At 39.9% G+C, this 144,179-nt stretch overlaps 2 protein-coding genes across 12 annotated transcripts in view; one reads left to right on the top strand and one right to left on the bottom strand.

Annotated features, from left to right (window-relative positions):
• The window catches only part of LOC146361608 (adhesion G-protein coupled receptor G7-like), a 14,796-nt gene extending 5,416 nt beyond the window's left edge, over positions 1–9,380 (top strand). The window contains exons 11-14 of the mRNA XM_084920503.1: positions 218–299; positions 5,643–5,801; positions 6,159–6,315; positions 9,171–9,380. Of these exons, the coding sequence (XP_084776629.1) occupies positions 218–299; positions 5,643–5,801; positions 6,159–6,315; positions 9,171–9,380 (608 nt within the window). The remainder of the gene's footprint in view (positions 1–217; positions 300–5,642; positions 5,802–6,158; positions 6,316–9,170) is intronic.
• A 77,802-nt stretch (positions 9,381–87,182) lies between these two features.
• LOC146361607 (target of Nesh-SH3-like) lies at positions 87,183–123,503 on the bottom strand. Of its 11 annotated transcripts, none has more exons than XM_084921310.1 (24): positions 123,129–123,503; positions 113,736–113,915; positions 108,808–108,876; positions 108,596–108,728; positions 106,339–106,520; positions 106,072–106,127; positions 105,409–105,433; positions 104,963–105,043; positions 104,485–104,559; positions 101,768–101,971; positions 100,507–100,584; positions 99,850–100,041; positions 98,875–98,940; positions 96,789–96,875; positions 95,225–95,293; positions 94,990–95,115; positions 94,401–94,490; positions 94,032–94,241; positions 93,769–93,874; positions 92,590–92,669; positions 91,927–91,956; positions 91,681–91,839; positions 91,472–91,594; positions 87,183–90,620 (listed from the first exon to the last, which is right to left on the bottom strand). In XM_084921310.1, the coding sequence occupies exons 1-24, from the start codon at positions 123,217–123,219 to the stop codon at positions 90,505–90,507; spliced, it is 2,628 nt and encodes an 875-aa protein (XP_084777436.1). In that variant the 5' UTR covers positions 123,220–123,503; the 3' UTR covers positions 87,183–90,504. The 11 variants fall into 11 exon arrangements, with proteins under 11 accessions (XP_084777436.1, XP_084777439.1, XP_084777437.1 ...); XM_084921313.1 differs by lacking the exon at positions 123,129–123,503 and adding an exon at positions 121,635–123,107; XM_084921311.1 differs by lacking the exon at positions 100,507–100,584 and having other exon boundaries at positions 123,129–123,502.
• Between the last annotated feature and the right edge of the window lie 20,676 nt (positions 123,504–144,179).

Here is a 144,179-nt window from a genome sequence, read left to right as displayed (position 1 = left end):
AGGAATGCAGATACACAGCACTGTGCTAAAATCTTGAGCTTCTTATCATTTATTTTAGTTTAAAACAAAATTTAAAAAAAACTGAACATTTTCCAGTGATACACAGATACATCCGCAAACCCCCGGCACATCATTTTCAGATCACCGCGGTCTTACGCTACTCAGGTTAAATTTCATTTTACTTCAACTGCTGTTTTGATTTGTTGTGTCCTGTTAGGAATGCCAGTGTGTTTCATGGTCATCACACTGGGGGTGAGCTACAGGGTGGACAATCCGCTGGGATACAGACAAGAGGAATTGTGGGTAATCTGTGAAATTCTCCACCCTACAATGACCTAAATTCCCAGTTTGGATTATAGAATAGTTTATTTATTGTGAAATTTATGGAAGACCACAAAAGCCACGCGCATCAAAATAAAGAATTCTGTGCTTAAATAATAAATTGTAGAATAAATTCTGCATTTGCAAATTTATTTTTGAATTCCACATTAGAAAACTGATTTTTAAAATGTTTTTTTAAAAAAAATTCATTTCAAAAACCTTTTCCGAATTCCAATTTAAAAAACTTATTTTCAAAATGCTTTTTAAATTCCACTTCTCATTTCAAAATCCATTTCCCTTTCCTGTTCGCTCACGGATTAGCTCAGGGATTTACATTTGCATTAGCAACTGGATTAGCAACTTCATTTTAAAAATCTTGCTGCAATACAAATTAGCCACACCGTGAGATGTAAGGAGCTCTCTGATTGGTTGGACAGACACAGGCTGCCAGCCTGGATTTTTCTTGCTCATAGCTTTGCCCTGCTAAGAGGCATGTGTGCTTGTACAAAGGCCGTTCAGCCTCGGGATTTACACTCGGCTCGACACGGATATGTGAAGAATGAAGGGACCCTGCAGCGAAACGGAGAGCTGAACCTCTGACTGTGTGCCTCTTTACTCAGTCTGACCACCTGTTGAAGGTAACGTGCTAACATGGCTAATACTAGCATCACCGCACGTATCCCTGTTATTTTAAGGTCATCTTAGCTTATGAATCTTTTACGTCGCAGCTGTACAAGCTAGCTACGTTTTTTGTACGCTGCTGTGGTCTTCACAAATAAAGCTTGAAGCAGCTCAGACTATTAGCACTGAGCCCTATTACATTTATACAGTGTTAGAGCATTAGAGCTGCGACCTACAGCCTTTAAACTAGCGATTAAAATGCTGACAGTAAACTCATCAGTCCAGATGTTACCAGATTACTTTATGATACTTAGAGTTAAAACAACTAAGACAGGCTGATTAAAATAACAGCTGTCAGTTCTCTCATTCCTTATATCAAAACTGGAGATCACACTACTGATTTCAGTTCATTTAATATGTGAGTGCACAGATTCATTCTCAACTGGACATAAATGATGATCAAAGGTTGTATATATGATGAATTCATCAAATCCCAGCCTCTAACACAGTGTGCTGAATCTTAGCATTGAATGTCCAGTATATTCTAATCAGCACACTTTAAGCATTCACTGCAACTACAGTATCTACACCTCTGTGGCAAATGTGTGGTAAAGACACAGATCACGAAATGTAATTATTAATAAAATATACATAATGAAAAACAAAAGATGAAATTGATTGAGTACAGGGATGGCCATTTATATGGCTACACCGTAATAAAATGGGAATGTTTGGTGATATTAAAGTCCTGTTTGTGGCACATTAGTATATGTGAAGGGGCAAACTAATCAAGATGGGTGGTGACCATGGTGGCCATTTAGAAGTCGGCCATCTTGGATACAACTTTTGTTTTTTCAATAGGAAGAGGGCCATGTGACACATCAGCCTTATTGGTAATGTCACAAGAAAAACAATGGTGTGCTTGGTTTCAATGTAACTTTATTCTTTCATGGGTTATTTACAAGTTTCTCTTTGTTCACAGCCATTGACATGTGGAAGAGGTTAACACGTGAGGAGCGGATCGAAATTGTGTTGATATCTGGTGAACGCAGTAACCGGGTCATTGCAGCAGATTTCAATGCAAGACACCCTACGAGACCACCCATCTCCCATGCTACAGTCAGCAAACTGCTTGCTAAGTTTTGTGAAACTGGTTCAGTGTTGGATTTGCCAAAATGCCAAAAGAAAACTGTCACTAATGAAGAAACATCAGTGGCTGTCCTAGCTTCATTCAGCAAGAGCCCACAGCGTAGCACTTGCCGCATGTCACTGGAGAGTGGCATTAGTCGGATATTAGCTACTCACAAATGGCACCCTTACAAACTCCAGCTACTGCAGCATCTCAACGAGGATGACCCAGATCGGTGCACAGAATTTTCAGAATGGGCAAAACAAAAATTGGAACAGGACCCTCAGTTGACGCAGAAGATTTTGTTCAGTGATGAGGCAAACTTTTATGTAATACTTGCTCTTGACGAAGGCTGTCGCACTTTTCTCCTCTCCTCCTCCTCCTCTCCCTTAGCTTCCCTGCTTAGCCTCTTGTGTCCTTGTCTAGTCTCGTGTTTTTTGTATTACTTTTCCCTGGAACACTCTCTCACAGTCTGTTCTCTAAAACCTAAAAGAGGAATTATGGATTTGATCAACTGGTCCCTGAATGCAATTGACACCCTTTTCTCAATGAGAAGTTTGGGCTCGGGTGAGCCTGAGTGCTGAAGATATCTACCTATTCGGAAGCATGATAACAGGGTTCTTGCTGATTGGAGCTGGCTTGGCCCTGACTTATCGAAGAATCAAGAAAGTGGACCCGGCTGTTCAAACCCCCACAAGGCTGTCCGCTGGGATTGAAACGCTGGAACGAGGTGTGAGTTTCTCAAAATGGGCTCATTGAGTGCAGCACGGATAAGATCTTGGAGAAGCTTACGGCTGCCGTGAATACTCAGAATAAGACCTCTGAACGCAAATTGGATCACATCTTGGAGAAGCTCACTGCGGTCGTGAGTTCTCAGAATCGGCTCTTTGAACACAAGAATGACAACATCACGGAGCCTAAGTTTGATAACATCATGGAGAAGCTCACGGCTCTCCAACGGGAGCTTGAAAGACCAGTGTCGGACTGTCAGAACAGCTTTGAAATTCTCATGAGTTGTTCGCACTAAAGTAAAAACCACCATTACTTCATGTGGGTACCCCTTCGGCGCCAGCTGCCGTCTCAAGGCTGGAGCTGAACAAAAACACCCTGATAACGACTGTGTTTAGACTGTTCTTCCCATTCTATGCAAGGCTACCTGGGTTGGCTGGAAGACTGGCAGGGCGAAGGACACTGTCTCAGCTCTAGACACATACACACACACGCACACAGACATATATACACATGCAGATGTACACTCACCTTCAGGATCAATAAAGTTTTATTGAACTGAATTGATTTGAAAATTGAAGTTAACAAACAAAACCACCGCTATTGGTCTGACATTAACCCACATTGGATGGATCCCTCCAAGACTGTTGGAACAACAAAAGTGATGGTTTGGTGTGGTATATGGGGTACAACGATAGTGGGTCCATTCTTCAACAATGGAAACCTCAAGGCCACTGGATATTTGAAATTGCTGCATGATGATGTGTTTCCCTCTTTATGCACTGAAGCTGGCACGTTCCCTGAGTTTTTCCAGCAAGATGGTGCACCACCGCATTATGGGTGCCAGGTCCGAGCATTCCTGGATGAACAGTTTCCTGGAAAGTGGATTGGTCGTCGTGGGCCAGTTGAATGGCCCCCAAGGTCTCCCGATCTGACCCCTTAGACTTTTATCTTTGGGGTCATCTGAAGGCAATTGTCTATGGTGTGAAGATACGAGATGTGCAGCACCTGAAACTACGGATACTGGATGCCTGTGCTGGCTTTTCTCCTGCGGTGTTGCTATCAGTGTGTGAAGAGTGGGAGAAGAGGGTTGCATTGACATTCAAACACAATGGGCAGCACATTGAACACATTTTATAAGTGGTCAGAAACTTGTAAATAACTCATGAAAGAATAAAGTTACGTTGAAACCAAGCACACCATTGTTTATCTTGTGACATTACCAATAAGTTTGATGTGTCACATGGCCCTCTTCCTATTGAAAAAACAAAAGTTGTATCCAAGATGGCCTACTTCTAAATGGCCACCATGGTCACCACCCATCTTGAGGAGTTTGCCCCCTCACATATAGTAATGTGCCACAAACAGGACTTTAATATCACCAACCATTCCCATTTTATTACGGTGGCCCACCCTGTACTTTTCTCTGTATGCTCTGTGCTTATAAAGGCCTTGAATTCTGTGATATACACTGTAAATGATGTGAAAATTATTTTCACAGAGGTCTTAAAGTAGTTAAATCACTGCTGATAGCCTGGTTGTTTATATTATCAATGTTTTTGTGTCTGTAGGTCTGTTTGATAACAATTTGGACTCCTCTGGGAGATGAGGATACACCCACATCTGTTCCATACCGCAGTCATGGATGGTGTTATGGCTCTGAGTCAGCTTTGGGGCATCAGACACACACACGGGGAAACCAGCACCTGGACTTCATGAAGGAAAAACTGCCTCAGTGATGACTGACTGACTCTTTCTCCTTTAACACACAATTAAAATCACTCCAAAAGAGTGTAAACCTACTGAGGAAGTCTGTAACATTTTATACATTTGTACTTTTACTTGTTTTATGAGTTATATTTAAGAAGAGTAAAGTTATTCACATAAAGTTTTTATTCTTTTGTAATATGTACCACAGTCATACTGAAGTTAGAAAAAAATATGTCTACATATCATATAAATATATATATGTGTGTGTGTGTGTGTGTGTGTGATCTACAGTATCAAAAGCGGAGCTGAGATCCAACAGAACCAGAACTCTGTACTCTCCATCAAGATATCACTAGATACTCTAAGTAAAGCCGTTTCAGTGGAATGTAATTTACGAAAACCAGCATTTTTATCCAGGAAATAGTCAAGTTGTTCTACTACTATTTTTTCTAAAATCTTTGATACAAAGGGCAATTTGGATATTGGCCTATAACTGTTAGGAAGAGATGGATCCAGGTGGGGTTTCTTTAATATTGGTTCAACAACAGCTTGTTTAAAGAATCTGGGAACTGAGCCAGTATAGAGAGAAATATTTATTACTTCCACAATACAGGGGCTAATGGAATTAAACACGCTAATGAAAAGTGAGGCAGGTAGGACATCAAGGGGCTTGAAGTCTGTTTCATATGACAAAATAGGACTCTGATGTCCTGTAATGTAACATGAGTAAAAGAGGACCAAGTATCAGAGCAAATTGTAAGTTTAATACTGAGAAGATGAAGGAGAGCTATTTGACCTGATGGCAGTGACGTTATTTGTGAAATTGATTAATTGTCTTAATTGTATTAAATTGGAATTCGAAAATGGATTTTGAAATGAAGTTTCTAAAAAGCATTTTAAAAATCTGTTTTTTAATGTGGAGTTCAAAAATGAATTTACAAATGCAGAATTTATTCTACAGTTCATTAAGCACAGAATTCTTTATTTTGATGCGGGTGGCTCTTGTGGTCCTCCATAGAAATTACATCCACTGCCTAAAAAAAATGTCATCTTCAGTAAATAAAGTATTTATAAAATTTTGATCAACACGTAGACAAAAGTGTTTTTTTATGTTCTTTTCCTCTCGCTGTAGTTGTTGGCTGGCAGCGTTGGATAAGAACAAACAGTTCAACTTTGGAAAACCGATGTTTTGGGCTTTCCTTCTTCCTATCGGCCTGATCCTGATTTACAACATCGTCCTGTTGGTTATTACCTCCATGACTACATGCAAAGTTGAACCCAGACTGACCAGGTAACATCTAAAGCTGCTGTTGTTTCAAAAAGTATTTCAAAAATAAATTACCCAAATTTAAGTGGATGTTAAAAGGTGCAATTCTCAGATATAAATATATTAAGAAAACCAACATTTAAAAATGAGAAATGAAAAAGAAAAACTTTGAACACAATTTAACTGTGAGCAAAACAAAATGGCTTTATTTATTTTTGTTAATAATAACAGTAATAACTAATAACACAGTAATGCTCCATCTTTGTCTTCAGGAGAGGTGTATCAATGCATACACTCCATTTTCACAGATATGATGTAAAGATTATGCAGAATCATTTCTGACTAGCTTCCATGTGGATTTTAACTCTGTTTTTACTGTAGCAACAAGAAGTCATCTTTAAGCAGGAAGTTCCTCATCAGTTTATCTCTGGCGGTGTTACTCGGTCTGTCCTGGACTCTGGGATATTTCGTGCTGCTCAGTTCAGAAAAAACACACCTGATCTTCAGCATTTTGTTCTACATCTGTACAACCACACAGGTACGACTCCTTCCACTTCATTCTAGAACTGAGATTAAAGGTGTCATGAGCTTCTCAGACTTCAGGTAAACACATAAAATGCAAAAAAACAAAAACAAACGGGAGGTGATTGTTGAAAGTTTTATATTTAATTCATGGTATATCAAAGGGAACAAGGAAAACTGAAACATTTTAACTGAAGCAGTAGTAGTAATGAAAGTACGAAAATGCTGGTAACTCTTGCAAATATTAGGATATTAGTGACAAAGCCAAGAAAAACAAAGGCTCATCTCAGTAACCACAGCATTGAAAGAGGATGCTACACCCGAGTTTCAGTCTACCAGCAAAAGAAAATTGTACTGAGGTCACTTTTGCTGTTGACAACTGACTGCAAGTAGCTCTGGTATCCAATTGCATCACCATTTTCAAAAGATAGCCTGGTGGGAGGCAACCTGTCTTCAAAAAATCATGGCCTGACTTAAACTTCTGTTCTGCAGCAAGTACGTCACTATTTGTGGAGGAATTTCTATCATGGTACTGGGTCTGTGACCCAGTGTTTTGTGTTTGTTTAAGTTATATTCCTTGATTATTTGTTATTCATGACTTTGGTTTTCTTGGTGGTTTGCTGTTCATATTATATTTGTAGTTCTAGGTCCTAGTTTTGGTCACTGTGTCTTCCCTGTGTTCCATGTTGCATATACAGTCAGTCATGTTTCAGTGTCAAGTCCTTGGCTGTATCCCAATTCAGGATCTGCAGTCTTCGTGGGCTGGGTCCTCCAAATACCGAGAAGGCCCGAAGTGCCAGTCTTGTGAAATGGGACCGTCTAGCCTCCGTCACGCTGCTCAGGTTGCCTAGCAACCATGATACTAACCGCTGGAAACGTTTCATACAGCATTGTTTGACAGAAATGAAGGAGACATTTCTTTTGTTCATCTGTTTGTTTTTACATGAGCTTTGTTTGATTTAATAAGTATCTGAGGCTGAGACCACAGGACTGTAAAACATGATTGTTGGGCTTCATTTCTGTACTGAACAGTCATTTAAAGATTAGCTAGTAAATAACAATTAGCTAATGTTGTTCATGAGACTAAAGTCATCTCACTTTGGTAATGTAAATATAATATGGCCAATATTAAATTTACTATTATATTAATTATTATTAGGTATTACAGCAGTGAACCTGAACTCTGTATCAAATACTGGGCTTCAGTAAAGATTCAAGTTGCAGTTATTTATATTTCCTAAAACCTTATATTTTCACTCAAAGACAAGTATCTTTTACAGTGTATATATAGATGTATTATATATAGGACACAAATGTTCTTTTAATATGTTGGCTGATAGGTTTGTAGCATAAACCTATTCGCTGGAACGTTCAAGACAATTCTACTACACAGCAAAGCAAGACACAAGCAGGCAAAGTTCTTTATGTTTCTCATATACGAGAAAGACCAACTGGACAAACACCGTTCCTTCGCCTGACCCCAGTTGCTCTTGTCTGCTCCCTCGTAACACTGCTCTTTTATTGAGGTTACATGAATATACATAGGCTCATTTACATAGGTACACATGTGAACAAAGAGTACTGTCTGTGTGTGTGTGTGTGTGTGTGTGTGTGTGTGTGTGTGTATGTGGGGTCAGAATGTGACCCCATAAACAACTTCCCTAATCCTGCTGGTCTGGAAGTCCAGCAGTTCATCTAAACAAAAGGCACTTATACTAAAACAGATATAGATGTGTTTGCTATACCATATATCAGTAAGAGAAGATACGAGATCTCTCATGACCCTAGGGTGTGAGTGTGTATGCCAGAACACTCTGGAATGCACACAAAGTCTTTGCAGACTAAGGATCACACATCCTATCACTACACAATCGAATATACACCTCTAAGCATATATGGTTAAATATTTCTAAGCATAAATGACAATCAACAATATAAACCTGACATTGGCATTAGTAAATCTGTCTGAATCCTTACATATATGTGTAAAAAGAAAATGTACGCGCTGTGATAACTGTTGCTGATGAAATGAAGAGTAGACTGATATATGAAATATTCCTTTATTGGGTGAGAAAATCATACCATGTCATAACTGCTTTAAGTCATACAGAATAGATATCAGGGCCTTAAACAGGCTGACTTCTGCTAAATGGGTCAAACTGGGCAGAAAGTACACAAACACATAACATCCTTATAGAATATGATGTCACACTATAGATCAACTTACCTCAAAATATATAAAGCATATAAACAATTACAGCAATATGATACAACAAACACAGCAGTACTACTAATCCAAAATACTCAAAGCTTCATAGAACTGAAACAAACATTTATTTTTAGGTCCATTCTGCTGCTGATACATACTTTAGGTTTCTGAATATTAAACTTGTTACTGCCTTTCATAGTGTTTAACTTGAAGACCCTGAGTACTTTCCCCCACACTGAAAACATTTGAATGATAAAATTATTTTATCATTACCTAATAAGACTGATTCAGGACAGACAATTAGTTATTTTAAACTTTTCTAGCAGTCCTTCACAAACAGGGAACAGTCTGTCTATTCTCTCCATCTGTCAGCTGGTGCTGGCTCTTCCTCACACACTGCTGAGTTTGTCCTGGTGGATCATCAGGGGTGCAATGCTGGACACTTGCAGTTTTCACACATGGAATTCAAATGTGTGATAAGCTGCAGGATTCAAACACAACACACAAGAATTTACAAAGTAATAAGAAAAATCTTGCAAAATAATTTCAGGTAGTTTACTAATAACTATAAAGAATAATTTGTTACTTATAATTAGCATCAAACATGACATTACTTAGAAAAATAAAGAGAGTAACCATCATCTTCCCTTTCTGTTTTTTAGGGTTTACAAATTTTCCTCCTCTTCACAGCTCGAACACGGGCCTTCAGAGCCTCCATGTCACGGTCCATGCAGTACATTTCCTCAATCAACATCCCTCTGAACAACACAAAGTACAATCTGTGGAAGAAGTGGAATACCTGGAATATGAGCCAATCGGAGACCTACAGGGATCTGAGTGACATCGAAATGACCACCAGCAAAACCCTGTAGGACCTGAGGAGGACTTACAAAAAAGCCTCTTGCAGTAAAAACTTGTCATGTTGACAAGGATTACATGCATACATCACAATGAAAATTCATATTTTTCAGTGTAAGCTAATAGCTGGGAATATTGATGAAGTCTCCTGGATGAGCTTCTGATTTTTTACGTGTATTTTTGACTGACTGAACTGCATTTCCCAGAATTTCCAACATGCTGTTCAGCCATCAGAGGAAGAAGCGGTTGGATTTCCTCACTGCTTTGACAGTCTCTCGCTCTCTACATGAAAGACGACAGAGATGACATAGATTATAAAGACTGCTCTTCTACACACTTTTTATCCAAAATTATGATCCTAAGTTGGCATTTTTCCTTCACAGCTATCTATAAGTTCACTGCATCTTGTATAAAAGACAATGTTTTGTTCATCACATCAATAGGCAACATAAATAAATATTTGTTGTCAGGTGGTAAAGTTCATATTTTATCCAATTCTTTACTTTCCACCTATAAATTAGAAATACAAAAATTGAAGGCTCTGAAAATGCGCTGAGGTTTGTTCATGCTTTTTGTACAATACTGATGCACTGTTATTTTTAGCGTTTGTTTTTGTGCTGTTATTTATGTCTAGCAGAAACTCTTGTTTCTGGATTCATTATGAATTCAAGGTGCTGTGCTGGTGTCCAAGCAGCTCTTCATACTGATCTGAAGTGATTAATGATAAATGGTAAATGGCCAGCATTTGTATAGCGCTTTTCTAGTCCCTAAGGACCCCAAAGCGCTTCACACTACATTCAGTCATTCACCCATTCACACACACATTCACACACTGGTGATGGCAAGCTACATTGTGATGGTACATAATGATGGTGAATGTGTCTTTTTAAAAACTGGTGACCCAGCTGGACAAAGCAGTGATCATTGCTGCCTCCAGGTGGTGACAGTTAGTTTGTTTTGACTTCAAAGTTCACAGCAGAGCCGAATGATAAACGTTTTATTTTATCAGAGAATAATGTTTATCATCATTTAAATTGTACTGGAAGCTTTTGAAATGTTGGAAATGTCACACTTATTAATTTTAAAATTGCACTTTTTTCTTTAATGAATTACAGTTATTTGTATTTTAAGCTTTGGCTTGTGTCAGAAAACATTTAGCTGTCCACTAATTTCAGATTTGCAGCCTAAAAAAGTATTATCAACACTTTGAAATGAGCCAATCTGCATTTCTACTCGAAGTTTTGAGCCTTTAATTTGTCATTTTAATTTTAAAAGATTTGGCTTCAGTGTTATTTTGTTATGTTGTCTACTAATCCAACAGCTTGTGGTTTAATATGAAATGTGAAGTTTTTGATATGGTTTTTGTATTGAACAACTTTGTGACAGAAAAATGACACTTAATTGGCAAACATAGTGGTCTTTAAAAACTGATTTCCACTTTAAATAAATTTTTGTGTTATTTTGTTTGCTGTCTTTTTTATTTTCTTTCTTATACTCTAATGTGGTCTTCATGATTCTCCTCCTTGAATCGCTACCTTATCGTGGTGGAGGGGTTTGTGTGTCCCAGGGATCCCAGGGGCTATGTTGTCTGGGGGCTTTTGCCCCCTGGTAGGGTCTCCCATGGCAAATTGGTCCTGGGTGAGGGACCAGACAAAGAGCGATTCAGAAGACCCTTATGAAAAGAACATCGAGGGAACAGTTTACCCTGCCCGGGATAGGGTTACCGGGGCCCCGCCCTGGAGCCAGACCCGGGGATGGTGCCCGAGGGCGAGTGTCTGGTGGCCGGGCCTTAGTCCATGGGGCCTGGCCGGGCACAGCCCGAAGAGGAGACATGGGCCCATCCTCCCGCAGACCCACCTCCCGCAGACCCACCACCCGCAGGAGGCGCCATAGGGGTCGGGTGCATTGTGTGCCGGGTGGCGGCCAGGAGCGGAGGCCCTGGTGGACTGACCCCCGGCTGCCAGGACTGGCAATAGGGACATGGAATGTCACCTCTCTGGTGGGGAAGGAACCTGAGTTAGTGCGTGAGGTTGAGAGGTACCGGCTAGATACAGTCGGGCTCACCTCTACGCATGGCTTGGGCTCTGGAACCAGTCTCCTGGAGAGGGGCTGGACTCTGTCTCAGTCTGGAGTTGCCCCTGGTGAGAGGCGGCGGGCTGGGGTGGGTATTCTAATATCCCCTCGGCTTTCTGCCGGTACGTTGGGGTTTTTCCCGGTGGATGAGAGGGTTTGTTCCCTGCGCCTTAGGGTCGGGGAACGGGTCCTGACTGTCATCTGCGCTTATGCGCCGAGTGGCAGTTCGGAGTACCCAGCCTTCTTAGAGTCCCTGGGGGGGGGGGTGCTGGAAGGTGCTCCACCTGGAGACTCTGTTGTCCTGCTGGGAGACTTCAATGCTCACGTGGGTAACGACAGCGAGACCTGGAGGGGCGTGATTGGGAGGAACGGCCTCCCTGATCTGAACCCGAGCGGTGCTTTGTTATTGGACTTCTGTGCTAATCACAGTTTGGCCATAACGAACACCTTGTTCGAACATAAGAGTGTCCATAAGTGCACGTGGCACCAGGACGCTCTAGGCCGTAGGTCGATGATCGATTTTGTAATCGTATCACCAGACCTGCGGCCATATGTTCTGGACACTCGGGTAAAGAGAGGGGCTGAGCTGTCAACTGATCACCACCTGGTGGTGAGTTGGATCAGGTGGCGGGGGAGGACGCTGGACAGACCTGGTGCACCTAAACGCGTAGGGAGGGTGTGCTGGGAATGTCTAGCAGAGGCCCCAGTCCGCGAGATCTTCAACGCACACCTCCGGCAGAGCTTCAACAGCATTCCGAGGGAGACTGGGGACATTGAGTCCGAATGGACCATGTTCAGCGTCTCCATTGCCGAAGCTGCTGCATTGAGCTGCGGCCGCAAGGTGGTTGGTGCCTGCCGTGGTGGTAATCCCCGAACCAAATGGTGGACACCAGAGGTGAAGGGAGCCACCAGGCTGAAGAAAGAGTCCTATCGGGCTTGGATAGCCTGTGGGACTCCGGAGGCAGCCGACAGGTATCGACAGGCCAAGCGGAATGCGGCTCGGGCAGTGGCTGAAGCAAAAACTCGGGTGTGGGAGGAGTTCGGAGAGGCCATGGAAAAAGACTTTCGGATTCGGACTGCCTCGAAGAGATTCTGGCAAACCGTCAGGCGTCTCAGGAGGGGAATGCGGTGCCCTACCTGCACTGTGTATAGTGCTGGCGGAGCGCTGCTGACGTCGACTGAGAAAATTGTCAGGCGGTGGAAGGAATACTTCGAGGACCTCCTTAATCCCACTGACACGTCTTCCGAGGAGGAAGCAGAGTCTGGGGATGAGGGGAATGACCCGCCAATTTCCGGGGGCGAGGTCACTGAGGCAGTTAAACAACTCCTTGGTGGCAGAGCCCCTGGTGTTGATGAGGTCCGCCCCGAGTTCCTGAAGGCTCTGGACGTTGTAGGGCTGTCCTGGTTGACACGCCTCTGCAATGTTGCGTGGAGATCAGGGGCAGTACCCGTGGACTGGCAGACCGGGGTGGTGGTCCCCATCTTTAAGAAGGGGGACCGGAGGGTGTGTTCCAACTACAGGGGGATCACACTCCTCAGCCTCCCTGGGAAAGTCTATGCCAGGGTGCTGGAAAGGAGAGTTCGTCCGCTAGTCGAACCTCGGATACAGGAGGAACAATGCGGTTTTCGTCCTGGTCGCGGAACACTGGACCAGCTCTTTATCCTCTCGAGGATACTTGAGGGTGCATGGGAGTTTGCCCAACCAGTCTACATGTGTTTTGTGGACTTGGAGAAGGCATTCGACCGTGTCCCTCGGGGTGTCCTGTGGGAGGTGTTGCGGGAGTATGGGGTGTCTGGCCCATTGCTACGGGCCATTCGATCCCTATACAACCGTTGCAAGAGCTTGGTTCGCATTGCCGGCAATAAGTCGGACTCGTTCCCGGTGGGTGATGGGCTCCGCCAGGGCTGCCCTTTGTCTCCGGTTCTGTTCATAATTTTCATGGACAGGATTTCTAGGCGCAGCCAAGTGGCGGAGGGCTTTCGCTTTGGTGGCCTCAGAATCTCATCTCTGATTTTTGCGGATGATGTGGTTCTGTTGGCTTCATCGGGTGAGGGCCTCCAGCTCGCACTGGAACGGTTCGCAGCCAAGTGTGAAGCAGCAGGAATGAGGATCAGCACCTCCAAATCTGAGGCCATGGTTCTCAGCCGGAAAAGGGTGGAGTGCCCACTCCGGGTCGGGGATGAGTTCCTGCCCCAAGTGGAGGAGTTCAAGTATCTCGGGGTCTTGTTCGCGAGTGATGGGAGAAGGGAGCCGGAGATCGACAGACGGATTGGGGCTGCAGCTGCAGTAATGCAGACGCTGCACCGGTCCATCGTGGTGAAGAGGGAGCTGAGTGTAAAAGCGAAGCTCTCAATTTACCGGTCGATCTACGGCCCTACCCTCACCTATGGCCACGAGCTGTGGGTAGTGACCGAAAGAACGAGATCGCGGATACAAGCGGCAGAAATGAGCTTCCTCCGAAGGGTGGCTGGCCTCTCCCTTAGAGATAGGGTGAGAAGTTCGGCCATCCGGGAGGGGCTCAGAGTAGAGCCGCTGCTGCTCCACATCGAAAGGAGCCAGCTGAGGTGGTTCGGGCATCTGACAAGGATGCCCCCTGGGCGCCTCCTAGGTGAGGTGTTCCAGGCATGTCCCACCGGGAGGAGGCCCCGGGGCAGACCCAGGACACGCTGGAGAGATTATATCTCTCGGCTGGCCTGGGAACGCCTTGGTGTTCCCCCAGATAAGCTGGAGGAGGTGGCTGGGGAGAGGGAGGTCTGGGCCTCTTTGCTTAGGCTGCTGCCCCCGCGACCCGGCCCCGGATAAGCGGAAGAAAATGGATGGATGGATGGATGATTTAACAGTTCACTGGCATAAACAGGTTTTTTAGTGTTCTGTAATGGAAATGGCAGAAATGTTCTTTTTTGCATTATATATTCTTATTTTAAAAGGTCTGAATTATTTCTAAATCTTCTAAAGTTATTACTAAAAACTTTATTTAAATAATTCCTCCACGGTGCTGTAAGACACATTGCCAGTTATTGCAAATGCTTGATTGCAGTTGTTGCTACTAAAACCAGTTATTAGGTGCAACCAGTTATTAGGTTTAGGGGGCAATCACTTTTTCACACAGGGCCCTTAATAATAAATGCCTTCATTTAAAAACTGGATTTTTGTTTACTTGTGTTATTTTTGTTTAATATTAAATTTTTGATGATCTGAAACATTTAAGTGTGACAATATATATACAGAACCTCGTATGGGTATTTTGCAATCGCTACATTTTTACGTTTACATATTCACTGGTATGTAGTAATATCACAGCAGTACTGCTGTATATCAAATGATCAGCAGATGTCAGTGCATCGTGCATTGTATGATTTACCTTTTGGTGGGAAAAAAAATTCACAGGCATTTATCATACCATCACTAGTTGTGAGAGTCCCAGTCTCCAGGGGCAAGGGTTTCCTCTATCCACAGTTTCCAGCAGATGTCTGTAGACGATGCATGTCAGACATGACCACTTTTGTAACACTTTTATTCTCGGCTCCAGCGTTCCAGCTGCCAGCCACACATACACCAACAACTTCAGTCAGGACCCAGTACAGACTTAAATGCAGGGGAAGTGTGATGAGCTCTGCCTCCCCACAGCTGCGCCACAGACCCCGCCCACCACAATGTCTTAAATAGAGAAGGTGTTGAAGCTTTGCTCTGATTTCAAAGAAAGTGTTATGACCCAGGTCATGATTTTGTGTGTTGCTTTTGCTCGCCACACCTGAGGGTGGCGTTGTTTGTTCTCTGTTTTGTTTGCTAAGAAACATCTCCAAACTGCAAACTTTGCTGTCTAAATCTGAGTTAGAAATGGTTATTCATGCTTTTATTTCATCTCGCTTAGATTATTGTAACAGCCTTTTTCTTTGTTTGAGCAAAAGGAATCTTGACCGTCTCCAGTTAGTCCAGAATGCTGCTGCAAGGCTTTTAACTAAGACACGAAAAAGAGAGCACATTACACCAGTGTTACGTTCATTACACTGGCTTCCAGTACATTTCAGAATTCATTTTAAAATCTTGGTACTGACTTTTAAAGCTTTGAATTGTGATGCCCCTGCTTACATTTCTGATCTTTTAGAACCCCACGCTCCCTCTCGCAGCCTGAGATCATCTAATCAAAGGCTGTTGGTAGTCCCTCGAACATATTTTAAAACCAGAGGTGATAGATCTTTTAGAGCGGTGGCCCCCAGGTTGTGGAATGCTCTCCCTCCATCATTACGTTGCCTTGATTGTATTTATTCTTTTAAAAAGCAGCTTAATACTCATTTATTTAGATTTCGTGGAGAAGATGGACGTGGTAGGGAAAATCTCCCCTGTGCAGGCCAAACGAAAATGGGAGAATCTAAAAAGGAACTACAATGTACAGTGGTATTGACAGATGTATCTCCACACGGAATACTGCGAAGTCATCTATGTAAACCTGTACTGTAGCTGTTTTTGCCAACTGCCACTTTTGATGTACTCTGCCTTTAGGAGTGCAAGTATCCAGCGACAGGCAATAGTGCAAGTGGGAAGCCCACTGCTGCAACATGGCCCTGGTTTGGACCCATGGATGAGGTGTTAGGACAGAGGCCCTCTACCAGGCCTCCAGTCCTAATTTCCTCCATCTAGGAGGACACACCAGGGCCCAGTGCAGTAGTGGGCAACCCACTTCCTCACCAGGAAGAGCAGGAGGATGAGGAGCCGCTGGAGGCACGAGTGGCGAAAAGGAAGAGGGACGGGGAGGATGAACTCATTGCTCTAATAAAAGAGGACATGGCACAGCAATGTCAAATGGAGGAACGGAGAGCCGAGAGGATGGACGGGCTGCTAGGTGTCCTTGAGAAGCATGTCGAGCAGAAAAAGGATTGAGTCGTGTTCACAGACATCTAATGTACATATTTGCACTTTATTTATGTTGGCGTCCCAACCTTTGTTGTGTACAAACAAGATGATTTCAGTTATGTAAATAAAGACATTCGTAACATCCCAACTGTATTTGCATGTTTGTAACGAACTCCATAAAACAATTTCTGAGGGCCTGACCTATTGCATTTGCCAAACTGCGAAAATAACAACAGTACAACGAAAAACACAACAGGATTATTGGTAATGAAATGCCCATTGTGGTCCAGGATTAACCTGAGTGTCCCAGTATGCACAGGCATTGTTAACCAGGCCTGACATTTGGCTGAGCAGGGAGTCTCGGGCAGTGCTGCTGAAGTGCTGTTGCAGCCGAAGATAGCGTAGGCCCCGCTAGCTGTTCCCCGGCAGACCCCAAGCAGCTGGGGAAAGAGGGCGGCTGGGTGACCGTGAGGAGGAAGCATAGTCTTAAACAGAAGCCCCAGGTACACCACCAACCCGTTCATGTGTCTAACCGTTTTCCCCCACTCGGCGACACACCCGCTGGGGGTCAAACTCTGGTAATTGGTTATTTTGTTCTCAGACATGTGAAGCTAGAGACACCGGCAACCATAGTCAATTGTCTTCCAGGGGCCAGAGCAGGCGACATTGAAGGAAATTTAAAACTGCTGGCTAAGGGTAAACGTAAATTCAGTAATGACACCCGGTTATGCGGGAGGAGGTAACTAAAATCAATACTGAATCGGTGTGTAACTTTTCCAAAACAATGTCGGACTCTGTAGTTTTCTCTGGTCCCCTCCCCAATCAGACCAGGAGTGACATGTTTAGCCGCATGTTCTCCTTAAATTGCTGGCTGTCTGAGTGGTGTCCCAGAAACGATGTGGGCTTCATAGATAATTGGCAAACCTTCTGGAGGAAACCTGGTCTTGTTAAGAGAGACGGCATCCATCCCACTTTGGATGGAGCAGCTTTCATTTCTAGAAATATGGACAAATTTATTAAACCCCCCAAAATATGACTATCCAGAGTTGGGACCAGGAAGCAGAGTGACAGTCTTACACGCCTCTCTGCAGCTTCTCTCCTTCTGCTACCCCCCCAGAAAACCCATCTCCATTGAGACTGTGTCAGCTCCCAAAAAGACAAAAAACAAACTAAAAACCAGCAACAAACAACTTAAACATAAAAAATCACAAAGAAGGAACAATACAGTATCCACATCTGAACCAAAGAGTAAAACAGTGAAATGTGGATTATTAAATATTAGGTCTCTCTCCTCCAAGTCTCTGTTAGTACATGACTTAATAATTGATCAACAAATCGATTTACTCTGCCTTACAGAAACCTGGTTGCAGCTGGATGATTATGTTAGTTTAGATGAATCAACACCCCCGAGTCATTCTAACTACCAGAAACCTCGAAGCACAGGCAGAGGGGGCAGTGTGGCAGCAATTTTTCACACCAGCCTATTAATCAATGAAAGACCAAGACAGACTTTTTGTCAGGATCTGACGGCGCCCTGACCGGTCGACCTGCCAGTGTGTATATTTGTGTGCGTGTGTATGTGTCTCTCCTATTGCCCTGTCTTCCCCTCCGGCTCCGCTGTGATGTGTTAGGAGGTAACCTAGCAACAGGCTACCTCCGACCCGGAAGTGCTGTCGCCCGGAGCTGCCGCACCTGCAGTCAATCCACCAGCTGCTGCCAATCAACTACCATCTTCAGCAGGGCTACTTAATGGTGTGGCTGAGCGACAGACAGCGCTGGAGTATTGCACTAAGCCTGGTAGTGTTTTCGAGTCGCTAACGTTATTGAAGTACTGTCTGATCTTCGTACTCATTTTGCTGTCGTGTGTGTGTTCACCCAGGGATTGACGGAGGATTTACGGACACTAAGGAAGCACTTGGAGGAGAGACGGGCACTCACTACCACGCACGGGCTTACACGGAAGGAGGGATGCACTATCACCATTGTTGCACATTTGAACTGTTGTCACCTTGCTGCACTGTCATTATTTCTGAGCTCCGCGCCTGAGTCCACTCTTTAACAACCGTGACACTTTTAATTCATTTGAAAGCCTGATGCTTAGTCTTGTCCACCCCAGCTGTAAAACTCAGAAACCAGTCTTACTTGTTATCATATATCGTCCACCTGGGCCTTACACAGAGTTTCTCTCTGATTTCTCAGACTTTTTTTCTGATTTACTTCTCAGCTCAGATAAAATAATTATTGTGGGTGATTTTAACATCCATGTAGATGCTAAAAATGACAGCCTCAACATGGCATTTAATCTGTTATTAGACTCAATTGGCTTCTCTCAAAATGTAAAAGAACCCACCCACCACTTTAATCACACTCTAGATCTTGTTTTAACATATGGCATAGAAACTGAACATTTAACAGTGTTTCCTGAAAACCCTCTCCTGTCTGATCATTTCCTGATTACATTTACAATAATTGATTACACAGCAGTGGAGAGTAGACTTTATCACAGTAGATGTCTTTCTGAAAGCGCTGTAACTAAGTTTAAGAATATAATCCACCCACTGTTATCATCTTAATAATAATGAATAATAATGGATTTCATTTATATAGCGCTTTTCGGGGCCCTCAAAGCGCTGTACAATTCCACTATTCATTCAATCTCACATTCACATACTGGTGGATAAGCATCTTCAATGCTTATAGAGCAGAGCAGCTATCTGAACACTACCCCATCAGAGGTCGATTATCTTGTTAATAATTTTACCTCCTCACTACGTACGACTCTGGATACTGTAGTTCATGTGAAAACTAAGGCCTCAAATCAGAAGCACCTGACTCTGTGGTATAATTCTCAAACACGTACCCTAAAGCAGATGACTCCTAACCTGGAGAGGAAATGGCGTGTCACAAATTTAGAGGATCATCATTTAGCCTGGAGAAATAGTTTGCTGCTTTATAAGAAAGCCCTCTGCAAAGCCAGAACATCTTACTATTTGTCACTGGTTGAAGAAAATAAGAACAACCCCAGGTTTCTCTTCAGCACTGTAGCCAGGCTGACAAAAAGTCAGAGCTCTATCGAGCCAACCATCCCTTTAACGTTAACTAGTAATGACTTCATGAACTTCTTCACAAATAAAATTTTAATCATTAGAGAAAAAATTACCAATAATCATCCCACAGATGTAATATTATCTACAGCTACTTTTAGTACCATTGATGTTAAGTTAGACTCTTTTTCTCCAATTGATCTTTCTGAGTTAACTTCAATAATTACTTCCTCCAAACCATCAACGTGTCTTTTAGACCCCATTCCTACAAAACTGCTCAAAGAAGTCCTGCCATTAATTAATTCTTCAATCTTAAATATGATCAACCTATCTCTAATAATCGGCTATGTACCACAGGCCTTCAAGGTGGCTGTATTTAAACCTTTACTCAAAAAGCCATCTCTACACCCAGCAGTCTTAGCTAATTATAGGCCAATCTCCAACCTTCCTTTCATATCAAAAATCCTTGAAAGAGTAGTTGTCAAACAGCAAACAGATCATCTGCAGAGGATTGGCTTATTTGAAGAGTTTCAGTCAGGTTTCAGAGCTCATCACAGCACAGAAACAGCTTTAGTGAAGGTTACAAATGATCTTCTTATGGCCTCTGACAGTGGACTCATCTCTGTGCTTGTCCTGCTAGACCTTAGTGCAGCATTCGATCCTGTTGACCATAATATCCTATTAGAGCGATTAGAACATGCTGTAGGTGTTACAGGTACTGCACTGCAGTGGTTTGTATCATATCTATCTAATAGACTCCAATTTGTGCATGTAAATGGAGAGTCCTCTTCACACACTGAGGTTAATTATGGAGTTCCACAGGGTTCGGTGCTAGGACCAATTCTGTTTACATTATACATGCTTCCCCTAGGCAGTATCATTAGAAGACATAGCATACATTTTCACTGCTATGCAGATGACACACAGCTCTATCTATCCATGAAGCCTGATAACACACACCAATTAGTTAAACTGCAGGAATGTCATAAAGACATAAAGACCTGGATGGCCGCTAACTTTCTGCTTCTTAATTCAGATAAAACTGAGGTTATTGTACTCGGCCCTGAAAATCTTAGAAATATGGTGTCTAACCAGATTCTTACTCTGGATGGCATTACCTTGGCCTCCAGTAACACTGTGAGGAACCTTGGAGTCATTTTTGACCAGGACATGTCCTTCAACGCACATATTAAACAAATATGTAAGACTGCTTTCTTCCATTTGCACAACGTCTCTAAAGTTAGAAATATCCTGTCTCAGAGTGACGCTGAAAAACTAGTTCATGCATTTATTACTTCCAGGCTGGACTATTGTAATTCATTATTATCAGGATGTCCAAAAATTGGATTAGCTGAAAAGCTTTCAGCTAATCCAAAATGCTGCAGCAAGAGTACTGACAGGGACTAGAAAGAGAGAGCATATTTCTCCTGTTTTGGCTTCCCTTCATTGGCTTCCTGTTAAATCCAGAATTGAATTCAAAATCCTGCTCCTCACATACAACGTCTTAAATAATCAGGCCCCATCTTATCTTAATGACCTTGTAGTACCATATCACCCTATTAGAGCACTTCGCTCTCGCACTGCAGGCCTACTTGTTGTTCCTAGAGTATTTAAAAGTAGAATGGGAGGGAGAGCCTTCAGTTTTCAGGCCCCTCTTCTGTGGAACCAGCTTCCAGTTTGGATTCGGGAGACAGACACTATCTCTACTTTCAGGATTAGGCTTAAAACTTTCCTTTTTGCTAAAGCATATAGTTAGGGCTGGACCAGGTGACCCTGAATCCTCCCTTAGTTATGCTGCAATAGACATAGGCTGCCGGGGATTCCCATGATGCATTGAGTTTTTCCTTGATGGCCACCCCTCCCTGAGCCTGGTTCTGCCGGAGGTTTCTTCCTGTTAAAAGGGAGTTTTTCCTTCCCACTGTTGCCAAAGTGCTTGCTCATAGGGGTTCATATGATTGTTGGGCTTTTCTCTGTATCTACTGTACAATATAAAGTGCCTTGAGGCGACTTTTGTTGTGATTTGGCACTATATAAATAAAATTGAATTGAATTGAATTGAATTGAATTGAATTGAATTGAATTGAATTGGTCCCGCCAGTGTGCACCACTGACTGCCTCCAAACCAGTCTCCCCCTCATCTTTGGTATCATCCTCGGGCTCCTCATCTGGGGCCACAATGTCACCAGCACCAATGCAGATATTATGCAAACGGCACATGCTGTTATGACCTGCAACAGATGTTTTGTCTTGTAAGCACAGTGTACATGCCAGATTACACACTACAGTTACCATTATGGTTCGACAAACAACAATGATGATTGTATTAGACTGACGTACATGTGGCACAAAGGTGTGGTGCACCTCCAGTGCTTGCAGAAAGATGACACGGAACCTCGTCTTCATCATTCCAAAAGCACGCTCTATGACAGAGCGTGCCCTGGAATGATGTGCGTTGAAGCGCTGGGCTCCCACACCGTGGACTGGCCTCTTGTAGGGGGTGATGAGGGGGAGTGGATGTTGGAAACATGGGTACCCTCCATCTGCAAGGATGAAATGCCCTGGGGGAGGGTTACAGGCCTGTCGGTACAGTGGGCTGCTGCAGAGGACCCTGGAGTCATGCACTGACCCCGGCCAGCCCACATGTGTATTGACAAAGCGGCCCTGATGGTCATATACCGTCTGCAGGATTATAGACGGGAACAACTTCCTGTTCCTGTAGCACTGACCATCAGGGCCACTGGGAGGCTTGATGCAGACTTGGCAGCAGTCAATTGCACCAGCAGCTTTCACAAAGGCTCTGTGTCCTGCCAGCTGTGCAAACCCATTGGACATGGCATCTAGGTCTTCTGGGGTCCGAGGGAGGTGGATGGACTGATGGCGAGTGGCCACACCTCCTCTGTGACCGTGTGCACAATGCGGTGAACAGTGGAACGGGGTATTACAAACACCCTGGACACGACCCTGTAGGATGCTACACTTGCCAGCCAGAAAAGGAACACAAGGGCCTCAATCGGGGCATCCCAACCATGTCTCCAAACCTGGTTAAGTTGATTCATCAGCGCTCTCACAGACTCCCTGCTGAGGCGAAAATCAGGCCTGGTGTCCTCATTATTGAAGAATCTGTCCAGGACTCGGACACTCAGATTAATTCTGCAGTACAGGGGTCTGGTCTGGTGAAGGCAAATACAGGAAATGACAGAAATTGTTTTATTCTTGTCATTATTCTGACTGTTGCTGTTCTTCTTTTAGCAGACAATGGACACTGTACTTGTGGAAACAGTATTTGGGTTTTTTGTTAATTGCACTTTTGTAGAATGTCCTAGGATGTACTGCTTCAGTGTGCAGGCTACGGGTGCAAACACTCCTATCTGGGACTCACATCTTCAGTGGTATATATCAGGGTGTTACGCTAGTAAACAGGTACACACGTCAAATATCTGAGGGGGGAAAAATGTCGACATGTATTTATCACTGTACCTGAACGTGGTTGTCTCGTAGTTGCAACAGAATCAGTCGTCTGTGACGGGTGGGTTGTTGGAGCTCTTCCATTAGCAGAGAAATTACACACGCAAGGACGTGGTCTGTATCCATTTTGCTGATCGGGAGGAGTGATATGGGCAGGTACAGCTGGTGACGCAAATTTGAAGGGTAGACCGTCCTATTTCACAAGCCTCTCACTTCTGCACTTCTTGTACTTCCTAGTACACACCGTACATAGTACGCGAACTAAGAAAATAATTATATTATCAGCTAAAAAGAAAAACATGTTTGATTGATTTTAAGCCTTAATATCAAAGAAAGAAGTTATATATAGAGAAAAATATCTATAATAAGAAATATTTTTCATTACATTTAAAGCAAAAATATGTACCAAATATGATTTTGTTGACTGTACGGGCTTTACAAATGGGCTTACATTTTTCTTTTTCATTTTCGTGTTTTTCTTTTAGAAATACAAAAGTTTAAAAATATTAAAATGTTGTTGTTTTTTTCTCTCTGTAGCTTCTTCAGGAATACTCATGGGCAGCAAAGTAACCTGAATTCAAAGCTGGCTCTGCTGTGCATATACCTAAGCCTGCTGGCCTTCATCATCACCTTCCTCTCTGGAGTCCAAAACTCCAGCAGACAGAACGACACTAAGGTGCAGGGTGATGATTTGACCAACGACCTCCTGAATTCTGATGAACACATAGAACCGGACCGTGGCTCGTGTACGGCTGTAGCAGCTCTGCTGCACTTCCTCCTGATGGCCACCTTCATGTGGAACAGTGTATACAGCACTCAACTGGTGCTGCTGGTCCGGTCAATGCGCCGCAGTCTGCCAACACACTGGACTCCACTGAGTGTGACTCTGGGATGGGGTAGGACATTCAGAAAGAAAACAAAAATGCCAAATTTGAAATATTTTTAAAAATGCATTAAAGCAACAAGGGTATAATTGGCTGTTTTTGACTACTTTAAATTTTACCTCTACATTTCACCTTTAAAAACGATTTACTTTGCCTTGTTTGGTATCATTCTTTTCAGCACAACCTCGCGTGTCTGAATTTACAGTTATGTTTCATTTTGACATACTGTATTAACACAATTGATCTAAAATCAGACAAAAAACTATTGAGGAAAAAACAGTGTCCACTGGCCTGTAGGTGTAAATAGACTGCAGAGTCCTGGCCTGATGAGGTAACTCTTTTGTGTTGTGCCATCCGCTTTGCCAGAGGTTGTTTGGTTTTCCCGATGTATAAATCCTGGCAATCCTACTGGCACTTAACAGCGTACACAGTGTTACTCTTTTTGTATCGGGGGACCTCGGTGTGGATTCTTGGTGTGGACCAATTTTTGGCGCAGCATGTTTTGGTTTAAAAGCAACAGAGACATGGTGTTTGGAAAAAATGCGTCTCAACTGTTCCGATACTCCTGACACATACGGGATCACTACAGGCTTTTTCGCTTAGGCAGCGGTTGTCCTTCTCTCCTGGTTCGGCTGGAGCTTTCTTTAGGCGCCTTCCCAGCTTTGACAAAAGTCCAGCTGGGATAACCACATTTACTCAGGGCCTTCTTGATGTGGCGTTCTTCTGCTTCCCTGGCCGCTGTGTCAGTGGGGATGGTGTTCGCTCTGTGTTGTAGCATCCTGATGACACCCAGTTTATGCTCCAGTGGATGATGAGAGTCAAATCTTAAATACTGATCCGTATACATAGGTTTACGGTACACATCAGCTTTTAGATGCCCCCCATTACTGATGGAAATCTCACAGTCTAAGAAGGCTAGCCTGCCACTTTTCATATCCTCCCTGGTGAATTTGATGTGTCGGTCCACTAAGTTAATGTGATCTGTGAAATGTGGTACGTCCTGAGATTTGTTTTTCACCCAGGTGTCATCCACATATCTGAACCAATGGCTTGGTGGTGTTCCAGCGTAGAATAACAAAGCCCTCTTTTCCACTGGGGAACCCATGGCACACCCATGTTTCTGCCTGTAGAACTGACCCTTGTATGTGAAGTAGGTGGAATGAAGACAGTTTCAAAATCAAACACACTTGGTCGATGCTGAGAGTGGTCCTGTTGCTGAGGTTGGGGTCATCCTGTAATCTCTTACGAACTATCTCCAACGCTTCAGTGACTGGGATGCAAGTGAAGAGAGATGTAACATCGTACGAGACCATCATTTCATCTGCCTCCATAATGACATCTCTCACCTTCTCAACAAAATCCAAGGTGTTCTGGATGTGGTGTTCAGAGCTGCCTACCAGCGGGTTGAGGCTCGAGGCCAAAAACTTAGAGATGTTATAGGTGACCGAGTTGATCATACAATTGGTCTTAAAGGTGCATCCTGTTTATGTATCTTCGGTAAACCATACAGACTTGGTGTAGATTCCCCTGGGTATAGCCTGTGTTATGAGGTCCATTCAATAGCATTGTCTTGTTCTAACTGCTTCAGACAGTCTATCACCATCTTCCTGTACCCGAATCCTTATTTGACTTATCTAAGAGTCTTAAATTTGGCACTGACAAATAACATCTATGTTTAATAATTCAAAATAAAAACTGAAGTGAGATGAAACATTTTCCAGTGATAAATCCTAAACCAAAACATAGTAAACCTACTCTTGAAGCTAACCAAAACAAAACTGATTTTAAAAGCAAACACTCTGCTGCAGGACAGATGGTGGTCTGCCTGTCTTCACCCCAGGGAAAAGGGTAAAATCTTATGGGTCTAGGGGTGGATTGCCCTTTTGATGGCAATGGTACCTGGACCTGGGGTAGAGTGTGTTTGGGGAGTGTGAGTGTGTGTACAAATCAAATCAAATCACTTTTATTGTCACATCACATTTGCAGGTACACTGGTACAACAAATGTGAGTGAAATTCTTGTGTGCAAGCTTCACAAGCAACAGAGGTGTGCAAAATGCAATACAATAACATAAGAACGAGCAGAATATAAGAATGGGTAATCTGAGGATTATAACAATAAATATATGTACAAATTTAAGAGTGTATGCGCATTACTGAATATGTATGCTAAATATGTATATATACCTGTGTGTGTGTGTGTGTGTGTGTGTGCGCGTGTGTGTGTGTGTCTGTGTGTGTATACATATATATAACATTAAATAGAAATAAACATAAACAGAGGTCGGTTGTTGGAAATGTGCAAAATAAGTGGCATTTGTCTACAGTATGATGTGCATAATGTTGGAGTTCCAGTAAGTGAGGGTGAGGTGTCTATGAAGTGTTCAACAGTCTGATGGCCTGATGGAAAAAGCTGTCTGTCAGTCTGCTGGTTCAGGACCGGATAGTGCATTACCTCCTGCCTGATGGAAGTAGTTTGAGCAGCTTATGGCTGGGGTGACTGGAGTCTTTGATGATCCTCCCCACTTTCCTCAGGCACCGCTTCCTGTAGATGTCCTGGAGGGAGGGAAGCTCACCTCCAATTATCCCTTCCGCACACCGCACCACTCTCTGGAGAGCTTTGCGGTTGTAAGCGGTGCTGTTGCCATAACACGTGGTGATGCACTCCCTACAGATTGTTACATGGAGAAACCTTTTGAATACAAGCGTGCTCACGCACACAGGTGTTCACACAGGTGCTCACAGACACAAACTATTTCTTTCTTGGCTGCTACCTCAAAGCACAGCGTGTGCTGTCATGCACTTGGTGCTGCTCAATAACATTCAATATTTAGTATTTACTGTTAGTTACACTTATCTAGGTTATTGCTGTAGTCTCCCTATTGTGTTGCTCTGATTTTGCTTGTTTGTTTATTTTTTTCTTTCAACAGGCGATCCAGCAGATTTTTTTAATGTCTTCTCTCACTGTCCCTCTTCCCCTCTGTTTTTCTTTCCCTCCCTTTCTTTCTTTCTTTCTTTCTTTCTTTCTTTCCTATCCCCCAGTCATGTCTGTCCCATCTGTAATAACTTAAAGTAAAATGAAATAATAATAATAATAAACCAATAACAAAGGTAAATCAAGTGGACCAATACGGCAAAGCTAGAATGATCCACTTGGTACAATAAATCCGTGGGCATCTTTCTTAGCCTTTAGACAATAATTCTGATTGCTAAAATACCAAACAAGACATGCAAAAAATAAATAAATAAATAAAATAAAATAAAATAAAATAAAATAAAATAAAATAAATAAATAAATAAATAAATAAATCAAATCAAATCAAAACACCCCAAATAAAAGTTAAAGTTCTTTTTTCAATATTTACATAAAAATAAAGAAAAAGTAATACATTTATAAAAATAAAAAAAAACATGAGTAAAAATGTTGACTTTAATATCTGGCCCACTTAAAATGTTGAATTTAAATCTATTTCAACTGCTGTTTTGATTTATTGTGTTCTGTTAGGAGTGCCAGCCTGTTTCATGGTCATCACACTGGCGGTGAGCTACAGGGTGGACAATCCTCTGGGATACAGACAAGAGGAATTGTGGGTAATCATTGCTGTGATCAATTCTATTTATTATTTATCTATTTAATATGTGCTTTGATTACCAGTTCAGTCATTGCCTTGTCCAAATGTTTTTGACATTTCTATGAAATTTGCCACCTCACAGTTTAATTTATAGAACTGTTTATTGTTGAGGCGTGATGTGGCATTAGCATACCAGAGTACCAAAATTTTACATCTTCTTATAAAGTTTTGATCAACATAGACAAAAAGTATTTTTCTTAATGCTTCTTTTATCCTCTCATTGCAGTTGTTGGCTGGCAGCGTTGGATAAGAAGCAACAGTTCAACTTTGGGAAGCCAATGTTTTGGGCTTTCCTTCTTCCTATCGGTCTGATCCTGATTTACAACATCGTCCTGTTGGTTCTCACCTCCATGGCCACGTGCAAAGTTGATACCAGACTGACCAGGTAACATCTAACGCTGCTGTCGTCCTCTCACTGCTGACTTCAAGCTAATTAAAAATGATTCCATGAAGAAAGAAAAAGTCAGAATATTACTAGGCTTTGAGTATAAACTCATGAAATACAAAATTTGCAAATAGTTGGTTTTTTAAATTGTTTAAAAAAACATGACACAAAGTTTTTTTACTTTCATATTAAGTTGATATTTTCAATATTTTTTCAAAATAGTAACATTGAAGAAATACATGAATACACAATTTTAAGGAAAAGAAATGTTTTTAAATGTTTGTAAACAATGCCACTATAATGTTCCAGTTTTGTTTTCAGAAAATGTATATTAATGCATTAACTGCATCTTAATAGGCATGATGTAAAAACTTCCACAGATGAATCATTTCTGCCATGCTTCAATTTGGGTTTTAACTCTTTCTGTTTTTACAGCAGCAACAAGAAGTCGTCTTTAAGGAGGAGGTTCCTCATCAGTGTGTCTCTGGCGGTGTTACTCGGTCTGTCCTGGACTCTGGGATATTTCACTCTCCTTAATTCAGGAAAAGCATACCAGATCTTCAGCATTTTGTTCTGCATCTGTACGACCACATAGGTACGACTCCTTCCACCATATTTTAGAACTGAGATTAAAGGTTTCATGAGCTTCTCAGACTTCAGATAAACACATAAATTACAAAAAAACAAAAAACAAAACAAACGAGAGGTAATTGTTGAAAGTTTCTTTAAACCTGTTTCTTTCACAGGAATTTTTTTTTAGAAATATATTATATATAGTGCCAACTTGATCCCCTAAATAGCAATAGGTTGATGAACGGTCCTGACACATCAGAGTTTCTTTGAAGTTAGCAACTGACTGTGAGTTGCTGCAAATCTGGTCCCCATCTTCAAAGCAGCAATTTCAAAGGCAACGCAACTGCACACGGATTTACTGCACATGGAGGCAACCATTTTTGTTGCACTGGGATGTCCAACTGTTCTTCTTCTTTAGTGCTAATGTAACATTAGGCAATCCGAAGTTGATAAAATGTATTATAAGAAAAAGCTGGTTTTATTAAATGTAATATTCTGAAAACATCTTAATGTATTTTGTAAAAAAAAATAACAGTAGTGATTTTTTAAAAGTCAAAATACTCCAAAAAATAAAACAGATATATTTCAAAAATAAACTATGACAGAAGCAAAGTGGTTAAAATAAACTTTTGTTTATTTTTATATTTATTCTTATCAAGTAAAAATGAAAAAGCTAAAAGAATTTAAGAATTTCATCATCCTCATCATCTTCCCATTCTGTCTTTTAGGGTTTACAGATTTTCATTCTCTTCACAGCCCGAAGACGGGCTTTCAGAGCCACAATTTCACGGTCCATGCAGTACATTTCCTCAGTCAACATCCCGCTCAACAGCAGACAGTACAATCTGCAGAGAAAGTGGAAGAACTGCAATATGAACCAATCAAAGACCTACAAGGATCTGAGTGACATCGAAGTGACCACCAGCAAAACCCTGTAGGACCTGAGGAGGATTTTTTTTTCATGCAACAGGACAGAGATCCTAAGTCCAGCAGAAAATCTACAACAGTAAATCAAGCTGTTGCAATGGTCCAAAGTCCAGACTTTAAGTCGACCAAAATTCCTCAACAGTGATGTGAAGGATAGACAGTTGTTACTAAAAAATAGTGATTTAATTTTGTTTTTTTATTGCAATTATCAATGTTTTATGATTTCATGATTTATAAAGTGACGTGGAAGATTCCCATAATCTTTCGTCTTTTAAAACAAAAACAAATAAAATAAAATAACTTTTACTGACTTTTACTTTCACTTGTGGCAACAAAGTGAAACCACTAACCTAATTTTTCAGTGTTCAAAGCTTAATGCAGTAAATGCAATTGGATCATTATTTTTGCTTTATTTTTAAACATTGTTCATCTGTGTACATCTGCATCAGTTTGACAGCTTGATGTTTGCTATCAGTAGCTGATACTGTAACACATTCATTGGATATTTAAACCTGTGTATGTGTCTGCCGTCACTGATCCACTAGAGGGCACCCAACTTCCACACAGTTTGCTCTCAAACAGACAGCAGTAGGGAACCATTTCACATTCCTTATTACTGTTAATTTCCCCCCTTTTTTTTGTATATGCTTGATCTTTGCTTTGGTTGCGTCATCTCTTACTGTTTGTTTCAGTGTGTTCTGCATTATTTTAATTTGTGTGAAGTTTTATGTCTAAATCAGCATCAGCAATTCCAACATTACTATTCAGCTAAATAAAAATGGAAGATTAAGAACTAAAACATATGCAAAGTCCATGTCCAGTCTGTGTTTCTGAAACAAGAGCCTTTCTGTTTGAAAAGGCTGATGAGGGTCTTTAAAGGCTTTAACAACCACATGTCCACGTTTTATTATCAGTCATTAGTGTTCTCCTGCCTACTCTTACAGTGTGGACCCTCAGTCTGAGGAAAGCTGCAACTCAGTGCTGAAAGTTCAGGAGGCTGAATCCTGATGCAAACCTTATGTTAAGATACAGCTTTAATATTTACAACGATTGAAGAAATGTGTGGAGATGAGCACAAAAATGGTGGAATAGTACTTTAAAGATGAATAATACTCCATAAATTCAGATGCAGTTATGAAAACTGTTTCCAGGGCTGAAGATTATAAAACATCCAACATGTGGGGAAACAACAGGTTTCCAGGAAGAAGCAGCAGCTGTTCATCCATCAGAGTGGCTGCAGCTGATCCAGAGTCACCTCTGATAAATCATTTTGGGAGGAATTAAAGAGTCCTTCAAATTAAATTAAAAAGGCTCTGTGGTGTCATAATGAAGGCAAAACGAGTAAGGGTTCCTATTATTTCTTCTTGAAAAGTCACCAATTGATTCCTCATAATTCAACTTCTGGAAAATTCACATTTCCTTAGCTTTCCACAAAACGCATTAAAAACCACTTAACAGTTCCCAGATTCATGAAGAAGTAGAGGAAACTTAAAACAAGCCAAAGAGATTTAACAAAATAAGAAAGGTGTCTTTGCAAAGTTGTCAACAGACATTTGATAAAAGAATTAGTACCATCTGAAGAACCGAAACAAAGTTTTCCAACTAAACAATCATAGTTTCTTTCCTACCATGTGAAAAGACTCATGAGTCTACAAGTCCAGTTGTAATCTGGAGCATTTTAATTTTAATTTCATTCACTGTTTTGGTTGAGTTAAGGAAAATATCTTCACCCATTTAAAAACTGGCCTCTTCACAAGATTAAATATCTCAGACAGCTCAGTTTTTAACTCTTTGCCGTACAAAAATGAAATTTGATGACCTCCCCTTAATGACTCTTCAGTATATATCAGTAAAAATTTAGTTTGATTACCGTTACAATTGGTTCTGGGCTTTTCCAAGGGTAGCCCTAGCAAGCTGCATAAGCAAAGATCATCCTCACCAACTTCTCATTTTGTTCTGGAAGAAGGGCTGAAATAAGGTAGAAATGACTCGGTTAAGAAAAGCTAAACGAGTAGAGAAAGCTTTACAGTTATCAGAGTTATGCATCACAGAGGTCATGACAAAAGGGTACATTTTACATTACCTCCTGAGCTCCAGGCAACCAAAGTAGCTTATCTACTAATTGTAGGCAAGTTGCTCTCTGATGCATCCACTGGAGTGTGAATATTAGATAGAAAGCACTAAGTAGAAAAAGAATAGGTAAAAGTTCTTGTATCAATAAATGAATGTAGCATGTTCCATAAAGCACAGCATATACAATCCCAAGCACTGAGTGTTCAAGCAGAAAAACAATATAGAAAAACAAGTCCATTCACCACACAATTTCTCAGACAACCACTAGGGGTGACACTCAAAATGTGACTATAGATTGCAACATTACGCAAAACACTTGTTTATCTTTGTTTGTTTTTGTTTTTTTAGAGAGGGCATTGTTGAAAAGCAGGGCTACAACAAGAAGGGAGTGTTAGTCAGTTTTAGAAGAATCATATGTCAAGTATCTGGCTGGTCATTCTCATTGTTGATGGGTAACTGGTTGTTTGCAGTGTGGTTGCTTTGACCATGATGGTTTTTCTCATGCATATGTCCAGAAAAAAAAGAGAACATGTTAGGCTGTGGATATGCTGCATTAAAAGCAGCATTTGCTGCTAATATAATCCTGCTTGATACCACAAAAACAAGAATGTAGCCCAGATCTCAATGAGTTGGACAGAAGGACCTACTGCCTGTTAGGTAGATAGGTAGAAATATAGAAACCCATCAATCTGCTGACCTAACCAGCAATAACAAAGTTTTTGGGAGCCAATATCTAAATCAAAATGTCTTATTAAAGTTACTGGTTATTATTTGTCTTTTTTAATGTTGCCAAAATCTAGCAAACATGTTGCTGTTTTTCGTCTCCGCATAATTTTTTTGGTCCCACAATCCTGGACGAACCTGATTGGTTAATGAATTTCTGACCATAACAAAACAGCCTACAGAGTCATATGAAGGTGGCTTTTTACAGAGGACATTGCTGTTCTAGCTTTTGGTTTAACGACCGTATGTATTTCCTTCTATTTACCTGCTTTATAATGACTTCTGTTTGCATTTCTTAATCAGTGCTGAGCTGCAGTACCCAAACAGGTTTGAGAGAACAACAAGAACCCTAACATGCTGCTGCAAGTCAGTCAGCATTACACCATACACATGTGACAATGAAGGGTCTTTGAAGGACATCACTTTTCTATTGAGTGGATATTCATCACAATGTGATGTAAAAAAGATGGACTAATGTTCCATTTGGAACCACATGAGTACAAATGTTTCCTGTTTAACCAGGACAGCAGAAACAATAGTGTTTTATCATCCTTTCTCCCTTATTGTAGAATCTGAGTCATCCTCAGGTCTCTGAAGGGTTGTGCACCAAAAGCTGTCCAACAAGTTAAGAGAAACAACAAGACCTCTTTACCTCATTCTCTTTGCCCAACTTTGAAAAGAATAAAACTTAAACAAATGGATCTGAATCAGATAAATGATCATTGGTCCCGGTGGTGTCATCTGACTAAAAAGTTTCATTACTTAAGCTGTTATTCATCTCTGATTAGGTAAAACTCCTATGTTGCAACCCAAGTAAGATTCACCCACATGCGTCATCCAACAGGATGACCATGGAAACAGCCTGGCAGCATCCATCGACAGCTGATGACAAAGACAAATAAGCTGGAAACACATTTGGGTGTGTCTTGTGTGCTGGTCCTTTGACGATGTTTGGTGAAGGAGATTCCCTAATTCTGGACCAGCTGAGTCCTATCATGACTCATTGGTGTGGGAAAGTCTCAAGACTCAGAGGGGTTCCCACTGACTCACTGTTTGGCTCTCACTTTCTGTTTGTTGTGGATTCTCAGAGTTGGAAACACCAAACCAGATGCAGCCAATCCACCATCAAAATACATAAGAAACCCAATTTCTTATGTTTCTTATGACAGGACAGTTTGTACGAATGGTGCTGTGAATAAATAATCCGTGTAGAATTCTGACTAACACTCGTGCTCTGGAGGAAAATTCAAAGGCGCTTTATGAGAGTTTCGAGAGAGTTTCTCTTTGACAGGGCCTCATTTCACATCAGGTCCTTCAAAATCAAATTATATAACAAGATCATTTCTTACCAACCTAACATAATGCCAAGACACTGTGCAGGTATGTTTACCTGTTATATTTCTTTTAATTTATTATGAGATCACCATTATAGATACATACTTTCCATATTAGCAGCTAATTTTTATGAGCTGTCTTTCATGTTCTGCAGAATTGGATGGTACTGGTCTGAGAGATACAGTTCAACCGCTGCAGTGACACTCAGCAGTAGTTTGAATCAGTACAACAATGGAGGAAGATTCAGTCAACTGAGAAATGGTCCACAATTAGTCTGCTTTCATTTTCACTTCTGTGTAGTCAGCAAATTCGCTGTAAAGAAGTGGCTTACAACACAGAAATACAAATAACCATTCAAACTCACATTCACATCTATGGAAAATTTAGAACCACAAATTAACCGCATGCCTTTGGACTGTAGGAGGAAGCCAGAGTACCCGAAGAAAACCCATGAAGACACAGGTGAGTTTCTGTTTATGTTGTCCAAAAAATTTAAATTTTCTCTTTTCAGAAATGATGCAGCCCTAATAATCTGCCCTCTAGTAGATTAAATCATATTGAGGAAATATATCTTTGCCTTTATATTAGCGGCCAAAGAGTGTTTTGCTCCACGCATATTCACTGCTGATGTTAATTTATAATAAGGCATTAAATTATACAAGCAGTTTATATGTTTTGTAATGAATAAATCTTGGCATGAAATGAAAATACCTTAAGCAGCTGCCGAGTATTTTATGACACACATTTCATTTGCCTCTTCAGTGTGGATCGCCTTTACCTTCTGCCTGTGTCTGATTTGGGTTGAATTTAGCATTGGGATAATGATGAGGTAGCTGTCTGGTTAACACTAAAACATTTTTAAAAATCAGAAATATGTGAATATTATGAAATTAGTGTCAGATATTTATAGTAACGAGGAGAAACAGATTATTTAAAAAGCTTTTTGCTTCCTGTTTGAATCTCTTGGTGACTGATTTCTCCAGAGTTTGCCGTGTTCCGTGAAGGCAGCAGCAGCTCTGACATTACACAGATGTCTCCTTCGAGGTGAGAAATGTTTGAAGTTATTTTGTTTTCTCACCACACATGCCTCCAACCCACTTCCCCACGTGACTGCACACAGAGGCCACGTGCCGACATTTTTACCACCAAACTGTGAAAGCTGAAGGAGGTCTGAGGCTGAAATTTCACAGCAGCCCAAGCCAACATTTCTCACTACGGGCTCATCAGCCAAAAGACAAATCTGTGGCCGATTTCACCCCAAAGTATTTCTAGGTTTAGAGCACATTTCATCTGAGTTTGGTTTTGTCATCAGCAGCTTCAATCTTGAGATGTCTAAAGTACTCAAAAATGATGTTTTTATTTCTTATTATTCAGTGAAAAACAGATACAAAGAATTTAATTTCTCCTCCAATCATCTGCTAGTCTTTAAGCATTATAGAGGTCCATCAACATCTGTTGAGTAGCTCAAAACTATTTAAAAGCATCAAATGTCAAAGGGAAGCTGAGAAGCATCTACTTGGAATGAACGCTAATACTTATAAACAGCTCAAAATGAAAAGAAATGGTTGGAAAGGGTTGGAAATTTCAATCTGCCTTATTAGATGCTTGAAGGTCAAATCTGCTGTTTCCTTACAAACAGGTTGGAATGGCAATCCTTAGTAAGGACACTGGGACCTGAGAGAACTCAGAAAAAAGCGCAGAGATACAAAGTAACTGCAACTAAAAAGAAGAGGCATGCAAAAACCACAAAAAGTCACCAGGCAATCACAAAGGAACATGATGCAATTAAAGAGGTACCGGAAGACCTCAAGTAGGCATGACCTGACCACAAAGAGGCATGAAGCTACCACAAAGAAGGTACACAAAATAACTGCAGACACACCAGAATCACAGTACAAACACAAAAAGGCAAAAAGGGACCAACTACAGATAAGCAAGGCACCAAACATCAAAATCATCCAGCTTGATGTTTTGTGTTTCCTTTAACAGAAATCAAAAGATGGTCTATTCACTAAAAAATAAAGTGTTATTTGCTAAATTTGACTAACAGTGCCAGGGCTCTGTGTGCGGGCAGGCGGAGATGAGGATCCAAATGCAGGACTCGGAGACTAAATGCAACTTAAAAAACCTCAGCTTTATTGCTGGTAGAAAACAAAACATGAACAATGAATACTAAGAACCAAAACACACAGGCACAAATTGAAGATGAGCAGACATTAACGATACAACAGAGAGCAAAAGAAAACACAGGGCTTATATATACTGGGGAGTAATCAGGGAATGGGAAACAGGAGGGAGACACAGCTGGGAGAAATAGACTAACGAGACAGGAGAGAAGTAAAACTGCACATTCTGACATCAGACTGGGACTATCAAAATAAAACAGGAACACGGAACAAATCACAAAGATGCAGACTTGACACTGAGAGGCAGACTGAAAGAATATAACACATGGAACCCAGAGATGACAGAGACTTCAAGAAGAATTAACATCAAACTAAACTCATGACCAGAACCAAACTGAAACCTAGAATAAAAATAAGCAAAACAGCACATCTCAAGAACCAGAACCTAAATCATAATCTAGAAAAACACCAAAATATAAGAAACAGAAAATGCTGGGTCAAAATGACCCAGAACAGTGACAAAAAGTTGTCCTCTTTATATTCAGTTTAGTTCAAATCAACACATCCAACCTCATGTACGTGAAAAGAAAGAAATTCTGGTTATGTTTCTGACCTATAACACTGAGCCCCACAGACTGAGAGTGCACAGAGTGTACATTACAAAGGAAAATACAACAGGTCTTTATGGTGGTTATGTAACTTCATCGGGTCTGTAAAGTGCGTCATTGCTCTTTATACGAGCCATATGAAGCTCCAAATGGTCCAATAAAATCAGCAGAGCTGACGTTGAATGTAAACAACAAACAAAAGGGAACATTTAGTCCCAAATTTCATCCCTAAAATCCCATTCTTTACGTCGTGTACCTGTAGATTCACACCAGCACACCTCTGCAGATCTGTGACATCTCTGCTTCATAATCCATCCTGATGTGACCCCTTTGTTGCAGGGTGGTTTGTTTCCTTTTGTGGGGGTGAGCAGGCAGGGCGGCTGGGGCAATCTGGAGCAGATTAAAACCTCCTCCATAGAAACAGTCTGGGGGATCAGATCGGACCTCCTCTGACTGGAAGCAGATGTGCGGTTGGGTGACTTCATAAGCCCTGTTCGCGGGGTTTTCCTCCAGTGCTGGACGTGAACTTGTTTGTGTGTGGAGTCGGATCACACTGAGTACTGAGGCCATTTTGACAAAGCAGAATTTAACCACACACACACACACACACACACACACACACACACACACACACACACACACACACACACTGAGCATTCAGATCTTAGCTCAGAAACAGATCTTCTCATCTGTCTGGTGGTTTTACTCAAGTTTCCACTAATGTGTGGCTCTGTTAAAGCTCAGAGACGTCTGAGACAAACTGGGATGTAAATCCAGCGTGACAAACGATGCTCTTCAATTTTATATGAGAACATGTTGTTTACTGTCAAACAGCACATTTAGCACCCTGTGTTCTTGTTCTGCATCTCATTAACCTGCTTTTATCTGCAATGGAGTCTAGCCTATCAAGCTTTTGGAGGAACACAGGTCAGCAGTCCAGTAAGGAGTTTAATAATAACTAGGGGCTCATTAGTGCTCTTTTATTTAAAAGTCTCCAGACAATATTCTTGATTTATTGTTTGTAAAATTGCTAACAGTTCAGTTCCAGTCTTCAAGCGAGCGCCATAAATCTTTTTAGGAGGTTCATGGCTGCTTTTGGAAACTGAACATGTAGGATTTACACCAGGGAAAAGCGGGATCAACGGGCCTGACGGCCTGACTTTTTAGGCTTTAATGCGCCCCAGAGAAGGCGTTTGCTAACAGATGGCTAAACTAGAGTACGACAGTGTTCACTCCAAATATATTTAGAGCTTAATGTTAACTTCCTACAGTGCTTCCAAAAAGGTAAGATTGGTATCAATTTGCAACAATTATCTTGCTGTTAGCATCTCCTCTGTACTGTGTCATGGATATACAGCTTAAGTATCCCTAGATCACTGATACTGAAAGAAAAACACAGATTCTTAGGAAAGTTACTCCGTATTCTACAGTAGGTGTATTTCTTAAGGTTTATTTTGGATGTATATGAGAGATGGTAATCTATTCAAAAGTGAAAGTGACACAGAAGCTAAACATGACATGACACAAATTTAGCCAAGAGGTCACCAAAGTAGTGTATTTTAGCTCTATTTGCACTCCTGAGCTGCTGACTGCTCTACACAACGCGTTTCAGCAGATTGATGCTGATGGTTTTTCAAGAGGGTGATGTGCTTCAGCGTTCCCTCCTCCAGCCTGCTGCTGGTCGCTGGTTCCACTGATTAACGATGTGTGCCATGCTTGGTATGTAGGAATCTTCATACACATTCCTGTGTGTTATATACCCCAAACTCCAGACTCTCAGCCAATCAATTCTGTGGCTAATATATGTGAGGGCCAATCGGCGGTGGCATTTTCCAGCCTGATCCCAGCAGTTTGGACCGGGACCGAGCTCGGCGGTGGCCTCCCAGGCTGCACAGAGCTCAGAGCTGTAATCTAATTTTCTCTCTAATGACAGTGATGAGAGCAGCAGATTGGAAACATGTGGAGGGAAGAGTGATGAGAGGGGGAACTGTCCATGAAAATAAAGACTGACAACACAAACACACTGCTCTCTGAGCAAAGAGTCATAGTAAGGTACTTCATTATGCTCAACATCTTTGTTAAGTCACTTTCTTCTTTCACAGTGGCAAATTGTTTTTCTTTTTTTTTATCTCATCAGTGTCAAATGTTTCTATCTGAGAACAATGAGGAGTCTGAAAACAAAACAGATCCCAACCATCTACAACTGTAGCACCATGACTGAGTGAAGTCTTATACATTTTCAAAGTTTTATCATTTGTTCTATTCTTAGAATGTTTTCTAAGCAAAGTTCTTACATCATGGTGGGTACTTCATATGGACATAACTAAACAGCTGGACAGGACTAATTGCTGATTGGCTGAAACTGAAGCAAACATTTGCATTGCTGCAGCTTTGTCAGTCATCATATTCCATTTGCACATCTGTTTTGTTTGCACAAGCACTCACTCTGTAATTTCACCAACTCTAGAGCAGCGTTATAGGTTCAGATTCTGCTACAAAACTTTACTGCAAGGTTTACTGCACTCACACAAAAAGTTTAGCAAGACATGCACGCATTGCACAGCTGTAAACAAAGTCTATGAAATGTTGTGATTTTAAACAAATATTCTTTGGTGAAAAATTAATTTCACAATATGTTGTAAAAACCCAACAAACAAAAATGGAGGAGGAACTTTATTGAGGCTGTTTGAAGTCAGCTGTAGTTTAATGGTTCAACACCAACCCCAGTGTCGCAGACACCATCAGTATTAAATGAATGACACTCACATGTCACCGTGTAACAGGGTTAGAGTGTAACAGTAATCATCAATAATGTCCAAAAGCTTCTAATATCACCAGGCCTTACAAATCATCAATCTGTCTGTAAAGTGTAATCTGACTGCACTGTTAGCCTTTGCAGTAATTTCCATAGCTTAGTACTGCAAAATCAACAGTAAAAAACTCTAAAGGATGTTTGCAGTTTAGTACTGTAATTTGCATGTAATTGTGGGAAAATTCCATGAGATTACATTATTTTTACGGTAACTCACCGTACTCATGGAAACAGCTATAAAATACAGCAAATGTAACAATTGGTGATGTTACTGAGATTATACTATTACACCATCCGGATTTCTGTTGTTTTCTACTGTAGATCTAAGAGTAATTACTTAAATCCTCATTCAGAGTGTATTACTATAAAATGCGATTCACTGTGAAAGTAGTATAACATATAAACTACAATATACAGCACAATTTTTAACTTAAGGAGTAAGTTGCAGCCACACTAAAATTTAATTCCTTGAACTGAATGGAACCTCATATATTAATAAATGTATTTGTTTATTCAAACAATATGAAACATTATTAATACTATTAATTAATAGTATACTTGTAAGGTTAGTATTGTGATAGAGTCGAGTATATTTTAATTATACTCTTGTAGACATTATGACATTATGCTAGTACAATTATGGTGAACAAAAAGTACATCTAAAAGTTAATTTCAAGAATACTGTTATGTACTAAAACGGGGGCCAATATAGTCCCAAGAAGCATTATTAGTATACGTACTAGGTAAGGTATACTTGGGAAATATAATTGAAGTATACTTATTTTTTGTATGCCAGCAACAAAAACTAATGGCTACATTTAGAGTAATGTTTAAAAATGACTTCATTTAGCAGGCTGTTCCTTTTTTCTCTTCTTATTCTTTCTTATACTGGACCTTCATTTGTTTTGTATAAGGTGGTACTTTTTAAGACACCTCTGCCTAACTACAGTGAACTAACCTAATAAGATGCTCTGGTCGTCATTTTACACAAGTTAAGGTGTCACATCCATGAAACCTACACCACTAACCAGCATCAGTCCTACAACTTCACTCTCAAAATTAATAAATTCTGGGACAAGCAGAAACTGTATTTTTAGCGGTGCATTTTGTTGCAGGCCAGACTGCTATTATATGCACTCCCCTAAAGAAATAATTCCTTTGTAGCACCACTTCGTCTTGGTTCAGAAGAGATGTCCTGGATATACGTGATAATGTAACACATTATCACAGTTTAGCGCGTTGGGTTGTGTTTTTAAAGCGATTGTTATGTTTTTAAAGCTTTTTAATGCGACAGGTGCGATAGCCGACACCACACCTTCACCTGACGTACAACGTGACGTATGACGCACACGTCGGGTATTCACTTTCTAAACAACAATGGGGATAGAAAATATTGCTCGAGGTGGTTAATGCTCCTTTCGCTGGTTGCCAACCACCATTAGATAACAACAAGAAGAAAATATTGATCTGCTTCTCTTAGTTTTGCACATTTAAGCCGCAATCCAGACTCAAACAAAGCTGCAAAGCAGGAGAACAACATGACCATCAACTTGTCAACTTGTGCCACAGATCCAGTTCGCTGCAGCACAGAGTGATGATGAGACCGTTAACATGTGCATGTCAGAGGTAACTGGATGTTCAATCGGGTTAAATGCAAGGTTGATTGGATTATATCTGAAGATCGTATGCTATTCGTGATAACTCTGCTAGACTCCAAATTGCTGCTCGTCCATGCGGGAGTATCTCAAAATTAAATGAAACCACTTAACACTTTTTCCTTAAAACGGACTGACATGGGACACATTAAAGTTGGATTGACACCAGCTAATCAGTCTGAAGGTAAGTGTTTTTTTTCACTTATTCGAGAGAAGTCCGAAATGCGTTCTTATTACTGTTTGTTTTGACTTTTAAGCTACCCTACCAGGATATTTTCATTCAAAGACAAAATGTCAATATCTATGAAAATGGAGACTCAAAAGACTAGTTAGGTAATAGTTGCCGATGGATTTATGAGACTTGATAGAAACTTGGACGTTTGCAACAGGTGAATTGGTGAACTACCGAGGTTGCGCCCAAATGCTTAAAGCTGTTAGCTGGTCAGTGTTTTCAGGTGTGCTTGTACTACCTGTACGGTGCGGAGTGCTGACTAAGTCTTGTTAAACCCATTAAAGCGTCGAGCTCAAATATCTTTTCATTTTTGTGCACTGTTCTCTTGTCGGCACATATTTTCTGTTTATTGAAGCCTTTTGTGAATAATTTTGATCATGTAAAAACTGGGAATTGGTCCCTATTGACAATACTCTTATTTTTTGCATTGCATATGTCATGTACGAAAGGTAATTGGTCACTGAACTTTTTTGCAACTATGTGTATTTCTAAATTTTGTGGCTTCAGTGCACGCAAATTTATATTGTTCAGTTTGCATGTTAAAAGCCTGCCAAGCACCCCAAGGCTGATTATGCTTGGTAAGAAGTCATTTATGAAATAGAGCTGATTAGACCATATTAAAATTTCTGTTTGGCACAGGAGCTTTTCGTGGACACAGGTATCCAGTCTCTGTTTTGTTAGCTCAAATTTCTGTAATTTCCTTTATAAACCAAGGTTGTTGGACATGTGTCTCAGTGAATCCAGCAAAGTAACAATATCAAATTTCACATTACATATTACTGATCAACATAGTAGTCTAGCTACACCAACAGCAGAAATACTGAAGTCAATACTGTAAAGTTTAACAGCAGCACAAACTATAAACTCCAAAATAACCATACAGTTGATTCACCTCCGGTAATTTAACTGGGCTGACTCTTTGTTAGGTGTGTTTAATGTGCAGAATAATTCCCAATTATGTACAATTATAATATGTTAAAATGGACTTATGTACATAAGGCCATTAATAATTAACTGTACATAGCTATTTGCTTTATGACTATCTAGACAGTGTGAAGAAGTGAAGTATTGAAATTATTTTATGTTGCATAATGACAACATGTTGCCCCTATTCATTTAAGGACAAAGTTCAATGACCGCCACCTGCTGGATGGTGAGTGCAGAGGGGTGAGTAATTGTTGAGCTGGACAAAGAGAACATCTTTGCTGATGGAATGTCAGTCTTCTTTGGTTCATTCTATGTATTGAACCTGGAATACCAGGAGTCAGCGTGTGCAAGGTTTTTTGTAAGGATAAACCCTGAAGAGGGAACAAAATGTACCTCCAAGGTTGGGACAAGCAGAAGGACTGGGACCACTGTGAAGCGAAAGGTTGTTCACATTAACCCTCATGTCATAACTTTCCTCCAGCGGCTTACTGAATTTGAGTGGAGAACTTCAAATTAGGTAACTGTTTTTGCCATTTTTAGTGAATTTCTTGTATAATTTAAGTGACCAATGTGTTGTTACCCATGTCTCCACAGATGATCCATGGTCCATGCTTTCTGGACATTTACACAAGACGAACATGTAACCCGGTAGAGAAAACTGCCTTTGTTATTTTTTTCTTGATTTCGCTTTATTTGTATAAATGTATTTTCATTATTTTATTTTGAAAAGAAACATTTATTTTGAAAAAAGGAAGTGTGATCCTCCAGCAAACTTTATTTTTCTGTTGCCAGATCACAAGGGGTAAATGCCTTCTTCATTGGTTGAAGGTGGTTTTAGCTCAGTCTTCCGAAACACCAGACCACCATTTCACATGAGCTAGATCTTTTCGCACGTGGAAGTAGATGAGACAGGCCACGGATCGCTCGTGCGGAATTTTCTAACATTTTGGTGAGTTGAGCCCATGTGTTTGAAAAAAATAATAATGTGTTAGTCTGTTGCTAAAAGTTGTTTCTTCTGTTCATACCGATTCGCGAGTGGTAATTTTCTGTTTAAAAACGATTGAAATGCTGTTTGTGGTAGAATTTGTTTAGCATACTTGAAGGATGATTGGAAAAATCTATTATCTTGCTGGTTATACCTATTAATCACAATTTCATGGTTAAAAAGAGAACGAGAAATTCATTTGTTGTTTTACATGTGGTTAAAATAATTTCATGTACAACGAGAGATATATTCAAAGCATGCATGTAATGTATTACTGTGGTAATGTGATAGAGATGTGAAAAGAGATAAAGAACTAAAGCTATAGCTGTGATACAAGAGAAGAAACTGAGCTGGCTGTGTGCAATAATGTTAATATTGTTGTGCAGGCTAGGTTTTTTTTTCCTTGTTCGTGTGGAAGGAACTAAGATTTTGGATTCCGATGGATTCTCTCCGGATGGAGATGGCGAGCCTGAGCCCGGACTGAACTTTGCAGAGGAACTTACTCTTCTTCCTCGACGGAGACTCCCAAGTGGTAACACACAAACCACAAATGAAAGAGAAAAAGAACTAGACTAAGAATTTTTGACTTGACAAATGACCAAAGACAAAAAGACAATTGAATATTGAGCTCAAAACGACTATTTTTGGGGTTATTTTTGTTTTGCCGGCTTATTCTTATTATTGTTATTGTTATTATTATCATTACTACTGTCAATGTGGAATTTGTGTCTTGTTTATTTCATTTTTGTGCAAAATAATAACCGTTGCTGCTCAAATTCCTGTCTCCAGCCATTTCATTCCGTTTTCGCCTCGCTTTCTATTGTAGCCCTGCCGAACCTAGCAACTGGTCCGTAGTTTGGCTGTCTTATACTATTTAAAATGAGTCAGTGGTTACAAACAACAATGAAGACAAGCTCTCTTGCCATCTTGCAAGACGCTGTCCTTGTCCAATAGGTTTTTTGAGTGCAACAGTTTTGATTTTTTTTCCTTCTTTTACCTGTTTGTTAAAAATTATTTCAGCTACTTACACTTTAATTGTCACATGTATTGGCTCACCCTACAAATCAATGAACTCAGTCCACAAAGCAAGATCAGGGTTCAGTGCAGGTCAGTCAAGTTCCTTCACACCACACACGCTCATCCATGTCGTTGTGGACCCTGCTTTGTGCATTGATTTGGTCGTGTGAGCCAGTATTTTGGACAAAGTGTATTTAAAGGCAGACGTGTGGGGCTTGATATTATATTCATTACAATTCAGTTTATTTGTATGGTGCCAACAAAATGAATGCCACGGCACTTCACATTGTAGGTTTAAGACCCTACAAAATATAACTAAGAAAACCCAACACTTGAGCATGTGTTGTCTGCTATGATATGGATATGACATAATATCGTTATTGTTTGTACAACCATCTGAGAAAATAATGGATTACATGGTTTAGTAAAAACAAGTGCTTCCTCAATGAAAATATGTTTTCAGTTCTTTTCAGTTTTTGATTTTGGAAATGTGTATTTCAGCAGGGAAAAATCAGAATTGAAATAAAGTGGTGTAAAGCACATGAATTATATTTTGTGTGTGTATCTATCTATCTATCCATCCATCCATCCATCCAATTTTTTTGGAACCCTCCAGTCTCTTACAGTATGTTACTGTTAACTGAAATTGCGGTAAATTACGAACTGTTAAACAGTAAATGGCCGCCTGTTGAGACACGGTGTCCTCTAGCAGAGAGGAATATTTTTGGTACTGATGATGCGTGATAACGGTAAGTTACTGGTTAATATATTGCAGTTTATTACCTTGCAGCGGGCTTACAGTGACATACCGTGAATAAACGGTAGTATACCAATTTCTTAATCACAGTATGATGTTACTTTGTTAACGTAATTTACGACATAACGACATAACGGTATCTCACTGGCGTCACTGTCGCCAGTGAGATACCGTAAAAAAGGCTACGGTGCGTTACCATAATTTGTCCAAGAGTATTATACCACACCAGCAAAAAACGGTATCATCCTGCAGAATGGTCAGCTACCGTAACACGGCGTCACGGTATGACGCTGGCAACAGTGACGCCAGTATGTTACCGTACAGTGGCGATGAAAAGTCTAACAGTGTGGGTCATCCATCCAGGCAGATTGTACACTTACAGGAGTCTGTGATGGGATGAGAATGATCCAGCTTCCCAGACTGAAGCTGTGGGTCCCCACAAAAATTGATAACAGTAATATTAAAAATAATAATAATAATGAACAATGTCTGTGAAGGTTCTCAGTCATCCAGGTCATCGTAGTCAAAGGAGCTTGCAAAGAAAAGCGTCTGGACTTCTTTAAGTTACTTGAAGACGTTTCACCTCTCATCTGAGAAGCTTCTTCAGTTCTAAGGTCAAATGGTGGAGAGTCCCAGATATAAACCTAGTGGGAGTATCCCCCCACAGAGGGACAAGCGCATGGCACAACACAGAAGAGCCACCTCCACAGGACAAGACTCAGCAGTCAAAAACCTAGCCAAAATGAGTGGCCGAGGGTTTGCAGATGTTCTGAAGGACATGATGTCACAGATAGCTGAATCAATCAAAGAGCCTGAACATGATCAATCAGAGCAAATTGACTCACCTGAATCTCCCTTGGCTGAGTTTCAGCCTTCAGCTGTTGAACCCAGTGTTGATGGTGCACAACAATCGAACCAGTCAAATCACACTGCAAGAAACCCAGCTCATAGTGTACCCACCATACCTGCACCTGATTTAAACCCTCCTGAGGTGCAGCGTGTAGTAGTTGAGCACATTGTGAGAAGAGATGATCATTCAGTGCAACATTTTTCACAAAAACTCAGAGCTTTTTCTGGCAAGGACCCCCGGCCAACCTATGAGCCAGATTATGATACTTGGCGTTCCAGTGCTGAACTAATCATGAGTGACACTTCCATGTCGCAACTGCAACAATCGCGAAAGATTCTTGAGTCTCTCTTACCCCCGGCAGCTGACGTAGTTAAGCACTTGAACCCAGACAGCTTACCTGCAGACTACCTTCAAATGTTGGATTCTGCCTATGGGACAGTTCAAGATGGTGGAGAGCTTTACGCCAAATTTCTTGACACCTTCCAAAATCCAGGTGAGAAACCGTCGTCATACTTACAACGCCTTCAGGTAGCTTTAACTCACACTGTAAAACAGGGTGGTGCTTTAAGCAATGATGTTGACAGACTCCTTGTCAGACCAAAATGCTACCAAAAACATGCGAATGAAGCAACATTTGAACATCACAAAACAAAAAGCGACATACCACCTCCAAACAGTCAAAGGCTGCTTAGACGAAAATGAAGACACAACCACCTTAAGCTCAATTAAAGAACTCTCAAAGCAAGTTGCAGAGCTCCAGGCCCAACTGGTGCAGCTGACTGCGAAATCAAAAGCGCAGAATTCCAGATATGCCTCCCATACCAAGTCTAAAGAAAACCGAAAGCCAGACAAAGTGAGCAAGGAGCCCTCAGAACGAACAGTTAAAACTCAAAGTACCCCACCCAAACCGTGGTACTGTTTCCAATGTGGAGAAGATGGCCACATCAAGCCAAACTGCGAAAATGAACCAAACCCAGCCCTAGTTGCTGAAAAGCGCAAACTGTTTAAAGAGAAACAGAGGAAATGGGAGGTTGAGAACCCTCCAGCCACTAAGGAACAGTTAAACTGAAAACAGTCTCTATTGCGGGGCAAATGGAGACTGCAGCCAGGCGATCATGTCCCACTAAGTACATGCAACATGCTAACTGTAAGCAGTCTGTCACTAAGCCACAGAAGTATAGTCTGCCACAATGGTTGGTTGGCTCTAAATGCACAGCAGTAGTTAGCATTTCTGGCGTTAATGTAAATTGTCTCCTGGACTCAGGGTCACAAGTGACCACAGTCGCTGAGTCGTTCTACAAACAGAACTTTCCAGATCAAAACCTTAACCCACTCTATGATCTTTTAGAAGTGGAGGGTGCTGCAGGTCAGCCCGTCCCCTATTTGGGTTATATAGAGACATGCATTACTTTCCCAAAAGACTTATTAGATGCAGAGATTGACATACCAACCTTAGCTCTTGTTGTTCCAGACACTCATCCAAACAGTCAGACCCCAGTGTTGGTGGGAACAAACACGCTTGATGTCCTTTATGAAAAATTTTTGGACCTTAAGACTTCTGACTACTTACCTAGCCCTTGCGGATTTAGAGCCCTGTTGAAAACTCTAGAACTAAGACATACACAGAACAAAGATGGGAGCATTGGGTTAGTTACCCTGTCAGGCAAGGCTACAGCTGTAGTTCCAGCAGGCCAAACAGTAGTTTTAGAGGGGTCTGCTAACGTTCATTGTACTGCAGCAGACATGTGTGCCATAGTTGAACACCCCTCTCAGTCTTCCTTGCCTGGTGGCCTTTGTGTTAAAACTTGCTTGATAACACTTCCTTCCCGAGCTCCACACAAAGTGCCTGTTATGATTACAAATGAAACAGAACAAGATGTTACTATCCCGTCTACTTGTGTCATTGCAGAGCTGGGAGCTTTCCATTGTATCATGTCCCAGCATAATGTCACCAGTGTTAATGAGTCAGCCACAAGCAAGACACCGCTGAATTTCAATTTTGGTGACTCTCCGATTCCACATGAATGGAAAGAGAGGATAACCAAGCAACTCAATGACATTCCGGAAGTATTCGCTTTTCATGATCTTGACTTTGGGTGTACGAACAAGGTGAAACATTCCATCAAGCTTAATGATCCGACTCCCTTCAAGCACCGTGCACGCCCTATACACCCTCAAGATCTTGAGGCTGTCCGGAAACACCTGCAGGAGCTGCTTGCTGCAGGTGTGATAAGAGAGTCTCAGTCACCCTTCTCGTCTCCCATTGTTGTGGTGAGAAAGCGGAACAATGATGTGCGTCTATGTATAGACTCTCGCAAGCTGAACTTGCAAACAATAAAAAACTCTTACGCACTTCCAAATCTGGAAGAGACATTCTCTGCCCTTTCAGGATCCAGGTGGTTCACGGTCCTCGATCTGAAATCTGGGTATTACCAGATAGAGGTTGAGGAGGCAGACAAAGAAAAGACCGCGTTTGTGACACCGCTTGGGTTCTGGGAGTTTAACCGCATGCCGCAGGGCATAACCAACGCCCCAAGCACCTTCCAGCGGCTGATGGAGCGCTGTGTTGGTGATATGAACTTACATGAAGTGCTCGTCTTTTTAGATGATCTCATCATCTTCTCAAATAGTTTGGAAGAACACGAACGCCGACTTATGCGGGTACTCTATTGCCTTAAAGAGTATGGCCTGAAGTTATCGCTGGAAAAATGTAAATTTTTCCAAACCACAGTTCGGTATCTTGGGCATGTAATCTCTGAAATCGGAGTTGAGACGGATCCCGAAAAGATTCAGGCCCTAAAGACCTGGCCACGGCCCAAGAATCTCAAAGAACTAAGATCTTTTCTGGGGTTCTCGGGGTACTACAGACGTTTTGTAAAAGGGTACTCGTCCATAGTATGCCCACTCAATGACCTCACTCGTGGTTACCCACCACTACGTAAGAAATCAAAGTCCAAAGAACCCAACCAGACCTACTTTGATCCCAAACTGCCATTTGAGGACCGATGGACCGCAGAGTGTCAAAAAGCTTTTGACTCCATCATTGAAAAGCTAATGTCGGCCCCCGTCTTAGGCTTTGCAGACTCGAAGCTGCCTTATGTGCTCCATACCGATGCCAGTACTACTGGCTTAGGTGCAGCACTCTACCAGGAGCAGGAGGGTCAGCTCAGAGCCATAGCTTTTGCCAGTCGTGGGTTATCAAGAAGTGAAGCACGATATCCAGCCCACAAGTTGGAATTTTTAGCACTCAAATGGGCAGTGACTGAAAAGTTTCACGATTATTTGTATGGTGGTCAGTTCACTGTAGTTACAGATAGTAACCCACTCACATACATATTGACCTCTGCTAAGTTAGATGCCACTGGCTATAGGTGGCTTTCCGCTTTGTCTAACTACAACTTTAAGTTACAGTATAGAGCGGGCAAGCACAACCTAGACGCCGATGGGTTGTCTAGACGTCCTCATGGAGAACTCGTAAATGATGTCCAGTCCAGGAAAGAGCAGGAGCGTGTAAGCCAATTTGTAGAGCGTCACCTAGCTGACACTGACACCACTGACACCATAAAGCTTGTAGATAGTGATGTTGTCCAAGCAATCTGTCGAAATCACCTTGTAAAAGTCAGTGATGATTGTCAGGATAGTGGTGTTACACTTGTAGAATCGCTTACCCTCTCAGCTGACGCGATTCCAGACATCTATGTTTCAGAAGAACATCATGGCTTACCAACCATTCCTGCCTTGTCCCAATCAGAAATTAAGGATAAGCAGAGAGCAGACTCGACAATCAGCCAAGTTATCAAACAAATCGAACACGGTCAGACACCTCCACCGACTGTTAGAAAAGAACTCCCAGATCTCCCTCTTTTTCTTAGGGAACTCAATCGGTTGGAAATGCACAATGAGGTGTTATACAGAAAAAGACAAGATGGAGACCAGGTGACTCACCAGCTTGTTCTTCCTGAGGAGGTCAGAGCTTCAGTGCTCCAAAGTTTGCATGATGACATGGGCCACTTAGGTATCGACAGAACCCTTGATCTGGTCAGAACCCGATTGTATTGGCCATGCATGGCGACACAGGTTGAGCAGAAAGTGAAAACATGTGATCGTTGTATACGGAGAAAGAGTCCCCCTGAAAAAGCAGCTAGACTGGTCAACATAACAACAACCAGACCTTTAGAACTCGTCTGTATGGATTTTCTCAGTCTAGAACCAGACAGTAGCAACACACGGGATATCCTTGTGATAACCGATCATTTCACTAAATTTGCCCTTGCGTTGCCCACCTCTAATCAAAAGTCACGTACGGTCGCCAGGTGCCTGTGGGACCAGTTCATTGTCCACTACGGCATACCTGAGCGCCTGCACAGCGATCAGGGTCCTGATTTCGAGGCAAAACTGATAAAAGATCTGTGTGAGATCTCTGGCATAAAGAAAATAAGAACTACCACCCACGTGGTAACCCTACTGAACGATTTAATAGAACACTACTTAGTATGTTAGGAACACTGGAATCCAAACAAAAGTCTCACTGGAAAGACTATGTTATGCCATTAGTACATGCGTACAATTGCACCCGTAGTGATGCAACAGGGTTTACACCCTAGGAGTTGATGTTTGGCAGAAAACCCAGATTAGCTGTTGATCTTGCATATGGACTTCCACTCAGCAAAGATCAAAAAGTGACACATTCGCAATATGTTGAAAGTCTCAAGAAACGGCTAGAGGAAAGCTATAGGTTAGCTTCTCAAACCGCACAAAAAGTGGCAGACAAGAATAAGGCCAGATTTGATCGCAAAATAACTGTTTCAGAACTTGAACCTGGGGACCGGGTTTTAGTTAGAAACGTGCGGCTGCGTGGCAAGCATAAACTTGCTGATAAATGGGAGGCAGACATCTATGTGGTAGTCAAACGTGCAGGCGATCTACCCGTTTATACTGTTAAACCCGAGTCAAAGCAAGGTCCCTCCCGAACTTTACACAGAGACCTGTTGCTTCCCTGCAGTTTCCTCCCGGTTGCCACTGCAGACACATCTGAGCCACAGCAGGTTCACCGTCCTAAAACGCGTCAAACTGTTGTCACAGAAAGCAATGAGGATGAAGAATCAATGGAACTTGACAATGAACTTTTCATTCAATGGGTTGATGATTCCCCATGTGAAGAAATAACCAGATTTACTACTGTACATGAATATCCAAAACCTTCTCATGAACCAGACATTACAAACTTACCTGATTGTGACCTTTCTGAAACTGCTAGCAACAAGGAGCCGAATATGGATAAAAATGCAAGCAAAGACAAACTTACCAATCATGTGCTTGTTGAAAACTTACCACATGGAGATGAGATTGGAATTGACAATCCTGTGAACAATGGAACCGAAACCGTATTGGATGAATTGCCTGAGGATTCAGTTAAAGAACCAGGAAACCAGCCTGTTAACTCACCTGATGAGATGGACAGTGGTGATCCCATTACAACTCAACCAGTAAGACAGTCAACAAGAGTCAGACATCCACCTAAAAGACTTGATTATCCTGATTTAGGAAACCCTCTAGTGACTGTTGTGAAATCACTTTTCCAGGGTTTGAGCATAGCCTTTTCTGAGTCCCTAAACAGTACAGAGGGACAGTACTGGCTACACATGCAACGAGACGTGCATGATTTTTAGCTGGGGAGAGTGTAACCCGGTAGAGAAAACTGCCTTTGTTATTTTTTTCTTGTTTTCGCTTTATTTGTATAAATGTATTTTCATTATTTTATTTTGAAAAAAACATTTATTTTGAAAAAAGGAAGTGTGATCCTCCAGCAAACTTTATTTTTCTGTTGCCGGATCACAAGGGGTAAATGCCTTCTTCATTGGTTGAAGGTGGTTTTAGCTCAGTCTTCCGAAACACCAGACCACCATTTCACATGAGCTAGATCTTTTCGCACGTGGAAGTAGATGAGACAGGCCACGGATCGCTCGTGCGGAATTTTCTAACATTTTGGTGAGTTGAGCCCATGTGTTTGAAAAAAATAATAATGTGTTAGTCTGTTGCTAAAAGTTGTTTCTTCTGTTCATACCGATTCGCGAGTGGTAATTTTCTGTTTAAAAACGATTGAAATGCTGTTTGTGGTAGAATTTGTTTAGCATACTTGAAGGATGATTGGAAAAATCTATTATCTTGCTGGTTATACCTATTAATCACAATTTCATGGTTAAAAAGAGAACGAGAAATTCATTTGTTGTTTTACATGTGGTTAAAATAATTTCATGTACAATGAGAGATATATTCAAAGCATGCATGTAATGTATTACTGTGGTAATGTGATAGAGATGTGAAAAGAGATAAAGAACTAAAGCTATAGCTGTGATACAAGAGAAGAAACTGAGCTGGCTGTGTGCAATAATGTTAATATTGTTGTGCAGGCTAGGTTTTTTTTTCCTTGTTCGTGTGGAAGGAACTAAGATTTTGGATTCCGATGGATTCTCTCCGGATGGAGATGGCGAGCCTGAGCCCGGACTGAACTTTGCAGAGGAACTTACTCTTCTTCCTCGACGGAGACTCCCAAGTGGTAACACACAAACCACAAATGAAAGAGAAAAAGAACTAGACTAAGAGTTTTTGACTTGACAAATGACCAAAGACAAAAAGACAATTGAATATTGAGCTCAAAACGACTATTTTTGGGGTTATTTTTGTTTTGCCGGCTTATTCTTATTATTGTTATTGTTATTATTATCATTACTACTGTCAATGTGGAATTTGTGTCTTGTTTATTTCATTTTTGTGCAAAATAATAACCGTTGCTGCTCAAATTCCTGTCTCCAGCCATTTCATTCCGTATTCGCCTCGCTTTCTATTGTAGCCCTGCCGAACCTAGCAACTGGTCCGTAGTTTGGCTGTCCTAAACTATTTAAAATGAGTCAGTGGTTACAAACAACAATGAAGACAAGCTCTCTTGCCATCTTGCAAGACGCTGTCCTTGTCCAATAGGTTTTTTGAGTGCAACAGTTTTGATTTTTTTTCCTTCTTTTACCCATTTGTTAAAAATTATTTCAGCTACTTACACTTTAATTGTCACATGTATTGGCCCACCCTACAAATCAATGAACTCAGTCCACAAAGCAAGATCAGGGTTCAGTGCAGGTCAGTCAAGTTCCTTCACACCACACACGCTCATCCATGTCGTTGTGGACCCTGCTTTGTGCATTGATTTGGTCGTGTGAGCCAGTATTTTGGACAAAGTGTATTTAAAGGCAGACGTGTGGGGCTTGATATTATATTCATTACAATTCAGTTTATTTGTATGGTGCCAACAAAATGAATGCCACGGCACTTCACATTGTAGGTTTAAGACCCTACAAAATATAACTAAGAAAACCCAACACTTGAGCATGTGTTGTCTGCCATGATATGGATATGACATAATATCGTTATTGTTTGTACAACCATCTGAGAAAATAATGGATTACATGGTTTAGTAAAAACAAGTGCTTCCTCAATGAAAATATGTTTTCAGTTCTTTTCAGTTTTTGATTTTGGAAATGTGTATTTCAGCAGGGAAAAATCAGAATTGAAATAAAGTGGTGTAAAGCACATGAATTATATTTTGTGTGTGTGTCTATCTATCTATCCATCCATCCATCCATCCAATTTTTTTGGAACCCTCCAGTCTCTTACAGTATGTTACTGTTAACTGAAATTGCGGTAAATTACGAACTGTTAAACAGTAAATGGCCGCCTGTTGAGACACGGTGTCCTCTAGCAGAGAGGAATATTTTTGGTACTGATGATGCGTGATAACGGTAAGTTACTGGTTAATATATTGCAGTTTATTACCTTGCAGCGGGCTTACAGTGACATACCGTGAATAAACGGTAGTATACCAATTTCTTAATCACAGTATGATGTTACTTTGTTAACGTAATTTACGACATAACGACATAACGGTATCTCACTGGCGTCACTGTCGCCAGTGAGATACCGTAAAAAAGGCTACGGTGCGTTACCATAATTTGTCCAAGAGTATTATACCACACCAGCAAAAAACGGTATCATCCTGCAGAATGGTCAGCTACCGTAACACGGCGTCACGGTATGACGCTGGCAACAGTGACGCCAGTATGTTACCGTACAGTGGCGATGAAAAGTCTAACAGTGTGGGTCATCCATCCAGGCAGATTGTACACTTACAGGAGTCTGTGATGGGATGAGAATGATCCAGCTTCCCAGACTGAAGCTGTGGGTCCCCACAAAAATTGATAACAGTAATATTAAAAATAATAATAATAATGAACAATGTTTTTCCTTGGAATACAGACTCATTTTGAAATGCTGAAATAAGAACTGAAAAACTTCTTAACCAGGGATTAAATGCTTATGGCCTCTTGCAAAAATGCTTATAGAATCTCTTGCATATGAATATGTAGAATCTGGGAGGAGGAAACTGTTGATATACAACACTTTCAGGTGTCCATTTGTAGTTCTTTTAACCAATTAGATGCATGCAGGTAAACAGACTGTATGCAGTTTGAAATGGATCAGATCACATAAGCTGTCATGTGATGACTATTTCTCAATGCACATAAAACCTAAAAACCTTAAATTAAATTTCAATTCAATTCTTTATATGGTGGAACAACACAACAAAATCTCAACAACAGTCACCTCCAGGCACTTTATATTGTAAGGTAGAGACTCAAACTTAAAACCCACATAAATAGAAGAAAGTGAAGAGAATGGCTTCCCAACTCAATAACTCTGACTGAAGAATGTAGGTCAGGTTAGAGGTTAAAAGCTGGCACTTCACTGTGACATTTCTCAAGAAGACGAAGGAAGAAGACCCACAGGCAGGGCATCTGAGCCAGAATCTGAACACTCAGAACCTGAAGTGTCTCTATCAGCTGTACAAACATATATTCACACAGCTGTGTGTGGTCTGAGGCCTCACATGCTAATGGTATTTTAACTTGTGCAATGTGCAAACACATAGAGCATGCAGTGGGCAGAAATGTTATGCGTCTCCAGGTGAAATATCTGACAAACTTGAACGCATCAAGCTGCTGGCTCTTTGCCTCCCACCATCAGCTCTACATGACAAAACGAAGCCTGAGGCGTTGGATCACAGCTTTGCTACAAATCTCTCCTTTGGCCTTAGAGTCCAAACCTCCCATCAGCCCTGCCAGGGATCTCAGAGCATCCCCACATTGATAAATCCCAGGAATCAGCCTCACGGCGGCATTACATAACCTGCAAACTGAGGTTAAAGAAACTGGTCCTGAGCTCCGAGCTTCACATCCAGACTCAGCAGGAGACTTTCAGCACATTTTTCCACATAAAGCAGGTGAAAAGGATCCGATGTGATTCACTGATTTCCTCTGAGGCCTCGCTGGAAAAACTGAAGCAGTTTGCTCACATTTTACACAGCTTTCAAACACACAAACTTATTTTTCTGGGTTTCATCTTTCCTGACACAACAAGGCCTCACTAAGCTGTGAAACCAGCACACTGACAAATAAATGAACTTTGATTTATACTTAAGAGGCGCTAGGGATGGGTATCGAAAACCGGTTCTTGTTGAGAACCGGTTCCCACTGTTTCAATTCCTTGAAATTGTTTGCCATTTTTGCAAACGATTCCCTTATCGATTCCAGTCGCCCCGAATGACGTCACCACGTTGCGGAGCGTCATTTACCTGGCAGGAAACATGGCGGCTCAAACGCTAAAAAGTTTGATTATACTTTACAAGAACGGATGACAACAGGGCAACTTGCAATACTTGCAAAGTGGATATTTCATTTAAGGGAGGAAACACTACGAATATGCAAAAGCATTTGCTCACAAAACACACGATAACCTAAATGAATGTCGTGTTTTTAATTCCGAATCTCAACCCAGCAGCAGCGGTAACGTTTGCACTTCCTCTCACGTTAATGCGGCAGGTAAATAATCAACTAACAGTGCATATTATGTTAGCGCAATCTGCCTTATTACAAAACCTGCCATTACTGTGCGCTGCATTTAGGTGACCATGATGAGAGAGACAGACAGAGTCTGGCTGGCTCAGATGCTGGCAGTTCTCGCTGCAGTCTACTGGTAGCGTCTCCTTTCAGGCCAGGATAGACGAATGTCACCGAGCAGTGACCAAGTTTGTGGTAAAAGGCTTGCACCCATTTGCCACAGCAGATACCCCCGATTTTCGGTAAGTGAATGTGTTTAATTGTAGGCAGGGACATTACTGGATATTCTTGTGTAATTGCTACAGAATAATTTATGTTATACTTTGTTAATACTACAGAAGAATATTTACTTTATTATTTTACATTTACAATTTTTTTTCCTGGGGACCCTGTGACACCCCACTGAAGAGCCATAGGCTGGATCTCTTAAGATCTCACTGTTGGGTTTGTAAGGCCATGTTACTCCTAAATTTCTATCTTGTTCAAAGAGAGGATATAAAACAAAGTTCTAAGCTAATCGACCTTAGTGTTCTCCTTTTTTAAAAAGAATCGATAAAGAATCGATAAAGAATCGAATCGTTGAACAGAATCGAAAATGGAATCGGAATCGTGAAAATCTTATCAATACCCATCCCTAAGAGGCGCTGTAGTAAAGACAAAGGATTTTTTTCCGCAAAAATTAGCATCACTACCTTCTAAAATCAAACATTTTTGTAGAAAAACTTAACAAGTCATGCTCTTCTACATGAGTAAACACTAAAATTTATGTCGTTGTCCTGTCTTCCTTTCCTAACCCCAACCAGTCTCGGCAGATGGCTGACCCTCCTTTCAGCTCCGTTCAGCTGGAGGTTTCTTCCTGTTAAAATTGAGGTTTTCCTTCCCATTGTCGCAAAAGCACTTGCTCAAAGGAGGTCATCTGAATGTTGGTGTTTTCTCTGTATTTTTTTTTAATATAATGTGCTTTGAGGCAGCTGCTGTTGTGATTGGTGCTATAAAAATAAAACTGAATTTAATTATATTTGGTGTGCTTTTATAGGTCAAATGCTTTGTTTGGCAGGTGCATATGCATGTGCGGGTTAAATGTACTTTTAGAGATGGAGATCACTTTAATGGAAATAGTGATTTTATTGCTGGATTGTGAAAATGTGCTTTTAGTGGCAGAGTTTTATCTGATTGATAGGGAACATTTTTGTAAGGTCAAAATCTTTTCAGCATCAGAGCAAATCTTAATGGGGGAAGTATTTCAGTGTGTTTTCATTGGTGGCCTTCATGTTGCCTAAGTGTTTTACATGGGTGAAGGGTTTTTTTGTATTTATTTATTTTTTGCTAGGCTATAAATTAATCAGAAAAGAAAAGTGCAGGAGCACTTCATGGTCCTGATGGGACTGACAGCAGTGGGGTCTTCTTTATATATATCTTCAATTCACTGATTGTTGGGGTTTAGGGTCTCCAACTTACAATATTCAGCGTTTTGAGGCAACTGTTGGCACAACATAAATAAAACTGAATTGAAATGAATTATTTTATTGTGTGTGCAAGCAGCCGACCGCCATGATGAATGAATTTTCTTCTGGATTATTACAATTTTATGCAATTCAATGAAACAAAATCAGGTCGGTAAGTATTTGGACAAGAAAGCAATTTGTGTAGTTCAACCTTGTCCTCTCTTGTTTTAAACATCAGAAACGGATGTTTTGTCAAAAAGGTTTATACAACAAGTCCTTTGGCTTTTGATGTTCAATCTATATAATAACAGTGAGATGGATCTCGTTCCCATCTGATGCCACCTGGAAGCTTGTAAAGGAATTCTTTGGATTCATCTTTAAAGACCATAGGCAAGCATTTTCCAAACTCTAACCAAACTGTTTTAGTGCCTCAATGTCATCAAGCTAAGCAAAAGTAAAAAGTGAGTGAAAGCAAAGCTGTCATGGTCCTTTCTTGGCAACTTTTCACTCTTTCTCTCTGCCCCTCTATCAGTCAAATCAAATCAAAATCAAAATGTATTTATATAGTACATTTAAAAACAACAATGTCGATCAAAGTGCTTCACTGCGAGTAAAATAATTTACTAACAGTAAGACAACAGCAACACAAGACAAACATAGAAGCCTACCAAATGATAATCAACTAACTTAAGTCAAAGCCAAAGTAAAAAGATGAGTCTTTAAGCAAGATTTAAAAGACTGAATGGTATCAGAAGTACAAAGTGGGGAGATTATTTCATAGTCTAGGTGCTGTGATAGCAAAGGGACAATCACCTCTGGTTTTCAGCCTAGACCTAGGTTCCATTAAGAGCATCTGGTAAGAGGATCTTAGTGCTTTTTGGGAGTTATACAAATGGAGAAGTTCTGTTAAATAGCTAGGCACCATATTGTTTAAAATTTTATAAGTGAGTAGAAGAATTTTAAAATCAATACGAAATTTCACAGGAAAACCAGTGTAAGTTAGCTAAAACCGGATTAATATGATCATGCATTCTGGCACCTGATAAAAGGCATGAAGCAGCGTTTTGTACTAATTGCAAACATTTAGAAGAGTGCGGAAGGCCAAAATAAAAGGAGTTACAGTAGTCTAGTCTCGAAGTAATGAATGCATGAAAAAGCTTTTCAAGGTTCTTGGGGGGAAAGAAAAGGCTTGGCTTTAGAAGTCTTTCCAAGCTCCTTAGACTACGATGAGCTGGATGACTGAGAACCTTCACAGACATTTGGCTCTAGAAATTTGACTTAACTGATAGAAACTTGATTTAACCACTGTAGATACTTGTTCCTCTAATGCAAAGGAGCTTTCCAAGAATACCCCTGGGGTTGTTATAGTGTGGAAGAGGTTGCTAGCAAGGGGGCCGAGGGTATCAGTTAGTCAGTTCAGAGGGATATGGCTATCAAAGACAATAACTTCGGTTTTACTCTCATTCAAAGTAAGAGAATTTTGAGATAAGCAGACTCTGACATCAAGAAGACAATGTGTGCAATGAATCTAAGACATTCAGGCTCAAAGGAAAATATATTTGAATGTCATCGGCATAGCAATTGAAAGAAATATTATATATTTTGAATGGATTTGAATAGATTCCAAGGGCAACATGTACAGAGAGAATAACATAGGGCCCAAAACAGACCCCTGAGGCACCCCACAGTGAAAGGGAGCAGAAAAGGAGGAATATTGCCCCATAGCGACAGAGAATGACCTCTCTGAGAGATAAGATTTAAACCAAGACAAAGCTGTGCCCTGAAGGCCAATTACTTGATCTAATCTTGATAAAAGGATGTTATGATTTACCGTGTCAAAAGCAGAGGTCAGATCCACTAAGACTAAAACCATAGAGCAACCTGAATAAGTGGTTAAAAGGAGATCATTAAAAGCTCTTAACAAAGCTGTCTCAGTACTATGTCGAGGCTTGAAGCCAGACTGGAACTTTTCAGTAATACCATTGGTATCTAAGAAGCTCTGAAGTTGTTTACAGACTACTTTTTCCAGGATTTTTGACATAAAGGAAAGTTTAGAAATCGGCCTATAATTGGAAAGAACACTGGAGTCAAGATTAGTCTTCTTACTAACAGGTTGTACAACAGCATGCTTGAAGGCATTCAATGAATAAAATACAAGGTCCAATAGTGTTCAGCGCTTCCTGGAAAATATAAAATATAAATAAAAAAAATATAAGAGCATGTGGAATTAAAAAGATTGGTAAGCCCATCAACCGATAAATCCACAAGTTGGTTGGAGTCATAAAGGGCAGAGTTGGTAAAAAGAGCGTCGAAATTAGCAGTGGTAACAGAAGTAATTGAGTGCATCTGATGCAAGGAGCCCTCACCGTTCAGCTCCATATGTAATTGCGTAACATCAAACATAACCGAAAAATGAAATCCCAGAGTCCTTGATATCCCTAATATGAATATCCAGAACATAAGACAAAACTAAATCAAGCGAGTGACCTTTTGAGTGTGTTGGTTCACTTACCCACTGAGTGAGATAGAAAGTGTCAATAAGAGTAAGAAAATCCTTTGCTTGTGTATTTGCCTCACAACAGACATTTATATTAAAATCACCAACAATTAAAGCATGGTCATAGCCTAGTAAGTCACTAAATTGGAGAATAAAATCCTTAACAAATTTCGGGGGTCGATACACCACGGCCCAAAGAATCAAGGGGGCACAGTTCAATTCCAGTAGTTGCACCTCGAAGCTGGTGTAAAAGACAGGTGGTAGTTCCCGGCACCGAAATTTATGTTTAAAAATCCAAGCTAATCCTCCACCTCCGCCAGAGGTCCTAGGGGAGCTGGTGAAGACAATCCGGGGGAAGAAGCTCTGAAAAAGAAGACGTAGTCAGGTTTCCATCAGAAATAGGAAATAGGAAGTCCAGAGGAGAGGAAAAAGTTGTTTAAAATAAAAGTCTTGTTAGCCAGCGAGCTAATATTTAGCAGGGCCATCCGGAGTATAATCAGATTGTTGCTGATTTGCGCAGATCCCAGCAGGCAAAGATTGCTGTAGTTCGTGCCACCTCTGGAAGGCTGCACCCAGCTCTGAAAAGGTGAAAACTCAGGCCATATCCAGCGATGGCGAGGCAATCTATAGCAGAAGTGGCCCCAGAGAGCATGGCAAGGTGGTAGGGTATTTAAAAACACATAATAGCTGCTCACATCCAGTGAGTTTAAGTAACCCTTGAGGCGAAGACGAATACCACCCCGATTGCCCCATCTCCTTTGGCATTTCCTAGGTGTTAGGGTAACTGGGAGGCTGCGTATGTAATCAGGGATGTCCGTTGGAATCGAGAAAAAATTTCGATTGCCACTTTAAATCAGGCGTTTGATGACTCAATGGCTGGAGATTCAGAAGAGTATGATGATCATAGGTAAGAAGCGCAAAGGCATCAGGATAATCTACGTGTATTTGTTGATGAGTTCCAATTTTTATGAAACCAGTTTGGTCAGGATGAATTAAAAGGGGGGTTATTTTCTCTAATCTCTTTGAGAGAGCTTTGCAGATTATTTTAAGGTCTACATTTATTAGGGATATTGGATGATAGCTTGAAGGAAATACAGGGTCTTTGCCTGATTTTAGTAAGAGACTAATATTTGCAGAGTTCATATTTGGTGGAAGTCTGTCATTTTCTTTGATTTCCTGCAACATTCTGTGAAAAATTGGTGCCAGAATTGTCAAGAATTCTTTGTAAAATTCTGCTGGAAAGCCGTCTGGACCTGGAGCCTTATTATTGGGCACACTTATCAGGGGTTCCTGGAGTTCACCAGGAACTGGCGTCAGTGCCGAATCCAGTGCCATTGCTTGGGTGTCTAATAATTTTGGAAGAGTTACTTGTCGAGAAATTGATCACTTTCGTTTTTAGATGGGTTTATTTGTGGTGTATATAAAGTTTCATACAAATCCCTAAAAATTTTGTTTATTTTTTTAAGGTCATATATTGTATTCCCAGATAAATCTTTAACAGCACATATGGTTGTTTTTTTCTTCATTGATTTTTAACTGGTTTGCTAGAAATTGTCCGGATTTGTTACCGTGTTCAAAATTTTGCAGGTGAAGTCTTTGTACTAAGAATTGAGTCTTTTTATTAATAATTTCATTTAATTCTAGTTTTGTTTTGCGTATTTTGTTCAATATTTCTTGATCTTGGTGGGACACACAAGCTTTTTCTAAGAATTTGATGTTTTTTTCTAGTTCCTGAACATTTTCTCTCTGGAGCCAGCTCTGTGCACATTCCATGTGACAAACCTTAGTGTGCCCATAGTTGTGTGTGTATGGCGAATGATGTACGCTGTGTTTCTCACTTAAATGGGTGAGGAAAATGGAAATACATAATTTGTTTATAAATAAAGAGAAGAAAAATGTGCGGCGAGAAGCTCCATAGGTTTGACTATGTGTGTGCATAATAACTAATATGAGCAAATGTGAGCACGTCTGAGTGTGTGTGTCCTATATCTGTGTGCACTGTGAGGCTGTTGTAAATGTGTTGCCTTTAAATGCATGTGTGTGCGTGATCGTGCAGAGTGAGCATGTAGAAATAGAGGGTGTTATTTGTGGATGGGTAGGGAAACAGGTGATCGACGCAGTGATAGAAAAGAGAAGCAAAGAAACCAAAGAGCAAGGTGAGCGATAAGATAAAGAGAGGAAAAAGAGGAATACAAATGGAAACATTCAAATTAAGACATTGATGGAGAGTGACGGTGACGTTATACTGAATTAGCAAACTGATATTACAAAGTTAAACAGATGTTAATACAAGAGAGTGTGAGTAAATAGAATAGTGTAGCGGATTCTTATCTGTTGTGCGGTCAATACAGCCACGGAGTGGTGCTGGGGTCGCGGTAGAGCTGTCTGTCCACGTACAGCCGGTCCACGGCGATGACAGCCCGGGAGCCTTTCTGGATAAAACTACGTCGGACTGGGAACAGGACCTTGCGCCGTTCCAGGATCTCTCTGGGGAACTGGTTGTTCATGCTGAAATCTGTTCCTTTCAGCTTGAAGTGGCCGAATTAGGCCACAATAGGACGTGGTCTCCCGCTTCCTGTCTTCAGAGCCCTGATGTGATGCACTCTTTCAAATCCTATGTTTTTCACCGTGTCCTCCGGCAGCTTTAATGAAGCTTCTCATGGTCATTTCTTCATCACTAGGTCGTGGAAGCACCGGTCGATGAAATCTTGGAGCGTCTAAACTCTCCTCGTTGTCCTCCAGGGTGTTGGAGATAGTTGGACAGATGTGATTAGTTAAATGACAATTGATTAGTGTATTTGGAATACTTGAAGTTTAAAGCGGTTTTTAAAATTCTATGCTACCATTTGCTTTTTTCCGCCAAATCCCCGGCGTCTGACGTCACCTAGAGCATAATTCTCTTACCTTCTCCCGTCACTTCCATCACTTACCGTCACTTACCATCCTCTCCTCGTCACATTCAGGGAAATTGGTGGGCTGGATTATTTTAATCGGTGATTCTAAATTAGCTGTGGGTGTGAATGATTGTATGTCTCTATGAACTCCACTGATCAGCCCATAACAGCTGGGATAGGCTCCGGCCTACCATGACTCAGAACTGGATAAGTGAAAGAAAACAGATGGTTGGGTTTCATTAATTAGCTGAATGCAACTAAAATGTGCAGCACTTTGGTGCTGTGCAAAACATCATGCACACACAACAGATCAGCTTGATGAGATTTAGGAGTATTAGCAGTGCTGGAGGAGCAGGTTACACACATGTCACAGCAGTGCAGAAAGTGGTTACACATTGCTCCAGTCAAGTGATTGTATATTAGTTTACTTTTACACATGAACTCATTCTACAACTTAATTTGACAAGCTGACAATGACCTGTTTTTATGAGAAGAGAATATTTTCTAATTGCAGGGTGTGAACTCGGGGTGTGGTGCTTTTATTTTACCTTCAGAATGTATTTGAAGTGTAATCATAGGGATGATGAGTATGTTAGTATTTTCCATATTTTCCTTGGACCAAATTTTGTTGGGGGGTTTGCTGTGGCTCAGGTGATAGAGTGGGTCTTCTATCAGTCAGAAGGTTCAACAATGCATGTGTTGAAGCATACTTGGACAAGACGCTAAACTCAGTTTCCCCAGATGCATCCATCAAAGTGTCGGTGTGAATAAAAGTGCTTGAACACTGATAAAGGAACCATATAAATATGTGTGTGCATGTGCTTGGATGTATGTAGAAACTGCTTTGATAGTTCAAATTGAGTAAAAAGTTCTATGCATTCAACACTTATTCTATTGCTAGAGCTTTTTTTCTAGTTGCAAATAGAATTTAAGAGAAATTAAAAAATTTGAAGGCCAAAACTTTGTGGAATTATCCTTTAAGGAAGAGTCTGAAGCAAACAGCGTTGCACGTGCGCTGAGCCACGGTGGAAGAAATGTGTTATATGTGTTCAGCTGAAGCATGAGTGGGTTTAATATGTTAAATAAAAATGAAAAGAAGTTTGTGAAATGTTTCAAAGCTGATGGTGATGATGGGGCAAGCTGCAGAGACAATCATTTTCCTTCGACTTTCTGCTTTATTAAACTCGGTGGTGACTCGGAGCCAGTCACTCGGTTGGAGAAAGAACATCCATCAGAGCGATGTAGCTGGCGGAGAAATAAAAACATCCATCTCAGGCTGAACACAAGTTTTAATAAAGTAGAAACTAGGCAGTACATCAGGTTTACGGAGCCACAAGCTGGAGGCTGCCATTAATCTTCATTTCAACTAAAGGAGCAGTTTACCTCAAAATAAAGTGTCACTCATCCAGAGGAAAACCTCCAAGTTACACATTACTTGACACAGACACTGATTGGCTTCAGCAACGTACTGGTAAATAAAATAAAAATCAGAATAAATTTCCAAAATCCAACAAAAAAGGACATTTATAGAAATAATGTTTAAGAAATTTTCTAAACCTAGTTCAAGAAACCAACAGATCTTTTTCTTCATTCATCCTGCAGGTCAAATCAGTCACAGAGTGTACTCCAGTTTTATGCTTAAGTGGGTCATGTTTCTGCACTGGATCAGCCCTTTTAGGTACTTTCAGTGCTAGCATTACACCAATATGTGCCTACCATCACTTCAGTTTAAGCCCCCTGTTCTGGACTTAATTTTCCTTCCAATGTTAAACATCCTTTGTCCAGTTTAACTACTCTCCGTCCTCCACATGTCCAAACCATCTCAGCCTTGTCTCTCTGACTTGTTTTTTTTTCTCTCAGCGTGAGCTGTCCCACAGATGTACTCATTTCTAATCCATTCTGGTCATTCCCAGTGAAAATCTGAGCATCTTCAGCTCAACCTCCTGTCTCTTGTCAGTGCCACTCTCTCCTAACCACAGACCATAACAGGGCTTACTACCATGTTGTAAAACATGTAAAGTACTGTGCAAAAGTCTTGAGCCCACCTTCATTTCAATATATTTTTCTAGGAAAACGCAGCAATTTATTTAAAAATGCAGCAATTTATTTAAACACTTGCAAACTCGGTATGACAATGAGATTGAAGTCAGTATTTGAGATGTCCATGTTTCTTTTAATAGTTTTCTGGACTAGTTCTACAGGCTCCTTGAAGTATATCAGAGCTCTTCTTCAGATGTTGGCTCCCTTTTCCTCCATTCTATGTTGAAATGATGAGCCCCAAACCATCACAGAGCCTGCACCATGTTTTACATATCGCTGAAGACACTCACTGTTGTACTTCTCTCATTATCTTCTCTCTACTGACAATGATTTGAACCACAAATTTGAAATTTGGATTCATCACTCCATCAGACCTTTTGATGCTCACTTTAAATCCAGTTGTGTAATTCAGAATACCTCAGCCTCTCTGTTTCTCTTCTTGACAGCTACCCTTTCACTGAGACCATTTCTGATGAGAATTCAGTAAACAGTAGATGGCTCAACTGAAGGTCCAGGTGCATCTCTCAAGTCCTTTTTCAGGTCTTTGCTGGATATTTTCCCATTTCTTGGATGTGAATTTCAGATACTGTTCTTATCTCCAGAGCATACCTCCACCTCTCCAGGCCCTCTTCCCTACTTTCATAGATCACAACGTTGTCTGTGAACATCATAGTCCACAAAGACTTCTGCCTGATCTCATCTGTCAACCTTTCATCACCATCACCTTTCTGTTTGTTATCTAATACAATGGATGAAACAGGTGACTCAAGAAAGTCGAGAAGCTGCAGATGGTAGAAAAGGACAATGATAGTTGACATGTAAGGGACTGATAACAACAAGTATGTCACGGCCTGAGGCCAGTGGGGAAAACGGGGGTGCAGGGGCGGGTCTAGCAATGTTTTGCCAGGGGGCCAGGTAGGGCATTAACAGGGAGAGGGGGGCACAAAGAAATACTTTTCTTTCTTATTCTGATTTAAAATGTCTAGTTTTTAATAAATAACTATCTGAATCTTACAACCAAAGTTTTTATCTGATGTAAAATGTAGAGATATCATACATATATACCAACAAGACAGTGTACATCACTGTCACAACTGCGTTTGTTTTCATTCAAAGGCTTTATTGCTTTTCCTATAATACCTGGTGGGCCGGTCTCTAGTCAAAATGCCCGGGCTGATTTTTTGTCCCAGTCCACCCTGTCCGGAGGTCTTCTGAGAGTGGAGAAAGCACAAACGTCAGGAAACACATGAAACAACTATGAACAGACGAAACTGTGGAAGCCCTGACTGACAAAGGTTTGCAGACGATCTGGCGAGGTGTGAGTGTGAGCGCTGGTCTTAAGAAGCCGGCAATTCCAATTACGCTCAGGTGCAGTCTGTCAGCATGATGTGGCAGCTCCGCCCAGGGGTGGAAACGCCGGCCCTGTGGGAAGGCCCAGCACTCACCCAGACCATGACAAAGTATTTAGAATACAATAACATCTCCTTTCAGTCATAAAATCTGTTTAGCAAGTATCACTGCCCATTATTATATTCAAGGGGAGCACATACGGCTCCCCTTGACAGACACAAGGACATGAAAAGGAACCAAGGAAAACAGAGACGATAAATACACTGAGGGGTGATTAGTGAAGTGGAAACACAATGTAACAGAGCAGGAACAAACTGGACATATTGAAGTGGGGGAAGCAAAACTGAACACAATGCACATGAGACAAGGACTGAAAATCAGACGAGGACTTGCAAGCTTGACACAAAGGGAAGAACATGGGAACAGGAGGCAGCGCACCCAGACATGTCTGTGATGAGAGAGAGCGACAGAGAGACACGGGAGAAGATGGAGCAAGAGAGAAACATGGAGACCACACAGAAACAAAACAACCTCAAATAATCCTGAATCGCTGGATAAACAACATAATCAGAAACTCATAAGCACAAGAAAACTAAATTTTAAAAAACAGCATCAAGTGCTCCTGTGTTACCACAAAAATAAACAGAAAAGACCTCCCCTTTCTCCTGAATAATACAGGAAAACCTAAAAATCTATCAGCTCTAAGCTGAACCCAGGGGAACTCCATAACTAATTTTAGAGTGTCTCATAAACACAATTAAGACCACTTTTAGATTGTCCAGCAAGAGTTCAGGTAGACCATATTGTTAAATCTTTGATAATCTCAGTGATATAAGTAGAACTAGTGCATGAGCCAGAACTCAATCACAAGAACAATAACACCAGTAACATCACTAGAAGAACAATTCCATCAAAACAGGAACCAGACCTCAAACACTTTGAAATAAAAGGTCAGTAAGATTCCAGACATGAACCAGCTGTTACAGCTACTGTCACACACCAGGCAACTCACAAGATCACGAATGCCTGAAGCTGACATGCACCAGAAACACAATAATAACACGAGTTTGTCACAGCAGGAAGGATATGATGTCCTGCTGACTCCATTTTAAAAGATTATCACGCTCCAAACATGCTGAGACGAAAACGCAAACAGGTGGAGATCCCCCAACATGTTTGGTATTACTAGGTCATTTTTTCCACTTACCAGCTGACACAGAAATCAAGACTGTTATATATCAACCTTGTATCAGATATCATATGATGTAAGATTTAATTCATATTGCGTCTTCGAAGTGATTTTTGTTCTTTTTATACTTTTACTGCACTACACTTACTCCTTTAAGGTTTGCAGCTGGACACTCATATCTGTTCAGATTTTTGAACCCAGGTGACTCTTTCCTCTGAAGCAGCCATGAGTGATGTGCAAACCCTCTGCTCATCAGCTGTCAGCGTGTCATCTTCAGGGTGCTTATTGGACGCCAGACTGTTGCATAACTGCTGTGCTCGCAGGGATTTTCCTCTGCTGAATGAGAACCATACCGAGCAGAGCCAGGCTGCTGCAGCAATTTAACTCTGCATTAAAATGTTGGTACAGCGGGCTCACGTGAGGCCTCACATGGCACAGAGGCCCCCAGGAAGCCAATTATATTTTAAAAGAGCTTTTTTGAACTAATTCTCAGAGCTATAAAGAGCTCTGTGTGCCATGCAGCTTGCTGTTGGCTGCAGGTTGATATATAACGTTGCAAAATAAGCTCAGGGACTGCATCCTCAAGCTTATATGTTTACTGCCCTCATGTCGTCTGATCTACCAGTTTACAAGCAAGAGCTGTATGGAGGCATCTTGTCAGAGCGACACAAACACTCCACGTAACTCCCCTGAAAGTCTAATTACAAGCATACAGACCAGAGCACAGCTGTTTTGGGCATGACTGAAAGCTCCACACAGAGCTCCTGCGCATCCAAAACCTTCGATTAAGATCATCCTGCAGGGAATTTCAGCCCGCTGAAAGCCACACCGAGCCTCACTCACTGCTTAAACAATCATCTTTCTTTTTGGTTTTTTGGCGCTGCTTCATGTCTGTTTGAGTAATCAGGTTCCTGGACGGGGCCGGTTTGGAACAGACCCTGGTGGGAGATCCAGGGGCCAGCGCTGATTAAGTGATGTCTTTTGGACGAAGTGGTTGGTTCAGTTTCAGGCTTTTGTTTCAAACTCAAGAGGAAAATCACCATGAGAGCAGAGGGTGAAACATATACAGGAACAACTCAGCTATGACACATAACAAACACACAAATAACACACTGCACATTACTGAGGAAAAGTAGTTAAAAATAAACTGCAATAGCCTCCTGCAATACTGCAAATCCCCCTGGGAGACCCCTGGAAACACAGGACAAGACAGCCCCAAAGGGCACCCATTCAATACCCCACCCCCCTACCACCACCACCAAAAAAAAGAAAAAAAAACCAATTTGCCTCAGGTTCTTATCCCCAAACTTTGATTTAATGAGTCAAAGTTTCAAGTTTTTTTCTCAATTTCGATGTTCGATTCAAAAAGTGGAAACTTGAGATGCCTAACTCTAAATTTTGAGATAACAACCTCAAATTAACTACAGATGGAAATTTATTTTTATTTATTTTCAGTGGCAAGAACAAACTTCCTTCAGATTCCTCTTGAGATGACACTGAGAAGTTAAAAGAAGCTAAAAAACATATAAACCATAAAGAAATGGCCACAAAAGCTTACATTGTGCTTGATTCATTTTCACTCGTTTTATTATCTTTTATTACTACTTGCACCCAGTTTAGCCTTCCAGAAGCCCATTTGAGGTCCCTGACACCACACAGTCAGGCATTTTAGCTTCAACGTGCTTCATGCTTATCTTACTTACCTTAGTTTTTCCACTGCCTACTGTTATCCCATTCTTAGTCCTCCACCCACTTACCCAGTCCCAAGCTTAGTTTACTTTAACAACACCCTACATTATTTTTTATTGCTCATGTTAGTTTCTACACTGAACTTACTCGAATCTTTAGTGTTTTCCCATTAGCATGTTGTCTAATTTATCCTGTAATATTGTTTTTAACTGTACCAGTGAGTGAGATTTGTAATGCTGACCGATTCTTGCTTTTGTTTCCCAGGAGAAGTTGTTTATAAGAGTTCAGGATTCAAAGGCTGCGTGTTTCAAGAAGTTTCTGTGTATTTTGTGTTGAACAAATGTTGCACACTTGGATTAAAATGAATTGAAACCAGTGTGGCTTTGTGAGTTCGCCTTTACTGCATCTGCAAATATATACATTGACATAGCACAACGTTACACACTTTTGCAGTCTCACACAACTCTTATAGGCGCACTGCCTTATGGGTAGTCTTTAAACTCAAATCACTAATATTTCTTACAGTGTAACAATGAAATAAACATAAACAAAAGATAGTGTGATCCACCAGTCTATATCTGCTGTGATTAGAGCCCGGTACAGGTATAAATCCACAAAAGTGCCACGAGGTTTCCGCACAAACTAATGAATCAGATCTAGCTGCTAATCGTTAGCATCACGGCTAATTCACATCGCGACCAATAACTTACATACTAATGACACATAGTGGGGATTAACGGCCAACTTTCCCACATTCTCTGCAACCCCGTGTACTCATCTGTAGATACATTTTAAGTTATTTACCATCTTGTATCTGCTTACCTGCAAATATATACATTGACATAGCACAACACAACTCTTATAGGCGCACTGCCTTATGGGTAGTGGCTGGGCTTATTTACTCCCGCTAGAGCTGCTCTTTTTAGGGGATACTCCCTCTTGTGGTGTAACGGAGGAATAACTACGCTTCCTGCACTATGTCATTTTTGAAGACTGGGGCACACATTATTTTACCACAATCAAAGAAAATACATATTTGAACAATCAGACCATTTAACTAACTATAATATTGTAACTAAAGATCATGGGGGGTGTCCTGTTTTGTCCACAATGTCTTTCTTGTCCTTACACAAAGGCATTTTAAATACACTGCATTTGCCTGTAATGATTAGGGTCACGCTCACTGACTATCAAGGCTGCCAGGAACATTACATCAAGAATTTCTAAAGAATTCTGAGAAAAAAAATCAAAGACTACAGAGGCAGAAATCGGTCCAGGCACGACAAGGACTCTGACGTCCCTCTGGATTCAAGTACGACTATTCCTGGACCCAGTATTTCCTGGATGGTGTAACTGAGTTTAATGGATACCGGTTCTGCAGTTCATGGACCAACATCTCCACAGGTTCTTTCAACACATGGACTTACTCCCAATCCATTTGTCCTCTAGTTTCCCTTCAAAACCTCCATGATAACAGCACCAGAAGTAAGCACAATTCCAAGGCACAATGATAATTCCAGATAATCTTGAGGTCAAATTGTTTATATTTGAGGTGAAAGTTGAGCAGAACGTTCATAATTTGGAGTAGACCTAGCGTCAAAAAGGCTTCTCTGTGGGTAAAATGGGTCACAGGATTTGGGATTGCGATGTTATCAAACATTTTCAGCTGATTTCTCCCACTGATCTGACTTCTCGTGAACATAAATTTAAGCAGTATGTGAGCACATATTTGAAAATGGTTTTATTTTCCAATCTGTCTTTATTTCTGCGGCATAAAAACTCAAACTGAGCCAATGTGACATAAATCCTTTCATCTCTCTGTGGTATTCTGGCTTCACCTTCAGCCATGTGTGACATAACAGCTTCTTCTTCTTCTTTATTTTGAATGGCTCCATGTGTGCGTTGATGAGCTGATAAGTCTCCGTTTTCCTGCCGTCTTCCTCTGGTTTACATTTTCTGCCTGTTAGCGTCTGTCAGCTTTGTGGTACTGATCAATTTAAACCAAATTCATCTGTTTGAGCACTGAAAATTATCTGAATGAATATTCACATCTACACTGCTGTCTTTCAGGTCTGCACTTCAAGACTGAGAATGGCTTTACATTATTTTACATTACATTCTTTTTCTTGCATGCTTACAATAAGATACTGTTGCTTGTTTACAGCTCTTGAAGGCCTGAAGGACATACAATAACATTCAAAATGTAAATTCATTTTAATGTTGTAGATAAAAGATGTCACCTTTTGCTTAAGACTAGTATAAAACAGAGAGTTGATCTCTGACTCACCAGCAGCCAGCATATGAAATCAGTCTGCCTGCAGACAGAGGATCTCAAGGTTGATTTTATGCTTCATTCAAGCAAGAATACGCACAGATAATCATCTGAGCCTTTTCTGGCTCAGAAGACGCAAAATGTGTCATAACAATAATGTTCAAACTCCTCTTTCAGGTCTCTTAAAGCTACTACCAAAATTCATCAGATAATACAAATATAAATATAAAGAGTAATAAAAACAATACAAAGCATTAGAAAATTTAATTTTAAATTAAAGTTAGTTAAAATACAGCTTCAAGGAGGATGACTCCTTTATTATTGGACTTTTAGGAGTGAATTAATTTGCATACTTGCATACTCGCAATTTGTCTGAGTTAAATCAGGTTTCCGTAACAGATGTAAGTGGTATATAATGGTTGACATTATATATACGATCTATTTTGCTATGATTTCTTATAGCCAATGTAGTCATTCTGGTATCGTAAACTTGTAGGTTTCTGTTGATATCCTGACTTCTATTGACAAACCACATTTGAGCAGCACAGTCAGTGAAGAGGGCCAAACAGGGACTGTATTAGCTGAAGGGCAGTCTTAAAACTGCCAGCTACCATCTGACAACAATTAACTTATTTTTCAGCTTTTTAAAATTAATTCATCTGGATCATAAACAATGACCACCTCACATTAGAAGTCTTCAAATGGTTATTTGTTTTCTATCATGAAATCCACTGGCTACACCAGAAGCCCCCACATATTGGCCACTGTACGTCAGCAGCTAGAGAGGGAGTTCCCAGATTGTGATTTGGTAAACTTTTAGAATCAATGTTTGTCGGAAAAATATGTCTGATAAAAATGCTTTGGGGAAAATCTTCAAGATTTGGTTTAACCCTTTGAGGTTTAAGTCCTCAGTGTTGCTGGGAAATAACCAAAATACTATGATTTGTAGGATTTTTTTTGTAATAATAGAAATAGTTTATTTTATGCATGCCAATCATAATGTTTATTTTTGATCAACAAACCACAACCCCAAGATGGAAGATCTTGTGTACTTCCCAATAACTGTATAAGATATTAAGCAGTGGAACTCCTCACCTGTAGCTGAGGTCTTAAGTCCCCAAGTCTCTTGCTGCAGCAGTATCCAGGGTTTCCCTGACTTAAACAGGCCTTGTCCTTCATCATCATCTCCCCCATCCTCCCGTCATCCACCCATCAACCTCCCATCATCCTCCCATCATCCTCCACGCTCTGCCCAGCCTAGTCTTATTTTCCTAAAACAAGGGAATCCCAGGCTGCAAAAAAAGAGGGATGAGAGGGTAGGAATTCCTCTGCATCGTAACTCATCTGTCAGAAAAACTCAAGGGAGGAAGACATCAAAGAGAAAAGCAAGGAAACAAAGAGGGAAACATTTGGAGTCCAGATCAGAAAGTCTGGGGGAGTTCCAGAGGACAACAAAATTCAAAGATGGTCCAACTTCTGCTACAGCTTTCAACATGAACATTGGAGATTAAACACAGAGCCAGTTCAACAGTTTATTGACTAAATAAAATGAATCCATAAAAATTTCAAGTCTCAAGTTAGACTTAAAGTTCTTAGATTCATGTATCAAGGCCTTATTAACACTGAATTGCATAACTCAGTTCCACAATTCTGCCTTTCACTCATCGCTTAATTTAATTTCAAGTCCCAAATCAGTTGAGTCAGAAGTTATCATGCCAAAGTTGCAAGTCTTGCAATTCAAGACCAGCAACTGCACATCAAGTGCTAAGTATCAAATCAAGGTAGATAAAAAACTAAATCTAGACAAGCTGGTCCTCTTTAAGCCTAAAGCCCTCCGATTCATGACTTGATTCAGAGTCAAAGCCATGTAAAACAATTTTGTACGTCAAAGGCAAAGTCAGATAAGATCTGTCAAAAAGGACTGCTAAAGTGTCAAAAGTCCCAAAGCAACTCAAATCCAAATTGTGTTTCGAATACATAAAGAGTGGAGTCAAGACTAACAAGTACAAAAGCTACTCTGTTGGTGGGTGTGTGCGTGTTTGTGCGGCCTTAAACCACTTAATTTGGCAACAGAATATATTATCATTCTAATAAAAACACTATTTGGAGTGAAGATGATTCAGGACAGGGACTGGTAACATTTAAAAGGAAGGAATATTAATTTGGAAACTCAGACTTTGGTCTTGATTCTGCAAAACGGACAAATGTCCTGAGGAACATTAATCACAGTATCCAAACATAGAGCACCATTCAGGGCCAAACTGAAGCACTGAGAAAACAATTAACAGCTTGACCCCTGCCGACGAATACCTTCCCATACGGAAGGAGGCAACACAGAAACAGTGATGGTACATGGTGGATGTTTCCAAGGGAAAACAATGTTGAAAAGATGAATGACTCACAGAGGACAGACTCAGAAGACTGCCAGACAGGACAGCAGGTTGATCTGCAGGCAGGTGCAGGAGGGAAACATTCAGTACTTCAGTAGAGATGTGTGTGGAATATTATTCTCCTCCCAAAAGATTGCACTCTCAAAGGGAAACTTCTACAAATCCATATGCAGCAAGGTCAGACACAAGAAGTGCCCTGAATACATTTGTACTGTGCCTCTTAAGTTAAGTAGTATTGACAGAGCTTATAGAACACAGATTTGCACAGTGTTAGTGAATTTTGTCCTAAATGTGTGAGATAAATCATTATTATTAGCAACTGCAGAGAAGTGATGAGAAACTGAGTCAAACATTTGCAAAACTAAGTCAAATATGTGCAAACTGAAGGTCCAAAATTAGAGCTTGATGGTCTCTCATTGAGGTAGATTACATACATACAGGAAGCTCCACAGCAACCTTGCATTTCTCAGATGAAAACAGGAATTTCCAATCAGCATCTGCACCTATTTATACGGCTATCAATTGGAAAGCTAAAGCTGGAAAGTGAAAATGCCCACAACAGATATATATATATATATATATATATCTATATATATCTATATCTATATATAGATATAGATATATATATATATATACCCCATTCACCCCTGCGGGCGGTTTATCCTTCAAGCTCGGGTCCTCTACCAGAGGCCTGGGAGCTTGAGGGTCCTGCGCAGTATCTTAGTCGTTCCTAGGACTGCGCTCTTCTGGACTGAGATCTCCGATGTTGTTCCCGGGATCTGCTGGAGCCACTTGTCTAGTTTGGGAGTCACTGCACCTAGTGCTCCGATTACCACTGGGACCACCGTCATCTTAACCCTCCACATCTTCTCGAACTCTTCTCTGAGCCCTTGGTATTTCTCAAGCTTCTCGTGTTCCTCCTTTCTGATATTGCTGTCATTCGGAACCGCTACATCAATCACTACGGCCGTCTTCTTCTGTTTGTCTACCACCACTATGTCCGGTTGGTTAGCCACCACCATTTTGTCCGTCTGTACCTGGAAGTCCCACAGGATCTTAGCTCGGTCATTCTCCATCACCCTTGGGGGCATCTCCCATTTTGACCTCGGCACTTCCAGGTTATGCTCGGCACAGATGTTCCTGTGTACTATGCCGGACACTTGGTTATGGCGTTCCATGTATGCTCTGCCTGCTAGCATCTTGCACCCTGCTGTTATGTGCTGGATTGTCTAAGGGGCATCTTTACACAGCCTGCACCTGGGGTCTAGCCTGGTGTGATAGACCCCATCCTCTATGGATCTTGTGCTCAGTGCTTGTTCCTGTGCTGCCATGATTAGTGCCTCTGTGCTGTATTTCAGTCCAGCTTTGTCCAGCCACTGGTAGGATTTCTGGATGTCAGCCACCTCCACTGTCTGCCGGTGGTACACACAGTGCAGTGGCCTGTCCTCCCATGATGGTTCCTCGCCTTCCTCCTCTTTCTTGGGTTTCGGCTGCCTGAGGTATTCACTGAGCACGCTGTCAGTTGGGGCAAGCTTCGTGATGTATTCGTGGATGTCCGTTGTCTCATCCCCGGCGCAGCTTCAGCTTTGTCACTGATTCCTGGACATTGGTCTCCAGAATCTGCTGATACTGAGTGGAATCCATCTGTCCCTCAACTTTGACAAGATTCCCAGTCCCTGCACTGGCCACACAGCCCCACAGCATGATGGAACCACCACCATATTTTACTGTAGGTAGCAGGTGGTTTTTTTGGAATGCTGTGTTCTTTTTCCTCCATGCATAATGCCTCTTGTTAGGCCCAAATAACTCAATTTTAGTTTCATCAGTCCACAGCACCTTAATCCAGAATGAAGCTGGCTTGTCCAAATGTGCTTTAGCATACCTCAAGCGGCTCTGTTTGTGCTGTCGGGGGAGAAAAGGCTTCCTCTGCATCACACTCGCATACAGCATCTCCTTGTGTAAAGTGCGCCGAATGGTTGAACGATGCACAGTGACTCCATTTGCTGCAAGATGATGTTGTAGGTCTTTGGTGCTGGTCTGTGGGTTGACTCTGACTGTTCTCACCATTCGTCGCTTCTGTCTAGCCGAGATTTTTCCTGGTCTGCCACTTCAAGGCTTAACTTGAACTGAGCCTGTAGTCTTCCATTTTCTCAATATGTTCCTCACTGTGGAAACAGCTTAAATCTCTGAGACAGCTTTCTGTATCCTTCCCCTAAACCATGATGGTGAACAATCTTTGTCTTCAGGTCATTTGAGAGTTGTTTTGAGACCCCATGTTGCTACTCTTCAGAGGAAATTAAAAGAGGAGGTAAACTTACAATTGACCCCCTTAACCTCCTAAGACCCAAACTCTTCCACGGCATGCATTTTTAATTTCTCTTTGATATTTGGGCTGATTGGGACCCGATGAATGTAAAAACAAAGAATTACCAGATTTTTTTTTTTTTTTACCTTTTTTTTGTTTCTAAGAAAAATAAGAGCCACATATGAGGATTTTTGTTTAAAATTTGATAGAACAGTACCAGTATAATGTCCTCGTAAGTGGACATCAGGCCCTTGTAGAGCAAAATTGAGTATTTTGGTCTAAATAACCCAAAATGCGATGTCCACATATGTGGGCGCCAGGTCCTAGGAGGTTAAATACTCTTTCTCATTATTGTATTCACCTGTGTATGTAGGTAAGGGGTCACTGAGCTTACCAAGCCAATTTGAGTTCCAATAACTAGTTCTAAAGGTTTTGGAATCAATCAAATGACAACAGTGCTCAAATTTATGCACCTGCCTGATTTTGTTTAAACAATTATTGAACACTTTCTGTAAATCAAATAAACTTCATTTCACTTCTCAAATATCACTGTGTGTTTCTCCTATATGATATATTTAACTGACATTTTATATTGTAACAACCAATGATTTATACAGGAAAATAATGACTATTAACAAGGTTGCCCAAACCTTTGCATCCCACTATATATGTAATATTATATATAATATAAAACACAGTATTTCTCTGCAATTACAAACTCTGTGTAAGCAATCTTGGTATCAAATTGAAGCTAACATTTGTGAGACTTCATCAGAGGTGTAAATATTATGTTCCACCAATCAGAAGTTGCAAGGTGAAAAATACATGCGACGCTAGTTATGCCGCTCGTCCTTGTCCAATCAAATATCTGTAACTGGGCCCAAAATTTAGATTTTCGACAGAAAATGGCTCTGAGGCATTGTGGGAGATGAAGTTATTCAGGAAATGAGCTGTAGTCTTGAATGGATATTTCTTTTTGGAAGTGAAAGGTAAGTCTGATTTCATGTTATTGTGTATTAAGAGTCAAATATATTTCTGGTCTTCTTTTGCGACTGGTTCAGTTAATTTTGGTCGGCGCGAGACAAAACTTGCAGTTTTGGAATCTGTGAAATCTCGACTTTTAGAAAATTTTCCGTTTCCTTGTTAACTTAAGTCGAATGAAGATGTATTATGTTGTTTGTATTTTGTAGATTTTGCAAAATGATATAACTGCTCTTTTAATTGCTTGATTTTTTGTATTAATGGGTTATATGTACTTCTAGCTGGAGGTTTAGTTGAAGGTTTCTGTGGATACCATATATGCAGGTATTGACACAACGGACCTTGTGTCACAGCTAATGAAAAGGAAAAGCCCCCCCCCCCCTGCTACCGGGGGCATTGGGGCTCAGGTTGATGTTGCCATAACTGAAACACACTCACTAACTTTTAACTAACAGTTTTAGTCTTATTTTCTGGTGGACTTTAACCAGACCTTGAAGTATGGATTTCAGATGTATCATTATGATTGCCAAGAAAAGCAAGAAAACTATATAGGCATTCAGACTGTGTATTTCATGCTAGCATAGTGAAAATGTAATTGGTATTAACTGAAGAACACCTATGTGCACTTGAGTGTTTTGCTGTGAGTCAAGAAGTTAAAATCAAGTGGAGCGAATGAGTTTTAAAGCAACCACAGAGACTCTTCACCCAATAATGCTCTTAACTGAATAATAACAGATGTGCAGTGTTTTGCCTCCTGGACCCCTACACTCAGTGGAAAAAATGAAACACTCCAGAAATCCTTTTACAGTGAAAACATGTTTAATCAGAGTTTTTATGTGATCACATTATCAGTTTTTAAAGAGCTCTGAGACAATCAATTCTGTTGTGAACATTGCAACTAGTGAGACAATAAGCAAGAGATTTCAATAGAAATTACTTCGGGGAATTACCCAGAAGTCCCCTGTTTGGCCTCAGAACAAGCTGTTCCTGGAAAGATGGAGGGCAACAGGGCAGGTGAGTGTTTCCAGGTGACTCCTTGACAATGTTGTCACCAGCAGCAACACATTTTCCCAGTGTAGGTCTGAGAATGTTAGAATCAGGTTTCAGAGTCCTCTGCCTCATGTGGAACTAATCTGCTCTCAGAAACCAGGATCAAATTCCAGGGTTAGTCTCATGAACTGCCTCATGTGTCCTCTGCAGTTTGTCTTCTTACTGAGACCTAACAGAAAAAGACTAAGGAAGTAGAAACATTTAGCGTTATATAAGTCTCTAAACAACTCTAATGCTCACCTGATCTCTGAGCTCATTAAAGACTTTCCTGATGAGTGTAGGGTCTTAGTTGCTAGTTTCAAATGTTATTAAATAAAATATGTTTATTTAGAAAAGTATGGTCAAAGAAGGTCCAGAATTCACTCATTACATGTAGTTTCAAAAAGCTTTAGGCTTTTAAATGGGACTTCACTAAGTTAATGGGTGACATGATGATGGATAAATCTGTTTTACGTGCAGTCTACAGTTTTCCACTGAAGCTGCAAAGTAAGGGAAAACCAAAGATAGGAATGATATTATTTAAAAGCAACATGACTCTCATAATATGGATATTTGCGCTGACTGGGAGTTAATTTTTTTATAGCTTTGTTTACAATGCAATTACGATAACAGGCTTAACTAATTAAATCTCCCTTGGTCCATAAAAAGATCACAAAATAGTGGGTTTTGAGGCATTAAGACAAAAAGTCTATTTGCCAAAAACTGCAGGTTAAACAGAAAAATAACATGTCATGATCTTCAAATGGAAATTAAGACATTCAAATGCGCTTTTCATGGAAGTAGTAATACGATCGCACTAGTCCAATATGGCGGCCAACCAAACCGGTTTGACAACCTGTTTGACCAGTTCTGTGTGTGTGCGCATGCGCGTTCAGGTGTGGAAACACACAGGGTGTCAGAGAGGTTATATGAGTTTATGTTTTTTTAACTGGGTTTTAATTTAAACAAACCATAGGGTTTTTAATTAAACTATTTTATCGCTTTGGTGTGTCTCAACATTCAGTTATGCAGACATATGTGTTCTTAAGAGCAATTCTTTGTTTTTGTGTGGAGGGGTGGAAGCCGTTTTCCTTCACAGTGCGCATTAACAAAGCTGGAATGCTTTTTATTTCCATCTAGTCAAAAGTGTTGGTAACAGTGTTTTAATCACACTAATTTTGTGATTCTGGGGTTAGGGTTAGGTTTGCTATATAAATATGCTCAAGAGTCTATCATATGTTTGACATCCAGCTAAAAATTTGAAAATATATATTTTTAAATCAGTAACTTTGCAAATTCAGAGGAAATGTTTTTTGGACAACAAATGAGTCACGTTTTAAAAACAGTTTGAACAATCTGCGCTGCCAAACAGACATTTATGAAGCGCCGGCTATAACATACATGCTTACGGTGTGAAAGGACTGCGGATGTCTTGGAGCAGAGAACCGCATTGTATTGTTGCTTTTCTCTTATGCATAAGCAACGCCAGCCTGTCAGAAACGCTCTGTGTGGGTAGAAAATGGTCTGCACCGGCGCTGGTCCTGACGCGTAAGAGCGAGGGTCTCACGCTCTGAGGAACGCTTCATATAGGACCGGGTGCTTCCAAAACCAATAGATGGGGGGCCGATAAGTCTGGGGGCGAAACACCTGCTGGGCATCACCTTGCTGTGCAAGTTTAAAACAATGAGGGTGGGGCACGCAGTTGCTGAGCTCCGGTGTAACTGGCCAAGATAGGCCTAAGGGTCCGCTGTTGCTGGCTACTTCAGAAAATATGCGAGACCCTGCGCGACTGGTACATCTGCGGAGCTTTTACCTTCTCGAGGAATTACAAAAAGAGCCGATACCGGCCACTTTAAACAATAGGTTGGGCCCTTGTTTGCATGGTACTCTCAACAACTAAGTGATACATCTATCTTTTGTCTTCCTATGGAATCACAACAATTAAATGATACCCGCGTTGGGCTTTTGCAATCCTGAACAATTTCAAACAATTAACCGGCTGTTGAAAAGACGGAGCGGGTCTGTGCGACTGGTTTTAGAAGTATCACTGCAGCATTTATTTTCTAAAGGGCTGAATGTTAGTTGCGACCATCTGTTGTGTTAAAAACTACTCTGAAACCATGAAACCCCTTACGGAAGAAATTCCCGTTTGATCCGTTTTTAAATAAATAAAATGCTTGCATCACTGCATGCTGTGACATCAGAATCACAAAATGAGTGTGATTAAAACACAATTAGTTTGAAAGAGCGATACTGGCTGCTTTGGGGAAAAAGGTGACATCGTGTGCAACGTGTTTTAGAAGTAGTCCAATAGCGTTTATTTTCTAAAGGGCTGAATGTTATTTGTGACCATTTACTGTGTTAAAAAACTAGCTGGCTCTGTCTCCCTCTTAGTTCAACATTCCGAAATCCCGATTTTTAAATAAAATGATCGCATCAACCCGTGAAAGAAACCCCAGTAGATGCCTAAAAACTAGTTAGATTAAAAACTAGTGGTTTGATTAAATGAAACGCTTGTGAACAGGCTGTCATTGCCCATTCAGAAGAAATTCTCATTTGTGCCGTTTTTAAAATCGCTGCATGCAGAGACATTGTCTGCATAACTGAATGTTGAGACACACCAAAGCGATAAAATAGTTTAATTAAAAACCCTATGGTTTGTTTAAATTAAAACCCAGTTAAAAAAACATAAACTCATATAACCTCTCTGACACCCTGTGTGTTTCCACACCTGAACGCGCATGCGCACACGCACGAAACCGGTCAAACAGGTTGTCAAACCAGTTTGGTTGGCCGCCATATTGGACTAGTGCCATCGTATTACTACTCATGGACTTTTGATTTTTTTTTTATCAGGGCTTTGGATGGAATTTAGAATGTTAACAATGTCTTTATTGATGTTATTTAAGCCTTAAAGAGGTCTCAAAGGCATTTAAGGAGACCACTTTGTGGTCACTTTGCTACTTTGCTACTAGCCTCCTTAATTAGCTCTGCAACAACTACAACCCTAAAACCTGCACAAGAACCTCTGGCAGAGAGTATTTGACATTTTACACATTTTGTAGACCTCTGTGACCTTTCACTCACATTTAGAAAATGTTAAAACTGTTACTCTCCTCTGAGGTTAATCTCTTCCTCAGCAGGATGTTTTCTTTCCACTCTGATACTCATCGCTAGTAATGGCTCTCGTTTTTCAGAGTTGCCGTGTTTTTAATATGGAGCTCATCATCACTGTGAGGTCCTGCAGACTTTGCCCTCTCTCACAGCTCAGCTTTCACAATTCTTTAATTCACAAAATTAAAGCTCCTGTTGTTCTTGAGAGGAAAAATACTTGTGACAAATAGTTTACCTGCTCTGCAAAACACCTCCATCCTTTTCACATCTGCTGCCTGACGACAGAAATAAAAAGCAGCTGTGATTTCACATTTTCAGGATGTTTCATTGGGTGCTGATGAGCTGTTTGATTTCCTGATTAGCTTTGGTGACAATAAAATGTATCTAAATTTACAAAATCCACCTTTGAGTTTGGATGAAATACCAGAATTATAGCTGGATTCAAGAACATTGAAGGGTGTTAAATCTGAAGCAGTAACATGATTTGTTACAAAGCAAGACAATTTTTCTGATCACAATTATAGGGTTTGCTGAGTCTGATCTGATTTTTGCATTTACTCTAAATTGGACTAAGCCTGTATCTGGTGCACTGTAATAATAACTGTAACTTTTAACTTGCGACTTGATCAAAATGCTAAAGATCCTGGTTAAAAACTATTATTCTGATCAGTCCTGATGAGGAACATTAGAGCATGTTTGATACATTATCTGACTAATATTATGGCTTGCTGTGTAATGCAGCCCATTTCAGAGGTTTGTGCTTTGGTTTTGGTGAGTGAAATTCTTGTGTTTCATGAGTCTGTTGGGCCTCAGTCACACAGGCAAGAGACTGGTAGGTAACAACCCTGGCAACCCTGCATTGCAACAGAAAAATGTTTGTGTATTCCCCAACTGGTTGGCTGGAGGTAAAATTGTTTAGCAAGTGTTATTAGACAAGTTGGTGTTCCATGTAAACTACTGAGAGAAACTCATGAGTAGGTCTGTAAAGTAAACCAAAGTAAAACCGGAGACTCAAAACTGTAATGCTGGACTCTAATTTAGGACTCGGGGCTGAGAGTACAGCTTTTGATGTATATGGCCTCCTCCACCTTGCATGAATGTCAATGTTATATCCAGTAACATGCTACCTAGGAAAACATAAAGTCTCCACAAAATTCAACTTAGGATGCAGTTAATTTGAACAGAAAGACCATTTTTAGTAAAGTCAGTCACAGATATTGCTAATCTGAAAAGTAATGAAGTAAAACAACAAATTAATTTTATACATTCCAATATATATTCTTTTTAACTTGCTGTGCAGTTAATGTAAGCTAACTTCTCTGCTTTATACTGCATGAACAAAGGCTGTTACTGCAATCTCTACTAGTGACCTCTGAGGCACAATTTCTTCTGGTGGAGTTTCTAATTTTTTCATTTCCTTCAGTCCTTTTGCAACATATCGATTTGGAATTTAACTATCTCACATCTTGAATAAGACTTACTCTGAGTTTCTGCAGCTCTCATTAACATGTTTCTATCAAGAACTCCTGGAAAACTTTAGAAAGTAAAAGTTCCCGCAGCTTTTATTCCTTGTGAAACGATCGAGTTGTGACCTGTAGTTCTCGGCTGGTTTATGCACAGTTATGTAACTTCTGTCCTTCATGAGTTTCACAGATCAAAGTTTTGCAAAGTGTCAATAGAGTCCACAAGAGTGACCTCATTTCCTGACTTCTCAGCAGGTTCTACTGGTTTCACAAAACAGGACTTTTTTTTTTTCCTTCGCTCCATTTAATATAAGGGATAAGGGTACTTTGGGGTTGCTGTATCTGATTGTCTCTCTTGGATAGAACATTATTAGGATTTTTTGTTGAACTGTTTATAACCATACATTTTTCAGCACAGCATTTTGGGCAAAAATTTTACTGTGAGTCATATGGCTACCTGATGGCTGGACTAAAATGCTGCACATTTGTACACGCCAACCCTTTTAATAAACAATTATCCATTTTTTGTGCAGAAACCTTTGTTCACCAGTGTTCTTCTTTGTCTAAAATGAAATGTTTGAAAGTTTGGTCAGAAGAAGCACATGAGAATAACTGACTTTTTGATGAAAGTTTTCACTTTAACAATAAAATAAGCCCCTTTTGCTGCTGTAGTCTTGTGATTCCCCTTTAGGCTTCAGTTGGGATGACTAGAGTTTAAAGAAGACATTTTCTGTTTTCAGTCATTTATATCTGGCAATGAGTCTCTGATTTGCAACCTCAACCACCATCCAAAACAGCCTTATGGCAAAATGTGAAAAAGCCATGAAAAGACGTGCTTGTTTGTGTAGATGGGCACAAATTGTGCTCTTTTTTTCATTACAGTCAGCACAACTTTGAAATTGGGGGAACGTTTTATGTCTACGCTATCCATGTTTCTGAGAGTCTTCTGAGCAGATAGTGCAACAAAGAGAACTTTTTAAAAAATGCCACGCTTTGAATTTTCACCCAATTCATGACCTTTTTTCTTAACTTATGTGAGATGATTTACTGCCTACAACCTGCAGCAAATCACAAATTAAGTGTGATTCAGTAATTAAAATAAAGCGTGAAGTTATTCAGTTGAATGTGGAACTCCAAGTGTCCCTCATACGCTTCAAGATGTCCAATAGATTAGGTACTTCACAAACTTCAATGTAATTGGATTTTCTATGCAAAATCAGGGAGAAGTGAGGAAAGTTAGGAGAGAAACAGAATTAGTAAGAAAATGCATGTCATTGATTGAATTAGAAAAAGCACAAGTAGAAAGCTTACAGTAGAGGTGGGTCACAAAGTAGCTTGCAGCAAATGTAGATGGGCTAAAGCATCTTAAATAAGATATTCTTTATGAGATTTGCAAAGTAGAAACGGATCTGACAGACTGTTCAGTCCATGGTCTGTCAGAAATGATTTATTATTTATTTGGTCCTAAATCAATAAATATTAGTTTGTCTGTGATAGAATCCACATAAAACACTAAAGATTTCCTGGTGGTCTCCTTGAAAATGATTAAAAGATTATTTTCCTGATCACTGAATGGCTGATTAATTGTATAATTATTCAGTTCTACTTGTTTTCTATTAAACGTGAGCCTGATAAGTACCCTCATTAGCAGCTGAAATGATACTGAGCTCTGCAAACCTGCGGATGTCTGTTTCTTTCTTGTGATTTCTGTTGGAAATGTTTTTCTTTTTTTTTCTTAAACAAATGTAAACTTGAAAAACCTACTGTTGTTTACTAAAGACATATTGAAAACTTGCAAGATATCAAATGAAAGTGAAAAAGTTTGGAGAGTTGCCATGTTGTTTTGGGGGCTCTGAAATTACAAACTGTAGCAAGTTCAAAATGATTTTACAGTCTCTCACGTTTCGCTGCAAAAATTCTTGTTTTACGAACATGCAACACGTTTGTATGCAGCTACAACTGTGTCTGAAATCCCTCACAATGCATACAGCTGCCTTCTCTCACGCTTCTCGCCTTTCCTGCTTAAAACCAGAAAATCTCAATTTCCTGGAGATTGAGGCGAATGCAGTGCTTCTTTTCTCAGATCAAGTCTGGAGCCTGATACGATGCCATGCGAATAAACGAAAATGCTCCTTTGTCCTAACAATTCTGAACACTCGTAGGGGAAAAATCCAAAGGATTCATCCAAAGGGCTTCAACCACAAGGTCACTGAAATATTACAAAACAGAGTATCCAATTTACAGAAGCAAAAAATAGCAACATAACTAACGAAACAAAATAACACGATAACAATGCAAAAAAAGTATCAGATAGTGAAAGGTAAAAACAGAACAAAAACAACAGCAAAAAGCACCAACATGAAAAAAAAAATGATGAAAAACACAAAAAACTAGCCTCACTATAAAAAACACATCCACTGGCTTGGTACACAACACACAGCAGGTCAAGCGCTGTCTTTCTAAACACAGAAAGCAACATCACAACAAATAAAAACAATGCAATATAACACTTATAAACGAGAAAATATGATACAGCCCATGTCAATATCAACAAAGCTACATGCATCAGCATTCTAAATAACATCTATGACATGAAAAATTGCAAGAGAACATTCAAAGGTTGAAAGTAACAACACAAACGGTAACAAAAAGAACTCAACAAAGAAACTACACAAAGGAATAAAGTGACAAATTGCAAAAAGCAAAACAATGAAAAGCAAATTTATTAAAAAAGCAACAAAATGTAACAGCACAACTTAACGTTAAAACGTAAATACAGTAAAAGACAACATTGCGAAAAAAAGCAACAAGACACGAAACAACAGCAACACAACCACAACAGCCAACAATCAAAAGCCTCAAATGTCAAAAAGTAACAAGCAAGAATAATAGCAACATCACGACAAAACACGACAAATGAAAGCAATAAATGATTATAACCCAATGAACAGTAACAACAAATAGAAAAGCAATAAAACAGCTACACAAATACAGGAAAACAATGCAAAACGCAGCAAGCAATAACTAATGAACGGCAACAATGCAAATGATCATAACGTGATGAAAGGAACAAATAACAACACAAGAAAAAGGAACAACAAGCAGCAAGAATCACTGAAGAGCAATAAACATAACAAAAATCATCATCAACACAGGAAACAGCAACAATCAAAAGCAACAAATAAACAGCAGCAAGCAACACAAGGAAAAGCTTATTGTTGGATTTTGGTACCAGACTGATTCAGATTAAAGAAACTGTGCAGCTGTTGACAAGTTGACCAACCTCTGCAACATGTCATGAATGACAAACTCTCCCACAGTTTTTTTCTGCTTCGGCCTCTCTGAACCAGGCATTACCTCACCTACCAGTTGTCCCATTTGTCATTAGTGATCCAGAGAGAGCGTTCATGTCTTACATCACAAGGTGAAATTACAGCAGACCTGACACGGTGCTCTTATTCTGACGAGACTTCCTGCTCTGATTTTTTTTCTCTCCTTCTCGTTCATGGTGAACAAACCTCCACTTTTCTGGTCACAGAGTTGAGAAGTCGTCACTATTTTCCCTTCTTTCTATGTGGTTTCAGAACTGGAAAACTGATGTAATCTGTCACATCACTGCTGGTGTTTCTAACTGGAATTGCGGTTGAATTTGTGACACTGGGGGATGAGGGGGTTTGTGGGTAATATGAGGATGGATGATCTGAGAAGGGGCTAAAAACACAATATGATCCCCTAAAAATGTTCTCGTCCCTCACTTTAATGACTTCAGTGTGGAGTCTGCAGCTGCGTCCAACCAGACCTCAGTCAGTTTTCCAAATTTAAAGACGTCTTCTCTTAGGTTCACTTTCTCTAAGAAGACCATTCAACCTGTGAAGAACAGCAACACTCAGTACAGTTTTTCGCTCTTGGGCTTTTTGCAGTTTCTCTGAACATTGCACAGTTTGACCTTGGGGTGAATTTCTTGTGATATCCATTCGTGTCTGGGAAGTTTGGCAGCTGCCTTGAATGTTTTTGATTTGTAAATATTTTTTTTTTCATTGTAGAATGATAGACTTCAGATTCCTTGGAAATAGCCTCATAACCCTTCCCAGACTGATGGGCAACAGTTGCTCCCCTTAATTCATTGCTGATGTATTTTCTCTTTGGCACCGTGTTAACACACACCTGAAGGTTCCAGACCCGCAAACTGAAAAAAACTTCTGCTTTTCATCAAGTGCATTCAAATCAGCATCATGTGGCTGCTACTTACCCTTTAAATTCCCATGGAAACACTGAGGTATAGTTAGTTTTTCACAGGACTGCAATGTATTTTGAAAAAGTTGTTTTTTTGCATGATAAAAATGATCAAAATTGGCATTTTGACCACTGCTGTGTTATTTTTTCAGAAAAGAAGTAATCACATTTGTAAGAGGGCTTTTAAGTAACGTCAGCATGCTTGGTTATCTTATCTTAGCTCTAATATGTACCTGGAGTAGATATACAGAAACCTTTGGCAAGTTCTGAATTTTACTTGCTTATTTAGAAATTTTGTAATGTTTAATATATCTATATAGACTATTGTCTTTGAGTATAGTGATCAAACTTAATCACCAGACTGAAATGCTACAGGTTGATAAGCTCATTTCAAGAAGTTGCTTAAGCAGAAAATCAATGTCTAAGATTCTTTAAACTTGTTTGATCATCTTCAAAAGGCAAAAATTTAATCTCGTCTGTCACTAAAGGTGGATTTCAGTGCTTGTGTGAACTGAAATTTTTTAGAACAGATTTTTATTTGTGTTAACATTAAGTGGCGTTTACTCCACCCTTACAGTCACAGGCGTTTACTTTGATACTCACCAACTTCTAAGTTTCAGCTGTGAAGAGGCTGGAACTGAGAAATTGAACACAGCTGAAGATAAACACTTCCTATCCATCCTGTCTGACTCTCTGATTAATCACTGCGAGCATTTCCCAATTTAAACATAATGGATGTGACTGTTGTTGATATTTTCATCTCTCATCTTCAATGAAACACATTTCCTGTGTCCTGAGTTAGGAAATGTGGGTTAAATTTATTATTTTACTTCAACAGATTAGTGATCTTTACAGGATGTACCCTGCCTCTCACTCTATGACAGCTGGGATAGTTTCCAAATCTCGACAACTCTTAATTAAGTATAGATTAATTCAATTAATAGTAGTTAAGAAAATAGAAAAACATAATAAGGTTCTGTTCTAGGTAATAAACTGATAAAGCTTTATGCATGTGGAGGGTAAATAAAGACACATTTTTTTTAAAAAGGACTCAAAACTTCTTTATTGTTAAAAATCAATATAGAAACAAATGTATGTAGAAAAACATCAACAGCAATACATTCTTATTTTTCCTTACAAAGCACTCATCTGTTTTAAATGATCCCTGCTTTATAATAATGGGCTTTATAAATGAAGGCGGTCAGGATTGCAGCCGGAAGGTAAAGGCACAGTACACTGCTTTATTGTCAGGAAACAACATCTAAGCAGGACTGCGCAACACTGTGTGGAAGAATCAGAAAACACCCTGCTAATGCTGTATTATATCACTGCTCTCTACTGTCTCTGCCTCCATCACTCCACCATATATTATTAGTGTGACAGTAGGTAAGTTTGAGGCTGGTGGAAGGACAGGAAGTTAACGGCAGCCTTAAGTATTATACAGATAGATTAGCAATTTAGTTAATAACCCTAATCTCCGACTTTCATTACTGCACTTCTCAGATACCACAGTCATGTAATCTGTTTCCTGCCAGCGAGAAAATTTATATTACAATACACACTGCAACTAATTGAACGGGTACCTAGTCTGCTCATTTTCAGCACTCTGCTTCTTTTCTTGGCTCTACTCGAGTAGCTTTGCATGATTCACAGTTCAAATAAAAATCGATACTTATATTTGCCCTTCATAAAGCCCTCCTTTTAATGAACCCCTCAGTTCATTAAGTGAGTTGTTAAGCATTTCTAACAACTCCATTCCCCCTTCTTTCTTCTGATTGGCTAACATTTGGAAGCCTGTTGACAGAGTTATACTGTCTGGTATTGGTTGTACTGACTACTCAGAGTAGTTTGAAAGCTGAGCTTTTGGCTTAGAAGGATTACTTGAACCTCATTCTTTGAAACCTTGTGACTCGCAATATTAACATTCAGCATCTTAATGTTATATTCATATGACAGGTAAGAAAATGCAGACTAGGTGCCCTTAAAGAAATGCCCATTTGAAGACACGTAGAAAGGCAGATCATGGCACTCCATTACTTTTTCTAACTTAGTTGCCATCTCTAGATGTTGGTTAAGTAAACAGCACGTTTAATGCAGATATTTCTGGATTTGCTAGCCATCAGAACATCATTAGAACATTTCAGCCACATTATAGTCATCTATTACTGTTTTCTTACTAATGTTGTTATTATGATCAGATTTTGTCTCAGACATTTTTGTTGTTCACTGGGTCATTAAATTTGTTTTGATGAAACTTTACTCTCGTTAAAAATTGTTAAAAATTGTATCTTTCAATTTCAGTTATTAATACCTTTCTTATGTGCTAAACATATCACAAACAATACAACAGGATTTATTTTCATGCATAATTTCCATAAGAAGATATATACAAACCCTTTAAAGACTGAAATGTCTGAGTTCTGAACCAGATGGCTCATTGTTTCCGCAACTATCTGATTGTGACAAATAGTGTAAGTGAATAAAACTGGTGTCTGAGGTTTCCTTTGAGGACTGCATACAGGCTAGTTGTCTAGCTACTCAAGGAAACAGATACTCATAGCGTTCCTGATCTAGCAATCGCTGCCCCTACTTTAGGCTTTCGTCTCACAGACCTATAGACTACTTGCTAGGGAAAATATTGAGAGTGTTTGCAAGCATGTTGGCATCTTCCATGCCAATCTATAGGTCCTGTAGGCTTTTGGAGCAGTGCCTACTTTGTTACCAGGTTCAGCCAGTGACATCCAGCAACCACTCTCCAATATTTTTCCCTGGTAACTGGTGGTTGCCATGTGATGGGTTGCTAGGCCTGCATGACTGGGTCTGTTCTTGAGCTTGAAAAACCCCCAGGGCAACTATGGCTCCAATGAGTTAATTTGGTAAAATACAGAAAGAGACTGTATTTAGGGAAATGTGATTTTTATGTGATTAACCAGGCATCAGATGGCAATTAGTTTCCTACCTAACTAGAAATAAAATCTTTGAACGTAATTTGGTTATTAAAATGTAAATAATTCTGCTTTTCACTTGCAATCAGGCAGGAATATTAGTTTCCCACCATGCTCTAGCATGAGGAAGGACAAAGAAGAGCATATTATAGTACCATTTGTTTTTTCCTTTTTTTTTGGCCATGGTGAGAGAAATGCATCTGCAAAAATGTACTGAAAAAAAAAATACATTCTCTCCATATACATATAAATACATTTCTGCTGTGCAAAATGCAAGTGTAGAAGCCTCTCACCGAAGCTCAGCGTTCAGTCAACACATCCAACGTATTGACATGTAAAGCATGAATTTTAGGCATTTCACCTAAAAATGTAGTTTAAAGCACCAAAACTCAGGCCAGCTTGATATTTACTTTAAAGGACAATGATAAAAAGCCACAGCTCTTTCTCCATTAATAGATCAGTTAATGGACGATCAGTTAATTGTTTGTCTATTTTCAAGTAAAACATTTGCTGCTTCTTAAATATAAGAATTACATGACAGTAAGCTAAATACGTGTTTCAGAAATTGGATGGGCTATTTTTTACTTTTTAAATTTTTATGACTAATTTGGCTAATCAAAAATAACTGGCAGATTAATTAATAATGAAAATTAATTACAGAACAGCAGATTCACAGAGCTGGATTAGTTACCTACAATGCTAGCTTAGTTCCCGAAAAATATCACCGTTCTGTATTTTTGGGGCACCTTTCACAGCAGAAAGTACATTATTTGGTATTTATATTATCAAATACATTATTTACTTTTAATGTTTAAAATAGGTTTCTTATTGCTGATATCCAGTAAATTTATCACACATGATGCTGTCTATATTTTCCACACTAACTAGTGAAGCATTGGTTAAAGACTGGTGATATGGGTGACTGCCAGTTGTCGATGGATGAATGTGAAGCAGGATGGTATCTTTTAAAACCTCTCACTTGAATTACTTTTTATGGCATTTCTTTTTAAAAAAAAAATAACTCCTGTGAATTCCCATCTGTGGCCCTCGTGAAGCAATGCAATCAAAGACTTTTTGATAAATAACATCTCACAAGTTATGAAAATAGTAATCCAGGGAGCCAGCTTCCCATTATTTCAATACAAAATAAAATATATCTAGCATGAGTCAGAGAAACGATACCTCTATGAATCTTCATGTTCTAACATCACTTTAGCCTTGCTGCTAGATAAATATTAAAAATGAGGCATGGTTGCTATATCATTTATGATGAATGCTCTCTCCTTACAAAGTCCCTGACAAGTATATCCTGTACATTTTTACAGCACTGAGTAACATGGTTGAGAGAATTCAGAGGCACGGCTTAGCCATCCAAGCTTTGGCAACAAATCCCATCATAGGCCTCTGTGAGGATGACTGTTCGTCTACCATTTGCCAGGAATGGGTGTTCCACACTCATACCATGAGACATAGTTGACATGAGAATGTCCTCCTATTTCTCCAAAGTGGACAGGTTCTTGACGCAATGCTCTGAAGAAACCTGGACAAAAAAGAACAATACGTGATGAGGAACATATTTTAAATCTGATACATTCATAATGGATTGCATTTATATAGCGCTTTTCGGGGCCCTCAAAGCGCTGTACAATTCCACTATTCATTCACTCTAACATTCACACACTGGTGGAGGCAAGCAACAGTTGTAGCCACAGCTGCCCTGGGGCAGACTGACAGAGGCGAGGCTGCCATATCGCGCCATCGGCCCCTCTGGCCATTCAATCTAATTTGTATCAAAGCACCCGATTAAGAGCAGCAGAATTTCCTATTTATTGTAATAAAAATGTACAGACATCTAATACTAAATAAATGATTGTGATTCTAAAGGAAATGGAAAAACTAAAAGATTCTAAAATGTCCTCTCTGGTTTCTGAACTCTTATTCTAGATGGGCATCAAAGACAATGACAATGAAGTGGGTGTCACACTGGATTTAAATATAATGTTTTACATTTGTCTGTTATGTCTCACCCCAACCGGTCGCAGCAGATGGCCGCCCCTCCCTGAGCCTGGTTTTGCTGGAGGTTTTTTCCAGTTAAAAGGGAGTTTTTCTTTCCCACTGTTGCCAAAGTGCTATAATTGTTGTTGGGTTTTTCTCTGTATGTATTATTGTAGGGTCTAGCTTACAATAAAAAGCGCCTTGAGGCGACTGTTGTTGTGATTTGGTGCTGTATAAATAAAATTTAACTGAATTGAAATGAGATGTAAGTACAGGTATAACTAATTTCTATTTTTTTAAGACAAATCATGCAGTATACTGGATCTTAATGTCCAAAAAATGCATGCTCACTAAGGAGCTCAGGAAAATTCAGGAAAACTGAAATAAAGCTTATACCTTGTCTGGATGGGAGCTGGTCAGCTCTGAGCTGTCTGCCCGTTCGCCCATCCAGGAATGAGTCAACGAACTGACAGTGATCCTCACCAAAGCCAGTCTGATCTCCAATATTGTAGAATTTACCTATAAGGAGAAATATAGAGAAACAGATCAGATCTGCGATCAGTTTCCCTGTAAAAGTGGGCAATAAATTCAGCATTTGTACTTACCGTTGAGTGTTTCACTCAGGTAGATCTTGTACCTAAGTGAGTTGCATAGCTGTACACCAACAAACTTGCGGTACCAGGTCCTCTTCACATACTGTTTGCCATGGCAGTCAGAGTATGAGTCTGTCTTGAAGGGGAACTGAGTCCAGATGGCATCTTTTCCTGTACAGAAAAAATAAATATAACTTTGTACCTTTAAACAAAGGCTTTTCTTATAACCATGTGGACATAAGGTGGATGTTAATTTACCTGACACGTTCTCACTCACTCTGGGGTCCGCTAAGGAAAGAATAACAACAGGGTCTTAACAGCTTATATAAAGAAAGCATAACTGATACTGCACATTGATGCAGGAGTGCCTTCTTATAACATGAGCAGCAACCTTCATCATCATCTAGATCAGTGAAGCAGAACATTTAATTATTTCTCTGTGTTTGAAATATAGGATATCAATTCACTCATGCAATGTTTGAAAAAATCAATATCCTGGATGTCAGCTTTTAAAAAACAACTAAATCAGTGACTTGTTAGTAATTCTATCAGTAAAGTCCAGTTATGGATTACTGCATAACTGATTAATTGTATTTTGCAGGCAATCAGGAGTGAAGTCTCAAGTCTCGCATTATGATAAATTTCTAGCAGGAAATTACCTTTATACAATAGCGGTAATTAATTATACATCTGCAATGAGTTGCAATTCCTGCTAAGTGAATTTGAAATGGGCAGAAACAGTAGCTGCCGCTGAGGGTGAACACTAGTCTTAACTGATGAGCGGAAAGTTTGGAGCATTTTTACTTGTTGTTTAAAACATTTGAAGTCATGGAGAGGTCCTGGAGTTTCAGTTTGACTGCAACTGCTTTGGCTTGTGCATGCTCTAAAGACAGGCATAGTTTGAGTTGAGCAGGAATGTACCTGACTCTGTGTTGAAGGTCACTGGTTCACTGGGAGGACCTGAGCCCAGCTCATTCCTTGGCTTCACCTTGAACTCGTAACTAAAAAATGGGGGAAAATATAGCATTACAATAATACATAATCAGGAATAGAGTCATAACTTTTTCAAAGATGACACAGCAAACTCAGATGCCACAAAGTACAAGAAAATGTAGTACTTACTTAGGTATGAACTATATTGCAAAATCTTTTTAAGAACTATAATTTATCAAAGTAAAGTAGAAAATAAAATAAAAACATCAGCTCAGCCCAAAACAGTTAAAGTACCAATATATTCTCTGGATAGACTACCTTTATTTTTTATTGATTATGCACTTTTAAGGAATTATTAACAAATTACTTTGAAGCTACTTGTTAATAATAGTGATTTTACTGTAGCAAAGGATTTCTCCTTAACCATTTCCTCTAGGTCACTAAAAAAACAATACAAAAACTATTGTTTTCTGTTCTTTTATACTGTATCAAAGTTACACAACTGACTGTTAAAACAGGTTTTATAAGCTTGGACAGTCACAAACATCATGCAACCCGTGCATGACAGTGAAAACCATGACCTCTGCTCACAGCTCTTTATTTTCATATGGTTTTACTGGAGTCCAGACTTGCCATGGGCCAGACTTAATTTCTAACCACCTTCCTTCACACCAAATAGCTTTCCCACATCACGGCTCGTTAAAGCGTCAGCAAGCGTAACAGATGCTCTGCTTATTTTACTGGGCTCAACTGACTTGGGCTGTTTGAACAGCTGAATGAAATGGCTGCAACGCCAGCCAGCAGATGTTCAGTCAGATCTGAGTTGCAGAAACACTTAACATCCAGAGATTAATATGTATAAACCTGCTTTATTGTAATGAACTGGTTTGGTTTGGAGTGTTTTCACATTTTTCATGTCTTCTCTTTCTTCTGTGTAGCCGACAAATTGACTGGTTCTCTTGGCTACACAGCAAATCAATCTCATAACATGAAATCATGGTAAATAAATCTGCAGATAACTCCTGATGCTAGGCTGTGAAAATTTGCACATGGTACACAAGGCTGGTCGATTTCCAATCTCAAATTCTACAATTTAGAAATCGACTTTGACTTCAACTTCATGAAAAGTAAAGTTGAAGAAAGAAAACTAATTTAGGTAGAACTTACCTGCTCTCAGGTTTGAGGTTCTCTACGGCAGTATGAGTCTGGTTTGTAGTCAGGATGGAAACCTGTTCTCCATCTGGGCCTTTAGCAGTGGAGATGACTTCGTACTCTGAAAAGAGGATGACAGAATTAGGACATGACTAACAGAATCGTGATAGAACACAGCTAAAACCACCATAGGAGTGTTATAGGTTAGTCACCAAAGAGTTTCAATTTCATTCAGTTTTTTGTTGGGCTGCTGCAATAAAAATTCAGCTAATAAGTACCAGTGGTTTCATTGTCAGTCTTCTCCCAGTCCAAGATGATGAAAGATGGGCATCCCTCCACTGTCACCACAGTGAGGTTGGAGGGTGGAGTCTTTGGTGGTGATGTCACATTTGTCTCACTGGGTTCATCTTCGGGAAAGTAGTTGAGGGAAGAGGTAATAGAGCAAGGCTCATCTGGTTTCTTTCCAGTTTTGTAGATGACATGAGGTGCTGTAGAAAGAGAACATGAATGTAAAGCATAAGTATCACTGGGGTTTGAGGTTCACTTTGTATATGTAATTGGAGCTGGAACAAAAAATGCTTGTTTTGATGTCTGTATCGCTATATGGTAAAACCCAATGTCCTGCTAAAGTGACCATTTCAGCTTACCTACGTAACGTTTTTTGCCCATGGCGTCAATCTCAGAGGATGGCTGTGATTTAAAAAGATCTGACTCCTCCCATGACTCCTGTCGAGGTGCTGAAAGAAGAAACACAACACAAATTGTCTAATTTCAAGAATAAACCTTCTGGAAAAAAATGACCTTCCTTCTATGTGCAACATTTTTTGTAAACAAAGCAAAATATTACAAGAAGGTATGTCTACTTCTTGTAAGCTGGTTTGTGATATTTTGTGCATATTGTGCATGTCCATGAAAATATTTTTTTCTTTGTTTTGTTTTTGTGGGTTTCTTTTGGCAGTGAGTATATAGTTAAAAAATATTATATTTTCCAAAAGCTTTATTCAAAGAAAGCAGTGACTGACATGAAAACTTTTAAAGTGCCCAGCAAGGCCCCATTTGGCAGCATATTGTAAATAGACTTCATGTTCAATCATTGGTCACATGCATTTGGTTAAACTAGCAAAACATTTCAAAATAAGCAGGAGAAAATTGTCTTAAATTGCAGTATGCATGTGGTAAACTGGACGAAACTGGGCTGATGACTACTACGTGATTGCCAAGTGGAAATCTTTGTACCAGTAGTAGTTGGTGTTGCAGTTGTGGTCTGTTTCCGTTCTTGTTTGATCGGCTTGGCGGTCACTGCTGGTACTTTGGGTTTCAGGACTGGCAGTTTATCATTCTGTTTGAAGTTGTTAACTTTGTCTGATGGAAAATATGTAAACAAAAACAGTTCAACCTTCAGAAAACTATAAATGTCGCAGTTAAACAAGGGTGTAGACAAAGTTCATTGTTTTTCTTATTGAGTTCCTACCCGTTTCTCCAGGTTTTCCAACCAAATTTGGCTTCTTGTTGATCTGTATGGCTGGACGAGCAGGAGATCCTGAAAGAAACAAAAACATTATCTTGTTACAACCACCTTATCAGCCTTTATTTTACTGTCCTGATCTAAACCATCTCTGCACTTGTGACTTTTTGTATTAAAGGGTCTCTTTCATGTACAATCATTTCAAATTTCTTTTACTACTATTCATATAAAGTGCTGCAATAATTTTCTAAAGTATTACATGATGGGAATGTCTCTGCTTTAGATCAGATTCAGGCTTGTTCTGTAGTCTGTGGACAGTATTGCTTTACATAAGGCAAAAATAAAGCTTTAACAGCCAATTTGGATCTATTTTCTAGCCAGGTGCTGTCTAATCTCTTGAAAAATATATTTTTTCAGCTAAGGTAGAACTCCCTACCCATTTCCAAATGCCAAATGAACCTTAAAACATGAACAATTCCTTGTAATCCCACAAGATCTTTTGTGTTTTTCTGACTAAAGTCCAGAACCTGCAGCCAATTACACCCCACCCCTGCCCCCTTTCCTCTTATTTAAGCAGAAGCCAAATTCTTCACAATCAAGGAATTGACTCGGTTCCAAAACTAAATAGAATAAATGCAAAGCCAGGAACATGAAAGATGATGGAGTCCTGAAACATGTTAGCTCGTAACATGAAACAACACAGATGCATTCCTTTCAATCAGTTGCATGTAAATATGTATGATGGGCTGCCTGTATGAATGTTTGCTGTTGTTTGACATGAAGTTTGGTTAAAATTGTTTAAGCTTCATAGAGATATTTTGCTTACTTGGATAAACCTTGTATTATTCTTGGACATAAATTAGGAGGCTTGTCAAGAAACCACAAGAGGTACAGTGTTCTCAAAGGATCATTATATTGGAAGGTCAGAGTGGAAACTGTGCTATAATTATAGCCTATGTTCAGAAATGCCTCATGATTACAATACAGAACTAGAATAAATAAATATTGGTATGATTTTTTTCACACAAATAATTCTAAAATAAAAAGCAAACAGAGGTTTCCACATTGTGATGAAAACTGTCCAATGCAGGCCATGCTGTCCTGGTTCGCGTGAGGGTTTTCTAAACACGGCATCTCTGCAGCAAGATGTCTGAAGCTCATCGCACTCGCAATCAGGCAAGAAGCACAAGCTGAAGCATTTGGACCCTGGACAGAAAATTTTTAAAATAATACCAAAGGTCCAATCGAGATGCCAGGTTCATCACAGGCTAATTAGAAACAGTCTCCTCCTTTAATTTCTGTGGTGAGAAAAAGCGCAAAGCTCTGCAAAGTGAGGTTCTGTAAAAGTAAGCTAACGATCAGGGGAGCGCATACTTTCCAAAGCCTTTGGCCAAAACTTTCAAGCTGACGGCCAGTATTTTCCTTCATGGTCCTTCTAAAGATTTGTTTCTGGACATGTAACACCACCAAACCATGCAGTCTTGGCGATGTAGAGCAACTGGAGCGGCAGTCAGCACACGGCATGGGCAAGTTTTGGGTGCAGACAAATGAAATTCATGCCGTTACCAACCATAAACCCACTCTTCTGTGGTGGGACCCGAACGACCAAACACTTCAGGGAGTTCAGACTTCTTTTCCTCCAGCAATGAGTTGTTCACTGCAGCAGGAGAGGCACTGCGATTAAAACTGGAGTCTGTATTCAATACTGAAATAAAGCCCTGAGACGCCTTGGCCATTTTTCGGTTTTGCATTTTTAAGTTTCTGTCAAAAAGTCATAGATCAGTGGTTTCTGGGTGTTAACATACAAAAGACAAAACATCAAAACTAGAAAACTGATGACACCAAAACCAGCTCATGCATACTGGACAGGAAGACCATGCCCACCATGACACCATGCGCAATGTAAATCATTAACTGTATAATTCACTATAAGCTTTTGTAAACTGTGATCTGACCGGGTTTCAATTGTCAGATGGGTTCTGAGGGTGGTCTAACTCATAATACAACTGAATCTAAAGTGAAAGTTCTCATAACCCATATCATCCTCTTTTTTCAGCTGCTTATGAAAGACTGATGCTTGGAAGTCACTGCAGAGAGTTTAACCTCTGCTGAAGGTATTACTAGAATAACTTCTATACACTTAAAAATACTTTTGCTGGTATAAAAAAAAAAAACAAACAAAAAATATGCTTATTCGCCTAAAAAGACAAATGACAAAAAAAAGTTTTCTAATATTTTTCTTTCATTGGTACGTTAGTTCCTATTCCAAATAAATATTGCAGCCAATTTGTGCCAACAACTTGTTAAGCCTATTAAAGTAATTGTTGGAGCAAAACTACTATTTTCTTTCCTAGTTGGGTTGGAAACAACTTCAAATCATCAGAAAGTAAACCAAACACTACAAATAAAATAATGGTATTAAGTTTGAGAGAGAGCCCGTATAGCAACTATTATAACTACTACTATATCAATGTACAGAGTAAAGCTCAACAAGTGTAGGCAGGTCTGAGCCAGAGATAACACTCCACTACACCAGCTCTCATTAACTAAGTTACATTTTAGAAGCATTACTTTAACTAAAAGAGTAACAACACTCCCAATAACATTGATGCCTTATATGTATATTTTTAGATATTTCTCAATAAACTTAAAAGGCCAGTTTCAGAAAAAGGATTCGAATCAATTTGCAGCTCTTGATAATAATCTTGGCAGATTATTTTCTGTCAATTTTTATCATTTTCAGCAGATAACAGACTATTTTCTTTAGATTATAATTCTGGAAACAGTATTTAAACTATACACAGCTTTTATTATTTTTTTAAAAACCCATCATGCTAATGTTCCCAAAAACTGCAAAAACTGTGCAGTAGCATAAAAAAAAGTTTGAATTGTGGGGAAATGGCCAAAGTTAAAAAAAAATCAATAGTCAACCCTGCAGACAACAAATAGCTTAATTATTCAATACTTTTGTAAAACACAATCTTTAAACATACATCCACAAACAAACTTTTTCAGTGACCTTAGTGTATTATCTGACCGTTTTCATCTGCAGATGGAGTTCATCCAAGAAAATATACATTATTTCAAACTGGTCAGAGTTTAATGTTTTTGAAACTGGTTCTAAGGAATAATTAAAACTTTTTGTGAAATATTCTACATGGTTATTAGAGCAAAGCAGTGAAACAGTGAAGCAGTGAAATGTTTTTTAGCCCAGCACCCAAAGAGTTGAAGAGGTCTCAGGTCTCTGAATTTGCTACAGTTTCCCCAACCACAACCTTAAACCAGATGGTTAAATACTCCCCACCACCAACAACTTGTAGAACACAGAGGGACACAATCAGCTGCTGAGCTTAAGTAACCAACTCACATAATCAACCATGTGCAGCGGCTTGATTAGTTAAATCTCTCTGACTGAAGCTTTGCTCAAAACTGGCTTGAGGCAGCGAACGTGGGACAAAAAGACAACACAGATGGACAGACCAATGGTGGACAAACAGGTGGATGGATGGATGAATAGTGCATGGACATAAAAGTATTAATAAAAAATGGATGGACACAAAAAACACCAACAAGAGCTGCAGTGGAGGTGAAAATGCTGCAAAAGCGAGTGAAGGGTTAATGATGAAACACAGAAAGACAAACAAGGTCTTTTTTACCCAATCGAGGTCGGGACCATATGGCTGGTTTAGGTGGGGAAATGCCCCGGTGTGGTTGTCCATTTACTGTTGGGAGAAAACTGAGTGTTATGAAGGGAAAGAAACTGTCTCTGAAAACTGAACCTGATGCGAGGACAATCAACCAAGTCCTTTTTTAACCAAATAAATCTTTTTTTTTTTTTTTACTTGTCTTGACTATTTGGAAAACACCTACTTTTCCCATTTTTTCCCCAACTTTTGTCCATTTCCTTAACTGTACAGAATTCCTTAATTCTTGTCATGGATCAGTTATGAACCAAAGATAAAACTTAATGTGCATTATTTATTGTGGAAGCAATATAAAATCCAACTAGTTGATCTATTAAACTTTTAGCCAAAGCTTTTAACGGACTTGTGTGGTTGTTCACCTGAAAGGTTCATTTAGCAGCCAACAGTTAACAAAAATGAAGTTTCACAGCATTTAATCAGAAAAAAGGCAAAAGTAAAATTGTGTTGAGGGGTGATGAGATGCGAAACAGTGTTGAGACACATAAGAAATTCTTTCTTAAAATTGAAAGAATAGTGGCACAGAAAACCATTGCAGAAGCCCCCAAAATGTCTCAGACAGTAACAATAGATGGGAAACTGGAAGATAATGAGTCCACAAGAGGCAAAACCAATCAGTGTAGATTAGAATATCTCAAGATTCTACAACCTAAATAGTAGGTATATTTGATATTTCAGTTATTTTTGGTATCAATTTTTCATCGACTTGATTTTAGAATCTTGAACAAGAGAGAAATATAATCAATAAGCCTGTAAGTATTTTTCCATCAAATTTGCATTTGACTTGAAAAGAAAAGTCAAACTTAAACTTGAGTACTTGAAATTAGATATATTTCATGGCTTAGCCTATCAAAACATTTTCCCCTTGGACAGTAAAAGACAGCAAAGCAGCAAAGTGAACATAAAAGAAACAGGTACAAGGAGGATTACCCCCAAGTTTCCCTGAAGTTGGGGATGAGTTACTCGATCTAGAGGAGGGGGAGTGGGGCTGTCTGAAGCCATTAGAGAAGGGAAAGAGAGGGTTTCTCGATGCAGGCCTCATGGATCCGGTAACTGTGGTAGCTGCTGGGTTGTAGGGCTGCAAGGGCAGCGATGGAGTGAGATTTCTTTTGTTTCCTTGACCTAAAAGATCAAAAACAGTTGCACGGCCTGTGTTACAGTCTGATCTGACCTTTATCTGTGTTGGCAGACAAGCGAGCTTGCAGCAGCCCTGTGCAGCATCGTTAGTGATGGACCATTAAATCTGATGTCATTGAATTTATGGAATAAATAAACAAATGAGCATGATGGGACCAAAATGATTCTTTAAGCGCTCACAATCTTGAAAAACCAGTCATCGAAGATGCTGATGAATTTTGATAACTGGAAGATTGTGTGCTGCATGCAAACACCAGATGAAATGTGCGTGAAGGTGATACTCCTGGATTGAGCAGCCATTCCTGTGGAAAAAAACCTTTAGTGCTAATTTCACTGGAAGCTGCCTGGAAGCTCAAGGGAAAGAGATGATTGCAAATTAACAGCAGACAGACAGAGCAAGGTTGCTTTTGATTGCAAGATGAAGGAAGCTGTTTGTGAGGTTGTTATTACCCCATGTGTTAGTTTTGGCCCGCTCATTGGCCAGTGCTGATCTCAGCAGTGATGAGCCGTCCTGTGATTTGCCAACAGCTGTATGAAAAAAAGAAGGTTGAACACTAAAAAAATGAAGGCCTTTTTCAGTTTGAGAGATGGTCTGCATCCTGTCAAATTAAAACCTGAAAATGTAAATATATGTAAATATTCTTCTTAAAGTTTGCCAAGCAGAACTGACTGTTGAGAAGGTAAGACATAAAAGGCAATACTTTTAAAGCCTCGGTTACATTTGGATTCAAAGTGCATTTAAGAAGTAGGATTTGACTATGAAGACTTATCATGAGCTCTTTCCTCAAAATCTTACAAAGGTGGTGTAGAACCTAAAAAAATGTATGTGATCAGTGTAGGATGTGCTGTCTTTAGCCAATAGTCCACCAACTCCTGGTACCAGGCTGCACATATATGCCAGATCTTTTCACATAGTGCAAAGTACATCTGGCACTTGCCTTGGTAACAGGGTGATATAGTAACAGTCGCCAGGGCCCTTTGACCTCAAATGAGCAGTTTATGGAGGCAGAAATTAAATCTAAATAAAAGTAAGTATTCAGTCAGTTATGTCTCAGCTGTCTAAAAAAAATACATTTAAAACCAACCAATTTTGTAGAACTGCTATGATTATTTTCAACAGGTTAGGTAATGTGTGATGAAAACATTTTAAGATCTATACATTTTTAAAAAAGTACTTGGTTGACAGCAGCTGAGTGTGCTACATTTCTTTGTAAAGTTCAACTGTTGGATGAAACTCTTATTTTTGTGGGCCCACACACAGTTTAAAAAGAAAAGAAAACACACTGATTCATTTGGTGAAAAAAAAAATTAAACGCAGAACATTGTTAACTATGCTCATACTCATTTTTAAAGAACAACATTGCATTACTTAGACCCCCAAAAAGCTTAGATATTGAGAGATACTACATCTCACAGAAGCAGAAAGAGGATTTTTTAGAAGAAGACAACTTTTGAAAAGAACATTTGGCATTTTTGGGACAGAATATGGCAAATGCAGTGAAACTATTTGCAGATGATGCTTTTATATTCATGGACACCATACACTGAGTCTAGAACATTTTTAAGTATTAAGAGACGTGGATAGACAAGACAGATATTTTTCAACCAAAGCTCACTATGATAAAACTGTATGTTTTCTAAAACGTAATGATTATGTCACAGACAAAAAAAAAGAAAGAAAGACAAAAAAAAGATTGTAAGGAGGAATTACCAGTGGGGTTACGAGGCTTCTCAGGCGCACTAGTGGGTGCCTTAGTGGTTTGCACATGAATGGAGTCACCTCTGGAGGCTAACTTAGTAAGAAGGATGGCTGTGATGTTGGCATGGGGGGCTTTGGTGGACAGAAGTTTGGGGAGGGCAGGAGTGGGAATATCCGCTGGTTGGGTGGTGTTGTTTCTAATTGTGTTTCCTTTTTCTGGGATGAAAGAGAAGAGAGGTACTGAGGTCATAGGAAACTGGTCAGTGTTTGTTTTTGCTTGATGTGTACACTATGATATAAAATAAAATAGACATGCATTTTGACTAATTTCATCCAGCATCTCTGGAGAAATTCAAGTCATCAGATACATGTCTTTCAAAACTGGAAATTTGTTTAGCTTTTCTGTCAGGATAGGACATGGTGTAGATACTTCATTTGATACTGTGAAAAAGTGTTTGCCCTCTTCCTGATTTCTGTTCTTTTTTATGTTTGTCACACTTAAATGTATGAGATCATCAAAAACTGTCAATATTAGGCAAAACACACAATGCAGTTTTTAAACACAGGTTTAAGAAATCACTTAAATAGCACCTGACTGACAGAGTGGAATAGACCAAAACATCCTCAATGCCATACATTATGATGCAATCCAAGGAAATCCAGGAACAAATGAGAAACAAATTAATTGAGATCTCTCAGTTTGGAAAACATTATAAAGCCATTTCTAAAGCTGTGGGACTCCAGCAAACCACAGTGAGAGCTATTATCCACAAATGGCAAAAACATGAAACAGCTGTGAACCTTCGCAGGAGTTGCCGGCCAAACAAAATTACCCCAAAAGCACACCGACGACTCATTCAAGAGGTCACAAAAGACACCATAACAACATCTAAACAACTGCAGGCCTCACTTGCCTCAGCTAAGGTTAGTGTTCATGACTTCACCATGAGAAAGAGACTGGGCAAAATGGCCTGCATGACAGAGTTCCAAGACCACTGCAGAGCTAAAGAGCACGAAGGATTGTCTAAGTGTTGCTAGAAAACATATTTCTGATCCCCAAAACTTTTGGGAAAATACTCTGTGGAGTGACAAAATAAAAGCTGAGCTTTTTGGAAGGTGTGTGCCATTAAATATGATGTAAAAGTAACACAGTATTTCAGAAAAGGAACTTTATACCATCATTAAAAAATGGTGGTGGTAGTGTGATGGTCTAGGGATGTTTTGCTGCTTCAGGAACTGGAAGACTTGCTATGGTAAAAGGAACCATGAATTCTGCTCTCTACCAAAACATCCTGAAGGAGAATGCTATAACATACTTGGTTTCTGCAACAGGACAATCATTCAAAACACACCAGCAAGTCCACCACTTAATAAAAACAAAATGGAGATTTTGGAGTGGCCTAGTCAAAGTCCTGACCTCAATCTGACTGAGATGCTGTGGCATGACCTTACAGAGGCAGGTCTTGCTCGAAAACCCTCTAATGTGGCTGAATTACAAGAATTCTGCAAAGAGGGGTAGGCCAAAATTCCTCCACAGTGCTGTAAAAGACTGATTGCCAGTTATCGCAAATGCTTGACTCCACTTGCTGCTGCTTGTTCCAGTTATTAGGTTTAGCAGGAAATCACTTTTCACACTTTTCCACATGCAGGTTTTTTTTTGTTTTGTTTTTTTCCCCCTTAATAATAAACACCTTCATTCAGAAACAGTTTTTTGTGTTTACTTGTGTTATCTGTGTCTAATATTGAGTTCTTTTGGGATGATCTGAAACATTGACGTGTGACAAACATACAAAAAAAAAAAACAGAAGATCAGGAAAGGGGCAAACACTTTTTCACACCATTGTATTTAGCCAGCATTTTCCTGTTGTAGATCAAGATCTAATATTTCTGTTAAAACCAATTAGAAAACTCTGGTTTCATACCAGATACCCAGCCCTAGATTCCACAAGATTCGTTTATTTTCAAACAGATGCCTAAAGAATTTGATTTTGTTCCCTATAATCTCGTACCTCAGAGAAATACAGAAAAGTTTGAAGACATTGTACTTTGGGAGGATTTTGCAGAACGACTTGTGTTGGCTTTCCTGGATGGGAAATTCCAACCACGTCTGCGTCTGAACTGGCTGACATGCACTCCTGTCATGCAGACTGACTGAAGAGAGCGGTGACTTGCAACAAGTAGGATGGGGACAGCTGGACAGACAGACAAGATGGATGACAGAGGAATGGAGGAGTTCTGACTAAAACTGGTTTACTTTAAATAGCTGATGGTTTGAATATAATCTACAGATTTAATGATAATACTGTAGTGTTAAGCCCTTGTACCTCTCAGAGGTAAAAATATCAGGTATTAATTGAAAAGTCTAAGAAAGAAAAATATCATTGATCAAAGAAAGCAGATGAAAGGAGAAAAGAAAATTGATGATGAATGCTGAAGCATGATGGCTGTCATATACATTTCAGCAGTGTGGTTTGAAAAAATGAGCTGCAGCTACTTTTGGAATGGGCAGGCCAAGGGGAACTTACTGATCTCCAGGGACATCATTTCCTCGCCTTGTTTTGACTTTCTAACTGGGCTTAAGACATGCTAACATGCAGCCAATCTCAATAGCTGCACACCCCACCCCCACCCCTCCCAGGTGCATCACAGGCTCAGGCGAAGCAGGTAAAGATGGACTGCAAATGAGTGAAGCTGATGATTAAAGAATAAAAGAGCGTCTGTTTCGTTACCCGGGGACACGTGAGGAAATTTGGGCTCAGAAGAGCCAGGCACAGGGATAGTTTCCTGCTGGCTCTCGGGAGGTGCTGTTGGAAATAACACGGTGGGTTTATAAGAGGAAAAATGTCAAAATTAAAGAGGACAGGGTTGGGGAGACAATCAATTCTTTGTGAAACCTAGTTTGGGAAAAGCAGCCATTGGGTTAGACTGATGAGGCTTTTTATAAACAAATCTTCAACATCCTTTAGTGCTGTGAATTTCTTACTTTGAAACATTAAAAGAATGTTGGTATTACTATTGTTTGCTTTCTCACTTTCTCACATCTGCAATGTGAGGATTGAAACTGCATTTTGGTGCCTGTTTTCCATCAGTACAACCCTTTAAGGAAGCTTTTGTGCTGTGCTGTGTGAGCAACTTCTCTGTTGCCCAGAGAGGAAGAAAAGTAAAAGTATGCAGACAGGGAGAAAAGAAAGAAAGAGCGGTAATCACCAAAGGACGTGCGTGGAGCTCCAGGGAACCCTGGGTTTTTGAACAAAGTAGGCGTTCGAGGGCCCGTTCCGTTGTGCAGGGCTGCAAACAAGTCAACAAAGATGTTAAAGAAAAACAATGAAATGGTTCAGCATGAGCAGTTCAGCAGACAGATGTCTAAGTGCAGAATACAAGTCTGATGTTTTCAGAAAGATCGGCAGCTATTATATTTGGTGCATAAAGCTTTTGGCTTGAACTTCAGGATAATTGGAAGTTGTTGTGTTTTTCCTACTGCAAAGTGTGAGTTTCGAACCAGCCTGAACCTGTTTTGTTGTGGTGGCCTATGAGAACACATTACTGACTGTACACACCTAAACTGAAGTCAAACAGATTCCACAAATCATGCCAGGAAGAAATAATGACTGAACAGACTATATGTTAATTAAAGACAAAATCATAAATCTTACCATAACGAGGAGCAAAGAGGGGCGTCTGTTTGTAAAAGAAAAAAAAAGAAAGAACAAAGAATGTCAACTTTAGACATGTTTAAATCAAATATACATAAACACAAGGACTCCTAAGCTCATGATGCACTGCTTTGAAAAATTAGACCTCAACCTTTAAATTCTGTGGAAACCCAGAGGTAATTTTCCTTTAATGAAGACTTATTATCTTCACCTTTAATTTTATTTACAATATTTTTGTATATCTTCCTATTTTCTTTCTTCAAGTTTTATTAATTTAAGAAAACCTTTTTTGCATATTCATTGCCATAATACTTTACATTAAATATGAAGTAAGCTTACTGACCAAAAACAAATACACAAATTAAAAATATGGCACATTTTTTGATGTTTTAGATTTTATCCATAATAAATAGCCATAATTATACAAAAGCAAACAGTAAAAAATGTTATTAATGTCACATAAAGTAAGCGCAGCATAGTTTGTTCATGTTATTATTTACTTCATTAAATATTTTTCAATTACATTTTGAGGTATTTAAGTAAATATAAAGTTTGAAGCAGTCTATTCTACATGTATCCATGATTTAAAAATTTAAAAGGTCATCACATTTACATCGCAGATGTAGTAGCATTTAGTTTGCTACAGTACAGCAGGTTACTTACCCCCAGCTTGACTGGAGGACTGTTACGCGGCTTGTATGACTTCTGTCTATTTTTATCTGTGAAAAAAGTGCAGAGAAAAAGCTGTAAAATTAATCATTGTTATTATTAAAAATCGATTAGCCATTGCTTTGTAAAAAAAATGATAATAAAAACTTTTCTTGGAAGAGATTGTAAACTTTTTCTTAACATCAAAATCAAGGCTTGATGTTTTCTTTAGCTTTAGCCTTTATGATTCCAGTGGTGACAAGTACTTAAGTAACTCCTTACTGCCCATGCTGGTGTTGTGGATGACCGGTTTGCTCCATGTGCCACTGCGGTCATCCTTGTTGGAGCGGACGCCAAACTCATAAGGCGTGTTGGGTTTCAGGTTATCAATGACTGTGTCGCTTGTTGGGCATGTCTGGTAGATCCAATTCCTGTTTCTCTCTCTGTAGCGGATAGTGTAGAATCTGATGGAGAAAAAGGAAAAATGCCTTTACCAACAGCAAGGTGGTTAGATTGTCTGAAAACTGCCCTTGGAGCTCCTCAGGGTTCTATTTTTGGTCCTTTGTATTTTAACTTCATATGCTTATATATAATATTCTTTTTTTTTTTTTTTAAATTCTCAATAGCTTGGTTGTGTTTCAGCAATAAATCGATTTGGCCATGCTTACATTCATTGACTTTTATAAAACACAAAGGTTATCTTTGTAATTTACCCAGAGGAAACAGGTAAAGTAGCTGATCTAAACATGTTAGCAACCAGCTGTCTAATACTAATTCCAAAAAATACAAAGAAATGGGTTAATTAGACTGACAGTATCACACATTTCTGAAGGAGTGACTCAAGCTCCTCATATTTTAGGTATATATTGTGATAAACACAAATAGCAAGCCAAGTCTTTGAAACAATTAATGCCATAATACCATTTTGGTAAAGATTTTTATCAAGGATAGGAATAAAAATTACCTACAGATACAGCTGTGTAAAAAAAGGTATATGTTTGTCTACAAATTACAACTGGTCTGTATTTGTATCCATTGAAAGTGTGCTGTACATAAATAAATCTTTGGCTAACCAGCACTTACCACAGTTTAGGGAATCACAAAATGAGTTTTTTATTTATTTTACTTTTTTTAAAATTAGCTATTAAAATAACAAAATGCTTACAGTTACAGACTGAGGACAGACTGCCAGATGGTGTCCCAAATAATGGAACAAACTCCCCTGTAAGTCTTTGCTTTGGCTGCTCTTTGTTAAAGAGGCAGGTATTAACAGGAACTTGTGTGACACTGATATAAAGTTCCTATGTAATCCAAAATTATGGCCACTATCTTACTTAAGCAGTTTGAAATTGTACTAATATCTGACCAACTGTTTTTATACATCAAAACTATACTTTCAAAACTAAAATCAGACAGATGCTTAAAGAGCCCATTTAGAGCTGCAGAACAAAAAGAATGTGCTTTCAAAGTGCAGCTTTTACATTTAATAGACTTTGACCCACTTTAAATACACTAGCATTGTGTCTAGTTGATATTAGAGGGATTCGAAACTATATAAGGAGCCATAATGTCTGAGATTCATAGGTAGAAAAACTGGGTTATGCAGAATTAAACAAAACAAAATCACTGATGACTGTGGTTGCAGGTCTGCTTCGTAGACTGTGCAGGATGTGTTCGACTGCATCCTGTCAAAGTTTCCCTGATCACAAGACTGAAGGTTTCAGAAAGCATCGAAGTGTCCCAGTGGTACGACATATGGATGACATACACAATCCAGTACCAGCGTCTTCATGCCGTGCGGTTTCTCTCTGGCTGCCTGTATCCACCGTGACCTCAGTGTGGAAACAACTTCGTCCATTAGGTGTTGTTAATTCTGGCGGCCACAAAGCCAATCTCCACTTTCACTCCTTCAAGTTCTGTTTTTCAGAGCAGGGATCCAAAAATCTGAGGCAGCAGCCAAACCCTCCACAGATGGAGCTGACATTAGGTTTTAATAAGACGCCCAGAGTGGCAGAGGACGCCTAGGTCAGGCTTTCCAATGGCTCCTCCAACTTGTTTGACAGGGAAGGAAAAATATGTATTATTAGAGGCAGCAGAGATCAAGGGGTGATGGAAAAGTGCATTGGTGAGTCTCAGTCGGTGTAATATCACTCAACACACTGGGACAGTTCAAGCTCAACAGCAGTAGAGATTTCAGGGTTGTAATTCATCATCTTGATTGGTTGAAGGTGATTTGTCTCTGAGTAATGTCAAGCTTTGGAAAAGGGCTTTCTGGTTGTCCATAAAACATAAAATACATGAGAGGAGGTAAAAAGCTTTCATGTTCACTAAACCAAAACTGGTTTTATGATGAATCTGTGACATATGTGAAGTTACTCATCATAAAGGTAAACTCCAAAAATTAATTGGCAATATTTTACCAGACTATGAACTGTTCCTTAAAATATCCCTGAAAGCTCAAATCTCTAGAGACAGAGCTCAGTGTACAGCTTAGACAAAACATGGAATCAGCATTGGGACAACAAGTGAAGTTAATCACCCGTCTTCCAGACATTCGTTCATGATGTTCCCTTCATAGGGTGTCTTCAGATAGTTTCCCCAGGACAGTAGCACAGCGGTTGGGCTAATAGAACCAATCACCAGGTGAAGCGGCTTCTCCAGGTTCACTTTACCTATTGGGACAAGTGAGTACAGAGTGAGACTATGTGTTGGCCTGTTTAGTTTGAAGCCCACATGTAGCTGCCAGCATACCTGTGCAGTGTTTCTTCACATCGTTAGCTGGGATTGGTTGGACGGCCACCAGGTACTTTGGTTCTGCATCTGAAAAAAAATGTCAAATGAGGTCAGGCTTTGTGATGTACACCCAACAGAATGATGCAGACAAAGAGGAATAAAAGCCAACAACAACAAAGTTGGATAAAACCACAACACACAGTTGCAGACCGTACCATTTTTTTTTTTTTTCAAATAGTGGTACAGTTACAACCTGTACTGCTGCAACTACCATGGCAAGTATGTTGCAACCTTCCCTACAGAAACATGAACATCTCATGTGGGAGTTCATAGAGGCTGAAACATGTGAGGAATTCTGCACTCTGTTATGGTGATTATGTCATGGCGGGTATTGTTGCCCCCTCCCTCCCCCACCTTCCTCCCACACATGGACAGAAAGTAGACACACAGATGTGAATGATTATAGATAAGGAGAGAGTTTCTTCGCTGAAATACAAGGATGGCAGTTTAAACATCCACATGTGAAAACACTCACATCTTCTTTCATAATAATCTGATTTCCATCCAAGTCAAATGTTTTCTGCTTTTGTTCTTTGCGTCTTTAACTCCAGAGTTCAGCCTCAACTTTTTTGCATTTATCTGTCATTTTTTCTGTTCTCACCCACATGCACGGTTTCCTTTTCCAGCACAAACTCATCTCTTAGTCTGACTTTCTTTAGTCAATTTAACAGTGCAAAGCGTGGCTTACATACAGGAACATTGGCCTAGATCCCCGTAAAAATAGAGAAACTTTTGTAAATGTCTGGGAATCACTGAGAACTCACTGATATTATATTCAGCACACATAACTACGGCACTATATGTATCATAAAACACTACAAAATATAAAATCACAAAAGCTACAAAGAGTTTTAAAGAGGTGTAAAAAAAAAAAAAAGTAAAGTATTACAAAAGTTATGATGTAAAAATAGCTACAAAACTGCAAAACAACTAGGTGAACGCACCAGAAAGTCTTATAAAATAACAACAAAGTTTTGTAAAACAGCTATGAAGTGGTTTTAAAGAATAAAAATTACAGGTCAAAATCATTTGTAAGCCTACACTGAAAATCATTGTTCCTTTCTTAGTGACCTTTGAACTCCTCCTGATGACTGAGCTCTCTGAGTTTCACTCAGTCATCAGTGTGAAAGTAAAGGTTCCACCCTCACTTATTAAACCTCTCTGGAGACCTTTTTAAATGATGAATGACTGTTAAAGCAGCTGCTGTTTCTTCCTGCCTTTAGCCTGGACACCATTCAGCTTTTTTATTTATGACCAGTTATGGGGGAGGAACTCCTCACTGTCAAACTGAACACATTTACTCTGCAAATATCGCCTGATTTTTGTGATCAATAACTCAGCTCCTCATATTTGATTAATATTTCAGCCATCTGTGCGATCAATATGGTAATTTTTTCCTGTATCACGATGTTCTGTAGCATCTAACAAAGCCGCTGTCAGCTGATGAAATGCTTCTTTATCACAATCTCCTCCTACACCAGACTTCATTTAAAATTATAGCGTTTTCTGACAGTTCTCTGGACTGAGTGATGTTTAACTTTCCAGTTAGAAAATGTCCTCAAGCTGATTTTTTTTTCTAAAAACAAACCAGTGTCTTTGTTGGTTTGAGAGGAGACTGTATTCATCTCTACAGGTGTAAACATGTCCCACCCCCCAAATGACCCCATCAATCACATGCCCTAAACAGATTAAGGATTTGTCTGTATTTACCAAACCATCCTCCAAACTTGAGCCAAAATTCAGATGTTTTTAACACCATACAGTGCTACTGTTTCTCCACTCTCATGCAGTAAAGTTTAAATTGAAACAGCAACAGTTTGCCTGCAGAGGAAATGGTGAAGTATCCCTGAGTCGTCATGAAGCCATGTTTGTGTCTCATGTGGCTAAAAAAACCAAAACCCCGAAACCACCGGCAGCGTCGGATTTAAAGAGTCAACATTGCGGTTGCAGTCCTCCTGGAACTGCTGATGGATGATCCTCCATTGAGGGTTTTTAAACAGGAAGGTAAACACCGCAGGAAATGTTTAAGAGCAGTTCTGATACCACAGTCCCGCCCAGATCGTCAAACTGACATGACATGACCTTGAGGCAGAAGTGGCAGTGATGAGAGATGAGTGGTGAAAATGAAGAAGGAGATTAAATTAAAATTCTCCCAGAGGAGCTCCAAGATCCTCCTGTATCTAACTGTTTATATGTGTTTATCATCTGTCTTCTGGATTTAATTTTCCCACAGTGAGGAAAGTAAACATGACATGGAAGAATGGGATACCTGATTTTCCCAGCAGCACATGAACTCAGCATGTTTCATAATGCCAAGAAAGGAAGAAACACTCAGATCTGAATTATTCAAATCAAATAATCTGAAGATGTTTGGATGTGTGGTGAGCTGTCCACCAAACCTCAGCCAGATATTGCACAGTTTGAACAAGGTACAAACCCATATGGAAAAGATATAAATAAATCTTATAAAGTTTGTATCTGTCTTGTGTGAAACTTGTATGAAAAGCATACAAGAGTGAAAACAGATATAAGATCCTTAGAAAAATTATATAAATGAAACTTGTATGTTTTGGATACTTACTAAAATAATATATGACAGTGGCCACTTTCATGAGTAAATCATATAAGCCTTATATGATTCACTATATGAAGTAGGCCACATCTGATGCAAGTCTTTTATAATTTTTTTCTATTTCTTTTCCATATGGGAAGCCACTAAGTAAAGAAATGAAGCTCACAATTGATGAGAAAAGCTTTTCTGTTCACTGAACCTAAGCCAAATTTTAAGTTATATTAATTAATCATCAATGGCAAAATATATTTTATGTCATCAGAAATATACCAAGAAAATCAAAGCTCGACCATGCAAATTCTGGCAATTTTTAATCAGAATCATCAGAATCAGATTAGCTTATTAGTCCCAGAGGAAATGATGTGGTCACAGTTGCTCAAAGAGAGTCAGAAAACATAAAGCATCCAAAAGACTAAAAAAACAGACCCAAACTTAATCAAAAGTTGGAACTTCACTTCCAAATCTGACTTAAGTATCTTTAATGCGATACACAGAGAGACTGGAGTAAAGCTGATGTTTCTCAGCAAACTACTAATGTTGTACCAATTTATAACACGAGCAAAAGTATTATGCCAGAGTTTGGATGTTTTCATCAAAGCCAATCAAGCAGTTGATGAGAAAATTGTCTTTAAAAGTTTGGGCTCTTTTTGTTGAAGTCTCCACCAAAACTGATGCCAACTTTTAAGGAAGTTCCATCAATCATCTGAGGAAAAACTACCACATTTATTTTTACCAGAAATCTATCCAGAAAACCAGTGCCAGACTTCTGGCACAATTTGGCTATTTCTACCATAAGATTTGAAGAAAACAAAAAGACAAAAATTTATCATCACACGAGTAAATGAGGGCCTGTCTACCAACCTTCAGCCGCCTCTTCATCATTGAATTAGTATCTTAGTGACCCACACAGAGAGACTGGAGCAAAGTCACTATTACTGTACATGAATCAGAAAAGTAGGGACGCAGTGAATAAAGTATTTAAAATAGCACCACTAAACTTCAGCCAAAGTCTGTGTAATTTTAAACATAGTACGAAACTACTTCCAGCAGGATGAAAAGAAGCTCAAAGCTGATAAGAACTGCAACTGCATCCAAAATCAGTAATGTCATTCATGAACAGCCCAATTTAGTTGATTTCAAAGAAAGTACAAAGCTAAATTTGCTACACTCTCATCACCAAGAAATTAAGCTCTCAAGGCTAAGAGAAACTGGATAAAAACATCCAAAAGGCAAGAAAAGTTGAGCGTTTTGGCACCTGTCCATCAACCGAAATGTTGTAGCCTCTTGACTTCTAATTCTGCCAACATACACGGCAATACTGAGCAAATTTTGGGTTTTCACACAAAGGATCACCACAAAACCTCAGCCAAATTTAGTCATATGTTTCATAATGCCAACATGATAAGCAGTTTTGACCCAGGATTTATGTTTTTTTTCACTTCCACATCTCTCACTAAAGCAAATGTATCCAAGACCATAAAAAACTTCAGCCAAATCTGGTGCACTTTTGTGAGCATAATGCAGAGCCAATATTTGTCATTAGATGATAAATGGGCTTTCCTGCTTGAGGGGAAAAGTCCTCATAATTCTGGTCTAAATTCCAAACGCTGCTGCAGTCATTTAGTCCCAAGTCTGCAGGAGTGCAAACAAACTCATCCTGCATGAAAACTGGTGTTGAAGGATGACTTTCAGCCGGTTTTCTGTTAACCCTCTCACTGTGGCCGATTATATGCATCATACCATCGCAACTTTTAGAGCTTTCTTGGTGTGATGGGATAAAAATTCTTGGCTGCGCTTCAGAAAACGGATCAGAGCCACCTGCTTGTGTCACTGTGAGACTCTGCTGCTTCTCAAAGCTTGTTACATTCTTCTTTTCCCGAAAGTATTCCTACAGAAACTCTCACTTTCCCACGAGTGTAAAGCTTTAGACATGGAGGTTTGGCGGTCACGCCGATGCAGAAACAAAAGTTCCAGAATCAAAACAACACAAAGTCGTGGTTTGGCACAGATTTAATCAGCTCCTCATGAACCTGTTTAATGTTTTAAAGACAGACACTAATACGGTCAGCTTCTGAGAATTGTATAAAGGGAAAATATTCAGAAAAGGGAGTGGAAGGTTTAATTTTGCCCAAGTGTACTATTTTTTTCTAATAAACTTTTAAGGAAATTCGTAAAGATCTGCTGCCTTTTATCTGCAAAGATCATCTCCATCAACAACTTGATACTGATTAAAACAAATGGAAAAGTAAATTGGAAAAGAAAAACATTATAAATATACACATACTGTAGATGAAGAAATATTTGTGGGTCTTACCCATCTCAGTCTCGTAGGGCTGTCCGTTTTCAGGCAGCTGGATGAACTGTTTGGAGAACATGCTGCTGCCGTAACCCAGAATATAACCCTCTAACTTCACATCTGGACTTGGACGCACAAACTTCATCACAATGGTGTCACCAGTGGCGTTGATTCGAACCTTCATGTTCTGTCGACGCACTAAGGAAGAGAAGAAGCAAGACTATTAGGGAATATCAGGAATTCAACAACAAATACTCAAGGTGAGAAAAAATCATAACATAATCAAAGTTCATGTAATAAAAATTTACAAAGTCAGAACTGTGTGATACATTTCAAAGACATTTTGGTTTTTGACTCAAAAAATTGGTACCAAGACCAGATTTAAATGTTTCAAGACCAAGCTCTGATTTACTAAGGCATAAATATGGGTTGAAGACCCACTGGCAACATCTGGTTGATAGGTAAAAACGACAGATAATGAGTGGTTGCTGGCTGTATCAAGTTGAAATCAGTCATAAAAAGGGTGGCTGTAGCTCAGGTGGCAGAGCAGGTCAACCACTAATCAGAAGGTTGGTGGTTCAATCCCAGGCTACCTCCTAGCTGCGTGCCAAATATCCTTGGGCAAGATACTAACCCCATGTTTGCCTACTGGTGGTGGTCAGAGGGCCCGGTGGCGCCAGTGTCCGGCAGCCTCGCCTCTGTCAGTGCGCCCCAGGGTGGCTGTGGCTACAATGTAGCTTCCCATCACCAGTGTGTGAATATGGGTGAATGACTGAATGTAGTGTAAAGCGCTTTGGGGTCCTTAGAGACTAAGTAAAGTGCTATACAAATGCAGGCCATTTACCATTTTGCTCCACCAAAAATCTCTTTTCAATTGCTTTGGTCACTAACAGGTTGCTGCAGTCACCCATAATTTGCATCTAAAAAATGCACTATAAATTAAGTTTCAAGAAATTGAAATGTATAAAAAACATTTTATATACATAATAAAAAACACAACTATGTTAACTGGAATAACATTTCATTTTCCAATAGTCATGTTGCCATTTCAGTTTTTCTTTTTTTTTTCTTTCTCCTGCCAGTGTGCCACTGAGCTCTGTCAAACCCAAACAGGTAGTATCAGATCAATCTGATGATAATTGCAGTTGAACACTTTGTGAAATTAGCACAAACAGTTAGAGGGGAACCATTTGTTTTAGCTTTACAGAAAAATCAAAGACCAAAGTGAGGACAGACAGGGACTCAAACTCTACACCAGCTCCAGTGTCGCTCTGAGCTTTTACAGTCAATCATTTTGGATATCAAGTAAGAATTCAGAGTTCAACCACATTTCACTGTAAGCACAAATTAATTAAATAGTCTTTATGAACACAAAGACAAGATACTTACATTTTTAATTCAAAAAGTGATTGAAACATGGCATGTTATCGAATCTTCAAGTCAGTCAAATAAGGATTTTCTAATAAGATGCCCAAAACTCTAAAACTGGTCTGGAGAGAACATTTCTACACGGGCCTATAAGACTTTACTTTTATAGAAATTAGCTTAGAAAGAAATGGGGAAAAATCAACAGAGTTAAAAGTGTGGCCTATTACTTACTGCAGGAGTTATTAAAAGTTATTGTAACATGATTAAAGAGGGTATTTGCACTCGAAGCTAATCACTGAAGCTTAGTCTAGCCCACTCAGTGTCACACTGTGATCCAGCGGGTACCCCTTTAGCGTCTTTTTCCATGGTGTCTGAAATAGAAACCATGAGACTGTGGCCACATGTTCTTTGCTGGTGTAGCCACTGTCACAGGATGAAAACAAAGGGGAAACTTGTTGCAGATGACAAAAGTTTTTTTCCTAACATGTGGTTTTACATTCTCAAGGGACTTATTTTAACACAAAGCAGGACCTTTTCCTAAAACAAACCAAGATAATCTCACTGCAACTGGAAAAAAAGGAGTAAAGGTTGTGTTTTTAGAAATCAAAGGCAGTAAAAACAAACCATGGTGAAAGTTTTATTGATATATAGCTCCATCAAACAAAAACCCAAACCACGTAGTTGTTAGTGCCTGGACCTAAGCAAGAATCTAGACCAAGTTCATAAAACGTCCATAAAGGACACAAACCAGTTCTCAGAATTAACATGTCAATTACATGAACAGCACAATAATCAATCAGCACAGTGTGGATTTTTTAGGTCTCTAAAATAATGCTATTTTCTCTTGGAGGACCAATGACAAAGGAGATCCTATATAGAATCCTGCAACACAGACGGCCAGTGTTGCACGATGTCTTCAAACGAGACAATGTTTGTTCATCAATTTTAAAATGTTTCTTGTTTTTGTTTGCTTTGTTTGCTGTTTGTTGGAGATAAACCACATTTCCCTTGACAGGTTATTGAGATTCTGTTTTATATGTTTGGGGACGTCATTTTTGGAATAAATGCTATATTAAATTCCTGATGATGGAAAGAGTTTTTAGAGTTTTCCAACACTTTTATTCCAAAATGAAGCTGCCAGAAATTTATTTCAAAGAGACAAGAATTATGTCTGTCAATTTTCTTCTTCTTACCCAAAGTTATATTCAAGACAATCCTTTCCTCAGGTTTTCCAATTCCTCCTGTGGGATCCTGAGAGAGATCCATGGGATATACAACTGATTTCATGATATTGGTGTACGTTATGGTCTCCTCAGAGCTTGGCATTCCATGCCCAGAAAACCTGGGCTGGTGTCCAGAAGGCATTTGGATTAGATGGCCGAACCACCTCAACTGGATGAGTACTGGCTCTATTCTAAGCTCTGTCCAGTTTATAGTCCAGTAACATGGAAGTTTCTGACTGGACTGAACATTCCAGTCTGAAGGTACAGTCTGTTCTGTAGGGGAAGTCATGCTTTGATTACATTTCACGGTGAGATGGATATCTCATCTAGAATCCACATTCTGTATATCTCTGTTTTTCATGGGCTTTTACGATTTCCCTCAGAGCCTCTGCTCAAGCAGTTAATGAGCATGTTTGGTGTCCAGTGGCAGATCCTCCTGACCTCTGTCTGCAGGGTTCAAGTGCATCATCATGGTCCACACTTAAAATTTTAACAAGGACAAAATGTTTCAGTCCTGCAGGGTTTTCTCTATAAACTTTTTATTTTCCAGGCCCCAGAGCTCTGACAGTGTACAAACACAGGAAAGCACGAGGAGGTCCAAATTACTCTATGAATAAGCTGCTTTAAACCAAGCCAGCATCAAACTTAGCCTCCTCAGAGTCAGAACTCGCAGACATGAAACGGATTTGACTTCCATTTCCTGTGCATCATTATCTCTGATAATCCACTCAGAAACTGGAGAAAAGACGTTCAGAAGCTGCCTGGGAATCAGTCTGTTTTCAGTTTTCCTTTAGCGTCACAGTAACAGTACATCAATGAAACACTGTAAACTGAGAGTTCAGCAGACACTTCAACTACCTGTGAAGTGATACAGGCTGAAAATGTCCAACTGTACCCAAATCAAGGTTACTTCATGTGAATACACCAGAAGAACTCAAACTTTGACCTTGAAAGTCCTAAACCTAAAATGGCTGAATCAGCAGGACTTGCAGCCTCTTTAAGTTTTCCACATCAGCCAGGGTTGCTTGTTTTTCCAACACTTTCCCACCATTTAAAGAGGACCGACTTGCTTGAACATGATGAAGCTTTTAAGAGTTCATCTGCATTTGGTTTTCTCTTGAATCCACACCATGAAAACTCAATGACGAGGCAATCACACATGTGATGCTTCATGTTCCTCTCCGTGCCTTCATGTGGCTTTCCGAGCTATGGTAACATTCAGACTGGCTTCTGACGAACTGCAAACCAGTCCCAGCATAACGAACCTGTTAGCTGGATTTTTGTAAGGTTTCCCACATGTAATCCCAAAAATTCCTCTGTCTTTAAAATGTTTCTACTCTGAACACAGAAATTCACTACACAGTTGTTATTATTCTCTAGCTTCTGATGATCTACCTTATCAGGTAGATCTTGTCTAGCTGTCACCACAATGCAGTATCTCAGAAAATTTTAAGGTTTTTTTATATACATTTATGATCCAAATACAATGCTCATGTAACGCTGCAAATCTGTAATATTTCACCACACTGTATTTAAATATGTCCAGTTTTTTTTTAAGATTGCTGCAGCAACTTAATGTGCACCAATTTAGGTGCTGCCCCTTGCTTTGTGTGGTTCTGCTGCAGGTTTATTTCTGTTAAAAGGGAGTTTTTCCTTCCCACTGTGGCCAAAGCACTTTCCCATAGGCAGGTGATCTGATTGTTGGAGTTTCAGTCTTTTCTTTGTGTTATGTACAGTCTTCACCTTACCTTCTTGATATAAAGCACCCTGCGACAACTGTTGTTTGGTGCCATATAGATAAAACTGAACTGAAACTGAATTGTAATGGTGTTGCAAAGCCCATGTAGATGATATTGAATGCTGGAATGTTGACAATTTTTGACTTTGTAGGTCTTTAACGAAGATTTATTGCCTCAAACCTTTCATAAAAAACACTGTGATCTGTAAATTGTGCTCCTAACTTTTATGATCCAAGTATCTCTATCAGCTGAAGCCATCAACTGAGGCTCTGTGATGTTTATGTGAGAGGTTATTCAGCCTTAAATAGAGGAAGGTTAAATCAGCTGCTGCTGGAAGACACATCCTTTCATAGAAGTGACTACAGGTTAATGTGGAGCCAAATTGAGCAGTTTGAAGTGATAAATTCCAGCAGAGGAGCATTTTTCTGCTTCTGAACTGTTGTTTTAGCTGATTAACTCTCTGTGCAGAAGCTCAGTGGAACAATCAGGTCTAATTAGGCATTAAAGCCTCCTGCGAGGAACGGCATGTGCCCAATCACTAGACAAATGTTTTCTTTTTTCTTTTTCTTTTTTTTTGTAAGGTTTGGATTTTTCCAAGCATGTCATTGTGTTCAAGTACATCCAGTCCATCATCTTGTCGAGGTTTTCTTTGGGCTGTTTGTTCATGCAGATCAGTATGGGAAAAGCCTGCAGAGAGGCCAACATGCTGGACGTGTGGAATCATGTAGCTCATTCTTGGCAGCGCTGTTTGGCCTGTTGAAGGCGGAGGGATAAACCTCAACATCATGACAGACATCAGCCCCACACCCCCACGGAAAAAAACAAACAAAAAACAGTGCTTAATATAGACGAGGGTCCCCCCTCCCAAAAGCATGGACAACATATCCCAGCTGCAGCAGTTTTCTTGGTGTGTCAAACTCTTATATCTCTGTAATGACTCTCATTTTTCCTTAGGAACAAATGGACTCTAATGAAGAGACATTAAGTACAACAAAATACCACAAGTACCCACGAAACCAGCGTCAAATGGAAGAAAAAGTACTCCAGCAAGTAACCAAAAGTACTATAAAAAACCTCAAAATAAACCCACAAACAGTAATAGCTCAAAAAGCTATCAGTGTTCTCATCAACTAACATCATCAAATGTGCTACATTCAATACCTGCAACAGTACAAAAGAAAGTCAAAAAACCATAACATTTTCTATAAATTCTTGCAGCACAGAGCCAAATGCCCAGAAGCACAAAAAACAACCATAAGAACTCAACAATTACCAACAAGAGTACTAAAACAGGTCTTTTACTTCATCTTACTACAAGAAAAGGGTATCACAAGGAGGTAAAAGTACAGAAAAATCACCCAAGTGTGCAAAATATGAAAACCACAGAACAAGTACTGCCATGTAGTATAAAGAACTATACATTAACTATGTCATCACCAGGTAGCACAAACAAACAGTAATGAACCAAGTGCATCAAAGTAAATATAAAGCTACTCTAAACTTACACTGCTATGAATCGGAAAGTACCACAAAACTGCTCAAAATAAAGTACCAAAAAGGAGCATAAAGTCCTAACAAAGGCTAACATACTACAAAAAACCAAACTGTTACATCAAAGTACTGTGGGAAAAAACAATCCAAAGTACTATAAAACGGCATCTGATCCACAAAGAACACATAAAGTACTACTATGCACACAGAGCAGCTATAAACTGCTCATAACCCAGAAAGGTTCCAAAATAACTACCACTAAGAATTACATTAGAAGTACAGCCAAACATCAAAATGAACTGAAAGATAATGTTGTACCAAAAAGTGATACATGAGTCACTGAGTACTGCAAAAAAACATGAACAATAAACCACCACACAAGATGCAGTATTAGAAGGTACTGGTCGTAGTCGGACAACCAGAGAGACACACATAACATTTTCCAGTTAGCAAAAGAAATCACCTGCATGCAGTCTGGAGTCTGTTTCTGCACACACTCAGTGTGCAGCAGCTCCTTTTAAGGGAAGAAATGCCACCAGACAACAGAGCGAGCCAGCTCATTAGCAGCAACGGTAAAACAGTGTGGTGGAACTCAAACAGTTGTCTGTGATACAGCACAGGCCCCGCTATCTCTAGACCTCCAAGCTTCTGCTCCTGCTGCTGGCTTCAGTGAGGGTTGTTATCATCTTTCAGGTGGGAAATCCCCCCGAAAGAAAATACACAAAGAACTAAAACATGCTGAAACTCAACTTTAAGCCTGAAACTGATCCTGAAATAATCTTCAAAGTTATTTATTTGACAAACTCCATGAGAAAAAGACTGCACGTTGATCCTGCACCCCCTTTTGGCCACACCTCCAGATGGTTTTTGTGTAACTGGATTTAATTTACTGAACATAAAATGCTAATTATCATGAGATGTGTCACGGCACCCTAAAGGTAAGCTACAAAACAGCATCAAAAACCCACCCACTCATACAATTAAAATTCATCAACTAATCAATGAAAGTACAAAAATGTTACTTAGTGCCCCCTGCAGGTCACCTGCAACTGAAGTTACATTTGTAATAATTAAATCTGTTTGTGTATCCGACTCTAAACATGTTGGCTTCTCGAGTAAAGCTGGACATTTTAATGGGGAGTCTATGGGGACTGACTAACTGCTGGTGCCTCAATAGATATTGCATGTTTTAGCATTTAAGTGGGGACTAACCTTGGGTTTTTTATTTTTTTATAAATGACCCACTTAATTTAAAAAAAAAAAGAAAGGGCGAAAAGGGGGGCCCCTTCAGGTCAACTGCAACATTATGTTAAAAAAAAAAAACTCAGTTTGGCTGCTTTTAAGGGGAGAAACAGTTCAAAGAGAAACCAAACAAATTAGAGAGGTATTTAATAAAAATGAAGAACAGAGAAAAAAATTAGTGTTAGTGACACCTTATCGTTTTACACAATAAGTCAAAAGAGAAATCTTTTTGCAATATTACATGGCATTTCTTTGATAGGACAAGCTTTACATCCACTCTGAGTTTGCACAGGGAAAAATGTGAAGAAACAGTTACACGTGCAAAATTATAACCCTCGAAGTCTATTTGTACCTAGATGTATTCAACGAAAATAACGGAAAACAGCTGTTTTTTGAAGCAGCTGCCCAGAAAACTAAAACAGGACTTGTATGGAAGTTTAACAATGACAAAACCCCTGCAACTGGTCTTTGTTTTACAAACTCTGAGAGGCCCGTAATCCCCTGTTTGGCTAGTTAACTTTTCCCTTTAAGAGCTTCGGTATAAAAAATTAATCTAACAGCTGTATGTGGGCGTGGCCTGATGAAACTGTTGTCAAGGATCCCCCGAATCTGAAACAAAACCAGCTGAAACAAACAAAATCAAAGCAGGACTTAGCACGAAACTTGTTCCACATTTACACACGTGTCCCTGTGTGCTTCTTATTCTTCACCACATTAATTACATTTTTGCTCACTCTGTACTTTTGCCACCAATAAACTTCCCTATAAAGGAAGAACTGCGGAAAATATATGCCAAAAAAAAGAAAACAAACTGAAAAAAAAAAACACGGAGCTCCTCCAAACACATCACTCACTCTCTCTGTCCCTCTATGTTGCTCTTGGCTGTCTCTCACCCGGTGAGGTAATCTTCTCTGAGCCGTCACGTCAGACCACCGTGTCTCTCTGAATGAGGGGGATTTTATCATCTTACATAACATAAAAAGCTCACTGAGGCAGAAAAAAATGACAGGTTATTTCATGAATTAGCCCCTCCTCCCATCGGGCCGGGGCAGGCACAACCTGCAGCAAAGCCTGGCTGCAGGAGCTGACAAAGACACCGAACCAAAATCCACCTCAACACTCAGCCAAAAGGCAATCAGGAAAAGGCCAATACAAATGCATGTATTATAAAGTGTTCTGAAAGAGTATTCTGTCAGTTCTCCGCAGCTGCAGACCATTATTGCAGCCAAAGAAGCCGAGTCAGCAGAAAGGAGAGAACGCACTGATGACAGAATCAGGCAAGCACCTGCAGGCGAAGAGCTGCACAGGTCATTAATGGCACACATGGCAGATTAAGCAAGACAAAAACTCAAATCTATTCACAAATGAGTCTTTTTTTTATGTGCAGAAACACTGAAGGATAAGCAGGCGCTCCAACCAGGGAAATCTGCTAATTCTGCTAAAACTTGGGACAAGTAGCAGCATGAAAATGCTGTTCAGCTTTTAAACATTCAGTTTCCTCAGGGTTTCCTCATGTGTCAAAAGATTCAATAAACTCATCACACTGAACTAATTTGGACACGTTTGAGATATTTGACTGCCTTTTGCAGCCTGTTAACTTTATAATTAACTTCAAGGTAGTTGTACCCAATCATCATGCTGACTTTAGCACTTCTAGCGTTGTCCTCATAACTTTAATGTTTTCTCTTTTTCTCTTATGTTTATCCGTCTTCTGTGGACAGATTTTTCCTCCCTACTCCTACTTTATAATTTAACCATTTATTTTCACTCTTGTGTACCTGCATTGCTTCCTGCCTAAATCTCCTACATCCATTTACTTTCATCTTTGCACTTTTCCACATTTTCGTGACTTAAACCTGACTTTTTGTCTTCTCACACCTCACGACTTTGCCATCCTATGCACACGTGTTCACATATTAATTATTACATCCATCCTGTTTGACAGACCCACAGACACATTTTTGTTGCTGCAAACATTATTCTACATTACATTGTTATCAAGTTCATGCCACTTTGTTTCACAACTATTTGTTTCTTTTCTGTAGACATTTCACCCACTTACTTCCATTCTTTTAGCATTTATTTCTGTACATTTTCCTCATTTATTTCAAACCTCCTACTGCTTAGTACTACTTGTAAGCATGTCACAATCTTTTGTTTCACAACTTTATGCCAATCTGTTTCATTCATGCATAAAATGAGCCATTTACTCTTTTAGTTTTTGCATTTTTATTATTACAGCTCTGTTACTTTACTTATTTCTGCTTTCTTTCATGCCCGTGCTACCCCGTTGACTTCACATTACGCTATGCAACTTGGGTTTTTTGCGTGCCGTTTTGTGCACTTGCCTCTGATCCTCTGTGCAGGGATGCCGCTGAGGAGAGTCGTGCCCTCGAGCAGCAGCAGGAGGACTCGGAGGAGGGGAGTGATGCCCGGCATGACCTCTCAAAGCTTCAGCTTGCAGGAGACGAGGATGAAGGCGAGGATGGAGCCTCTGGGATTAGCCTGGAGATGAAGATGGGGCGCAAATTTAAAGGATGAGGAGCGACCAGGTGCTGGACAACTTCACTAAGTGCCTCTCCCTGCAGTTGGTCAGTCGGACTTAGGACTTGTTCAGCTGTCGGACGTCCTCGCTGTGAAGAGGGGGACCACTGAAACAGCAACATCTATAGCTTCTGCAGGTGGGCGTGGCCTGGAAGGCATCTCCAAGCCCCACATACGGCCCTCTGTTACTGTACATGCCCTCCTCTCTCGGCAGCCTGCACCCCTCCCTTTTCTCTCTGGACCTCAAACATGATTTTTTTTTCTCTCTCTCTCTCTTTTACCCCCTCTCTGCTTTTTTCATCATGCACACCTCCTCCTCCTTCCTCACCCCTCCCTTTCCTCATTTTGTTGTTTTCCAGGGTTTGGCTGTTGGACACTTCAGAGCAGGAGGTTAGCAGCAGGCTGTGATCACAAAGAACCACAAGCACGTCAGAAACTGTGTCAACAGTGAAATCATCCATTTAGTGTCTGTTCTTTGTTTGTAACACCCGTGTTCATCTGTGCCAAGACTTTTTTTTAATGTAAAAGTGAGAAAATCATATTAGTGTAAGAGACATTTCTCTGGTTGTGCACAATTTGTTTTTTCATGTTGTTTCTTTCATCAGTTCTTTTGTGTCTTTTTGTTGTTTTCTTGTTTCAGTTTTTAGCAGTTTTATCTCTTTTGGTTATTTTTTGACTTTTTTTGTTAGTGTTGATTTGTGGCTCTGTGGTTACTTTGTTGTATCATTTTGCATTTTTGTTACATCGTATCCTTTTGTTTTCTCCGCTTTGTGGTCTTTTAGACTCTTTTTGATCATTTTTAATCTCTGTTTTGTGGCTGTTGGTGGTTGTTTTGACTTTTTTGGATTTTTTTCAGTTCTCTTTGTTGTTTTTTGTCTTTCTTGTTGTTTTGTTTCTCCTTGTGGCTTTTTAATTGTGTAGATGTTGTTACACTTTGTTGTTATTTTGTGTCCTTTAGTTGTGGTTTTGAGTATGATAAGGCCCAGGGGCCCTTGACCTTGAAGCCCCTTCCAGTTCATTGAGTAATTTAATCATATATGTAAGGGCTGCACATGTTGACAGCTTGTTGAGAAGAGTTACCTCTTGTGGTGTAAGGAGTGTTTATTGTAGTTAATTTCTGTATAATTGTAGCCTCATGTTTCACCATCATCACCTAAATGATGTTGATAGCAGACGTTTTGTTGTTTGGCTCACAGAGTAGCATCTGGATGTGGAACCTGTGTGGGAGGAGCTCTGAGGGTTGTACTGACAGGAACGACAGGAATGTATATCAGCCGGGGATGTTTCACAAACACAGAACTGGACAAACTACTGTGACGAGCGTCTGTCAGTGGGACATCTATTAATGCACACACTGATCACAGCAGCAGTGTGTTTGGGTCACTGAGGTTTGTTGCACGTGCTCGCAGTAAAACTCGTGAAATCAGAGCGTCCTCGGTGGCCTCGCTGCTCCTGGACCTGAGCACGATGGGAACACACACACACACACACACACAAAAACACACACACAAGCTCCGCCCACATCACAACACATCCGCTCTCTTCACACGTGCATGCTGAGAACAGCCACAGAGCCAAAAACTGACATGTTTTCTCCAAGTTGGAGCCTGAATGGAGGGAGGATGAAGAGGAGGAGGAGGAGCAGCAGTGATGACTGAAAGGAAAACCCAAAACCTGGCCCTGGACTCTGGGTTTATGTATCCAACACGTGCCGTCACATGCGACAGGATGAAGGAGAAAGGGAAAACTGCCAAACAGCAGCTGATGCAGAAGAGGAATGAAGTATCCGAGATTTGTGTTGCACAACAGCAGCAGAGAGCGAAGAAAAAAAATGAAAAAAAATCTGAAAAAGGAAATGATGACAGGTGCATATCAAGTGTCAATACTGTTGTAACTAGTGTTAAAGTAAAGTGTAACACTAGCAGAGGAGTGCCGCAGTGGGTCAAAATCCAGAGGCTGCCTCATCGTTTACTATTAGAAACTGTGTTAGAGCTGATGCTGTGGATGGAATATTTGCCCCAATGGCCAAATGCAGAACTACAACTGAAAGAAATCCTTTCATTTCCCAGATTTTTCAGTAACAGTAACAGACTAAACTTTTTAAATAACACAATATGGTACAAAGTTTACAAATGTAATACATAATAATATACACAAATCAATTATAAATATAAAAAAATATTCGCAAGAATATTACAGAGGTGGAATATATATATATATATATATATATATATATATATATATATATATATATATATATATATATGTATATATGTGTGTGTGTGTGTGTGTATATATGTATATATATGTATATATATATATATATATATATATATATATATATATGTGTATATATATATATTGACTAACCTGTGAACTGTGTCATTTGCTATTTCACTGTAGTGCGTGTGCAAAAAGGGTGTAACTATTGCAGTGTTTACAGTGTATTAGATGGAGGAGTTGTACAGGGAGTCACAGGCAGGAATTATTTCCTGTGTCGTTCAGTGGTGCTTTTTAGTAATCTTTTGCATAGTTTTCCCCTTCCTCAATCTAATAGCTTATAGGATTCCTAAATACTTAAGTTTGAGAAAGTCACAAAATTTCTTTCCATAGTTTTCCTAAATAAAATTTAACAAAACTGAATTTACTTAAAAATATTTGCTTCAACCATAAAGTTCTGCTTATTTGGGGGTTGTTATCCGCTTTTTTAACTGTTAAACCAGTTTATTTTACACTCCTTATTCATTTCATTCTCACCATTCCAGTTAACCCATTGACTTCTACTGTAAAACTCTTTATGGCTTGTTAATCTTATTCTTTACGTATGGATTTCCACTTTAGCTCATATCGTACCTGAGAGTTTACCCATTTACTTCCACAGATCCAGTGCTTACCTCTGACCTTTGTCTGACCTTCTTGTGTTCCTAAATTTCCTGTTCACTTGACTGTGTTACTTCCATGCAAGTATGTCAGTCATTTTCCATACAGTTAAAACTCTCAAGTAATTCATTGCTAGTGGAAGAGTTAAAGGACACAGCTCAGGAAATCTCTGAAACCTGAGGAGAAAAGTGTCCCTGATAAACCAGTTTGGCTACAGTGAAGAAGTAGAGTGGATCCGCTTTTCATTCTGCTCCTTCTGAAGTGTGAACGTTGCAGGTTTAAACGGGCAGTAAAGAGTCTGACAGCTGTGAACAACAAGCTTGAACAAGCTGCAGCCAAAGTTGACACTTCAGGTTGTGAAAGCTCGCTCCTCTCGTCCTGTCTGCCTTCATAAAGCTTGTTTTTCTCTGCAAGCAGTAGAGAGGCTCCACGCTTCATCTTGTAAAACTTAAACGCTCCCACATCAAACGGCAGCCCAACTCGACGGACTCAGACTAATTAAGGATGCTGTTATTAGAAACATACTCACAGCCCCAGGGCACTACGCTCCCACTGCACTGCTAATTGGGCTAATGACGCTAACGCAGCCAATTAGGTCAATGAGCCGCTGTTATTCTACGGCCAATTTAGTCAAGTCCAACGCCAAACGAGTCGATTTAACAATTACGACTGAACTCTAATAGCAGATAAAAACATTTTGCACACTGATTCATTAACACTGTTAATACAACCGCTATTACTACTACTAATTATAATAATAAAACGTTATGTTTCACTTCAGTTCCAATGTGATTAAGAGATTTAAAGTCACACACAAACATGTTACCAGGAATACTACATATACATTATAGCAATGACATCTCGGAATTGTTTATCAGGAATGATGCTGCTGCATTTCCTCTAAGTTCGTAACCAAAACATGCCTGTTTTAATCCCTGACTTGCAACAGGATCAGTTTCTTGAAACGAGTCCAGTTTTCTTCATTCTCCTCAGTCATCTGTAAATGTTAAATGGCTTCAGATGCTTCATGACTTCACATATCTTAAAAAGTAATGGAGACGCTTCCAAGTCAGTCCCATCAGTGAATCCATGAGTGTGGTGAAAAAATGAAATAGAATGTTTGGCTTCGTTTGGAGGAAATTAGTAGAAAATGATGCACATGACATTTAAAAACTCAGCCTACTGATAACTTGATTAGTATGAATATTTAACACATTGCAAACACATGTTTTTGGGTTTGTTTGTTTTTTTGTTGAGAGTTTCAACACAAAGTCTCCAGAAAAGAAAAGTGGAGTGAACTTTGACTTTCAGGGCTAAGCTGACATTTAGTATATCCGCCCTCTGCTGTTCCTGGGAGCTCTTTAACCAATCAAACGTCCCTTGTTGACAAAGCGCCTGCGTTGATTCGGCCTGCCAGAGCCCACGCGTCACCTGCATCGCATCACGGTGATGAGCGCTGAAGCCAGGAGAGAGAAAACCCAGCGACGCTTATATAACCTTTTTTCTTTCTGGGGGAAAGTGCTGCACAATGCTGCCTTTGTCTGCCTTCAGGCTTCAGCAGCACAACTGAGAGAAGCACTAAAACAGGCACAAAGAGGCACAAAGACCCATAACAGGCTGAAACACATGACTTTTTTTTACACTTAACAGCCCCTCTAAGTCTCCTTAATCTGTCAATTAAGTCAGTATTAATTATGCTTAATAAATGCAGGGATTTATATTGTTTGAATTATGAGTGCTACAATAATTGAGGGATTTCAGTGCAGTTGCTTTTATTGACCCCTGTCTGATGAGCTTCATCTGGACCTAATCTGGTGGTGAAAAGAAGGTTTTTAGGTTTTACCTGCTTCTTCATGTTGCTTTACACAAAGACACTGTGGTTTAAGTTGGAGTCAGCATTAAAGATAATTCACCTGTCAACCAAATAGACAATATGAAAGTTGAATGTAGCTTCTGGGTTTGAAAAGCACGAGTGGCGTATAGCTGCATTCGTTTTTAATGGCCACTGGGAAGGAGGGGTGATAGCTGCAAAAAGACTTAAAGTCTATGAAACAAAAAACAGCTCTTTGGTCTGACTGCCCATTGGCAGTCCATCGACAGCAGAGTCTACCTGCAGGGAGGATCAGTTGTTGATGGAGGATGTGTCAAAAACATGTGTGGCTTCTGTTATTGTTGTTCCATTAGCCAGCCGTGAGGAAAAAGAAGAGTTCTACCATATAAAGAGCTGAAGTGAAATTAAGTGGGTTGTGCTTCTTTTTCTAGTGGACATTGCTGTTACTTTCTTCCCTATTCAGGCCCACTTATCAACCAGTTAGCGTCTGACCAATGTACAGGTCATCCAAGTGCAGCTGAGGTTTTGGACGACTGCAAAGGAGCACATTTGTGATGGATAAAAATCATCCCCTGTACAGGAGAACCCAAAAGCACTTCCTGCTGTAAAGTTTTAACATGCGAGTCCATGAGGACTGACATACTGCTGGAGCCTCAAGTGGACATTAGAAGAACTGCAGTTTTTTTGCCTCATTTGTCAGATTTGGAGGTTGCCACATTGGTTACATGTCCTCAACATTACCCTCATCTGAATATCATCTCCTCCTTTAGGATTTCCAGCACCATTTAGATAAATCAGCTCTAATGGTGTTCCATCAGTTTTCTTTCCACCTGTTCCCTTCATGGATTTCTTTCTCTCCATGGCTGAACGCTCAGGAAGTATCACCATTCGAGGACGAGCAATGCTTGCCGTCTCCCAGTTCTCAGGTGGGCGCTGGGTAATGAGGTAATTACAGGATTGTTTGATATTTCTTTCCAAGTGCCTTGAATGGATTCCCAGAGACACATGTGGAATCAGAGCCAGAACTTCATATTCCTGTTGGAGGGTGGAGGGGCCTGGGATCAGATGGCAGACGAGACAGCAAGAGGAAAGTTTCAAAACACAAAGAGTTCTTCAGTCTTTGCCTATGCTAGTTAAGGGGCTGCTGGGAAACTGGCGAATGGACAAGGGAAATCATGACGAATACTCGGCACTGCAGATGAGTCGGTTTTTGAGGTTGACCAAGCTTATTTGGAACAGAAAATGGAGGCAAACCCAAAAATTAAAGCTCAAATTGTCTGTTGTCAAACTCACTTCCACCCTCAATTGTGACTTTGCACAAGTTTCCCGAAGAGTGACGAATTAACACTTTAGGTCCACAGATACAAATTAACAAGAGTTGCAATGAACTTGTTTACACTAATACCATTACTATTTGTGGTAATGAAAGTGGTAAAAATAGACCAGAGCTATAATTATTTTACAGACTTCATACAAACCAATCTTTCTTGGGCGTATAGTTATCTCAGAGTTAATGACTTTACATAATGTATTCATGTCAGAACAGAGTTATGGTGAATAACTATTTTTAGGTTCCTCAATACTCTTGTTTGTCATACAAAAGTCTGGTTTTATCTTGTTCACATTTTATCCTTTCGTCAGAAGTTATGGTCTTCATCACAAAATATTGTGTTAATTGTAAAAAACAAAATATATATTTTTAAGCTTTATATTATAACCACAAACGAAAAAACAAAACAAAACACTGGAACACAGCTCTTATTCTTTGAATTCAGAAGCTTTCAAGCTTTTTGCCAAAGGTGTATAAAATTAGGCACATAGCCACACAGTCTGCCTTTAAAAAAAAAATCATGTGTGTAAGAATGAGTCAGTCTAAAGAGCTCACTGAATTCAAGGATGGTGCTGTAACAGGATGTCACCATTGCACCAAGTCAGTTTCTCCCTTGATATTTAATGGTAAAATTTAAGTGGTATCATTACAAAATGGAGTGGAGCTGCCAAGTGCTGAGGCCCATACTGTGTAAAAGTCAGTTCTCTGCTGGCTTTGGCATTAACATCAGCACAAAACTACGTTCTAAGAGCTTCATGCCATGGGTGTCCAAGGCTAAGCAGCTCTTTTAGGTGTAATGTGCAGGTGGCCTTTTGTACGTATAGCCTGTCTAATCAATCACATTTCAAAATCAATTCCAAAGCATACAGGTGCCTGTGTAATGGAGTACACATAGGTTACATCTCACAGTGGAATGCAAAAGTTTGGGCAACCTTGTTAATAGTCATTATTTGCCTGTATAAATCGTTGGTTGTTACAATAAATAAAAAAGAAGTCAGTTAAATATATCATATAGGAGACACACACAGTGATATTTGAGAAGTGAAATGAAGTTTATTGGATTTACAGAAAGTGTGCAATAGTTGTTTAAACAAAATCAGGCAGGTGCATAAATTTGGACACCACAAAAAAAAAGAAATGAAATCAATATTTAGTAGATCCGTCTTTTGCAGAAATGACACCACCATATTTTACTGTAGGTAGCGGGTGTTTTTCTTGGAATGCTGTGTTCTTTTTCTTCCATGCATAACGCCCCTTGTTATGCCCACATAACTCAATTTTAGCTTCATCAGTCCACAGCACCTTATTCCAGAATGAAGCTGGCTTGTCCAAATGTGCTTTAGCAAACCTCAAGCAGCTCTGTTTGTGCTGTGGGCGGAGAAAAGGCTTCCTCTGCATCACTCTCACATACAGCATCTCCTTGTGTAAAGTGCGCCGAATGGTTGAACGATGCACAGTGACTCCATTTGCTGCAAGATGATGTTGTAGGTCTTTGGTGCTGGTCTGTGGGTTGACTCTGACTGTTCTCAGCATTCGTCGCTTCTGTCTAGCCGAGATTTTTCTTGGTCTGCCACTTCAAGGCTTAACTTGAACTGAGCCTGTGGTCTTCCATTTTCTCAATATGTTCCTAACTGTGGAAACAGCTTAAATCTCTGAGACAGCTTTCTGTAGCCTTCCCCTAAACCATGATGGTGAACAATCTTTGTCATCAGGTCATTTGAGAGTTGTTTTGAGACCCCCATGTTGCTACTCTTCAGAGAAAATTAAAAGAGGAAGGAAACTTACAATTGACCCCCTTAAATACTCTTTCTCATTACTGGATTCACCTGTGTATGTAGGTCAGGGGTCACTGAGCTTACCAAGCCAATTTGAGTTCCAATAATTAGTTCTGAAGGTTTTGGAATCAATAAAATGACAACAGTGCTCAAATTTATGCACCTGCCTGATTTTGTTTAAACAATTATTGAACACTTTCTGTAAATCCAATAAACTTCATTTCACTTCTCAAATATCACTGTGTGTGTCTCCTATATGATATATTTAACTGACATTTTATATTGTAGCAATGAATGATTTATACAGGAAAATAATGACTATTAACAAGGTTGCCCAAACTTTTGCATCCCACTGTATTTTTGCTGCAATGCTTTGGATAAGGACAGAAGTGGACAGGCTGCATTAAAAGGATGTCATGAATAATGGGGAGAAAATTTCTACAATTTCTTGGATGAAATTATTTTATTTTCATTTTAAAATTCAAGAGGCATTAAGAGGCTATAAAGAATTGTAGAATATATAATAAGTGGCCTTATTGATAGAATATAATATAAATAATATTAAACTGATCACTTGTAAGACAATGTAGCATTCAGATGAGAAACTAGGGTGTTATCTGCATTAAAAAAATAATTAATGTGATACTTTTTGTAGCTGTGACCTACAGGAAATAATAGCAAAGGAGGCAAAACAGGAGTGTATGTCTACCCAATGCTTGGCTCCTCTTCAGGTGTTTCAGGCAGTCCCAAAGGAAATTCTCCAGTGTGTGATAACAATGTATTTTAACCACTTTTGTTAAGTGAGGTTTCATTTACTCAAGCATAATCAACATTTTTGTTCATGAAATCCCCAAAAGGCCCATTTGTAGCTGGAAAAACCTTGAAGTTATTGTCTCATTAGCTTATTGTCAGGGCTCATTTGAATGATTACTACAAATGGGAAGCAGATTTTATCTTTATCTTTAAGAGAAGACCATGGTTGCCATTGTTGGAATATCAGTCCAGCCTTCCAGGTAATAAAAGGTAGATTTAAAGGATTTACAGACCTGAGCTGTCTGATGGTTTGAATCAAGTCAGAAACCAAAGGAAGCACGCTAATCAACCTTCCTGTTGAATTTATATGCAGTCATATAGATTGGAGAACAGGTTTATGTTCTGAGAAAATCTGCTGTATAAAGACAGAAAGGCTTTCCAAATAAATCTTGACTCCTGTTAAACCCAGAGGAGGTTCCCATGTGGAGGAGTAGACCTCTAATTCCATGTTCGGGTCTTATGGAGCCATAAATCAGATCCAACTCAATCCATCACAGCTGAAGGCTGTGCTTTTTCCATTCTGAAAGTAGTTCAGTGGGTAATGTAGGTCACAATGAATCTGAAAATTGTTTTATCACCTCAATCTGGAGACTATGAGGCCACAAGGCCTGGTGGTGCATTTACACTGATAACTCCCACAGAACCAATAAACAAAAACATGCTTTTAAACTTAAAAAAGTAAAAACTGGGCCTTCGAGGATAGTTTATTTTCCCACATTGGCCTGTATTTAATGCAGCATAAATACAAAAGCTTCAGTAATCAAGATTCCTTAATTAGACCAAGCCTCGATGCATTTTATCGTCTCTTTTTGGGGTTTAAGTATTAAAAACAGACACAGTTTGAAACTGTTGTCTTCATTCAAAAATCAGTGGTGAAGTTCTTTTCTGTTTAAGTTCAGAGTCTCAGCGAATGTGATTGATAACACCTGTGTTTACTTGCAAGGTCACTTCAAGGTGACTCCTGTGTAAAAAGCCACACGGATACATTTTTCACAAAAGGTGTAAATATAAGGTTTGTTGGGGAAAAAAAAGCTTAGTTAGTAACCAGTGAATTCCTAGTTCCATATGAGGCATTCAGGGCCTGCTGCATGCATCACTGCAGTCGACTCCACTTCGCCGCTGCACTTTTGACTGCTTGTTAAACAGATTCCTGCTTTGGTTTCTGTTTGTTGTCCACCGTCAATCATGTGACTCGCGTTGGCTCCATAACTCTGTCTGGAGTTTATTTTCCATATTCTAAAACATTTTGGCCTCATCTGCAATACAGTAGACGTTCAAACTGTTCTGATTGTCTGTCAAATAACATTTACTTTGTTAGGATTCTGAAGTCTGTGGTCTACTTTCAGCTGCGGAAAACGGCAATAGATGGGTCCTTGGTCTGGATTTTCTTTTCCTCAAACTTCTGTTTTTAAGATGTTTTGGTTGTATTTTTAGTAAGTTGGTTTGTAAAAATTTCTTTTGACTTGGTCTGACTCTTAAATTAAGACTTCTTTATTATGTTTGAACTGCCACAACTCAGAAAAATCTGACTGCCTTGTTTCCATTAGGCACAGAATCTGTGGTGTTTGCTAGAAGCTCTAAGGAAGTCTTTATGTCTTATAAAAACCTTTATGTAGTGTATGGCTTTCTACATCTTACAAACGTTGATGTCAAATACAAATTCCAGTGAGCTTCAGTAAAATGGAAAATTGGCGTCTTTGTGTTTTGAAAGACACATTTAAAGATCATAATGACACCTGTGCAGAATCATTCAGTGGAGGTTTATGAAGATGGATGGTCCATTGGGACACGACGGTCAGCTGCCCAGGAGAACCAGCTCATCCAAAACCCACATTAGAAGCTGTTCTCTTTCTTCTGCTGCTGCTGCTGCTTCTGCTCAGCTGGTGCGGCGATTTAGAAAGTGTTTGCAGATGTTGCCTGTGCAGGCCAGCGCCACCATGTCAGCTCCCCCACTTGGAACGTCTCAGGTTTGGAAAGCAGAGCAGAGAAGAGGATGGCTCATTTTCCATACCAGCTTACATGAAGCAAAGCTCTGTGAGGCCCTGTGAGGAGAGAACGCCTCTTTAGATAGTCTATAGCAAAATAATAATCCTCTTTAGTTCCAAGTGAGAGACATAAATAAGAGAAGCTCTTCCAGAATTTAAGGAAATCCCCCAGAATCCCAGATAGATTTTACTCTGAATCTAATTTTACAGCACTGCTAGGTTGGATTTCAAGCTGAATGTAATAAAAAAAAAGCGGGAAAGTCTCTGCTGAAACTCATTGAAGGTGGAGTAACAATTTGCGTTTCAAGTCTCTACGAGTTGATGATATAAAAATAAATAGAAATTAATGATGGACTTTAAGAAAGCAAATCAAGACACAAACTGATGGTTGAGCTGGAAAATGTGGAGCAGCTTTTAGGCTGAACATGTGAGGCCACCTCTTTTAAAAGCTGAGTCCACTCATTTGTGGACTGTGATTGTGAAACTACATGTCTGGCACTCCTGTCTCTTCAGGGCTCCTGTAAATGCTCACTTTCTTCTGATTGGCTGGTTTATGGAAGCCTGCCTGGGAAAGCACTCACAACAGCACAAAAAGAGAATTCAGATAAGAGCAATCTGAATTACAGAGATTTTGGCCTATTTTAAACTTTGTGCAAGCTTCAACTGGGGCTGCAATTTCAACCCAATATCACGACAAAACTTGTAATTGACACCATGTGCATTTCCCACTTTGCCTCCTCAAAACACATGCAGAAGTTTCAGTAAGTTGCTGTAGAAACAAAGGGAGATATTTTACTTCAAGCCAACATGAAAATAATTACGGGAAAGTGTTTAAACAGACATTAATAATATATATTACATTTATATACATATTAGCCACCTAGCTTAATCGTTTCGGACCCTGTACTGCACTTTGGACATTTTTTGTCTACTAACAAGTTCTTGGCTTTAAATAAATTATCTCAACTTGCTGTTACTGCAACTACTGCATTCATGTCCATGTCATGTTTTGGAGAGGCAAACTGTGAAATGGACAGAGTAGACAGGCGTGTCTTATATAGGTTTTGCAGTGATACTGAGTTGTAGTTTTAGGTTCAAGAGGTCCAACAAAACAAAAAAGAATCATTAGGATGCTGAAGATTTTACTATTAACACAACCCCCACCCCCCCACTTACCACCCAAAAAAACATTAACCCCATATACTTGATGGCCCAGCCCCATGATGAGAAATACTCTCCCCATCACAAATAAAAAGAACAACAAAAAAAGAACATTCAAAGCCATTCAAACATAAATGGCTTCTCTTCAACTGATTCTCAGCTCATGAAGCCAGTTTACAGTACAAGATGAGCAGGCTAACATTAGTTTGGGCCTCTGAATAGGATGCGTCCTTGGGTGCATGTTTCAGACAAGATTAAATGAGCACTTTAATAGTTTGGGGCTCAGACTGTTGTAGCTGTATAGTTTGCACAGCAGTTAAGATTGTGCAGTAGCTAGCAAAGCATAAATTGTAACAAAAAGAAAATTTGATGCTGAAGGAAGACAGTTTGAGCTGAATTGGGAAACACAGACATTTGGCACACAATTGGTTTCATTTCTCTGTTTGTCTATACATCTGCTTGTTAGCAGTCTAGCATCCACAGTTTTCAAGATGGATTTAATTTGGGGGGAAATCTGGAAAGTTACACCAAATGTGAAAATCAGTAAACTTTGCCCTTCGGGGGGGAGTCGTGCTCACTAAGTGCTTTCATTTATCCATGTAACCACGTTGTTTGGTCTCTCAAATCTCAAAGCAATGGAGCTTTAAAGGTTTTACTGTTAAAATATGAACAAAAAAATCTGAACTTGATGTCTCATGAAACTCACCAAAGTGTGACTACATGTGCAATCCTGCAATCCACAAAACACATTAGATCTGCATAAAATAACATGAATAACATCAAATCTCCTATGTACTGGTGTGAGCTTAGAGTAGCACACCAAACAGTGAGGAACAGTTCACTCAAGCGCCCCTGGGATAAATGAGTGTCTTTGAATTTGGATGTTAAATCAGTTAGAACAAAATGAAATAATTAAAATATTATTGACTGAGAGAGGTCAAAAAATAATCATACATTTAAAATATGCTGTACATCCCAAACATAACTCAAACTCCTGACATCAAGTTCTGGCTCTTTGTTATCCCACAATCTAACTGACTACAGATTGAGCCACTCACATCACAGGTTTATAAAGATGACATCGTTTTGGAAGCTTGTTTTTACACAAAAAAAAAAAAAAGAAAAAATGCCATTCATCTGTCAAAATGTTGGGTTAGAATCTCAAAATTATGACTATTACTCACAAACTGAAAATATCAGATTAGTACCTCAAAATTTCCAATAGTATCTGAAAATTTTAAGATAAGTCTAATAGTAACTCTGCCTGGAAAAAAAAAACAGCTAGTGGGAATAAGTTCCCATATATGTGAGTGCCGTCAGGCGATGGCTCTGATGGTCCAGTCTCTTAAAGTTTATCATGGAACAGAAGAGACACATTGTTTCTATTTTTTGGAAAAGGCTCTTGTGTCACATTAGTCTGTGTACCTGGACTGGATGTTGTGTGGCCATCTGTTCACAAACATTTAGCTGTCAATCAAATGTTGCTTCATCACTGTAATCTGATTGGCAGTTCTTGCTTTGTCTGCCTGGACCTCTGTTATACCTGGAAAAAGACTCAATATCCATTAATCTACTGCTCAGTTTTTGCCATCAGGCTGAGATTGGTTTTGACCCTGGAGATAACATCTCTGGAATGCTGGCAGCTTCAGTTGACTGTTGTGTGTCTTTGTAATTCAAAACGTTTCGACTTTCAGATTTATAAATGCAAATATGTTTCCTGCTGTATCAAGGAAGTCTGTGTCCTTCCTTGGAGAATTATTCCATCTCAACCCATCCTCACATACTTGCTTTGCCTCCTCATTTTTTTTTAATCTGAACACATGGAACTCCAACTGTGAGCTGCTGAATTGATTCACTGTCCTAACAGCAAGTGCCCTTTTCCATAGCTACAGATAGACTTCTAAAAAGAAAAAAAGAAGAAACAGAAGTTGATCCCTTCTTTCAGCAGATGTTATCACGTTATTGTTGTTATTGAGAGCAGAATTGAAACTACATGCAGTTAAGTTTGTGGCAGTGATCTCTGTTTTGGACACAGGCAGTGAAGGCATCACGTCCGGGGGTTTCACCAGGTTTTCCTGAATGGCCTCCAGCTGCAGACGACAGATTTTCTGTGTTCCTGCTGTCAAAGCAATGAAGCAAACTGCTTCAGTCCAGTCGCTTCAATCAGCACAAACAGCTGCAGTGGAACAAGTTACTGCCTTCAGACCATAATCTGATGTTTCAGTCTCCAGAGCGAGAGACAAAAGATTCCAAGATGAGCATAAGGAGATGGAATAATAAGGACTCTGTCTTCTAAGGAGGACTGCAGATAGCACACAGAGCAATGTCTAAAGTATGGCTGTAGATTAACGTCTATAACCTTTATATAAACAAGAAAACATGAGTCTTTGTAGAGTGTTACCAAAGTCCCTTTCTCTTGTTCTAATTTAAACTATTTGGCTCATCAGTTTCCAACAAATGTGCAACCCACACTGACGTAGCCACCATCAGGCCTCAAGCTAACCATTTGAAACCAGACGTGACAAGGGAGGGGTGTTTCTAAACTGCAGCTCCATATTAAATCTTCCCCTGCTTTCTGGGCCTGTCTGACTCTAATGAGACCATAATTTCCAAAATGAACATCATATTTTATTAAATAAGACTTGAAGCTAGTGACTGGAACTATAAACTCATCAGGAAAGTGTTTACTGAGCTCAGCGATCAGGTGAGCAATGGGCTCATTGTCTCTAAGACATCACTTCTTTCTTTCTTTTTTTACAATCAGAGGAGTTGCCATCTGATGGACATTAGAGGAAATGCAGGTTTAAGAAGCAATGTCCAAACTGAAAAAAAAAATGAACAAAAAGCACAAGCCAGCATTCAGAGAACTGGTAGAATATGCTAGCATATGTAGGCCCCAGTCTCACAGGCCTAGAGATTGGTAGGTTACTTGTCGCTCAGAAAAAACTAAGCATTGCTAATAAAATTGGTAACAAAGAGGTATACTGTGCTGCACCAAAAACATCCTTGCAATGCCTTTGGTTGCTAGTAGTTTAAATGGAAGATGCTGATTCGTCTGGAAACACTAGCTAGATACTCTATAACTGGTACAGAAACTTTGAAGAGTGCAACACAAACAGCGATTGATTCCCTTCAAAGTAAAATTTTGCTATTGCTTAGTGGTTAGGCAGCGAGTATTTGCAGACAAAACAGCATCTTTGATGACAACTATGCATGACCGCAGCAACCTGGTAGCAACAACACAATCACAAGGTTTTTGGAGCAGTATCATCACCTAGCAACCTCCAGAAAATACTTCCCTGCAGCATAGGTAATGTCCTAATGTAAGCTCACTCTTCCAGATGAGGAAAGTTGATGCTTTTTTTCTAGATGTTTCATTTTCATTGGGAGAAACATTTAATCACTAATCCAGGTAACCATCCTTCTTCTTCAGTCTCAGCTAACTCCAGGTTTCCCTAACCTGATAAACAGTACATTTGCTTAAAAAACAAAACTGGCATCGTTGACTGACTGTGGGCCTTTGGATCAGTTTCATGATCATTAACAGACCAGGGACAGACACAGCCAGTCTCTAGGCCTGTGTAACCAATCCCTGAGCAGGCAACTATAGACTATTGTAAGATAGATGCTGGATATATGTACATGTATATATGAAATATATATGTTGTTCAAACAAAATCAAACATGAAAAGGGTGATCCAGGATTGCAGCCTATGGTCAGCAACCTGGGACAGGAGAACAAATCACCTGAATGAAGCTAAAGAAAGAGACAAGGAAGTTATTTTACTTTCATTCTCACAGTAAAACTGGAGATTTACATTTGGCATTACATACATAATTCACCCAGAATGCTTTTCCTCATAATAAAATGGAAACTTTACAACTTGTCCATAAAAAAGACAGTTTTTTCTTTAAATATCTTCAGCGAGACCAGCTGGTTTAAATATTTACCACCCTGCATTGCTCAGTGTTTTATCTACCTCTGATGTCACACTGGCACTCAGGTAAGCTGACCTGCGACCCGTGCTGTCGTCTCCATTAAAGCTGCCGACAGTCTCAGATGATCCAGACGTCACCTGTTGAGTGGAGCTGCAGCCTGAGGTGACGTCAAACAGTTATTTCATCCCTCATGTCTGCTTTTTCCAGCACATGAAACTCAACCTGAGACCCATTAGATGAAACTGATCACTCCAACCTCCAAGAAGAAGTTTTTTTTGGGAGGTTTTTTGTTGTTGTTTTGTTTTTTTTGTTTTTTTCAAAAAAAGGAAAACACTTCACAGTTTCAAGGTTTTTCTTTTGTTTTTTGAGAAGCGGTTACACAACCGAAGCTAACTGTCTGTGACAGGGCCTCGGCTCAGACCGCCGAGTGGGACAATCAGAGGGGCGCTTGTTCTCTCCAAGGACTGAGTTTCCCATTAAACCTCCACATAGCCCAGTCCCGATACTTTCCAGAAACCTTTCAAAGAGACACCTGCCCGAGCAGAGCCACTGTGGAGCCAAACTCCGAATCACTGTCTCAACCCTGGAAATGATGCATTATCGCGACGTCAGACGTCCAAATGTTCAGCCAACAAGACAGTTTTCAACATTTACTGTGAGCTCACTTCTATCAGAGTTTGGAGGCATTTTCTTCCTAAAGAGAGGCAGAAGTGAGGGAAACTGAGCTAGAAGGAGTGCATTGTGGGAGATGTAGGAACTCATGGATTCTGGTGGAAGCTGGTGATTTATTCAGGCCCCAGTTGCTCACCGGTGTGGGGCAGAAGAGCGACATGAACCATCTGCAACAATAATAAAGAAGCAGCGCAGCCTTCAACTGGCAGTTTGTGCAGCACTCCGGTTTCACTATGGCACCGACGCCAACCTAAACAAGTCTGCGGCTTCATAATTCAGCCTTAAATGAAAAGAAAGTGGCCTACAGTTGCGGCCGTCGATTCTTCATGAGCTGATTTAACTGTCAGCAGAGGGACCTGGTTTTCCTGCGGCTTCATCTCCTCCCATTTCACTGGAAGAGCTGCAAGCGTGTCTGGATTCAAATGAGTTCAGGACTTCGGGACTGAAGACTTTCAGCTCAAAACAACCAATCATGTGTTTTCTGAACGAACCTACTTCACCGATAAGATTCAGGTGAATTTATTCTGCCCTTACCTGAGCCATACTACAGGGATGGCCATTTATATGGCTACACCGTAATAAAATGGGAGTGGTTGGTGATATTAAAGTCCTGTTTGTGGCACATTAGTATATGTGAGGGGGCAAACTCCTCAAGATGGGTGGTGACCATGGTGGCCATTTAGAAGTCGGCCATCTTGGATACAACTTTTGTTTTTTTCAATAGGAAGAGGGCCATGTGACACATCAAACTTATTGGTAATGTCACAAGAAAAACAATGGTGTGCTTGGTGTCAACGTAACTTTATTCTTTCATGAGTTATTTACAAGTTTCTCTTTGTTCACAGCCATTGACATGTCGAAGAGGTTAACACGTGAGGAGCAGATTGAAATTGTGTTGATATCTGGTGAACGCAGTAATCGGGTCATTGCAGCAGATTTCAATGCAAGACACCCTACGAGACCACCCATCTCCCAAGCTGCAGTCCGCAAACTGCTTGCTAAGTTTTGTGAAACTGGTTCAGTGTTGGATTTGCCAAAATGTGGACGCAAGAAAACTGTCACTAATGAAGAAACATCAGTGGCTGTCCTAGCTTCATTTAGCAAGAGCCCACAGCGTAGCACTCGCCGCATGTCACTGGAGAGTGGCATTAGACGAACATCCCTTCGGCGGATATTAGCTACTCACAAATGGCACCCTTACCAACTCCAGCTACTGCAGCATCTCAACGAGGATGACCCAGATCGGCGCACAGAATTTGCAGAATGGGCAAAACAAAAATTGGAACAGGACCCTCAGTTCACGCAGAAGATTTTGTTCAGTGATGAGGCAAACTTATGTGAATGGTGAAGTTAACAAACAAAACCACCGCTATTGGTCTGACGCTAACCCACATTGGATGGATCCCTCCAAGACTGTTGGAACAACAAAAGTGATGGTTTGGTGTGGTATATGGGGTACAACGATAGTGGGTCCATTCTTCATCAATGGAAACCTCAAGGCCACTGGATATTTGAAATTGCTACATGATGATGTGTTTTCCTCTTTGTGCACTGAAGCTGGCATGTTCCCTGATTTTTTCCAGCAAGATGATGCACCACCACATTATGGGTGCCAGGTCCGAGCATTCCTAGATGAACAGTTTCCTGGAATGTGGATTGGTCATCGTGGGCCAGTTGAATGGCCCCCAAGGTCTCCCGATCTGACCCCCTTAGACTTTTATCTTTGGGGTCATCTGAAGTTAATTGTCTATGGTGTGAAGATACGAGATGTGCAGCACCTGAAACTACGGATACTGGATGCCTGTGCTGGCATTTCTTCTGCGGTGTTGCTATCAGTGTGTGAAGAGTGGGAGAAGAGGGTTGCATTGACAATCCAACACAATGGGCAGCACATTGAACACATTTTATAAGTGGTCAGAAACTTGTAAATAACTCTTAAAAGAATAAAGCCATATGGCCCACCCTGTATTAATATTGGAGTCTCACAGCTTTGCACGAGTCACAGCTCAAAATAATCACTTTTTATATTATCCTGGGCCTTGAAACAAGCTGCTTTACTGCATCACCCTTAAATCATTTTTTTTCCATTTTCATTTTAGTCAGCTTCTGGAATCCTGCAGAGGGGCATAAAAGAGAAAAAGCAATGTAGAAAAGGCAAAGATAGTAAGAAGGGAAATAGGAAAAGGAAAGGTAATGAGGAAAGGAAAAGAAATAATAAAATGATGAAAGGAAAGGAAAAGAGGAAAGGGAATGACAGTAAAGGAGAGGGAAGGAAATAAGTACAGGATAGAAAAGATAAAGAAAGGAGGAAATAGGGAAGGAAAAAATAATAGGGCAACACAAAAAAAGGAAAGGAAGGAATAATGAAGGGAAAAGCAAGCTAAAGTGATAAAGAAAAGAAAAGAGGTAATTAAGGATTAAATAAGAGATGAAGGGGACTAAGGAGAAAAAGGAAACAAAGAGGATGATGGGTAGCGGAGATGGATTTGTGATTGGTTCATCTGACATTTTAATGAATTGTTGGGAGCTCTGTCAGCAGGGAGCAGGCGAGCATTCCCATGATGCATCTGTCTGCAGCTTCTGATGTCATCATGGAGTTATTACTCCCAGGTGAAGCAGCTGCTTCTCATCAGTCCAGGTAACCTTACATAACAATGTTTCCGACTCAGATCCCGAATGCTCAGGTCATTGTGGCCTCACAGAGGACCACGTCACCCAATGCTTTTATTTTGTCTTTGTGCTCTGCTCTGTCTCCACTGCTTTCAAAATAAAAGGATTCAACTCGACTTCAGTTAAAACTGAAACATAGTTAATGATACAACGCCACCTTTAAACTCTGCAGGTTTAAAGTTGGTGTTGTGCTTTGAGAGAAATAGCCTGAATAAAACTCTTCTGTTCAAACAGCTTCAGTCTCGTTTCACTGTCTGAAATCCTTCAGAAACATATTTGTGAGAAATCAATCAGCTTACAGACATTGTTCAGACTCACCAAACAGAAACCCCTGATATCAATAAGAAAGAAGAGAGTCTGTTCTCTACCAGCATTTGCCTGCCTAAAGGTTTCAGAGTGTTTAGAAAGCCTTGCAAGTCAGCACCACTTCATAGTTTTTGGATACTTAAGAAGAAATCATAAAAAAACATAAAAGACTTAAGTTTAAACATTCCTGTGATTCATCAGAATAAGAACTCTGATCTTTCAGCTGCTTTTACTTTCTCTTCCACGACTACACTTCCTGTCTGAGTATCTGAGTTTGCCCCTCATATCTCAGAAACAAGCATGTGGAACTAAAGGACTATTCTTTTTTTTCTTTTTTCTTTTTTTTAAAATCCTGTTTGTTTCATATTTTCCAGCTTATTAAAGGGATGACTTGAAAAGTGATCAGCTGCAGCACAAAGATGGCGTTTAGAGGATGAACTGTTCAAAACTCAAGCAGAAACTTAGCCAAACATCTGATTTTAGAATTGCATGTCCTGCCATCATTATTGTACTCAGATGATTGATGAACAAACCACTGAACTCCAACACATTGTGTGTTATAGATTAACTTTGATTCATTTAACCTTTCATGGTTTTAGTTACATTTACTCCAGCTGTGTCCTGATCTGACACCTGCAGGTGTCTTCCTTTATAAAAATCCACAGAATTAATACATTGTGCCTCCACTAAAGGAGGTTTTACACAAAACAGTGTTTTGTGTCTGCACAGCAGAAGATCCAGCTGGCATTTAAGAATTCTCTCCAAATCTCCTCCTCCAAAACCCCCATGACTCCCTTGCTGGTCCATTGGCTATAAAATCCATTGCTTTGCCACTTGATGATTTAGCCACTTCCTGCTCTACAGTAAGTTCAGAGACTGTGCTTGTAAAAAGCAAAAATACCTTTAAAAACTTGGGCATCATCTGTCCTTCAAGGTTGACTTCTTGTGCACCTCCAGACCTTCAGATCACCTCTGCACCTAGAGTTCTGAGAGCATGCTTTGTGCATGTTCAATTGCCTCACATAGCTCAAAGTTGGGTCTCTGTCTACAACTTAGAGACCCAACGGCAACAGCTGTGCATCACGTCAGGAGTCTAGGACCAGGAGCATGCTCATCGTTTCTTCTTGAAGTTCTCCTGATCAAAGAACAAGCACAACTGTGTGCTGGCGCTACAGAAATTATGATCTAAATGTTGTAGCTGTTTACTGTCACCAGAGGGCAGTGACACAAATATGTGGAAGGGTTTGTTACTTATGGTTGGGTCTGTGCTGTTGTTGATCTTTAAAGCTCAGAATAAAAAACTGCACTGTGGTTCTCATACTGCTTTTTGATTAATTTTTTCATTTCTTCCTGCATTGGGCCAGGGTTTTTGACCCAGTGTTTTGATTTTGGTCTTTCAAGTTTCATCATGTCATCCTTTCTCTATTCTGTGGATACTATCCAGGGGTCACGGGCTGCCCCTTCCTATGTGAATGTGCCTAAAGAGTTTCACA

The sequence above is a fragment of the Perissodus microlepis genome, chromosome 23 (assembly GCF_051167445.1).
Source record: "Perissodus microlepis isolate ML-2025 ecotype Zambia chromosome 23, ASM5116744v1, whole genome shotgun sequence".
NCBI classification, from domain to species: Eukaryota; Metazoa; Chordata; class Actinopteri; order Cichliformes; family Cichlidae; genus Perissodus; species Perissodus microlepis.
This window is presented reverse-complemented; position numbering and strand designations above follow the sequence as displayed.

What these genes read in the sequence shown, in the direction of transcription:
- LOC146361607 (XM_084921310.1), bottom strand. Translation starts at nt 123,219, where the DNA reads ATGCCGGGCATCACTCCCCTCCTCCGAGTCCTCCTGCTGCTGCTCGAG. An exon ending in CACAGAAGAGTGGGTTTATG is followed by an intron (nt 95,294 to 96,788) that starts GTTGGTAACGGC and finishes TGTTTCTTTCAG; the next exon opens with GATCTCCTGCTCGTCCAGCC. An exon ending in TGGAAAACCTGGAGAAACGG is followed by an intron (nt 95,116 to 95,224) that starts GTAGGAACTCAA and finishes ATTTTCCATCAG; the next exon opens with ACAAAGTTAACAACTTCAAA.